A 121,896-nucleotide genomic window follows, 5' to 3' on the forward strand; every position below is an offset into this window, starting at 1 on the left:
AAAAGAACGATGAGACAAAGGTGCTAATGCAATAAAATTCATAGCTGGACACTGAACCTAAAACAACACACACTGGGCCAAACTCACTGCTGGCACAAGAACCTCTATTTCCCAATCAACTAAAACAACATGTACACCTGCCCTGTTTACCTCAGGTCCTAATATCCATCCTTGGGCTGCCCTACTCCCAGGACGCTAAAATGTGCCATTTTTCAGAAGTACTGTCAGCGAAAGACGAAAGGGTCCCAATCGTGGCTTCTGGCCTGAAAGCATAGGACTCTATAGGTTCAGCAATGCCCAACGGAATTAATATCCACATAGAGCATCATCTGTTAAAGGGCCCAAGCCCTTCACAAACTGATACGACATCCCATTGACGCAAGACACTTCAGTTCTCTCTTACTCTCATCTAGCGGCTGAGGCGATAAGACGAGCACACCTCACCGACGGCAGACGTGGGAACATAAATAACCGCTCCTCGTGCTGCCTCAACCGTGAGCGCTGACCTCTCATTGCATCTAGCAGCGTGTACACACCCAGATTCGCACCTTGGGAGATTTCAGACTGTTCTGGTGAACGCACTCTCTGCCACTTCCTTCGTTTACATTTTCAAATTCAATTGTCTCATAAGAATATATTTGCATTTGTAATAACAGCAAGTGTCTGGGTTCACACCATTAGTGAAACCACTGCAACATCGATGGGTGGACATGCCCTAAGAGTCTGCGTGGGAGTTTGTCTACAGAGTCATTTCTTTTGCAGAGCCTTTAACTTCATTTTCGTGAGTATTTCTACACTATTCCATCTTCCTTCTGACACTTTTATAAATCCTTTCAACTGTAATCTTGTCCGGCAGCACTCAGAGAGCCACGCTTCCACCGGCATCAGTGTGCAAGTTCCACCAAAGTCAACTGAGCTTCTTGTGCCGGCAGTGATTATAGCCCTGTGTCTCTCCCTGGGGAATCTATTAACTTAGGCTTGAATAAAGACTGGGAGTGGACGGGTCATTCCACAAAGCAAAACTATTTCCCCATGTTTATTCCCCTCCCTCTCCCATGACTGTTCCTCAGTCAGCTGCTGGAAATGGCCCACCTTGATTATCACTGCAATATGTTTCCCTCTCCGCACCGCAGCTCTCCTGCTGGTAATAGCTCACCTTACCTGATCACTCTCGTTACAGTGTGTATGGTAACACCCATTGTTTCATGTTCTCTATGTATATAGATCTCCCCACTCTATTTTCCACTGAATGCATCCGATGAAGTGAGCTGTAGCTCACAAAAGCTTATGCTCAAATAAATGTGTTAGTCTCTAAGGTGCCACAAGTCCTCCTGTTCTTTTTGCGGATACAGACTAACACAGCTGCTGCTCTGAAACCTATTCCCAGCTGTGAATTTTGTTGCATTAGATGGTGTGTCTGAACATTCTTTCTCTCACTATCCATCCTGCTGGGTTACTGACAAAAGGAAGAAGCCAACCGAAAATCCATTCACCTTCACATAGAGGAGAAGGGTGGCTCCAAGTTCCAGATGTGGTACAATAGATCGAAGCCTCTCCACGGAGGGCGTAGCCAGGTTCACAGCTGTAGTTCGCATATGTTCCACTGGGGAAAGCTGCCAAAGGCTTGGCATTGTGCTTCCCTTTGACGATGACCGGAGGTGGGGGACACAGCAACACTAAAGGGGGGAGAGGGGATGAAGAATATTTCAGGGAAAAAAATCTGAACCCTGTTCAAGAAGAGCATAAAATAGGCTGGTCTCCAGGAGGGGGAAAAGCCCAGGATGCCTGTGTTGTGTCAAACCCTGCATCGCACCGGTGATGCGACACATCCAAAAAAGATTAAATATCACCGACCTCGATTCCCCTTCACCCCGAACTCAGATTTTCCCAATCTGCTACTTTTCGGTCCCTAGAAATCGCCCTTCACTCCCTTAAGAATCCAAAATATAATTTGTGGAGAGTGGGACGAGTTCTGCTGATTTGTGTTTCCATTCACAGCTTTAGGATGCTCAGTGAGACAGACCATTGCCAGATCTCTGCCTGTCAGGAGGGCAGGGCAGGACGCAAGGGATCAGCTATCACAGGGACGAGCACACTCAAGAGATTAGGGGGTGGGCGGATATTTGTATGTTCCCCATTCACAGCTGAACAGTGACCCCAGGATTCAAAAGACGTTTATTTTTTTGCGTCCAGGCACATCCCGACCAGATGTTGATCATCTCAGTTACCCTGCAGTCAACCTTGATTCACACTCACCCTGTGTGCAGACTGGAACAGGAGGATCCCAGGTTCCTTCATCTCGGCACTGAATCTGACGGCTGCCGCTCAGGGTGTAGCCAGGATCACATTCAAACCTAACCGTGTCCCTGGGTCTGTAGACAGGTCCACGTCCAGCTACTTTTCTTCCATTCTGGATTTCTGGGGCGATGCAGAGAACCTCTGAAATTGAAAAGCCACAGAAGGCGTCAGCCTGCCCCGCAAGCAGTGCTGTTCAGTGGGCCCTTGGTGCCTGTACTCTGCACTGACTCCCTGCCAGTTTCTGGGAAGAGAGTTTATGGTGTTGCTTTTAACCTCTAAAATGCAAAAAGAGTATAGCGCAACCCTGTCTAAAACCACATCCCATGAGGAACCGTACTGCTCCTCTCATGGTGAATAGAGTCCCCAGAGTGATCCCTCTCAGTGACAGAGAGAGCAGGGCTGGTGGGAGAGCTCCCCGTGAGGGACCCTCATTTTGGCACCATGGTCTTTAACAATACTGGCCTGTTTGCCTTTGGGGGACACACTTTCCTCTTTACTCGCGTGTAACGAGGCAAGATGGGGATAGCGTGCCTGTGAGTGTGAGGGGAGTGTGGAAATTAGTTACTAGTGTTTCTAATTTATGTCAGGGGTGCCTCGGGTTTCACACAGCTGCAGCTTTTTAATGTTTCACTAATGTGGTGTGTATGTGTGCACAGGAGTGCAGAGTTTGCATTCAGCACATTTATTTTCAAAAGCATTTGTTTCACCCTGTGTCTAATTATACAGTTTTAATTCCTTGCTCTTAAATTTGTTGCACTTGTGACTTTGTCTTTTGAGTTAAATCCTGTGGTAGGAGCTTCTTCCTCTTAGTTCTAGGTAACAGAACATAAACGCACCTTCACACCGAGGAGGGGGAGAGCTCCAGGTTCCGGATGCCGTACAATAAATAGATGCCTGCCCAGTTACGGAGTAGCCGGGCTCACAGCTGTAATTTACAGACATTCCACTGGTGAACACTGCCAAGGCCTGGCCACTGGGCTTCCCGTTGGCGATGGCTGGAGGAGAGACACACTGCACCGCTACAGGGAGGGAAGAGAGCTTTAACTGAAGCAGAGCTCATGCAGGCTGATCTCCAGAAGGGAAAATATCTGCATACTTCTGTTGAGTCATGTCCAGCACAACAGCAGTGAGACAAATGCAGATCACATACCTCCATCCATTCACATCCCCCCAAATGCCTATAAAGAATGATGACTCCGTTATGCTTCTTGTAACCCCCAAACATTTTCCCAGATGCCTAAGTAAGGCTCCAAGCGCCATTTCCACTCTATATTTTGTGTTTATATGGGAAATGCTGCCACTTTGGGACTATTTATTCATTGGTAGGGGCCACCCACAAGTTCCCTTAACTTGGGAGGGAGGTTAAGTGGGCAAAACTGACCAGGACTCAGTTCTTCAGGGATCTTTTTGGAGAATGGAAGAGCCCAGATACGATGGAGAGGAACACAGGGAACACTGGGATAACTACACAGATATTTGCATTTCCCTTGTCAGGTCTCAAACTAATCCCACAGTCCTTTTGGCCTCCCGGCTCAGCCCTGCCAGGTCTGACTCATCACAACGGGATCAAAGCCTTAGTCATACTTACTTCTTTCACAGGTGGGGACACGAGGATCCCATCTACCATCATCTTGGCACTCCGTCTCAGCGCTGCCACTCAAGGTGTAACCAGCGTCGCATTCAAACACAACCATGTCTCTGGGTCTGTAGGCACGCTGTACCCCATTTGTTCTTCCATGCTCCACTTCTGGGCTTACGCATGTTGCTGAAAGGGAAAGCATAACACACCCTTTAGACTCTAACGCAGGCGTGGGATGGAATGGACTGAACCATTTTTTCCTCTGGCAAGTCTTTTACTGTAGTTCAATTTCATAACTATTTCTATACTATCACATCCTGTTGTCGCTTTTATCAATTCTTTCAGCATCAACATTACTGAGCTGCACTTGCAGAATCCATCAGCACCGTTCCAAGTGGATGCAATGCCACTGAACTTAAAGGAGCTCCTCTTGCCAGCAGTGACATTGGCCCGTGTATTTCACTGTGTTTAGCTGTGAAATTTGCTGCATTGGTGGCTTGTCTCCAAGTTCTCATGGTCTCAATTTAAACCCTCGTGTGTGTCTGACACACCGAGCGAGGCAAAGGGAAGCAGCTAACAAAACAGAAACGCGCCTTCACATTGAGGGAGGAGGCAGTTCCAAGCTGCAGACACTGTGCAATGAAGTTATGTCTCCCCAAAAAGGGAGGAGCCAGGATCACAATGGTAATTTACAGACACATCACACACACACAGAGACACACACAAAAATCAGGCTACTTTAAGCATCTTATTTTGGTCAACCAAAAATCACTGGACAATATAGGCTCACTATCCAGTGCGTTACATTGCAAGTACTTAATGCCTGTTGTTTTTTATGAATCTTTAACTCATTTGTAACAATCTTGTCCCCACCCCATTATAGAAAAGCGCTTGACTGAAATACCAGTGTGAGGGGGAAAAACAAAAAATGGTTCCATGATTATTCAGCGTACAGGAACTAGAGGGTCGTATTCCACCTTCATAAGAACATAAGAACGGCCATACTGGGTCAGACCAAAGGTCCATCCAGACCAGTATCCTGTCTACCGACAGTGGCCAATGCCAAGGTCACTCACTCCAGGGCACCTAACAGGTAATGATCAAGTGATCTCTCCCCTGCCATCCATCACCCGCCTCTGACAAACAGAGGCTAGGGACACCGTTCCTTACCAATCCTGGCTAATAGCCATTAATTGACTTTACCTCCATGAATTTATCCAGTTCTCTTTTAAACCCTGTTATAGTCCTAGCCTTCACAACCTCCTCAGGCAAGGAGTTCCACAGGTTGACTGTGCGCTGTGTGAAGAAGAACTTCCTTTTATTTGTTTTAAACCTGCTGTACATTAATTTCATTTGGTGGCCCCTACTTCTTGTGTTATGGGAACAAGTAAATAACTTTTCCTTATTCACTTTCTCCACACCACTCATAATTTTATAGACCTCTATCATATCCCCCCTTAGTCTCCTCTTTTCCAAGCTGAAAAGTCCTAGCCTCTTTAATCTCTCCTCATATGGGACCCATTCCAAACCCCTAATCATTTTAGTTGCCCTTCGCCATCTTATTCTGTCCCTTTTTTAATGATTCCTAACATCCCGTTTGCTTTTTTGACTGCCGCTGCACACTGCGTGGCTGTCTTCAGAGAACTATCCAGGATGACTCCAAGATCTTTTTCCTGATTAGTTGTAGCTAAATTAGCCCCCATCATATTGTATGTATACTTGGGGTTATTTTTTCCAGTGTGCATTACTTTACATTTATCCACATGAAATTTCATTTGCCATTTTGTTGCCCAATCACTTAGCTTTGTGAGATCTTTTTGAAGTTCTTCACAGTCTGCTTTGGTCTTAACTATCTTGAGCAGTTTTGTATCATCTGCAAACTTTGCCACCCCCCTGTTTACCCCTTCCTCCAGACCATTTATGAATAAGTTGAATAGGATTGGTCCTAGGACTGACCCTTGGGGAACACCACTAGTTACCCCTCTCCATTCTGAAAATTTACCATTTATTCCTACCCTTTGTTCCCTGTCTTTTAACCACTTCTCAATCCATGAAAGGATCTTCCGTCTTCTCCCATGGCAACTTAATTTACGTAAGAGCTTTTGGTGAGGGACCTTGTCAAAAGCTTTCTGGAAATCTAAGGACAATCTAAGTACATTCAAAGGAAGAGTATAAAGCATCTGTCGTTACTGGAAGGACCGCTCATAATTGATAAAAATAGTCAAATTCAGCAAAGGAAGCGGAAGTACCCGCAAAAGCTGCGGTGGACCAAGAAGTTATTGAGTATCATCTTCTAAATCACTTCCAGTTCCCATTTCAAGATGGGACAGACGTGAGGATCCTGAGCAGAGGAAGATAAAAATGCTCTGCTTTCAACTTTAAGTTACAGAAATTCCCCTCACCAGGTCCCCTCTTGCCAAACTTGGTCACTTTTCGCAGTTGCTGCAGTGTGAGGAATCCTGACCCCCAAATGCATTGTGGGAAAGCAAATCCAAATAGAATTTGTGGAGAGCGGGATGAGTTCTGCTGATTTGTGTTTCCATTCACAGCTTTAGGATGCTCAGTGAGACAGCCCATTGCCAGATCTCTCCCTGTCAGGAGGGCAGGGCAGGACGCAAGGGATCAGCTATCACAGGGACGAGCACACTCAAGAGATTAGGGGGTGGGCGGATATTTGTACGTTCCCCATTCACAGCTGAAAAGTGACCCCTGGATTCAAAGGACGTTGGTTTTTTTTTTTGCATCCAGGCACATCCCTACCAGATGTTGATCGTCTCAGTTACCCTGCAGTCAACCTTGATTCACACTCACTCTGTGTGCAGGCTGGAACAGGAGGATCCCAGATTCCTTCATCTCGGCACTGAATCTGACGGCTGCCGTTCAGGGTGTAGCCAGGATCACATTCAAACCTAACCGTGTCCTTGGGTCTGTAGACAGGTCCACGTCCAGCTACTTTTCTTCCATTCTGGATTGCTGGGGCGATGCAGAGAACCTCTGAAATTGAAAAGGTGCAGAAGGCGTCAGCCTGCCCCGCAAGCAGTGCTGTTCAGTGGGCCCTTGGTGCCTGTGCTCTGCACTGACTCCCTACCAGTTTCTGGGAAGAGTTTATGGTGTTGCTTTTAACCTCTCCACTGCAAACACTATCATGCAAGCCCGCCTAAAACCACATCCCACGGGGTTCCATACTGCTCCTCTTGTGGGGAGCAGAGGCCCCAGATGGCTCCCTCTCAGTGACAGAGAGAGCAGGGCTGGCAGGAGAGCTCCTGTGAGGGGCCCACAGTTTGGCATCTACTCCTTGCACAGGGTCTGAAACAGTTCACGCTTGTTGGCCTTTCCAGTACCCACTGCAAATCTTTTCTGTTGACTGAGTGTGTAGCAAGGGGTAGGGATTGGCGGCAGAGGTTTATGTGTTTCTCTCGGTGTGTGTGAGGGGAGCGTAGATACTAGTTTCCAGTTTTTGTGATTCATGTCAAGTGTGCCTCGGGATTCAGACAGATGCTTTTTCCCCTCCCGCCCCCTCAATATTTTCCTCGTGGGGGGTGTATCTGTGTGCACAAACGCAGAATGCGCATACAATGCCTTTATTTTCAAAAGCATTTATTTCACCATGTGTCTAATTAAATGGAGCTTTAATTCCCTGCTATTCATTCTGTTGCACTGGTGAGCTTGTCTTTCATCTTAAATCCTGTGATAGGAGCTTGTGCAAGGAGTAGACGCCAAACTGTGGGCCCCTCACAGGAGCTGGGTCTGTAGGCACGCTGTACCCCATTTGTTCTTCCATTCTCCACTTCTGGGCTTACGCATGTGGCTGAAAAGGAAAGCATAACAAACCCTTTAGACTCCAACGCACGTGTGGGATGAAATGGGCTGTTTACCCACTGAGCCATTGCCTTTGACAAGTCTTTTACTTCAGTTTCATAAGTATTTCTACATTCTCACGTCCTCTTGTCACCTGTAGCAATTCTTTCAGCATGAACATTACCCGGCTGCACTCATAGAATCATTCACCGCTGGTACAAGTGGATGCAATGCCGCTGAAGTTAAAAGGAGCTCCTCTTGCCAGCAGTGACTTTGGCCAGGTGAGTCTCACTGGAGGTTTGGTCCCCAACTGTGGAATTTGCTGAATTGGTGGCTTGTCTCAAAGTTCTTGGGGTATCTGTTTAAATCCTTTTACGTGTCTGACGCACCGAGCGAGATAAAGGGAAGCAGCAAGCAGAACAGAAACGCACCTTCCCATTGAGCGTGGGGGTTGCTCCAAGCTTCAGACGCCGTACAATGAAGTGATGCCTCCCCAAGAAGGGAGTAGTCAGGATCACAATGGTAATTTACGGACACTCATCACCCAGAATTAAAATCAAGCCCCTTTAAGCATCTTATTTTGGGCAACCAAAAATCATTGGACAATTTAGGCTCACTATTTAGTATGTTACATTGCAAGAGCTAACGGCCGATTGCTTTTCTGAATCTTTTACTCATTTGTAACACTCTCATCCCCACCCCATTACAGAAAAGAGCTTGACTGAAAGACCAGTGTGAGAGGGAAAATCAGAAGTGAGTTCATGATTATTCCACAGGCAGGAACTAGAGGGACATATTCCACCTCCAAAGGAAGAGTGAAAAGCGTGCGTAGTTACTGGAAGGACTGCTCATAATTGATAAAAATAGTGAAAGTCAGCAGAGGAAGCAGAAGTACCACCTGCAAAAGCTGCAGTAGACCAAGAAGTTATTGAATATCATCTTCTAAATCACTTCCAGTTCCCTTTTCAAGATGGGACAGACATGAGGATCCTGAGCAGAAGAAGATAAAAGTGCTCTGCTTTCACCTTTGTGGTACAGTAATTCCCCCTCAGCAGACCCATGGCTCTTGCCAACTTGGGTCACTTCTTGCAGCTGCTGCAGTTGGAGGGATCCTGACCCCCAAATGCATTGTGGGAAAGCACAAGCTTTGCAATAAAACAGAAGGGACAAATTTACTCATCTGTCATCCCCACTGCTCTCGGAGCCCTGCCAGCACTGCCCCCAACCTGGTTCATTTCTTATCCTCTACGTCTGTTCCTAACAACTGGGACCGTCCACCTCTCCCCTCAAACCAGTCTGTAAAGTCTCTGGATTTGAGGCGAGCAGCAGGCAGGACAGATCCAGACGGGGTTAGCGTTGGAGGTGCTCACGGATCAGACAGAAGGGAAACCTGTTTCTAGATGCATAATACAAACAAATCAGAGTTTTGACACTTGCCTGGCTCACAGACTGGCAGAGGTGGATCCCACGTGTCATCAGTTTGGCACCGACTCAGACTGTGACCCTTCATGGTGTAGCCGGGATCGCACTCAAAGGTAACACTGTCATTATATAAATAGACACGTCTATCACCAGATACTCTTCTTCCATTCTGGATTTGTGGGGCTGGGCATCTAACCTCTGAAAAAGAAACGCTTTAGCTGAAACACAGGGCCAGAGAGGAAGAAAAACATCTCCGCAGCCTTCGCAGCTCTCAAGCCTTTTTTACACTTTCAATATTTTCCATGTAACTTGTTTCACTAGCCCATGTGTTCTCAAGCTTCATTAAACCACGACCCCCTTCTGACAACAAAAATTAGTACACGACCCGGGACGGGGGAAGAAAGACTGAGCCAGCCTATGCCCCGCCGTCCCGGGCAGGGTGGCCAAAGCCAAAGCATGAGCCCCTGTGCCCCAGGCGGGGGAGCCATAGCCCAAGAGCTTCAGCCCCAGCTAGGGAACCTGTGACCTGAGTCCAGCCACCCAGGCCACCCTCGGGCTTAGGCCATGGGCGGTGGGACTCGGGCTTTGGCTTCGGCCCCAGGCAGCGGGCTAGGGCTTCGATCCCAGGCCCAAGCAAGTAAAGCCAGATCTAGTGACCCCATTAATATGGGGCCGCAACCCATTTTAGGGGTCCTGACTTACAGTTTGAGAACTGCTGCACTCCTCTATGTTATTCCTACTTGAAAATACAGATTGTTGTGGGAAATGTGGAGGGCCACCCTAAGAGGAGGAGATGGAGACACACTGGTAACAGCTTAGGTCCCTTCATAGCAACTTCGCAAGGGTAATCTTCTCAAGGAGTGTCCTGTGCACCAATCTCCAAGTCATGGGAGCACCCCCAGGGTAGAGCCAAGGAGCTCAGTCCTACAAGGAACCAACGGGCCTTCACAGCCATTGACCTCAGACATTGAGGGAGCTCAGCAATCTGCACAGTCAAGCCAGAGAGGTTTCAGGAAGCTGGTGGTCCCAGCAACGTACCCTCTCTTCATTACCGTTAGAAGTGCCAGGTCTTTCAGCTTGCCTACCATACTCCTCCAAATATAAAATTCCACAAGTCTGGCTTATATTTATCCCCAGGGCATTAGTAATAAGAGGTCAAGTGCTTGGGACTGACACAGCTTTACTCCACCCCATTATCCACTGCACCAGCAAGCCTGTGTCCTTCACTCATAGGGGGGTAGACTTTGCATCCACACTGAAGGAATTACTACTAAACGCTATGCATGTTCCGCATACAGAGATCTCGCAGGATTAATTCTTTTTCCTTTTAAGGAAGATTTTCCTGATGGGCATTCAGTTGTCCCTTCAAATGCCAAGAATAGACATCCCCATACTAATGGGAAATGGAGCGCTACCATAACATCCCCCACTTTCATTCCCTTGTGGCTGGGATCAAAGGTCTTTAACAACCTTAATAGAAGTTATGACCCTACATGGGCTGAACACAGAGCTCCTCTTTGGGTGCATCCGGTGGCACCAGTTTCTATCTCAGATCTTTAGCCCTGCTCCAGAGCTATTCAGTCTCCAACATGAATCCTGGAAAATCTTGTGGAGATGTTGCCACAGGCAGGCACACTAAGTGCAGGGATTTAACTGGAGTCTCACATTTGTGGGTTTGTCTAGACCTGAACTTTCTATACATGAAACAGCAGAGCTGGCAGGAGTTTTTCACCTCCACAAACCCTACCTCCACACCGAGGGGGACGTGCACTCCACACGCCGTTTAGCCCGTCCTTGGTTGTGCAGTGAATAGAGGCCTCTCCAGTGAGCAAGTAACCATTTTCACATTTGTAGGTTACAGCTGACCCAAAAGAGAAGTTTTTTGTGAACTCGCCACTGTGACTTCCATTGGGGATGTCTGGAGGCGGAAGACACGGAATACCTGGAGACACACAGGAGGAGTGTATTTTAGAATCATTGCTGGTAGAGAAGCAGCTCCAGTTATTTGATCTGCTAAAGAAATTTAGGAGCCCTAACTATGAAACCACTAGAACGAGCAAGGCCGACAGGTCATGCGCAATGGGTAATTATACCCAATTCTCTTTCGCACTGATGGTCTGTAAACTGTGAAAGAGACTTACTAGGATAGTGTCTTAATGGTCTACACCTTCCTTCATATGGACCGTTTTAAGATCAACCTGTTGAATCCTTACCAGGTGTTGAAAAACGCATGATTTTCCTGCTGCACCATAAGCTGGTGAGCACGCCAGGGCAGGCGAACGCCTTAAAGCACAGGTAATGAGCTTCGTGTCTGGTTTTGGATGAATATAAGTGGGTATCAGGTAAACCTGTTGTGCTCTTCAGAAATCCAGAAGGGCCAATAACCACCTTGGTGGGGCATTTTTGCCATACCAAGCTGAATGCCTTTTGCTATTACTCAGTTATCAAAGAAACACCAAATTCTGATTGCCAGGAACTTAACACAGACAGTTCTCTCTAAGGTGCAACCCCCCTTCAATATGGTCTGGTTCTTAAGATACCGGCATTGGACTCAGGAGACCTGGGTTCAATTTTTGACTTGGCTACTGACTGATTCCCTAAACGATATGTCACATAATCACTCTGTGCCTCAGGTGAGACTTTCTGGGGCGGGGATCAGAATTCTTCCATATCTGTTTATTCACATTTGGGGGGGGGGGGGGTACCTAAGCACTTTGACAGACAGTTGTGACCTACTTACGCTCACAAATGGGAACATCACCAGTCCATGCAACACGCATGCCAGAAATGTCACATCGTCTGTAAGGCCGTCCAATCAACCGGTGCCTGTTGTTAGGCAGAGGGGATTATCAGTTCTCATCTATTTCTTTGGTGTTTGAGCTTTCCTGAGAAGCTCAGTTCTTCTGGGAAGCTCTTCTCCCCAGCCACAGCAGGTGGGGACCAACACCACTGACTTCTGACTGACCACCACTGGAGAAATGCTCCTTGCCAGAGCCGAACTCCCCAGCCTCTTGTAGAATTAATTTCTAGTACAGAAGCCCATGTCGGACCAATGAGCTGCTATTTTGGATCCCCCGTCTCACAGATCTCCTTCTGGTTCCCTCAAGTCCTACTCACCACATCAGATGGATCATTCCCCACCACTGAACCACAAGCCAAAGGCAAACTAGGAACACCACTACAGCATTTCCCCCTGGCATTTTCAGGCAGGTTGCCAAGAGGGGTTTTGATTTTCTCATGATGGAGGAGATACATTTCCGTGGGTGCGGGCCAGGCAGACCCAGCTGGGGTCTGGCTAGCTTGAGATTCATAAACTAAGTCAATCAAGACTGTTGTAATGCATGCAGGAGTAACACCCCACCCCAGCAGAGAGGTCCAAAACACAGACGCTATACAGCAAACCTCAGCTGAGCTGACCTCTGGAGTTCAGCAGCCAGCTGTCATTACAGGCAGTGTCTGTGAAATGGGACTTCCTGTGGTCACAGGTTCTTCCCTTTCGCCCTCACATAGGACACGCTCTACAAGGTCACAAACCAGCACTACAGCTGCAGACCCCTGAAGCACAGTCCTCATCCTCAAATGGAGCGGGCATATGACGCCCTCTTCTGCCACCGTATCCCCAGCATTCTCACTCGGGCACCTTCCCCAGCAGGGTTTCCCTTTGGAGACACCTCATCAGTCTGGCAGGTGGGCAGTTAGTCAGTGAAAACCCTTCCACCCAACTCCGTACGGGAAAACAGCCATTTCCAATGATTCCGAAGAAGAACTATTCCCGTGTCCAAGCAGGGGTAAAATCCAAGAGATTCCAAGGTTTGCCCTGGTCACTTGGATCCTACTCTCCACAGGAGACATCTGTGCTCAGCCAGCACCTGCAGGCAGAGCATTCAGCTGGCCAAACTGCAACTAAAGTTTGTACAATCAATGGCAGAGCATGAGTGAAGAAAAGAGGGAGACTTATTCCAATCCGTCTTTCCTCGCATATAAAAATTATATTGATTGAGCCAAGAAGATGGAGGGCTGCTTTAGTATGGAAGAGTAAACTGCTTTCAGGAGTTGGGAGAATATGAGGATATCCATTTGTGTTCCACAGCTGTAAGCGAAGCACAAGTAGTCAGCTCAGGCAGTCTGAAACTTACCCTTCTTCACACGTGAAGTTGACAGTTGACCCAAAATGGATATCTGTTACAATAACTCTGCCGTTCTCCGGCTCTCCTGGATGACCACACGATTTCTCTGGTGGAGAACAAGGCTCGGATTAGGCTTCTCTCTTTCAATGCAACAATTATCCCCAGGAACTGTCCATATTTAACACTCCCCATAAAGATGGCATTTAAAAGGGCCCAGAATAGGCACAGCGAGTGAGCTTTACTAGTCACTATTAACTATTTAAAGATACGTAACACTTTGCAGCGTGGACACAACTTAGTGCCTCAAAGACCTTTATTGAACAATAGAAACAAAATTCATTATGATATTCACTTTTACAGAACTCGAATGCTTCTGACCACGTTCGATTTTCAAGGCATGTAATAGTGGATTGCATATGCGGGTGTCTACTGTATCCAGGCCGGCAAGTATAGTTTATAGTCTTCCCAACAGGAAAGGAAGACTGATTTTTATACTCCCTCTTCAGCTCAGCAAAGCTTAACCTCGTTGGGACTCCACAGCCCTCTAGGAAGAAAGGAAATACATATGAGAAAAAAAGAACCATATCTACTCTGCTGCCATGTACCATGTCAGGTGCAGGTAGATACAACAACAGTTACAAAGAAACAACTGCAGATCTGCTTTATAAATATTCTTCCAGGTATTACACTAGGACTAAAGCCGAGGGAAAAAGAACGATGAGACAAAGGTGCTAATGCAATAAAATTCATAGCTGGACACTGAACCTAAAACAACACACACTGGGCCAAACTCACTGCTGGCACAAGAACCTCTATTTCCCAATCAACTAAAACAACATGTACACCTGCCCTGTTTACCTCAGGTCCTAATATCCATCCTTGGGCTGCCCTACTCCCAGGACGCTAAAATGTGCCATTTTTCAGAAGTACTGTCAGCGAAAGACGAAAGGGTCCCAATCGTGGCTTCTGGCCTGAAAGCATAGGACTCTATAGGTTCAGCAATGCCCAACGGAATTAATATCCACATAGAGCATCATCTGTTAAAGGGCCCAAGCCCTTCACAAACTGATACGACATCCCATTGACGCAAGACACTTCAGTTCTCTCTTACTCTCATCTAGCGGCTGAGGCGATAAGACGAGCACACCTCACCGACGGCAGACGTGGGAACATAAATAACCGCTCCTCGTGCTGCCTCAACCGTGAGCGCTGACCTCTCATTGCATCTAGCAGCGTGTACACACCCAGATTCGCACCTTGGGAGATTTCAGACTGTTCTGGTGAACGCACTCTCTGCCACTTCCTTCGTTTACATTTTCAAATTCAATTGTCTCATAAGAATATATTTGCATTTGTAATAACAGCAAGTGTCTGGGTTCACACCATTAGTGAAACCACTGCAACATCGATGGGTGGACATGCCCTAAGAGTCTGCGTGGGAGTTTGTCTACAGAGTCATTTCTTTTGCAGAGCCTTTAACTTCATTTTCGTGAGTATTTCTACACTATTCCATCTTCCTTCTGACACTTTTATAAATCCTTTCAACTGTAATCTTGTCCGGCAGCACTCAGAGAGCCACGCTTCCACCGGCATCAGTGTGCAAGTTCCACCAAAGTCAACTGAGCTTCTTGTGCCGGCAGTGATTATAGCCCTGTGTCTCTCCCTGGGGAATCTATTAACTTAGGCTTGAATAAAGACTGGGAGTGGACGGGTCATTCCACAAAGCAAAACTATTTCCCCATGTTTATTCCCCTCCCTCTCCCATGACTGTTCCTCAGTCAGCTGCTGGAAATGGCCCACCTTGATTATCACTGCAATATGTTTCCCTCTCCGCACCGCAGCTCTCCTGCTGGTAATAGCTCACCTTACCTGATCACTCTCGTTACAGTGTGTATGGTAACACCCATTGTTTCATGTTCTCTATGTATATAGATCTCCCCACTCTATTTTCCACTGAATGCATCCGATGAAGTGAGCTGTAGCTCACAAAAGCTTATGCTCAAATAAATGTGTTAGTCTCTAAGGTGCCACAAGTCCTCCTGTTCTTTTTGCGGATACAGACTAACACAGCTGCTGCTCTGAAACCTATTCCCAGCTGTGAATTTTGTTGCATTAGATGGTGTGTCTGAACATTCTTTCTCTCACTATCCATCCTGCTGGGTTACTGACAAAAGGAAGAAGCCAACCGAAAATCCATTCACCTTCACATAGAGGAGAAGGGTGGCTCCAAGTTCCAGATGTGGTACAATAGATCGAAGCCTCTCCACGGAGGGCGTAGCCAGGTTCACAGCTGTAGTTCGCATATGTTCCACTGGGGAAAGCTGCCAAAGGCTTGGCATTGTGCTTCCCTTTGACGATGACCGGAGGTGGGGGACACAGCAACACTAAAGGGGGGAGAGGGGATGAAGAATATTTCAGGGAAAAAAATCTGAACCCTGTTCAAGAAGAGCATAAAATAGGCTGGTCTCCAGGAGGGGGAAAAGCCCAGGATGCCTGTGTTGTGTCAAACCCTGCATCGCACCGGTGATGCGACACATCCAAAAAAGATTAAATATCACCGACCTCGATTCCCCTTCACCCCGAACTCAGATTTTCCCAATCTGCTACTTTTCGGTCCCTAGAAATCGCCCTTCACTCCCTTAAGAATCCAAAATATAATTTGTGGAGAGTGGGACGAGTTCTGCTGATTTGTGTTTCCATTCACAGCTTTAGGATGCTCAGTGAGACAGACCATTGCCAGATCTCTGCCTGTCAGGAGGGCAGGGCAGGACGCAAGGGATCAGCTATCACAGGGACGAGCACACTCAAGAGATTAGGGGGTGGGCGGATATTTGTATGTTCCCCATTCACAGCTGAACAGTGACCCCAGGATTCAAAAGACGTTTATTTTTTTGCGTCCAGGCACATCCCGACCAGATGTTGATCATCTCAGTTACCCTGCAGTCAACCTTGATTCACACTCACCCTGTGTGCAGACTGGAACAGGAGGATCCCAGGTTCCTTCATCTCGGCACTGAATCTGACGGCTGCCGCTCAGGGTGTAGCCAGGATCACATTCAAACCTAACCGTGTCCCTGGGTCTGTAGACAGGTCCACGTCCAGCTACTTTTCTTCCATTCTGGATTTCTGGGGCGATGCAGAGAACCTCTGAAATTGAAAAGCCACAGAAGGCGTCAGCCTGCCCCGCAAGCAGTGCTGTTCAGTGGGCCCTTGGTGCCTGTACTCTGCACTGACTCCCTGCCAGTTTCTGGGAAGAGAGTTTATGGTGTTGCTTTTAACCTCTAAAATGCAAAAAGAGTATAGCGCAACCCTGTCTAAAACCACATCCCATGAGGAACCGTACTGCTCCTCTCATGGTGAATAGAGTCCCCAGAGTGATCCCTCTCAGTGACAGAGAGAGCAGGGCTGGTGGGAGAGCTCCCCGTGAGGGACCCTCATTTTGGCACCATGGTCTTTAACAATACTGGCCTGTTTGCCTTTGGGGGACACACTTTCCTCTTTACTCGCGTGTAACGAGGCAAGATGGGGATAGCGTGCCTGTGAGTGTGAGGGGAGTGTGGAAATTAGTTACTAGTGTTTCTAATTTATGTCAGGGGTGCCTCGGGTTTCACACAGCTGCAGCTTTTTAATGTTTCACTAATGTGGTGTGTATGTGTGCACAGGAGTGCAGAGTTTGCATTCAGCACATTTATTTTCAAAAGCATTTGTTTCACCCTGTGTCTAATTATACAGTTTTAATTCCTTGCTCTTAAATTTGTTGCACTTGTGACTTTGTCTTTTGAGTTAAATCCTGTGGTAGGAGCTTCTTCCTCTTAGTTCTAGGTAACAGAACATAAACGCACCTTCACACCGAGGAGGGGGAGAGCTCCAGGTTCCGGATGCCGTACAATAAATAGATGCCTGCCCAGTTACGGAGTAGCCGGGCTCACAGCTGTAATTTACAGACATTCCACTGGTGAACACTGCCAAGGCCTGGCCACTGGGCTTCCCGTTGGCGATGGCTGGAGGAGAGACACACTGCACCGCTACAGGGAGGGAAGAGAGCTTTAACTGAAGCAGAGCTCATGCAGGCTGATCTCCAGAAGGGAAAATATCTGCATACTTCTGTTGAGTCATGTCCAGCACAACAGCAGTGAGACAAATGCAGATCACATACCTCCATCCATTCACATCCCCCCAAATGCCTATAAAGAATGATGACTCCGTTATGCTTCTTGTAACCCCCAAACATTTTCCCAGATGCCTAAGTAAGGCTCCAAGCGCCATTTCCACTCTATATTTTGTGTTTATATGGGAAATGCTGCCACTTTGGGACTATTTATTCATTGGTAGGGGCCACCCACAAGTTCCCTTAACTTGGGAGGGAGGTTAAGTGGGCAAAACTGACCAGGACTCAGTTCTTCAGGGATCTTTTTGGAGAATGGAAGAGCCCAGATACGATGGAGAGGAACACAGGGAACACTGGGATAACTACACAGATATTTGCATTTCCCTTGTCAGGTCTCAAACTAATCCCACAGTCCTTTTGGCCTCCCGGCTCAGCCCTGCCAGGTCTGACTCATCACAACGGGATCAAAGCCTTAGTCATACTTACTTCTTTCACAGGTGGGGACACGAGGATCCCATCTACCATCATCTTGGCACTCCGTCTCAGCGCTGCCACTCAAGGTGTAACCAGCGTCGCATTCAAACACAACCATGTCTCTGGGTCTGTAGGCACGCTGTACCCCATTTGTTCTTCCATGCTCCACTTCTGGGCTTACGCATGTTGCTGAAAGGGAAAGCATAACACACCCTTTAGACTCTAACGCAGGCGTGGGATGGAATGGACTGAACCATTTTTTCCTCTGGCAAGTCTTTTACTGTAGTTCAATTTCATAACTATTTCTATACTATCACATCCTGTTGTCGCTTTTATCAATTCTTTCAGCATCAACATTACTGAGCTGCACTTGCAGAATCCATCAGCACCGTTCCAAGTGGATGCAATGCCACTGAACTTAAAGGAGCTCCTCTTGCCAGCAGTGACATTGGCCCGTGTATTTCACTGTGTTTAGCTGTGAAATTTGCTGCATTGGTGGCTTGTCTCCAAGTTCTCATGGTCTCAATTTAAACCCTCGTGTGTGTCTGACACACCGAGCGAGGCAAAGGGAAGCAGCTAACAAAACAGAAACGCGCCTTCACATTGAGGGAGGAGGCAGTTCCAAGCTGCAGACACTGTGCAATGAAGTTATGTCTCCCCAAAAAGGGAGGAGCCAGGATCACAATGGTAATTTACAGACACATCACACACACACAGAGACACACACAAAAATCAGGCTACTTTAAGCATCTTATTTTGGTCAACCAAAAATCACTGGACAATATAGGCTCACTATCCAGTGCGTTACATTGCAAGTACTTAATGCCTGTTGTTTTTTATGAATCTTTAACTCATTTGTAACAATCTTGTCCCCACCCCATTATAGAAAAGCGCTTGACTGAAATACCAGTGTGAGGGGGAAAAACAAAAAATGGTTCCATGATTATTCAGCGTACAGGAACTAGAGGGTCGTATTCCACCTTCATAAGAACATAAGAACGGCCATACTGGGTCAGACCAAAGGTCCATCCAGACCAGTATCCTGTCTACCGACAGTGGCCAATGCCAAGGTCACTCACTCCAGGGCACCTAACAGGTAATGATCAAGTGATCTCTCCCCTGCCATCCATCACCCGCCTCTGACAAACAGAGGCTAGGGACACCGTTCCTTACCAATCCTGGCTAATAGCCATTAATTGACTTTACCTCCATGAATTTATCCAGTTCTCTTTTAAACCCTGTTATAGTCCTAGCCTTCACAACCTCCTCAGGCAAGGAGTTCCACAGGTTGACTGTGCGCTGTGTGAAGAAGAACTTCCTTTTATTTGTTTTAAACCTGCTGTACATTAATTTCATTTGGTGGCCCCTACTTCTTGTGTTATGGGAACAAGTAAATAACTTTTCCTTATTCACTTTCTCCACACCACTCATAATTTTATAGACCTCTATCATATCCCCCCTTAGTCTCCTCTTTTCCAAGCTGAAAAGTCCTAGCCTCTTTAATCTCTCCTCATATGGGACCCATTCCAAACCCCTAATCATTTTAGTTGCCCTTCGCCATCTTATTCTGTCCCTTTTTTAATGATTCCTAACATCCCGTTTGCTTTTTTGACTGCCGCTGCACACTGCGTGGCTGTCTTCAGAGAACTATCCAGGATGACTCCAAGATCTTTTTCCTGATTAGTTGTAGCTAAATTAGCCCCCATCATATTGTATGTATACTTGGGGTTATTTTTTCCAGTGTGCATTACTTTACATTTATCCACATGAAATTTCATTTGCCATTTTGTTGCCCAATCACTTAGCTTTGTGAGATCTTTTTGAAGTTCTTCACAGTCTGCTTTGGTCTTAACTATCTTGAGCAGTTTTGTATCATCTGCAAACTTTGCCACCCCCCTGTTTACCCCTTCCTCCAGACCATTTATGAATAAGTTGAATAGGATTGGTCCTAGGACTGACCCTTGGGGAACACCACTAGTTACCCCTCTCCATTCTGAAAATTTACCATTTATTCCTACCCTTTGTTCCCTGTCTTTTAACCACTTCTCAATCCATGAAAGGATCTTCCGTCTTCTCCCATGGCAACTTAATTTACGTAAGAGCTTTTGGTGAGGGACCTTGTCAAAAGCTTTCTGGAAATCTAAGGACAATCTAAGTACATTCAAAGGAAGAGTATAAAGCATCTGTCGTTACTGGAAGGACCGCTCATAATTGATAAAAATAGTCAAATTCAGCAAAGGAAGCGGAAGTACCCGCAAAAGCTGCGGTGGACCAAGAAGTTATTGAGTATCATCTTCTAAATCACTTCCAGTTCCCATTTCAAGATGGGACAGACGTGAGGATCCTGAGCAGAGGAAGATAAAAATGCTCTGCTTTCAACTTTAAGTTACAGAAATTCCCCTCACCAGGTCCCCTCTTGCCAAACTTGGTCACTTTTCGCAGTTGCTGCAGTGTGAGGAATCCTGACCCCCAAATGCATTGTGGGAAAGCAAATCCAAATAGAATTTGTGGAGAGCGGGATGAGTTCTGCTGATTTGTGTTTCCATTCACAGCTTTAGGATGCTCAGTGAGACAGCCCATTGCCAGATCTCTCCCTGTCAGGAGGGCAGGGCAGGACGCAAGGGATCAGCTATCACAGGGACGAGCACACTCAAGAGATTAGGGGGTGGGCGGATATTTGTACGTTCCCCATTCACAGCTGAAAAGTGACCCCTGGATTCAAAGGACGTTGGTTTTTTTTTTTGCATCCAGGCACATCCCTACCAGATGTTGATCGTCTCAGTTACCCTGCAGTCAACCTTGATTCACACTCACTCTGTGTGCAGGCTGGAACAGGAGGATCCCAGATTCCTTCATCTCGGCACTGAATCTGACGGCTGCCGTTCAGGGTGTAGCCAGGATCACATTCAAACCTAACCGTGTCCTTGGGTCTGTAGACAGGTCCACGTCCAGCTACTTTTCTTCCATTCTGGATTGCTGGGGCGATGCAGAGAACCTCTGAAATTGAAAAGGTGCAGAAGGCGTCAGCCTGCCCCGCAAGCAGTGCTGTTCAGTGGGCCCTTGGTGCCTGTGCTCTGCACTGACTCCCTACCAGTTTCTGGGAAGAGTTTATGGTGTTGCTTTTAACCTCTCCACTGCAAACACTATCATGCAAGCCCGCCTAAAACCACATCCCACGGGGTTCCATACTGCTCCTCTTGTGGGGAGCAGAGGCCCCAGATGGCTCCCTCTCAGTGACAGAGAGAGCAGGGCTGGCAGGAGAGCTCCTGTGAGGGGCCCACAGTTTGGCATCTACTCCTTGCACAGGGTCTGAAACAGTTCACGCTTGTTGGCCTTTCCAGTACCCACTGCAAATCTTTTCTGTTGACTGAGTGTGTAGCAAGGGGTAGGGATTGGCGGCAGAGGTTTATGTGTTTCTCTCGGTGTGTGTGAGGGGAGCGTAGATACTAGTTTCCAGTTTTTGTGATTCATGTCAAGTGTGCCTCGGGATTCAGACAGATGCTTTTTCCCCTCCCGCCCCCTCAATATTTTCCTCGTGGGGGGTGTATCTGTGTGCACAAACGCAGAATGCGCATACAATGCCTTTATTTTCAAAAGCATTTATTTCACCATGTGTCTAATTAAATGGAGCTTTAATTCCCTGCTATTCATTCTGTTGCACTGGTGAGCTTGTCTTTCATCTTAAATCCTGTGATAGGAGCTTGTGCAAGGAGTAGACGCCAAACTGTGGGCCCCTCACAGGAGCTGGGTCTGTAGGCACGCTGTACCCCATTTGTTCTTCCATTCTCCACTTCTGGGCTTACGCATGTGGCTGAAAAGGAAAGCATAACAAACCCTTTAGACTCCAACGCACATGTGGGATGAAATGGGCTGTTTACCCACTGAGCCATTGCCTTTGACAAGTCTTTTACTTCAGTTTCATAAGTATTTCTACATTCTCACGTCCTCTTGTCACCTGTAGCAATTCTTTCAGCATGAACATTACCCGGCTGCACTCATAGAATCATTCACCGCTGGTACAAGTGGATGCAATGCCGCTGAAGTTAAAAGGAGCTCCTCTTGCCAGCAGTGACTTTGGCCAGGTGAGTCTCACTGGAGGTTTGGTCCCCAACTGTGGAATTTGCTGAATTGGTGGCTTGTCTCAAAGTTCTTGGGGTATCTGTTTAAATCCTTTTGCGTGTCTGACGCACCGAGCGAGATAAAGGGAAGCAGCAAGCAGAACAGAAACGCACCTTCCCATTGAGCGTGGGGGTTGCTCCAAGCTTCAGACGCCGTACAATGAAGTGATGCCTCCCCAAGAAGGGAGTAGTCAGGATCACAATGGTAATTTACGGACACTCATCACCCAGAATTAAAATCAAGCCCCTTTAAGCATCTTATTTTGGGCAACCAAAAATCATTGGACAATTTAGGCTCACTATTTAGTATGTTACATTGCAAGAGCTAACGGCCGATTGCTTTTCTGAATCTTTTACTCATTTGTAACACTCTCATCCCCACCCCATTACAGAAAAGAGCTTGACTGAAAGACCAGTGTGAGAGGGAAAATCAGAAGTGAGTTCATGATTATTCCACAGGCAGGAACTAGAGGGACATATTCCACCTCCAAAGGAAGAGTGAAAAGCGTGCGTAGTTACTGGAAGGACTGCTCATAATTGATAAAAATAGTGAAAGTCAGCAGAGGAAGCAGAAGTACCACCTGCAAAAGCTGCAGTAGACCAAGAAGTTATTGAATATCATCTTCTAAATCACTTCCAGTTCCCTTTTCAAGATGGGACAGACATGAGGATCCTGAGCAGAAGAAGATAAAAGTGCTCTGCTTTCACCTTTGTGGTACAGTAATTTCCCCTCAGCAGACCCATGGCTCTTGCCAACTTGGGTCACTTCTTGCAGCTGCTGCAGTTGGAGGGATCCTGACCCCCAAATGCATTGCGGGAAAGCACAAGCTTTGCAATAAAACAGAAGGGACAAATTTACTCATCTGTCATCCCCACTGCTCTCGGAGCCCTGCCAGCACTGCCCCCAACCTGGTTCATTTCTTATCCTCTACGTCTGTTCCTAACAACTGGGACCGTCCACCTCTCCCCTCAAACCAGTCTGTAAAGTCTCTGGATTTGAGGCGAGCAGCAGGCAGGACAGATCCAGACGGGGTTAGCGTTGGAGGTGCTCACGGATCAGACAGAAGGGAAACCTGTTTCTAGATGCATAATACAAACAAATCAGAGTTTTGACACTTGCCTGGCTCACAGACTGGCAGAGGTGGATCCCACGTGTCATCAGTTTGGCACCGACTCAGACTGTGACCCTTCATGGTGTAGCCGGGATCGCACTCAAAGGTAACACTGTCATTATATAAATAGACATGTCTATCACCAGATACTCTTCTTCCATTCTGGATTTGTGGGGCTGGGCATCTAACCTCTGAAAAAGAAACGCTTTAGCTGAAACACAGGGCCAGAGAGGAAGAAAAACATCTCCGCAGCCTACGCTGCTCTCCAGCCTTTTTTACACTTTTAACATTTTCCCTGTAACTTGTTGCACTAGCCTATATTATTCCTACTTGAAACTGCAGATTGTTGTGGGAAATGTGGAGGGCCACCCTGAGAGGGGGAGATGGAGATACACTGGTAACAGCTTAGGTCCCTTCATAGCTACTTCGCAAGGGTTCTCTCCTCATGGAGTGTCCTGTGCACCATCTCCAAGTCATGGGAGCTCCCCCAGGTAAAGCCAAGGAGCTCAGTCCTAAAAGGACCAAGGGGCCTTAACACCCATTGACATCAGACACCGAGGGAGCTCAGCATTCCGCACAGTCAGGCCCAAGATGCTTCAGGAGGCTGCTGGCCCCAGCAACGTACCCTCTCTTCGTTAGCATTAGAAGAGCCAGCGTCTTTCAACTTGCCTACCAAACTCCTTCAAACACAAAACTGCACAAGTCTGGCTTACAAATATCCCAAGATTATCTATCTACCTATAACAAAACAGTAAGCTACGTATCGAGCTACACCAACAGCACCAGACCATTGTGATATCAGAAATAAGTTAACCCTTGCTGTTGGAACAGATCATTGGTGTGAAGGAGATTGCACAGAAAGTAGATTCTTTGGCCCAACTGCCGCAGTTCTTCCAAACCACCCACACAACACCACAACCGCCACACACAATAACCCCTCATAAAACAGCCTCTCCCCGCAGCACACACCACTCCCTCGCCACCCACAGACACAAATCAGAACAACCACCCACACAACACAACCAGCACACACAGTCAGCCTAGACACCCACAGCCCCTCTATGCAGCATACGTCCCTCAGTTCTTGAAACCTGCACAAATTAACACAATTATCCCAGTGCCATACATGGTCGCCCACGTCACTGGATTAGGACTTCTTAGAGCCATCTGCTTGGGGTGCAGAGCAGCTAGGAGAGCTGCCTGGTCATGCAATCTAGAAACTTACACCCACCACCTCCCTAACATTCACCAGTGTCATCCCTTTGCCGCAAGGGTTAAAGACCTTTAACAGCATTCCTATACAGTTGTGACCCTAACTGCTCTGCTAACAGAGCTGCTCTATGGGTGCATCCAAATGCATCAGATTCCACCTCAAATCTTCAGCCCTGCTCCAGAGCTATTCACTCTCTGTCCAACATGAATCATGCAAATCTTGTGGAGATATTGTCACGGGCAGGCACACTAAGTGCAGGTTAGTGGAATCTCACCTTTGTGGGTTTGTCTGGACCTGGACTTTCTACACATGAAACAGCAGAGCTGGCAGGAGTTTTTCACCTACACAAACCCTACCTCCACACCGAGGGGGACGCGCACTCCACTCTCCGTTTAGCCCGTCCTTGGTTGTGCAGTGAATAGAGGCCTCTCCAGTGAGTGGGTAACCATTGTCACATTTGTAAGTTACAACTGAGCCATAAGAGAAGTCCTCCATTATCACCCCAGTGTGCCTTCCATTGGGGATGTCAGGAGGTGGAAGACACGGAATACCTGGAGAGACACAAGATATTTAGAATCAATACTGGTAAAGAAGCATCTCCAGTTACTGGATCTGCTAAAGAAAACTAGGTGCATGAGCTATGAAACCACTAGAATGTACTAGCCCAACAGGCAACGGCCCAGGGATGTCGGATTTGATTGGGCGCTGATGTTCTGTAAATCACCAAGCTGACTTACTAAGACAAGTGCTAACTGTAGTAGCTTACTGATGAGTAAGACTGGAAAAGGGCAAATACAGTGTCCATCTATAAAAAGGGAAATAAGGACAACCCAGGGAATTACAGACCAGTCAGCTTAACTTCTGTACCCGGAAGGATAATGGAGCAAATAATTAAGCAGTCAATTTGCAAACATCTAGAAAATAATAAGGTGATGAGTAACAGGCAGCATGGATTTGTCATGAACAAATCCTGTCAGACCAAGCTGATTGATAGCTTTCTTTGACAGGGTAACAAGCCTTGTGGATGGGGTGGAAGTGGTAGACGTGGGATATCTTGACTTTAGTAAAGCGTTTGACACTCTCTCGCATGACCGTCTCCTCAACAAACTAGGGAAATGCAACCTAGATGGAGCGACTATAAGGTGGGTGCAAAACTGGTTGGAAAACCATTCCCAGGGGAGTAGTTATCAGTGGTTCACAGTCATTCTGGAAGAGCATAATGAGTGGGGTCCTGCAGGGATCAGTTCTGGGTCCGGTTCTGTTCAATATCTTCATCAATGATTTAGATAATGGCATAGAGAGTACACTTATAAAGTTTGCGGACAGTACCATGCTGAGAGGGGTTGGAAGTGCTTTGGAGGATAGGATTAACATTCAAAATGATCTGGACAAACTGGAGAAATGGTCTGAAGTCAATAGGATGAAATTCAGTAAGGACAAATGCAAAGTACTCTACTTAGGAAGGAACAATCAGTTGCACACATATAAAATGGGCAATGACTGCCTAGGAAGGAGTACTGTGGAAAGGGATCTGGGGGTCATCATGTATCACAAACTAAATATGAGTCAACAGTGTAACGCTGTTGCAAAATAAAAATAAAAGTGAACATCATTCTGGGATGTATTAGCAGGAGTATTGTAAGCAAGACACGAGAAGTAATTCTTCCGCTCTACCCTGCGGTGATTAGGTATCAACTGGAGTACTGTGTTCAGTTCTGGGTGCCACATTTCAGGAAAGATGTGAACAAACTGGAGAGAGTCCAGAGAAGAGCAACAAAAATGACTAAACGTCTAAAAAACATAACCTATGCGGGAAGATTGAAAAAATTGGGCTTGTGTAATCTGGAAAGGAGAAGACTGAGAGGGGACGTGATAACAGTTTTCAAGTATGTAAAAGGTTGTTAGAAGCAGGATGGAGAAAAATTGTTCTCATTAACCTCTGAGCACAGGACAAGAAGCAATGGGCTTACACTGCAGCAAGGGAGGTTTAGGTTAGACATTAAGAAAAACTTCCTGTCAGGGTGGTTAAGCACTGGAATAAATTGCCTCGGGAGGTTGTGGAATCTCCATCATTGGAGACTTTTAAGAGCAGGTTAGGCAAACACCTGTCAGGAATGGTCTAGATCAGGGGTTCTCAAACTGGGGGTCAGGACCCCTCATGGGGTCGTGAGGTTATTACATGGGGGGTCACGAGCTGTCAGCCCCCACCCAGACCCCACTTTGCATCCACCATTTATAATGGTGTTAAATATATTTTCAAGTGTTTTTGACTTATAAGGTGGGGGTCGCACTCAGAGGCTTGTGATGTGAAAGGGGTTACCAGTACAAAAGTTTGAGAATAACTGGTCTAGATAATATTTAGTCCTCCCATGACTGTAGGGGACTGGACTAGATGACCTCTCAAGGTCCCTTCCAGTCCTACGATTCTATGATCAATCAACTCATCTAGATATTTGCCTAGTTTTACAACAGGTTACATAAAAAGCACTAGCAAAGTCAGTGCAAACTAAAATGTCATACAGTGACTTGTTTATACTACTCTATATACTATACACTGAAATGTCAGTACAATATTTATATTCCAATTGATTTATTTTATAATTATATGTGGTAAAAATTAGAAAGTAAGCAATTTTTCAGTAGCAGTGTGTTGTGTACTTTTATGGCTCATTTTGCAAGCAAGCGGATTTTAAATGAGGTGTAACTTGGGGATATGCAAGACAAATCAGACTGCTGAAAGGGGTACCGTAGTCTGAAAAGGTTGAGAGCTGCTGGCCGAGTATACAGGAAGCGTGGCATCTCCACGCTTTCTGGAGGAGTTTTATCTAACACTCCATTGAGGAAGGGACTTCAATATGTACTGTTTTAAGATCAAGGTGTTCCATCCCAATCAAGCATGGAAAAACGCATGATTTTCCTGCTGCACAATAAGCTGGTGGCCACACTACCAGGGCACAGGCATGCCTTGAAGTGCAGGTAATGAGCTTCTTGTCTAATCTGGGATTAATACAAATACCTATCAGGCACACCTCTTACTTTAAATAAACATGCAGAATGGCCAGTAACCATCCTGGTAGAACATTGTTGTCACACCAAGCTCAGTGCCTTTTTCATTTACTCAGTTGTCAAAGAAAAACTAAGTTCTTATGGTCAGGACCTTGAAACAAGAAACTTCTTCCTAGGATAAACCCCCTTCACACACACACCTATCAACCCAAGATGCTCTTGCGGTTAAGATACCTGGGACTTGGAGATTTGGATTAAAATGTTGGCTCTGTTATTGACCACCTCCCTGTATCACCCGGGGTACATCACTTAATCTCTCCATTTCTCAGTTCTCCCTCTCTAAAGTGGTGATCATAAAGCTTCCCTACCCGTTTTTTAACATTTAAGAGGCAAGCAGATAAGAGACAGAAGCGCCCACATAAGCACCTGGACGGACGTTTGTAATTTACTTACGCTCACAAATGGGAACATCACCGGTCCATGCAACTTGCCTGCCAGAAATCTCACATCGTCTGTAAGGCTGTCCAACCAACCGGTGCCTGGAGTTAGGCAGAGGGGGTTATCAGTTGTTACCTAGTCCTTTGGTGTAGGAGTTCTCTTGTGAAGCTCAGTTACTTGGCAAGCTCTTCTCCCCAGCCACAGCAGGTGGGGACCAACACCACTGACTACTGAGTGATGATCATAGGAGAAAAGGCTCCTTGCCAACTCAGAACTCCCCAGCCCCCTGAAGAACTAAACCATGGAACAGAATCCTATGTAGGCCCAATGAGGTGGCATTCTTTGAGCCAGGGGATCCAAATGTCCTTCCTGTGCTCTCAAGTCCTTCTCGCCACATCAGCAGGGTCATTCCCTGCCATGGAATCACAAGCCACAGGCAAACTAGTAACATCTGCACTTTTGGGCAGGCTGCTGGGGGGTTATTATTGTGCCTGCTCCATTTTGGTTTTATATTTTTCGCGGTGGAGTCAATAGGTTTTTGTGGGCCAGGCAGACCCACCTGGGGTCTGGCTAGCTTGAGATAATCAGTCATGCCAGTCGTAACCCATGCAGGTGATATAAGCCACCACATCACACAGGTCCATATGCACAGATATTGTTGAATAAACCAATGCAGAGCTCGGTGTAGAGTTCAACACCAGCAGCTGCTATGGCTGTTTTCCGTGACATGGGAATTTATGCAAGAAAAGATTGTTCCTTTTTCAATACAGACATGACACTCCCTACAAATGTTCCAGTCCATCCTGCAGCTGCAGACCTCTGCTTTTCAGGCCACTGAAGCACAGTCTTAATCTTTCAAAGGAGGGGGCAGGCAACAGCTCTTCTGCCACCATATCCCCAAAGCTCTAACTCAGACGGCTCTCCGAGCTGGGTTTGTCCTTGGAGATAGATGGGAAGTTAGCCAAGGAGCCCCTTCTCTGCATGGCCCTGAGGAAAGGCAGCCATTTGCAATTATTCAGAAGAAGAACTATTCCCGTGTCCAAGCAGAGGTAAAATCCAAGAGATTCCAAGGTTTGCCCTGGTCACTTGGATCCTACTCCCCACAGGAGACATCTGTGCTCAGCCAGCACCTGCAGGTAAAGCATTCAGCTAGCCAAATTATAACTAAAGTTTGTACAATCAATGGCAGAGCATGAATGAAGAAAAGAAGAAGACTTATGCCAATCCCTCTTCCCTCGCGTATAAAAATTAAATTGATTGAGCCAAGGAGATGGAGGGCTGCTTTAGTATGGAAGAGTAAACTGCTTTCAGGAGCTGGGAGAATATGAGGATATCCATTTGTGTTCCACAGCTGAAAGCTAAGCACGAGTAGTCAGCTCAGGCAGTCTGAAACTTACCCTTCTTCACACGTGAAGTTGACGGTTGACCCAAAATGGATATCTGTTACAATAACTCTGCCGTTCTCCGGCTCTCCTGGATGACCACACGATTTTTCTGGTGGAGAACAAGGCTCGGATTAGGCTTCTCTCTTTCAATTCAACAATTATCTCCAAGATCTGTCCTATTTAACACTCCCCAAAAAGATGGCCTTTAGAAGGGCCCAGAATAGGCACAGCTAGAGAGCTTTACTAGTCACAATTAACTATTTAAAGATACGTTACATTTTTGCAGCGTGGACACAACCTAGTGCCTTTAAGACCTTTTTCTAACAATGGAAACAAAATATTCACTTTTACAGAACTCGAGTGCTTTTGACCAGCTTCCATTTTCAAGGCATGTAATAGCGGGTTGTAGCTGCGGGTCTCTTCTATATCCAGGCCGACAAGTGTATTTTGCAGTCTCCTCAACAGAAAAGTTATTCTGATTTTTATACTCATTCCTCAGCTCAGCAAACCTTAACCTCGTTGGGACTCCACAGCCAACTAGCAAGAAAGGAAACACAGATGAGAAGAAAAGCCACATCTACCGTGATGGTACATAAAATGCAAACATGGCAGGTGCAGGCAGATAAAACAACAGTTTTACAAAGGCCATGTCTACGCTACCACGTATGCTGGCAAAACACCCCCTGAGCGACATACATTTCACTGGCATAAGTGGTAGGGTGCACAGGGCTATGTGCTTGTCCCGCCAACATACCTACCACCGCACTCTGGGATGGTTTTATTCTGTCAAAGGGAGCGCTGTCTCCCGTCGGCATAGAGAGACTACCTGAGCAATCTAACAGTGGTGCAGCTGCATCAGTACAGCTGTGCTGCTGTCAGCTCACTAGTGTAGACATGGCCAAAAAACGAACTGAGGATCTGTCTTATAACATTCTTCAAGATGTTACACGAGTGATTAACACACACACACACCCCATTTCCATCTGGTTATAAAGATTCATCACTGGATTTCCTTAGCCCAATGTCATAAATGATGCCCTTGTTCAGTGGTAGTATCAGCTGGAGACTAAATGATTTTAATTATCCCTTCTGGCCTTAAAATATATGAATTAATTCCCATTGTAACCAGATCCCTTGAGTCCCCGTCTAGTGCTTTCTCCACTAGTCCACACTGCCTCCTTCCTCTGAATCAGGCTGGTAAGCTAGAACAAAACATCTAATGTTTAATATGTATATGTTAGACCTCAATCCTACAACGGTCCCAAACAAGCAGACCCCTGAGCACCGTGACAGCTAATTGCAGGAGCAGGATGTAAGTGTTTATACTAGAGCATTCCTAAAAATAAATGAATATTCAGACTGAGCTCTTCAGTCTCTATTAGCGGGGTTGGTGACTATTCCCCACCGACAGTTTTGATTGTGTACATGGAGCACCTGTTATACTGATGTTCTGCAAATCTTTCCATTCCTTTCGATGGATGTTTGGATATATTCCCACAGAAATACCTCTTACCCTGCAAACTCAGAAAACAAGGGACTGATATTTCAGAGACATCACTTTCCAACTTTAAAAAAAACCCCAAGATTACATAAAAGTAACAAAAAAGTCTTTACTAAACAGGGGTTAAAATGCCCCAGTCTGTGCCTGTTCCTCTCTACATACAAACTTTGATACTTTTTATTAATTAATATCCGATTAAAAAACTCACACCAGTCCTATTACATTTTCTTTAATTCTGTCTTTTAGTCCACTAAAGTTTTAAATTAGATTCCCTTATCAGTTTTCTTTCTTTCTTTCTTCGGGCTTTATATTTGTGCCTGTAGCACCTGAGCACTTCCCATATTAGACAGATCAGCAGAGAAGAGGCAGCTAGAAGACATAATAGAACCTCCTGTGCTTCTCTTTTCCACAGTTATCGGAAACGCTGTTTAGAGTGGGCTTTTTTGGAGAGGTTCAGTTATAGGAAATGGCTTGCAGAGTGAGTTTTTCATTACTTCAGTAAATATTATTGTGACTATGAGGGATTTCTCCTTGTGTATTTTGTCTTCCTCCTTCTTTTGGGTTAGGAGGCCACACTACTGCCTTCTAAATGCTTTTCATGAACTCTTCTGCGTCAAGTTTTGCAACGTTCTGCTAAATGGTGCAAAGCTACATTACTTAGCCCAGGGAAAGCCGTTTAAATAGCGCTCAAGTGCTACTGCTTGCTTTGCTGTTCTTACACCAACCCTGAAGAAAAGGAGTACTTGTGGCACCTTAGAGACTAACCAATTTATTTGAGCATAAGCTTTCGTGAGCTACAGCTCACTTCGAAAGCTTATGCTCAAATAAATTGGTTGGTCTCTAAGGTGCCACAAGTACTCCTTTTCTTTTTGTGAATACAGACTAACACGGCTGTTACTCTCAACCCTGAAGGTTCTCCACTTCCCTAAAATTATTAACAGCTTACCTGCAGACTGCAAGAAAAAGGGGCCATTATTTAGAACCCAAGGTACAATTATTGGAAAGAAATGGAAGTCAAAATAAAAGGCTTGCAGCTACAAAAATGAAATTTCTGAGCTTTCTGAATTCAAGGCAGATATCAAACTCCTTTATCAGTCAGATTTTAACTGCCTGAAGGCCACTGAAATACCACAATGACCTCTGCAAAATTATAAATCAGTTGGTTTCAGAATTGGTGGGAAACCAACAAAATAAAAAGTTATGAAGACTCACAGTTTAACACTGACATAAAAGCCTTACCCTGAACCAAGAATCACCGCTACAGTCTCCTAGTCAAATTTAATAATACTAAGCACTTAAACAGCACTTTATGTCATCACAATCCTGTAGGATTATTAACTAGTTGCAGGATCAGGGTTGAAGTGATTACACTAAAGAGTTCCCATAAAAAAAGAAATATTACATCTGGCCTCCCATCTCTATTAAGAGTCTTAGAAGATAGACAGTCAAAACTCTCGGAGGAGACTATGTGAAGCAACCATTATCCTGATAAAACAAAGGGATTCTTCCCGAATCAAATTTCATTCAGTAGCTAAGAAACCCTATAGTTTAATGCAGTGAACAAAGGAAATGGGGTACAACTATGTAATATTTTAATTCTTCACGTATCTTTCACTTCTGCAAATGAACGGTAGTGGTTTGACAGTGCTCATCGACCTACTATATTTATCCATGTATAAAGTACCTCTTCTATTTCAAAAATACAGTGCATCAAAGCTTAACCTGAGGTCTCACTTCCCACATCCTCATGACAAATGCCATTGCAATGATGACTTTCTTTAGCTAGTTAAAAGAAAAGGAGTACTTGTGGCACCTTAGAGACTAACCAATTTATTTGAGCATAAGCTTTCACGAAAGCTTATGCTCAAATAAATTGGTTAGTCTCTAAGGTGCCACAAGTACTCCTTTTCTTTTTGCGAATACAGACCAACACGGCTGCTGCTCTGAAACCTGTCTTTAGCTAGTTAGCCAGTCACAACTGGGTGAAATTCCATAGTCCCGAGTTAAACAAGACCCCTGTGGTTGTGAGTGGGGAGTTACGCTTGAGTCAGGGAATTCAGAATTTGGTCTGCTGACCTAAAAGAACAAACCAGCATCTGAGCAGCACGTTTTACCTTAGAATCTGACAACACTTCATTGAGCCTATGGCAGAGTACTTACACCCATTTCCCGGAGGAGCAAAAGGAAAGCACAGAAGGATGAAGGGACTTGCCCACGTGACAATGACTGGCCAGCCTAGTCCCACTGTCCCAAGGGGAGCTAAGGGCCAAACGTCACCCAGCAGCACACAGGGGGAGAGAGAGACAGGAGATGGTTTTGTGACCACCCTTTCCACTTTAAGACCCCAGGAGGGTGTGGATAATGCAAGGGGAGAGCTGCTGTCAGTACATGGCCTTGAACCCCGGCGTGTCCTTCTAGACCCCGACACGGCCCCCTTAGAGTGGGCGCCGACCTTCAGAGGCACCAAATCCCCCTTTTTTCTGGTGTTGCGGGGGGGGGTCCCCGAACACCCCCCCCCCGAGTGATAACACACCCAGGGCTGGCTCCGCTCACCCGCAGGCACCTGCCCGGGGGCAGAGAGTGAAGGGGAGGGAGAGCAATGGGCCCGGGGGGGTTGAGGAACGGGCTGGAGAAGGGGGAGCGGGGACCAGAGGGACGCGCAGGGCTCCAGCATCGGCCCCTCACCTGCACCCCGGGCGGCGGCAGCCAGAAGCGCAGCGAGGCCGCCCAGAAGGCGGAGCAGGAGCGAAGCGCGGCGCATCCTCCCGCCCGGCGAGGCAGCAGCGAGTGCAGGGCCCCCCCCCCCGGGGCCGGCAGGAGATATCGCCCGGCAGCCGCCCCCGCCCCCGGGGAGGGACCAGGGCGAGGCGACGGGTCTTTCCGCGGGCGGCGTGAGAGGAACAAGCGCTGCCCCCCCCCCGCTTCCCTCCGGGGGAACCGGCAGCGGCGGGGGCGCCGCGAGCTCCAGCCACCGAGCCGCGCGGGGAGACTCGCCGGTCCCCTGAGCAGCCGCGTGCGCAGCGGGTTCCCGCCTCGCCGCGAGGCGTCCCCAGCCCGTCGCCGGGCGGGCGAGAGGGGCCCGGGGAGGGGGTCACGCCTCAGGGCGAGCTTCGCCCGGGCGCTGCAGTCCCCGCTCGCCCCAAGGGTTTGTGTTTTGCCCTGTGCCGATGGGGGCCTGGGCCATAAACCATGGGAGGAAGCCAAGGGGTCGCGGGGAGCTCTGCCATTTACTGCTGTGGGGCGCGGATTTCACCTTTTCCCTTTTGGACAAACCTAGCCCCGAAGTCCAAGCCTCCGTTCATGGGCCGCTGTATCCCCAGTCTCACACGAGGGGGTGTTTGTTCTCAAATCCATTCACCACCACCCCCCCCACCCCTGCAGACAAAGGACATTAAACATTTAAATACTGAAAGTTGCTCGAGGGACGCAAAGGCCAAAACCAAAAAACCCAGACCCCCAAAAAGCGTACTTTAAAAAGCATCATCTCCGGCTTTCTAACAGCAGAGTCTGTTTTTGGAGGCCTGAGTTGAGGTTTTCAAAGACTTGGGCTTGGCAATTCTACCACTGCTGGTGGCATTTACCTTTGCCAACTGACGTTTGAAAAAAGCTGGGAAACTTCGAGGGAACAGCCCTGTTAGCGGGGGGGAGGGTGTCACTAAACTACTGTATGGTGCTTTCTTGGATGGGGGCTATGTTTAAAGAAGGGAATTTTTGCAGAGTGAATTCTCTGTGATCTTGCAAAAAGAGAAGTTGCTCAGCTGTTGCAAGGACACAGGCGTTTACTGTGATTGCATTGTTCAAGAGAACAAAGAGGGTGGTTACCTGTGAATTTACCAAGAAGAAGGACTTGTTCCTCCTTCCCAGAGCACCCTTTTAGCATGGTCAAAAGTAACCCCAGCCTTAAACAGCCTTATTGGGATCCCCCCCTAGCCTAAGGAGGGGTGGTCCACAGGACCTGGAAAACCAAATAATTATGGGGGACAACTAATGAACAACAGGGACAGGAGTGTGGTCAAAGGGTCAGACGAAGGGAACCGGACGGGGACACTGAGCTGAGGACCCCGGACAGCACCCACTGCTCCTCAAAGGCGTCAAGGGAGTCAGTGGCACAGGGCAGGAAGCTGAGACAATGCAAAGGGCAGAAAAAAGGCACAAAAACAAAACTAAGGTAAAAGTATAGCTAGGAGGATTTTCCTCATCTATGAGCAAGTCAGTGAGAATTGTGCAGTTCATGAGCAACTGGAGGGATGCGGCTCTTGCAAGTGATGCTCATAAGTCCCGCACTAGTAATGGCGCTGTGGAACCAGCTCAAGAGGAGCATGCTGTCTATCTGCGGCTTCAGTTGCATTTCCTTTCATGCATCTCTTCTTCCTGAAGGTCAGCATAAGAGGCAGGTATCGAAAACCCATTCTGTTAATTATCAAGTTACATGCACAAGGTTGAAGTTTCTATCTCATATTTAAAACCGCATGCACTGGGTTAACTAGACCTTAACCTCCCACAGATTCATGTTAAAACTGGTCTCATCTCTCTCTCTCACACACACGCACCCCACCTACAGCGCAGGGTGACCAGCAAGATGAGAGATGGAGAGCCACATACAGCATCTACTGCCTGCAGAAACTTTAGTCTAAGCACACAACACTGCCAGGCTGAACGAGTACCACCACTCATTGATATATTTTGCTTTTCACAACTAAATCTCTGTACAACTTTTCATGAGTGATGTACCTGAGCATTTGGATTCCAATATCTAAACTATGTTGTTAAATCTATTCACCTAAATTTGGGTTATTGTTGATTGTGTACTCTAAGTATCATATGACTTTAAAAAACAAACTTTGTATTTGTGGATAATCTAAGCACTATACCCGGATGTATAGAAACTCTTCCCAATTATATAATTTTAACATTAGCTTTAATAAATTTAAATCTGTTTTACTTTACCATCCCAGCCCCTCACTAACCTTTACCAAATTTGGTGCATTTCTACACATTTTATGAAAAAAGCATTTACTATTTTCCTGCAGTTGAGAAGCCTCAACTTCACCTTAAAGTGTTTTTTCAACAATTTCCATTTCATAACCTCATTGTATGGAAAGTTATGAGCAGAATCACTATGCTACGGAACAGAGACAGGCAGCTAATGTGACTCACATCAACTCCCTTTCATCTCAAGTCAGCTCCCAAAATCTTTCAATCAGACTTTTCCTCCTTAACTCACTTAGGCTCTTTTGAAAATACCATTAATTGTGTTTAAAATGCCAGTAGCACCCACTGGCACATCTACCCTAAGCTTCCCAATGCTACCGCCATTGGTGGCCTTGTGTACACTGGGAGCTGGTCTACACTAACGCTGTAAGTCAAGCTGAGTTATGCAATTTACGTAACTGAAGTTGACATAACTTGGGTTGACTTACAGTGGTGTCTACACCAAGCTGTGCCAATGGAAACACTCTCCTGTCAACATAGCTTCTGCCTCTCAGGGAGATGGAGTACAGACATCAACAGGAGACCATTCTCCCATCGACTTAGCGTCTTCACCAGACCTGCTAAAATAGACACTGCTGCATCAATTGCAGCAGCACCCATCTAGCCAGTAGTGTAGACATGGCCTGAGCCTTTGTCTTGCTTTCAGCCACTAGTGGTCTGACACCAATATAGCTCCATCAGTGCTCAGCCATAGTGTAGACAGGAAAACTGCTATAAACTGCTTACATCTACCCAGGCTTGAAAACATAAACCGCACTCGTGCAAAACAAGGCTTGATAGGGCAAACCTGATGTTAAGCTAGGGATTTGAACTGCTAACTGAAAACCAGGACATATCCCCAGTGTAGCTATGACCTTAGCAACAGTGACAAATTACAACATCTAAATCCAGACACATCCTTCAGGTAATCTGAGCAAAGGCAAAGCTTCATTAGATTAAACATCTTTGCAGTTTCTAATGAGTATCAGAAATCTGTTTCTTTCACATGGCTCCTAATCCTATTGTAACACCGACAGACCCCAGTCGGGGACCTCTGGAGCTTAGTGCATGAGCCTCTACCGCATGAACTGAAAGCCAACTGGCTGTTAGCAAAGGCTGTAGAGCAGATTCATGTCTCTCTCTAAGTGGTCTTGGTGCCACTAAATGGGACAGAACACCACACCCAGGAGGTGTGGGGGTTACACTATCATGCTCTTATTCGGTTTGGATAGTATCTTACTGCACAAGTGATCCCACAGAAGGTATACACCCTGTAATTTCCTGGCAGTGCATTGTTACAAGGCTGAGAAAGTGCTACCCCTTGCGAGAAAGATCCATGCCATAGGAAATCATGGATTTTTGTATGTGTTGGGGGAGGCGGGGGGAGGAGGGAGCGTGCGTGCGTGCAAAAGGTAGTACTAGTTTCATCTGCTCTAGAAAGCAGCGACCAGATCACAGTAGAGGGGTACATTTCAAACACATTTTTACATCGCTATTGAGACAGTTCTATTTTAATGCACAAGGGAAAAAATAATCAGGATGCTGTCATCTTTGTACGGTATTCCTTTTATTCAGCGAAAAGACTTAAGCACAACATCGAAATTCCAGTTTTTTCATTTCATAAATACGCAGATTGCCAAGTAAAATTCTGTACAACTTATATAAATACAAATTTATGTTTTCAGGGATAGTGACAAAACAGCATTTGGTTATGAATACCTTCTCACAGCAGAGAAAGATTTCCTGAATGTAATAAGCTTGCTTTAAATGCTACCAAACTTATTTTCAGCTACTGAAATAGAAAAATAAAAGACATTTCCTTTAGGCACAGAACCACAAGTATAACCATTTTACTGCTTACTCATCAGAAAGTGCTCATAAGGAAACAGAGATAATTTATTTTGGCTCTAGGTACAAACTTAAAAAATTTGATTGTGTGGATTCTGAACACTTGAGTCTTACACACATCCGCGCACTTCAGCCTGGGATGCTACACAGAGGACACAATGAACACAAAACTTGGGGTAAGAATACTTTGGGGTTGTTTTTTGTTATTGTTGTTTTTGGAGTTTCCTGGACATGATAGCAAAGGAACACTGATTATTCTGGAGATGTGATTTAAAAACTGAAGATACATTTGAATTAATAAAAGCCTACAGCAGTTCAAGGAGTATATTTGGCATCATTAATCTGTATTTTAAAAGGGATAATAAGTACTTAAAGATAGAAACCTCCAAATACAAATCTCAACAGGCTCTTGCTCGCAATAGCAAAATCTACAACCCCGAATACAACTGTAGTGAGAGGACTCTGGGATCATGAGATAAGTTTAGTACAATCATAGGACGTTGCCCACAATTTTTCTATTTTCTTCCAATATCATGTTCACTGTCTGATGAACAAGTTAGGAATCAGCACTGCAAGAATGATAGGCATCTTTCCTGCAAAACCAAAATAAAGGAAGTGTTATAACCAAAGTAAAAATGTATATCTTGACTTCACTCCAGATGTTTAGGTTAATGAGTTTTTTCATTTTATGTTCTGTCTGAAAGATTTGTTTTGTTAATTTTAGAGTTACATTAACTAATTTCCAATTAAAGCACCGTTCATGCTGTTTCTTCTCAGAGGCCATGTCCAAAACAGAAAAGAGGCAGAAAAAAATTCATGAGGAGGATTAATCTGTAATCAGAGTTGGCAAACCGTGGTAAGTTAGCTATTACATATCCTAAATACAAGAGAACTGGACTATCTATGCTCCCTTCCCCTAACGCTCAACTGTTTAAAGCACTGGAAAGGCGAGGGGGGTCATCTATAACATAACACTGTTTTAGGACATATTAGTTTCTTTTACTGACTAATCACATTACAGAAGAATCTTATTCAACTGTACACCCCAAGAATACCACGTAGAGCACTACTGAAGAGTCAACAGTACTTTTGTACACTGTCAGGGCCCACTGTTTCACAGTGAACCCACTATGAAACACACCCACACCACCTGAGCTCTTCTTCAGCAGAGATCTGTTTAGCATCTCCTGCCTGCTGGAAAGCTCTGCATACAAAATTGTATCAGCTAAAATATAAAGTCTGTATGTTACTACTAGTCTACTGAATGAAGTCTTGGATTTAAGGATATAATTGCAACCTTACACCAGAAATGAAAGTCTAACATGGGCTTTATAGCATTAATATTCTTCTGGAGAAAATATCTGTTCTTATATTATCAAAATGGTAATATACTGAAGTAACGTTTTTATATGTTAAGACAGAGCTGTTAATGACAAGTTACATCACAAGGACATAAGGCACACAATGCATTCATAACTGCTGTAGTTGACAAAATAGTTACATAGAAATGAAGAATTTAGTGGATATTCACAAAACTGTCACATTCAACATATCTGTTCAGGACAAAGGTAACAAAGTAATTTATATTTAATTGATATGTTGCACAGTTGTATTATGTTCTTGCAGATAATGGTTCATCAGAACCACGCCATCTTTTCACATTGAAGTAAATATTTTCTATAAAAATACCTTTCAAGGCCCGAGTTAGTTTTTTTTCCACGTTCCTGTAGATCACTGAAGCGCTGATTTGCTTCATATGGGCTGAACAGCAAGAAAGGAGAGAAACTAATTCAATAAAATATGACTCCAGAATTCAAGAGTAAAAATCAAAGTTGCTTTTGCTTCTTTAAAGGAGGCTTTTTACATAATTAGAACTCCAAAGAAAACTGATGCTTAATACTAGAAATTTTTTTGATGGCAGTGGATTTTTTTGGGGGGTGGAGGGAGGGGAAGGGGAAGTAGTGGAAGCCCTATTACCTGGAACTTTTAAAACTAGCATGGACTAAAATGGTAGAAAAAAGTACTGTAGAGAACAATCCTGCCTTTGCAGGGACAGGATGATTCGACAGGTCCTCTCAGAGTTCTAGAATTCTACAGTCATGAGGTTAACTGGCTTAAAAAAATCCTTGTGTGTTATTCCCATATCATTTGATGATTTAAAAAAAGTGAAAGATTTTTCACTCATGCTATTTATTTATTTTTGCATTTCTTTCAATGCACATAGGGAAAATTTACTTTCCAAGCACTAGTACAATGAAGCATTGCAGTGTTGTAAACGCTAAGAGAATATTTAAATCCAAAAATGTTATAAAATTTTATGTACAATTTTCTATTAAAACTCAATTGTGAAAGAAATCCCATACAAGGTAAAATCTATACGCAATCTACCCAGCTATGCCCCTTTTAAAGGAAGCACAGTTTTAACTCAAGCTTCCTATCAATATTTATATTCATATTTCTGCCCATCAAACATTCCCAAGGGACTGCAGCAAACAGAGGTGTCAAGCTTCAGGTTCACATGATTGGGTATGTAGGACTAATTTATAATTAGCATATGTGCTAGTACCCCTTTACTGAGTGAAGTCTCGGATTTATTTAAGCATATTTCTCTTCTAGAAGACATTCAAAAGAACTATTAATAGTTTGACAAAAGATTGGTCAGTATGCAATTTAATTAAAGACAAGTATAAAGCTTTTAAAAGTGTTTCCTAAAAACTGAAGTTAAATCACTGGAAAAACCTATGGCTTAACATTTTCAGACAGCAAACTGTCTCTGGGATTAAGTTAACACAAAAACAATACACAACATTAAAACTTCTGAGTTTTAGATTTCAGTTGTGTGTTTGATCATTATTTCTCACAAAAAAAAAGGTGTATGTGTTTTGACAAAGGTTGAGTAAAACAAGCCACATTGTGCCATGTCCTGAATCAGAAACTGTTGGTCAGAATCCTGTTTCCTCACACAAAGTCATTGTTGTACGTGGGCTAGTCTGGGCATTGTAAAAATCACAGTGGAATGCAAGAAAGCAATGTACTGATTTTCTTCACTAATGTGCATGTCTTTTCCTATTTAATAGATAGCTCTGGTTAAAATGTCTTGGAGGACGAGTTACCTCATTTAGGATAGTTCTCTTTCAAAACTGTCCCCAGTTAAATCCTAGCAAGTCCGTATTTTTCATAGTCAGAGAAAGACTACATAGCAACATGCTACTTGCAAGTCATCTTAATGTTGGATTTGTTTTATTCTAGCAGTAAAAGCCCATTTTAAATGCAAGTATCTTTTTCTTGTGGACCTTCAACACTAAATATTATTCAAAAGATTTTACTAATTGGGCTTCCAAATACAATATTATCTTCAACAAGCACCAGGCTTGATGATGATGACAAAAATGCAACACATCACAACGAGCGTAAGTGTTGCTTCAGAGGGATAGTATCTAATAGCTCACAACTTGAATCATATTACGTTTGAGCACAACATCTGGTCAATGTACCTCCTGTAAAAAAGCATTAAAGGATATCGAAAATAAAAGGAAAGCTAAAAGCTAAAAAACAAAGCAGAAAGAATCTCTCAAGTCAGCTAGCTGTGTAGACAGTTCTAAATAACAGTTAACAAATAAATGTGTTAGACTCAAAAGGTGCCATAAGTGCTCCTTTTCTTTTTGCGGATACAGACTAACACGGCTGCTACTCTGAAAGTTGTAGGATGCTGCACATCTCATTAGCTTAGACACGACATGTTAAAGGCTTATGATCATTGGCCGTTGCTTACAGATGAGGGACAAAATAAGCCTCAGCACCAGAATTCTCATTTACCCTACAAAAGATATTAGGCAGGTGCTTGGTTGATATGTCCTGTAAGCTAAGAATGTTTATGCAAATGGGAAGATTTGAGTCTCTGCCTACACAGGTAAAAAGCAGTATTACCATTTCTAAGAATGGTTATACAGTAAAAAGCTTTACATCATCTCAGATGTCTATAACAAAGTCAGGGATAAACACAAAGAAATTTAGATTGAAACTAGATCTTGGGTGCAAATCATAGGCACTTCAGAATCAATGGAGCCCAAAGGAACTTTATTTAAATGGCAGTTTTTCAAATAGTAACATTTTAAAGCCATTTTAAAAAGTTTTTCCACAGCATTAATTACCAGCGAGACAAAATCTTCACTGTGAATGCTGTAGCGAGCAGAACTTGAACAGCAGATCAATAGGATTACGTTTTTAGTTTGCCATATTCACATTTTACAAGCCTGAAAGTGTTGCAGACATTTCTGAAGACATTCTGCGCTTGAATCTCTTGGGGTCCAAGGGAAAAAGCCTCTATGTATAGTTAGGAAGTGTCATTGCTTCAGAGCTGCACATGAGTGCAGTTTTGGAGAGCCATGCCTTTGCTTTCTCCTGACATCCAGGTATGTAAGAAAAGATGCAGGCTGATAGAATAAATAAAAATCAGGTAAAACCTCAGAATATATTAGCTCGTCCAGCAATTGAAGGACTACAGGAAAGAAATGGTGAACTACTCTGAAGAATTAGTGAGACATCAGGATCTTGTTTTGTTTGACTCACCCTTTTTTCCCAAAGCAAGCTTTGTATGTCACAATGGCAACAAATCCACCAGCCACAAATAAACCAATGACGACTCCTTGATGGAAAAAAGGAAAGCAATAACCAGGTGATAACATTAAACTATGACATTTATGGTGAAATGCAGCAAAAATTCACAATTCTGGAATCCACTTGCACCGAAGTCTTCAACAGCAAGATTATTCAAACGCGAGTTTCTCATTGGTGCTTTAATGATGGTTTCCCTACTGAAGATCTTATATAAAGATTTGAGCCAAAATGTTATTCTTCTGAGAGAAGACTGAACAGAGACATTAATAAAATATCCAACTAGGAAAAAAAAAAGTTACAGGACTAAAACCTCCCTTCAAAATGGAGAGAGAGATAGTTCCAGCTCTGGAACTAGAAAGTCAGAACAGTGAAACGCTATCCGACACTGTCAACTCCCAATGTAGAGTTTCTTCTCCATTGCCTTTTCCATTCCCATTTCTGGTGGACACCAGACATACACATGCAGTCTGCAGTAGTACCCTTCTCCAAAACAGACCTACAGAAGTGCAACTTCTAGGGGAAAGGTCCTTAATTCCCACTTCCATATTCTATAAACCTGAATATAACAGTTAAGATGGAATCACAGCTGGCGACTGTTTAGGTATATATTAATAAGTCACAAGTTTATACAGACAGTCTAAATAAAATAGATTTTTACCAGAAATTTACTCATGGTAGAGTGAATCTTGAGAAAACTGAGGGGGGAGCAGGTCAGAGTATAACAGCCATTAACATCTTTGAATAAAGAGGACAGTGATCAATTGTTCCCAATGTCCACTGAAAGGCAGGACAAGTAGTAGTGGGCTTAAACCGCAGGAGGGGTGATTTAGGTTAGATATTAGGAAAAACTTTGTAACCAGTGGCAGTTAAGCACTGAATAAGCTTCCAAAGGAGACTGTGGAATCCCTATCACAGGGGATTTTAAGAACAGATTGGACAAACCCCAGTCTGGGATGATCTAGGTTTACTTGGTCCTGCCTCAGCACAGGGGCTGGACTTGATGACCTCTCGAGGTCCCTTCCAGCCCTTTGATTCTTTCAGCATCTGCCTCATGAGCTTTTACATGGCACCACTCAACAGAACAAAATACAGTAACAGAAAAGCTAGCTGTCCGGAGTAGATTCCTCATGTAGTGAAGCGGCAGGGAAAAAAATTGTATGAGATGAAGAAAGTGGAACATTAAATACCTTACGCTATTACTGCATCTTACTATGTAAAGTCTGTGCATTGAATTATTTTTTAAAATTTTAAATTACTTACCAATAGCAATCACGGTACCAGTGTTCAGCCCTAGAAAGAAAAAAAGTGCAAGGTGAGCTGAAGTGACACATTACATGAATGCCAGATAACTATAGGAATCCATTGATTCCTATTGGTGCAACATTTAGTACCTTAAACCACACGCTAAATTAAACAAATAGACTCAAATTAATACCATCATGCAAATTACAGAATTTATAAGGCATACTGGAAACCAGGATCTGACCCCCAGATAATCCAATATTGAAAGAAGAAAGGATACCTGGAAAAGCTGCCTATTACTTGTACATTGTAATAGAGACATGACGACAGACCTGAGAATTGACAGGGCAAAACCTCTATAAAGATTTCCTCTATTATGAATGAATGCTCTCATTTGCAGAATTCTTATGCATCCCTCTGAGACCAGAGGGCCCTCCCCTCCAGACACTTTCAGGATCTCAGCTGCCAAATTCTGCACTGACCTGAAGAACAGCTCTGGGGAAGCTTGAAAGCTTGTCTCTCCTCACCAACAGAAGTTGGTCCAATGAAAGATATTACCTCACCCACCTTGTCTCTCTAATATCCTGGCACCAACATGGCTACAACAAAACACTGCACACAAATTCTGCACTGGTCAGCCAAATTTTTACCTATAGCAAAAGTCACTGGAGGTGTGGTGTTTGGATCAGCTACTACAAAACAGGCCTCTACACGTAACTACAGGATTAGTGACATCAGGTTCTCTGCCAACCTGTACTTATTTGGGAGCGGAGCAGAAACAGGAGAAGAGTGGTATTTTTCTTTTGATACTCCTGCTGTCATTACCAGAGGATCAGTCAACTCAAGCCTAACCGTTACTTACGGAACAAAAAGTGAACTGAATAGACATCTCATTGGAGTGCAGTTTGACACCTGACTACCGGTTAAGCCTGTAGTTGCTTGTGCCATTATTGTGCAGAATTCAGATTGACAGTTTCATACAGCTGGCATTTTATAGAGATATATTGAGTGAGTGGCCATCAGCAGGTGGGTATTATCATACTGACGAGTGGGGGAAAAAAAGGAATGAAGGAAGAGAGAGTTCTGGGTGGGAGACAAGACTACTACCTAGGTATAGGAATTTAATTCCAGCCTCAGTCTTATACTTCACACCTGGCATAAGGGGTATTCAGGTGAGCACAACTGTACTTGGTTACATATTATGAAGTGCAAATTGAAGTAAGTGTGCAGAATGCTCCAGTTCAATGTGTAAACCAAAGCCTCCACCATCCACCTTGAGGATTCTAGGTATCTGAGCACAGTGGTTTTTTAGCTCCCTTTATCATCATCAGGTTTACCTGGGCTTTCTTTAGGGCCATTTGGGGTTGTGTTCAGAGTAGGTTCTGCAAAAAAAAAAAAAGGAGATTTACAAGAGGATACAGGAGCAACCCACTTACCTGAATGTGCTGATCAAAACCACACCATGCATGGAAACACCTCAAAGACGACAAGACAACTAGAGTAATTTTACAATGTTAGTTTGGCAACAGAACATGCTAAAAAGACCCAGTTGCAAGACTGCTCCTTTTCTCTCTCCCCCATCGAAGGATCGAGCACTACCTGCTAGCACCTACTCAACTAGGAAACACAGACAAGCTATTTTACCCATTTCATTTTCCTTAGGATTTCTGTTGAGTTTGCACAGAGACAAGTGTCCACATGCATTAGGTATATTACTCATACAGCCACGCCAACAACTAATTCTTTGAACCAGAAGCCATCTACTCCTACACAAAATAATTAGTATTATAGTACGATTTTTGAGATGGATGATCTTCGGCCAAGTCAACATGCCTGGAGTGCCACATCCCCTAGGAGCCTGTAAGTGTCTATTCCCTCGCTTGGTACATGGTCTCCCCAATTCTCAAAAGCCATTGTCTCATCCCACCTATCCCTCCAAACTTTTCCCTTACCTCCCTTCGTTTGTAAGTTCTCCCAACACACCCTTGCCTCATGTTTCTTCACTCCAACACCATCCTTCACCCTCTCCAGCCTGGTTTGTCCTCTTCATTCCATCCTAACTTCTCTAACCAAGCTTTTTAACTGCTCCTTCCCAGACCAGTCTCAGGCCTGTACTCCGCTCCATCCCCCTCTTCCTGTTGAACCCAGTTGATCCTCTCAAGACTGTAGAGCCAGGGATGAGAGTCTTGTAGATGCCCAGGTTATTTTCCCCCTCTGGCTGCCTCGGCAGAGTCTCTTGCAGGTTCCTCTTCTTCCTCCCTCTTTGGGCGATTTCATCTGCTCACATGATTTCAACTACCATTTCTATGTCCATTTCTTGCAAATTTATCTGTCTACTCCTTACTCATCTCCACCCATCCAATCCCACTTCTCAACCTGAGATCTCCTGAGATATCTAAATTAGCCAAAATTAAAAATACACCAATAATGGTGACATATAAGGAACGCAAGCCTATCTTGAGACTTCTGTATTTATCATCATGAATGTTATTTGAAAGTTTCAGTCAGCCTTTGACAGCATGCAAACCATCAGAGACCATTATATTGAGATGGGCCAGATGATATGAGTCCACAGACTATTTATAACATTATGTATCAATACATGTGTGTGTGTTCCTGGCTCACTAGAAGGATTTCCTGTGGAAACTGGATTAACTAGGGGGCGATGTAATGTAAAATCCCAAATCTGGTTACATAGACAGCTCTGCCTTTGAAACCTTTCCTGGGGAGAAAGGGGAGGTAACTGGTTTTACCTGCTTTCAGGGAGGCCTGAAAAAAAAGAGGCAAGAACTTGGGTTGTCAGAGGCCATCTTGAACTGGTAGAGACCTTCATTTTGATTCAACAAATGGACATAACATTTGTCCACATGAGGACCCAACCCTGCTGAAGGGGTGGAAAGACTTAAGTCTGCCAACGTCCACAAAGGGCTGATAGGTGAATTCTGGTATGTTCAATATGCACATAGACCTCTTTCTTGGATACGTTTTCTCCATATGATTTTGTCCTTAAATAAATGTACTCTGCTTTGAAAGAGCTGATTGGATTTTGGTAAGCTACTATCATTATCTTTGTAGCACGGGGGCTAGAGCTCGGTGAACCCGGCATACTGTTGTTCGTTTAGGTAAAAGACTGCCATGCTGTTCTCCAATAGGACTAAGAGCCTTTGATATAGGGTAGGAACACTGACAAGTTCTGAAGATTGCCTCAAGTTCCAGTACATTTATAGGTAGGGAGAACTCTTGAATCCACCATATGTCCCAGCAATCATAGGCAACGTCTTAGAGCGGTGTAACGACGAGCCTGCATTGTGTGTGTGTGGATCTAAAATTTCTTGAAATCTGGCCTGTGGCAGATAGGCTGTTGCCAATTGAGAATCCCCCCCAAGAACACTATTCTTTGCACCGGACAAAGGATAGATTCACTCTTGGTCATCAAGAGGCCCAAGACATCAAATAGCAACTGGATTGGTCTTAGGTTGTCTGAAACAGCGTCAAATCAACCAGTTGTCCAAATACAGCAATAGCGGGACATTGATTCTTCTGAGGTAAGCCGAGGCTACTGCTATGCAATCTGTAAAGATCCTGCAGGCTGAAGACAGGCCAAAAGGGAGGACTGTGAAAAACTGGTAGTGTTTGCCTCCTACCATGAACATGAGGAATCTGCTGTGACCAGCATGGCTAGCCAAATGGAACAGACATCCTATAAGTTAAAAGCAAAATACTAGTCAGGATCTAGGGGAAGTATATTGGGAGCCAGAAAACAGTGTGAAGCTTCATTTTCTTTATAAAGTTGTTCAGCTTTCATAGATCTAAGACAGGCTCTCTTCACTTCCTTCTATAGCCATGCCTGTGAAAAGATCAAGAATACGTCCTTGAAGGAGTGGGAGAGACTCAAGGCCTCCTATATGTTGAAGGCAAGCCATGGAACAACCTATGATTCAGATGGTGAGAAGGAACAATCAGTTGGCCATGGTGGTGCAGTAACAGGAGCAGTCACTGGAGACAGAGCGAGACCAGTGCCCGTGCCCTAGTACCTACAGAGCAATTGGAAGCTAGCAAAGTAATGGTGGTCTCTTCATTGATCAGATGTAGGCAAATATTGCCAGGGCCAATTGTACCAGAGACTGTATCGAGGCCAGTGCCCATGCAAGCATTGTGGATGGGAACGGCGCAGCAACCTGCACAGCAGTCTACAAGACCAGAGAATCTGGCACCAACTAGCACAGGAGATCTTAAGCTGCAGCATATGCTTCTAATGTCTTCACTACCAACAATGCTGACTGAACCTCTGTGAGCAGCCGTGCCAAAGTGGAGGCGATTCCCAGCCCAAAATAGTAGATGTATTTGTCTCAACAGTACAGTGGTTGGTATTGGAGTCACCAACTCTCTGGGCTGCAGATTGCGTAACAGTACTAGGGAACTTTGAGCCAGAGCAGATCTCAAAGGACTCATCATAACGAAGCCCAGCAACCTCACCTCTGCATTTTTGGGTCCTCTTTTTGAAGGCCCTACATATCCGGCACTTTTCTCTGATATGACCCCCTCCGAGACACTTCAAGTACTGGGAAGATGGATAACTAATGGTATTCCAACCCTGCCAATGCAACAGTGCTTAAAACTGGGCGACTTCTGCATGCTAACACCCCAGTTCTGAGCAACTGCCCGGATGAGAAACCAAGAAAATATTTAAGAAAATAATCCTAACAGGTCAACGAGTGATACAAATTCATTAGAGGAAAAATCCTGTGTGCAGAGCTCACTGGAGACCAACTACTCACAAGAGGCAGAGACAAATAGCCGACAGAAGGTAGGACAGCTTGAAAGAGAATGAAACAGCTCAGAGCACATGCACTGCTCCAACGGGTTTTATTTCCTTGTTATTCAAAGGAATCACTAACTACAGGTGGCAGCTGCTAAACCTCTCCTGAATGCTTCGCCCTATGGGCCCTCATGAGGAAACTTAGACATGCTTACAGCTCAGTACAGCTAGTAAGCTGTTTCAAGTGCTTTTGAGAAGAGGATGCAAGGAAGGGTAGATGAAGAAACATGTGCTCTAAAACCTGAGGGAGAATACTGCTTATCGTATCAACTGTGAATGACAAAATTCCAGAACTTCGTGAATTTCACACTTCCATTTTCAGTCTTGTGGAAACTACATGCTAAACAACTGGAAGCTTTAAATAGCCAAAAGTTCTTCCAACTCACCAGAAGTATCTTTTGTTCCTCCTGGAGGGGAAGTTGTAGGTGTAGTATGTGTTATGCCGATGACAAAAAGGGGACACAGACACTCAAACTTTACATCATTTTAACGTTGCTAAACATCTTATACTTACCTAGACAAGTTGGCAAAGATGGAATCCAAGAATTGTTAGCTTCACATCTAACTGAACTGCTACCATGCAGAGTGTAGCCAGAATCACATGCAAATATTACGGCGTTTCCATATGAATAGTCAGGTCCAAACCCAGATTGCTTTCTTCCATTTTTAACTTCTGGCTCAGGACACTTGACCACTGAAAATTAAAAGTACCAGCATAAGAACGTTTGGCCCAGGAAGCATTTAGTGTGTATGGGGATATGGGGGCGTGTGGGAGAATTAGAGGAAAGACGAAAACGCCCTGATACTTGACTACAGTAGGTACCAAAATGTATTTCAAAATAAAGTTATACAACTCTGGATATTTTCCTTTAAAAAGATGTTAGTCTACATACACCACAGCACCCAACTGTATGGCTATCAGGGCCCGCCCCCCACAGTAAACTGCACAAGTTAATCATCATTTTACGAAGCCATCAGGAATTTGGGTCAAGTTACAAGAGATGTACATACAATGACATTCTGGAACTGAACTTCCCCACTTTTGGGGGAGTTATTATTAAGTAGCGAGGTGACCAACCTGCCTAATGCCTTCGAAAAAGCCTCAATCCCAGCTGTTAGGCTGGGAAACTCAGAAAGAATAAAACCAAATTGTTGCAACTGCTTAAATACCAAGTACATAAATGCATTGTGACCTAAATATAACAGTGTGCAGGAGCACTGAAGTCACTAAAATGAGGACTGTACAATGACCTTTATTTCCCCCTCCGAAGAACTTTATGGCTGTGATATGAACTCACAGAAGCCTGAGCCTTCACTGCCAAGGAGCCCTCCCGGAGAGTTCTGAAAAAGAGGCTTGCCAAACAATCCTGCTTGTAAGCCCCTATCTCTCTCCGCCCACTCCCCATTAGCACTTGAGTTGAAGGGTACTGGCATAAAAGCAAAACCTTAGTTTAAGAGTTTATCTCCACCTAAAAATCAACTGTTTGTGACCTGAGAATTAACTTCAATCTTGGAACACTCAGGGGAGACAAAAAACACAGGATGTATTAGAGGCAAAAATTGTTTCCAGGAATGATTCATGAAGTTTCAGTCATTCTTTAGTTTTTCAACAGTAACTAGTTTTCATGATACGTATTTACGGGGACAAAGCACTAACTGAATTTCCTCAGGTTTATGGGTTTACTTAGCAATCAAAATAGAGTTTTTCTTGGAAGGTGATCGTAGAATAAGAAGGGGATAAAAAACAGACGCTACTAACCTTTGCATTCAGGGGCAGGCCCACTCCACTCTCCATTGAAATGATCTTTCGTTGTACAATGAATGGAGGCCTCTCCAATAAGAGACAAGCCCGGGTCACATTTGTAAGTTACTGCTGAGCCAAAGGAAAACTCTTCTCCACTCTGACCATTATGGGATCCCTGGGTGATATCAGGAGGTGGACGACAAGGTATTGCTGAAGCAAAGAATGTCAACATGAAAATTAAAGTTTCCACTGAAGGTGAACCAAAGAGAGTTTTCACTAAGAAAGTTGTCTCAGATCCCCCCAAAAAGCTATTTAGCCATTTGGAAGCGTACTTAACATTCCATTTTAATATTTGAAGCAATACCTCTTTCAGATTCTGAAGGTTTGTCTGCTTTTAGGCTTGACCCAACCCAGTACGTCCATTGCTCAAGGAGGATGCTCCATAAAACACCAGCTCTGGAAGATGACCTTAGCAGAGCGCGCTCCTTCCCAACATTAGCCTCAAGGAGCCAGAACCTCTCGCCCGGCATCTCGAGATGTAGTATTGTTCCACCAGAAGAAAACTAAGCTAGAACAGTTCTTTTAGCAGCAGCTGATTCTAGACTGGACATCAGCAGCATCATTGATAGACCAAGCCCAGAAAGCATTCAAGAGATCAAATTAAGGTAGAGGCAAATTAATTGTGATTCACTCCAAAAGAGCCTCAGATTTTAAGTGGATAGTCACATTTGGGAAGCGTCAAAACTTCTTGAAGTCATTATCATGCCTTTTACATAGTGAACAGGAGGATTACACAGATACAATAGTGAAGAGGAGCCATGAGGCCTGCTGGATTGTGCACATTAAACAGTGCCAGGTGAATAATCTAAAAGGTACCAAAAAAAAAAAAAAAAAAAAAGATTCTGTAGGAGTCATCTAAACACCATGGTGAAGCACAATACGATTTCATTCCTCCCCACAACAAAACTGTCATTTGGATTAAATGCCAAAGGAAGAACAGAGACTCCTCTGAAGCGCCAGCTATGCTGCATCATCTCCAGACGTGAACTATTCTTAAAACCATTAAATTGCTTTACCTTGGCAAAGTGGAACCTCCGTATCCCAATCAACTCCATTTCCCACAATCACACACTGGGCAGAAGTCTGTCCAATTAATCTGTACCTAAAGAAGAAAGGTTCAAGTTTGTGACTCATGGAAGCAAAGAACTAGTTCCCCGTCCAGAAAGATGGAACATGGTTTCTTTCTGCCAGTAGGTGGAGACAAACCATTGAAAAAGGGATACATCTAACACCACAGGACCAAGGAACACGAAGGCCTGGTCTACAGTACACATCTATGTCGGTACAGCTACAGTAACGCCTCACTTAACATCGTCCCAGTTAACATTGATCAGCAAAGAAACAATTAGGGAACATGCTTGTTTAAAGTTGCACAATGCTCCCTTAGAAGGTTGTTTGCCAGCCGCCTGCTTTGTCCACTGCTTGCAGAAAGAGCAGCCCGTTGGAGCTAGCTGGTGGGCGCTTAGAACCAGGGTAGACCGGCAGCCGCCCCGCCCCATCAGCTTCCCTAAGTTCCCTGTGTGGCAGCCGCCCAGCAGGCTATCAATTGTCGGGCAGTTCAGCCATCCCGCCCCCCACTGCCCTGTGCTGCTCCTGTCCTCTGCCTTGGAGTTACTCCCGGGAGCCTCCTGCTTGCTGTGCGGAGGTGGAGGGGGAAAAAGGGTGCTAATGTCAGGGTGTCCTCCTCCCGCTGTACCCCTTCTCCTCAGAGAGGTGCGGGAGAACACGACAGGGCTCAGGACAGAGGGAGCTTGCTGCCAGCAACTGCTGTCAACTTGCTGATCTACTTAAAAAGGCAATTTTCAGAGTAACAGCCGTGTTAGTCTGTATTCGCAAAAAGAAAAGGAGGACTTGTGGCACCTTAGAGACTAACCAATTTATTAGAGCATAAGCTTTCGTGAGCTACAGCTCACTTCCTCAGATGCATATCGTGGAAACTGCAGCAGGCTTTATATATACACAGAGAATATGAAACAATACCTATTGCCACCCCACTGTCCTGCTGGTAATAGCTTATCTAAAGTGATTTCCAGCACAAATCCAGGTTTTCTCACCCTCCACCCCCCCACACAAATTCACTCTCCTGCTGGTGATAGCCCATCCAAAGTGACAACTCTTTACACAATGTGCATGACAATCAAGCTGGGCTATTTCCTGCACAAATCCAGATTCTCACATGTATGTATGGGGGTGTATGGGGTGGGGGGGATGTGAAAACCTGGATTTGTGCAGGAAATAGCCCAGCTTGATTGTCATGCACATTGTGTAAAGAGTTGTCACTTTGGATGGGCTATCACCAGCAGGAGAGTGAATTTGTGTGGGGGGGTGGAGGGTGAGAAAACCTGGATTTGTGCTGGAAATGGCCCACCTGATAATCACTTTAGATAAGCTATTACCAGCAGGACAGTGGGGTGGGAGGAGGTATTGTTTCATATTCTCTGTGTATATATAAAGTCTGCTGCAGTTTCCACGATATGCATCTGATGAAGTGAGCTGTAGCTCACGAAAGCTTATGCTCTAATAAATTGGTTAGTCTCTAAGGTGCCACAAGTCCTCCTTTTCTTTTTAAAAAGGCAATGTACTTAAACTGGGGGTCAGCACACTTAAAGGGGCAATGCACACGTGTGTCTCTCTCTCACAAGCATGCGTGTGCGTGAGACTGTCTCTCTCTGCCATGCTGTGTCTCCTCCCTCCATTTGTGCTGCTTTGTAGAGTGTGAGGCTACATTAACAACAATGTGTTAACCCTTGAGGGCTTAGCCAAAAGCACTGCATTTCCAAGTCCATTGAGCTGAAGGTCCAGCTAAACCCAGCACACAAAGTTGCAACATACTGACAAAGCTTACACTTGGTCTTCACTACAGAATACACTTAGCATTCGATTAAATTGAAGTGAAAGATCTTGAAGAAATCAATCTCCTGTGACGGCAGGGAACAGTGAGAGAGCACGCGCGTGCACAGATGGGCCCAAGCAGCTGCTAGTTTGTAAAATAGAATTACACCCAAAGACAACTCTCCTCTGCTTCCCCCCAAACTGCTCTCTGCTCCAACATCCATCCACTCTGCTTCAACTCCTTTCCTTGTCTGATTGAAGCTGGGGGGGTGGTTTATCAGGTGACTGGCTTCAGGCATTCTAATTAATCTACAGCGAACTTTCTTCCTTCTACAGGGAATAAGGCTCCCTTCTAACACTCTCCTACTACCCTCTGGCCATGCTGTATCACAAGCTATTTAAATTAAGAACAATGGGTAAAAACTGCCCACGAACAACTTCAGGCTGGAAATTAGAGGGTTTCTAACCATAGGAAAGGTAAGGTTCAGGAACAGTCATCCAATGGTAGTTGTGGGGTAACTTAGCTTGAGAGAGAGCCAGACAAGTTTATGCGTGCAATTATATGATGAGGTTGCTTGTGATGGCAGGGCTCAGCAACCCTGGGGTTTGTTTCCAGTGTGTGTGTTACATTCCTAAGGCTCACGCGTCACGATTTCAGCCAGGCACCTGCAGCAGTCAGGAAGGGATTCCACACCAAACGTATTCTGAGTTGGTTTCTTTTATCTCCTTCCTTTGAACCATCAGGGATAGCCATGGCTGAAAATGGGACACTCGATGGGGAAGGCCAGGACTCTGAGGTGGCATCAACCACTCTCACCTCAGTGCTTGACTTACATGCTCAGGCTCTAGTATGTGGGGTTGTTAAGAAATTTCCCCCCCGGTCACATTGGCAGTGACATTGGGGGTTTTCTTGCCTTCCTCTGGAGTATGTGAGTGCAAGTCAATTGCCAGGATTATCTCAATATATATCTCACTTCCACATTTCCCTGCCATGACAGGGACCCGAGGAATTTGTGCACCTCAGGCCCTCCTGTTCTCTGACCATGGCACATAATGGTCTAAGCTCCTGTGGGCTGTAGTATTTTAGACTACATTTTGGTTGACTTTAGTATGTGGGTCTCTGGGAAGTGTTAGTGGCCTGTGATATACAGAAGGTCAGACTAGAGGATCGGGTGGTCCCTTCTGGCCTTCAACTCTGAGGCCTCAAAAATCCAAAACACACCTGCTCAGTCCAAGGAAGTCACAAGCTATTTTTGATTCCCCAAGGCCTGGCAACATAACCCATATGGACAAAAGCAACAACTGCACTTGATGCTATCCTGGGGAATACCGACATCTCTAAGGGAGGGATAGACAAATATTCGCTATTGTAGAGCAGGAAGAGGTCTGCCTCTACCTGGTGCTGCATTTTATGGGCAATATTCTGCCACTAGCTCCCAGCACCCTCACAGAAACCCCTGTAACAAGGGAGAGATGGCACGGGTCAGTAAGTGCCACATGACCCCTGAGGTGGGACTCTCAATATCATAACCCAACCCCTGCTGGAGGATCTCCTGAGGGCTCTAGGCTGCCATCTTCAAAAGCACCTGAGCGAGTTAGATGCCCATCTCCCACTGAATGACAACCATAGCTGGGTGGCTATCTTCCTTCAACTCCTTTGAAAATCGCAGGTGTAAAACTTAACAAGGGCCCCAGCCCATGGATACAGATTTATAGCACACCACTCACTTATGTTCTTGAAGTTAAGCAGGCTTTCTTGCCCCATTTTGCCAGACTTCAACAGCAGTTTTACACCAGTCTAGGTTCTATTAATTAGTCCAAAGAAGCAATTTGCCACTCACCCTTCATCACAGGAGAAGTTTGCTCTTGCACCAAACCGGAGATCCGTTATATCAGCCCTGCCATTTTCGAGTTCAAGTGGTTTACATCGTCTTCCTAGAAGAGAACAAGACGAATATTTGTGTTACCTCAGATTACCTTAATAGGAAAAAGGGGATATCCTAACTTGCACCCTCTAACACAGCAAATACCATGGCAGATCAAAGCCAATCGACTTGGAGTCCAGTATCTGTCCTCTACGACAGCAGTCAGCACCAAAGGCTAAGGAGGAAAGCTTAAAACCCACATTATGGATAATTTTGTTACATGCCCATGGGAAGTGAGGAGAAGTGGAAGTGGGATGATGCTTCCTAATCCCACACAGACAGTGGTTGCCTTATATCCTGAAACAAGAGATTTCAGATCCCCTTGCAGATTTAGTATAAGCGCAAATATTCATACTGTAAACGTTAATGCCCAGATCCCGAAAACTCATATGCAGAACCATATTCATGTGGGTAGACCCACTGACCTCAACTGGCAGCAATTACAAATAAAAAGCAACATAAGACACAGAAAAAAAAAAAAAAAAGGATAGACGGCATAAGTTGCAAAATGTAAAAATTTATATGGGGCACTAAAGACATCAGTGAGAGTCTCACAAGTGGCATGGTTACAGACAATAAGGAGAAGATTTTGAAGTTCGTTAGGGACAAAAGAAATCCTTCTGTAAGAGAATGTACCCGTGTCCACACCCTAAAGACTGCTGTAATAATCTTTGTACCGAGCATGCCTTGTGAGGCATCATCTGAAAATGTATAAAAAGAAAAGGAATACTTGAGGCACCTTAGAGACTAACAAATTTGAGCATAATGAGATGAGATGATGGGGCGCCCAGGATTTCCAGGTTTATGGATCTTGGGTAGTAGATAGAATATCCCAGGTCGGGGTTCCAGCTCTGCGATACAACCGCATTTGCTCCAACCCCTCAGACAGAGACAAACACCTACAACATCTCTGTCAAGCTTTGTTACAACTACAATACCCACCTGCAGAAGTAAAGAAACAGATTGATAGAGCCAGAAGAGTTCCCAGAAGTTACCTACTACAGGACAGGCCTAACAAAGAAAATAACAGAACGCCACTAGCCGTCACCTTCAGCCCCCAACTAAAACCCCTCCAACGCATTATTAAGGATCTACAACCTATCCTAAAGGATGACCCAACACTCTCACAAATCTTGGGAGACAGGCCAGTCCTTGCCTACAGACAGCCCCGCAACCTGAAGCAAATACTCACCAACAACCACATACCACACAACAGAACCACTAACCCAGGAACTTATCCTTGCAACAAAGCCCATTGCCAATTGTGCCCACATATCTATTCAGGGGACACCATCACAGGGCCGAATAACATCAGCCACACTATCAGAGGCTCGTTCACCTGCACATCCACCAATGTGATATATGCCATCATGTGCCAGCAATGCCCCTCTGCCATGTACATTGGTCAAACTGGACAGTCTCTACGTAAAAGAATAAATGGACACAAATCAGATGTCAAGAATTATAACATTCATAAACCAGTCGGAGAACACTTCAATCTCTCTGGTCACGCAATCACAGACATGAAGGTCGCTATCTTAAAACAAAAAAACTTCAAATCCAGACTCCAGCGAGAAACTGCTGAATTGGAATTCATTTGCAAATTGGATACTATTAATTCAGGCTTAAATAGAGACTTGGAGTGGCTAAGTCATTATGCAAGGTAGCCTGTTTCCTCTTGTTTTTTCCTACCCCCACCCCCCCCAGATGTTCTGGTTTAACTTGGATTTAAACTTGAAGAGTGGTCAGTTTGGATGAGCTATTACCAGCAGGAGAGTGAGTTTGTGTGTGTATGGGGGTGGGGGGATGTGAGAAAACCTGGATTTGTGCAGGAAATAGCCCAACTTGATTGTCATGCACATTGTGTAAAGAGTTGTCACTTTGGATGGGCTATCACCAGCAGGAGAGTGAATTTGTGTGTGGGGGGGTGGAGGGTGAGAAAACCTGGATTTGTGCTGGAAATGGCCCACCTGATGATCACTTTAGATAAGCTATTACCAGCAGGACAGTGGGGTGGGAGGAGGTATTGGTTCATATTCTCTGGGTATATATAAAGTCTGCTGCAGTTTCCACGATATGCATCTGATGAAGTGAGCTGTAGCTCACGAAAGCTTATGCTCTAATAAATTGGTTAGTCTCTAAGGTGCCACAAGTACTCCTACTCTGAAATCTGAAAACAGAGTTTACTGGTCAATACTGCCCTGATAAAATGCATGGTAACATTGTCTTTGAAGTTAGAAGATTTCCCTGTATAATGTTAACTCATATTGCAAACCTACAGCACAAGTTGGCAAACAGGACTGTCTCAAAGGAATGTGTGCTCTGCTTAATTTGCATTTAAGCAACAAGCAGGAAGAAAAAAAACCTCCAAAAAAGAGAGGAAAAGCAGCAGCAGGGAAGATCTTTTCCCGATAGACTTTTTGTCAGCTGGAAATGTTTTCCCAGGGGCGGGACTGACACTATAAAAAAGGCGCAACAAAAACTCCCAGGCACCCCCTCCTCCCTCTCACTCCATCCATCCACTCACTGCACTAGAAGAGACAAAGAAAGCACCAACTAAGCTGAAGAAGGGGTCCTCACTTAAGAAGTTTGGTCAGCAAGACTGCTGAGAGCATATGGTAAGAAAAACTTCATTTTGAATTTAACAGCGTTTTTTAACTTGAGCACCACTTGTGCTTTATCTTGACCTCTCTTGTCACCTTTTGGACTCATGCCTCATGACCTGCCTTTCCTTAAAATCTTTGTAGTTAATAAACTTGTTTGATCTAATCCAGTGTGTTTAAATTGAAGTGTCTGTGAAACTCTATTTGGGTAACAAGAAAGAAAGAGAGACTCGAAATGAATTTGTATTGTCCAGGAGAGGGCTGGGCAATACAAGACTTACATTTCGGTGGGGGGGGGGGAATACTAAGAATTGGTTGGGGTCACCTTGCAGTATAAGCAAAGCTGGTGAGAACAAAGGTGTGGCTGGCCGAGACCTAGCTGGGAGTGACTTGCACACTGGAGGCTGTTTGTGAGCAGTCCAGACTGGAGGCTACAGCACCAAAGCTTTGTAAAGGGCACCCCCAGGTTAGAGGACAGCGGTGACAGATTCTCATTAGTCTGGATGATACATTGAGTATACCACGCGTAGTAAAGGTACAAACCTGTTACTAAATGGAGATGGGTAAAACAATTATGATACAAGAAAGGCAGGAGTGTTCAGGAAATATTTCCCTTTTGTATTTGGAAAGAAGCATGACAACGTAGTCTCATCACAAGAGTCTGATGAAGTACTTCCATGTCTATTAGTAATTAAGGAGGAAGTTAAACTACATCTGCTAGGGATAAACATTGTTAAACCAATATCTTGGGATAACTTGCACCCAAGTGTCCTGAAAAGTTGGCCACGGAGATCTCTAACCCACTGATTAAGATTTATAAGAAGTTAGAGTAACTGGAAATTCAAGAAGAATAGAAGAGCGCTGATCTTGTGCCAGTATTCAAAAAGGGCAACCAGAATGACCTCAGTAACTGTAGACTAGTTAACATGATCTCACTCACAGGCATAATAATTTAAAGGTATTGTGGGATTCATCAATTCCAAGGGCAAATCTGTTCTGACCACTTGTGCAGTGGAGGGAAAATTTTCCCAATTCATAAGGAATTAAGAACAGGAATATAATTAATACCAACCAATATGGTTTTATGGAAAATCAGGTTTCTCTGATAAACCTCTGTCGTTCTTTGAAGTTACAAAGATGTTTGATAAACGTAACTGATGTAATATGCCTAGGCTTTTGTAAGCTGTTTGACTTAGTACCACACAACTTTCTAAATAAAAAATTAACACTTCTGTATCAATAGAGCACAACTTAAATGGACTAAGAATTGGCTAAGAAGGTGAGGCAATATCTTTTATTGAACCAACTTCTGTGGGTGCGAAACTTTCGACCCTACACAGAGCTAGTCTTCAGGTTTGGAATACATTTCTGAGACCAAGAAGAATGGTGTGTAAGCTCGAAAGCTCGTCTCTCTCACCAACAGAAGTTGGTCCAATAAATGATATTATCTCACCCACTTTGTCTCGCTAATATCCTGGGATTGACACGGCTGCAACACCACTGCAGACAAGAACTGGCTAACTGACATCTCCAGGAGCAGTCACATCAGTGGGAATCATTATCAAACAAACCTGTTTCTAGTAGAATTCTGCAGGGATTGGTCCTAGACCTGCTGCTATTCAACATTTTAATCAGTTGACTGGAAGTAAACAAAAATCACTCCTGACAAAATTTGCAGGTGACACAGACTGGGGGAGTCCTACAAAGCAATCTGGACTCCTTATGTCCAGTCAAACAACATTCATTTTAGTACCGTATAACGCAAAATTATACATCCAGGCACAAGAAATGCAGGCTGTTCCTAGAGAACGGGGAAACTATATTCTGGGAAGGAGCAAGTCTGAAAAGGATTGAGATCACAGCAGACAATCAACTGAAGCTCCCACTGCAATCCTATGGAAAAAAGGGCTAATACGATCCTTGATGTATTCACAGATGTGATTGCAGAGCCACTGGCCATTATCTTTGAAAACTCATGGCAATCAGGGGAGGTCCCGGACAACTGGAAAAAGGCTAATGTAGCGGCCATCTTTAAAAATGGGAAGGAGGAGGATCCTTGGAACTATAGGCCAGTCAGCCTCACCTCAGTCCCTGGAAAAATTTTGGAGCAGGTCCTCAAGGAATCAATTCTGAAGCACTTAGAGGAGAGGAAAGTGATCAGGAACAGTCAGCATGGATTCACCAAGGGCAAGTCATGCCTGAATAATCTAATTGCCTTCTATGACGAGAAAACTGGCTCCGTGGATGAGGGGAAAGCAGTAGACGTGTTGTTCCTGGACTTTGGCAAAGCTTTTGACACAGTCTCCCACAGTATTCTTGCCAGGAAGTTAAAGAAGTATGGGCTGAATGAATGGACTATAAGGTGGATAGAAAGCTGGCTAGATTGTCGGGCTCAACGGGTAGCGATCAATGGCTCCATGTCTAGTTGGCATCCGGTATCAAGTGGAGTGCCCCAAGGGTCGGTCCTGGGGCCGGTTTTGTTCAATATCTTCATAAATGATCTGGAGGATGGGGTGGATTGCACCCTCAGCAAGTTTGCAGATGACACTAAACTGGGAGGAGAGGTAGATACGCTGGAGGGTAGGGATAGGATACAGAGGGCCCTAGACAAATTAGAGGATTGGGCCAAAAGAAATCTGATGAGGTTCAACAAGGACAAGGGCAAAGTCCTGCACTTAGGGCTGAAGAATCCCTTGCACCGCTACAGACTAGGGACCGAATGGCTCGGCAGCAGTTCTGCAGAAAAGGACCTAGGGGTTACAGTGGACGAGAAGCTGGATATGAGTCAACAGTGTGCCCTTGTTGCCAAGAAGGCCAATGGCATTTTGGGATGTATAAGTAGGGGCATTGCCAGCATATCGAGGGACGTGATCGTTCCCATCTATTCGGCATTAGTGGGGCCTCATCTGGAGTACTGTGTCCAGTTTTGGGCCCCACGCTACAAGAAGGATGTGGAAAAATTGGAAAACGTCCAGCGGAGGGCAACAAAAATTATTAGGGGACTGGAACACATGACTTAGGAAGAGAGGCTGGGGGAACTGGGATTGTTTAGTCTACAGAAGAGAAGAATGAGGGGGGATTTGATAGCTGCTTTCAACTACCTGAAAGGGGGTTCCAAAGAGGATGGATCTAGACTGTTTTCAGTGGTAGCAGATGACAGAACGAGGAGCAATGGTCTCAAGTTGCAGTGGGGGAGGTTTAGGTTGGATATTAGGAAAAACTTTTTCACTAGGAGGGTGGTGACACACTGGAATGCGTTACCTAGGGAGGTGGTGGAACCTCCTTCCTTTGACGTTTTTAAGGTCAGGCTTGACAAAGCCCTGGCTGGGATGATTTAGTTGGGGACTGGTCCTGCTTTGAGCAGAGGGTTGGACTAGATGACCTCCTGAGGTCCCTTCCAACCCTGATATTCTAGGATTCTATGAACAGGGAAGAAGAAGTAGGGAGATGATAGCAATGCTGTATACAGCATTGCCGAGACCCGTATGGGAATACTGTACCCAGGTGTGGTGTCCCCTTTTTTAAAATGGTGTTGAAAAATTGCAGATGGTGCAGGGAAGAGCCACAAAAAGGTATTCATTGGCCTGAGAAAATGCCTTATAGTGAGAGACTTAAAGAGCTCAGTCTGTTTAGCTTGTCGAGAGACTGTGAGCCTACCTGATTACAGCATCTGAGGACCTTCACAAGGAGAAGGTACCAGCTACTAAAGGGCTCCTTAATCTAGCAGAGAAAAGCGGAACAAGAACCAAGAGCTGGAAAGTCAAGCCAGACAAATTCAAAATGGAAATAAGGCGGAAGTGTTTAATATGAGGGTGACTAACCATTGGAACAAATTACCAGAGGCAATGGCAGATTCTCAGTCTCTGCAAGTCTATAAATCAAGACTGGATGTCCTTCTCGAAGATATGCTTTCGTCAAATACAAGTTTTTGGCCTCAGAAAAGGGATAACTTGGTGAAATGTAAGTCGCCTGTGATGTAACACTCCCTTCTAGCATTAAACTCTACGAAGCAGCGGACTATTCACACGAGCAATATTGAGCACAGTTGTGTTTGCCGGACCAGGTTCTAAGTGTCTCATCTTTTTTTGAATCCTGCCACGTTCTTCGCCTCCATTTTGTAGCAGAACGTTCCACAGGCTTGTTTTGCGTTTGGTAAATATTTGTTAGTCGTTTTCTTGCTATGTGAATCCTGATTTTAGACAGCTAAAAACTGCATGTTCCTCAGTCAAGCTCAGTGGAAGAGCTTTTCTCTACCCCTACAAGAGTTATTTGTGATGCTTTCTCCCGCAGTAGACTTATTCCCACGAAAAATGAACGGTTTCAAAAATTCACCATATCTATATGGAGTTTGATACAGATATCCTGAATCCATGCAAAGATAATGTTGGCACTTTTTATGACTCCACTGGGAAAAATCTCTCAATGCAGACAAGGCATGTAAAAATTGTGACCTATTTACTAAGGCCTGATCGATTCAGTAAAACAAGGCCCGCTGAAGTCAGTGGGACTTAAGAATGCACTAAGTGTTTTGCTGAATCAGGGCCTATATTTAAAGTATTTTCTCAAGCCAGCAGGCCAGAGTAGGTGAGTCTGAGGCTAATCAAGGAAGTCTCATCAGTATTCAATACAACAAATTCAGTCATAATTTAAAACATATGCACAAGAAGGCAGAGTTAAGTTTCATTAGCATCCAACTATAGATATCCTTACTAGTTACATGGAATATAGCATCTATAGTCTTGAGATGAGAAAACTTGCAAAAATCTTATCGTACTCTTAGCAATGAAGCCAAGAGGAGTATTCTCTAAGTTTTGTTATGAGTTACTATTTTGACCAAGTTTGTAACACAGGTCCCTTCCAACTCCGATATTCTATGAGACATTATTCAATACTGGGTTTACTTTTAGTACAGTGAATTCAGGATATTTCGTTATCAGGGATACAGCAACTACAATATTTAAAAAAAGACAGACACTTAGCACACCAAAGCGTTTTACTTAATTGTAATAGGTTTCAGAGCAGTAGCTGTGTCAATCTGTATCAGCAAAAACAACTCGAAGTCCTTGTGGCACCTTAGAGACCAACAAATTAACTTGGGCATAAACCTTCGTGGGCTAAAACTGACTATATCAGATGCATGGAGTGGAATATTCAGTAGAGAGGTATAAATACACAGCACAGGAAAAGATGGGAGTTGCCTTCTTTTCGTATGCCAATAGAAGAGAGAGATACCCAACAGAAGAGAGATTCCTAACTGTGTCAAGATGGCTTGCACATCAATTGAAATGGAAAAGCAACAAAGATACTCACCTTCACAAAACTCAGCTTCTACTGACCATTTTGAATTTTCAAGACATGTAACAAAAGGAGACTTTCCAGAGCTCAAAATGTATCCTGGGCGACAGGAGTATTTCAGTTTGGTCCCAACAGGATAGGAATTGTTCACGACCCCAGGCAGCTCAGCAAAATGCAACCTTGGAGGAGAATCACAAGTGCCTAGCAAGAGAGACAGACAAGGAAGGGAAAAAGTTAACTACGAAAGATATTCAGTAGTCTGTTTTAACAGAATACTAGTTATTGAGAAGCCACATATGATTTTATTGGGGACAATTTGGAGGTACGTGTTTTCATTAGAGCCTTGAAGCTAGTTTACTGAATGGGCTTGATACAAAACTGCAGTACATTAAAGTTTACCATGTATATATCACCATTACTGCACCCAGTAACGTAGGGTAAGTATATTGTGCAAAACAAGACACTGCTCCATCCACAGGTTTTAGAGAGAGGGTTGCAACCATACAGAGTGACATGAAAGAAGGTTTCAGAGTAACAGCCGGGTTAGTCTGTATTCGCATAAAGAAAAGGAGGACTTGTAGCACCTTAGAGACTAACCAATTTATTTGAGCATAAGCTTTCATGAGCTACAGCTCATTTCGTCGGATGCATACCGTGGAAAATACAGAAGATGTTCTTATACATACAAACCATGAAAAAATGGGTGTTTACCACTACAAAAGGTTTTCTCTCCCCCCACCCCACTCTCCTGCTGGTAATAGCTTATCTAAAGTGATCACTCTCCTTACAATGTGTATGATAATCAAGGCGGGCCATCTCCAGCACAAATTCAGGGTTTAACAAGAACGTGGGGGGTGGGGGGGGACAAGTTACCTTGCATAATGACTTATCCACTCCCAGTCTCTGTTCAAGCCTAAGTTAATTGTATCCAATTTGCAAATGAATTCCAATTCAGCAGTCTCTCGCTGGAGTCTGGTTTTGAAGTTTTTCTGTTGTAATATCGCAACTTTCATGTCTGTAATCATGTGACCAGAGAGATTGAAGTGTTCTCCGACTAGTTTATGAATGTTATAATTCTTGACATCTGATTTGTGTCCATTTATTCTTTTACGTAGAGACTGTCCAGTTTGACCAATGTACATGGCAGAGGGGCATTGCTGGCACATGATGGCACATATCACATTGGTGGATGTGCAGGTGAACGAGCCTGTGATAGTGTGGCTGATGTGATTAGGCCCTGCGATGGTGTCCCCTGAATAGATATGTGGGCACAGTGGGCAACGGGCTTTGTTGCAAGGATGGGCTCCTGGGTTAGTGGTTCTGTTGTGTAGTATGTGGTTGCTGGTGAGTATTCGCTTCAGGTTGGGGGGCTGTCTGTAGGCAAGGACTGGCCTGTCTCCCAAGATTTGTGAGTGTGTTGGGTCATCCTTCAGGATAGATTGTAGATCCTTTATAAGGAGGCAAAGGAGACTAAGATAGCAATCTACAGAAGAATACACGAAACATGTCTGGCATTAGAACAAGTGAGAATAGCTGGTGGAAAGCCATCTCTGAGACAGGTAACTTTCATATTTCTCATGTGATGCATGGACAGGTGCTAATGAGAAGCAAAGTGGGGAAAGTAACTGAAAAACTTCCTGATGTACTGTATTGTATTTTCTAAGTGGCAACTGACCCTAAATTCTCAATGACTGAGGGACAATCTTCACTCATTACTATATTTGCTTTCCACAAGCTCCTCTTCCTATAACCTTTTAGGAGTGATGTACCCAAATAACTGGATGTGAATACCTGAACCTTAATTTGGGATACTGCAGATTATCTACTATATGTACCTTATGACTTTCAAACCAAATTTTGTACTTTTGGATAATTTAAGCATTATACCCAGATATACAGACACACTTGTCTTACCCTGTGTATTACATCATTTTAACATTAGCTTTAACAAAGTTTCTGTATCTCTGTCTGTACAGTCACAAAGCTAAGGCTATAACAGGGGAACTTGCTCATTTGACAGTCTTTAGGAGTCTTATGCCCACACTTCGTTTTACTGAAGCTGGCCAGCTACAGCACCTTTACCCGCTCTTCGAAGGGGCTTTTTCTCCCCCCACCCGCCTCCAACCACCGACAGGAGACACCCCCAGCCGCCGCCCCCGGGCCTTAACACTCCCACCAGCGGGACAGAGTTTAGCCCCCAGGCAGAAGCGCTCGCGGGGGCTCGAGGCTCGCAGAGGTGCGGGGCTCGCCCCAGGGGCCGGGCTGGGGTCGCTGCCGCGCGGCTCGGGCCCCCTCGCCCCCTCCTCCCCCCGCGGGCCGAGCTCGACGCAGCCCGGGCTGAGGGGCCGGACGGGGAGGCCCGGGGGCGCCGTGCACCGATGGAGGGGGGGAGAGACCGGGAGGACTCTGTGCCCGGGCAGGGGCCGCCGGGGCCCCCCCGCCCACACTCACCGCGAGCCCCGGGCAGCGGCAGCAGCAGCGCCAGGAGCCCCCAGAGGCCCGGCGGGCAGCGCGGGCCCGAGACCATGGCGGCGGCGGCGGCGGGAAGAGTCGCGGGGCGAAGGCGGCGGCGGAGCGGACTCACGACGATGCTGCCTCAGCGCCGCAACCGCAGGCTCTGACACAGCCGCCGGCGCCGGCCGCCAGGCGACCCACCGGGGGGCGGGGCCGGGCGGGGCGCGCGGGCGCCGCCGCCCCCGCCGCTCACGGGCACGCGGGGCCCGGCCGGGGCCCTTGGCGGGCAGGCCCCGCTTCCAGCTCGCTCCGGGTCCCTGGCGGGGGCGGCGGCGGCGCGGCCGCGCTCCTGTGGGTTTCCCTGCAGCGATGAGCGGGCGGGCGGGGCGCGGCCTGGCTCATCCCGCGCGGTCGCCGGTGCCTCACCTTGTAGGGGAAGGGGGTTTTGTACCATCTGATCCTGCAAGGGGCGAAGTAGTGTGAAGTTGGTAGGAGACCATTTAAACCAAATCCAGCTGTAAAATGTGTGTGAAGAGCACTGGAGCTAGCCTACACCCCATACCTTAGCGTTAACAGAAAGTGCTGCCCTACAATGACCCAAAAGTTAGATTTTCACTGGACAGGGGGTACTGCTGTCGCTATTACAGACTTACTGCGAAGATTAAATAATTGCAATGTATAAGCCAGAAAATAGTAACTGGTTCAAAGGTAACTGAGCCCTTTACCAACGCACTGATAAATCATGTGTTTTTCAGGTAAGAGGAAAATTAGTTGCAGTGAGGACTTTGCTTGCAGGCTGTAAATGTCCTTCTCGATGCAGGAAGAAAACCAAACAGGTGACTTCAGTGGAATGCAGATTAATGTGCTGAGGTATGCTCTCTTTCTAATCTGCAGTGGGTTGGGCCTGTTGAAGTCCTTGATATTCCCTCTACTACACACCTGTTCCTTTCATATTTCCTATTAACAGGGCTGGCTGTATATAGCACTAGTGGCCAAGTCACAGAGGAAACAGAAGAAATACATTATTTCCCCCGTGAAAGCCTATTTTTAACTAAGTGACCAGAGACACTTTTGGAAACAGACACATTTACATTTAAAGAAATTCACATTCATCCATCAGTTCACCTATTCTCTGAAGGGATTCCACTTTTGCTGTGAACAATTTGAGATAATGAAATACAGTATATTCACTAACATTTGCATAATTATCAGTTTCCCTTTGTGTCTGCATGTATGTCAGAAAGGAGGTATTCTACATATCTACAGGGCTGACCCTGTAGCTATTCCCTCACTTACAGAATCGATACAGGCAACAGTATAATGCGTACTCCACCTGCAGAAATGGATTTATCCTCACAGGCTCCGGAGAAAGAGACAAAGGTTTTATCCCTATTTGAGAGATGAGGAACTGGAGACCCAGAAAGGGTATGATCTTGCTGCACAAAAGGAGTTAGGCATTGTGATGCTGAGCACCTGGAAACTTTCGGGCCCCTTGAAAATCGCTGTGATTCACAAAGCCCGAGTTAGGCACCTGAGGATCTATCAAAGGAATAGAGGGAGATAGGCGCCTTAGATTGTGATCCACCAAAGCCAGTGCGAGAAGCAGGGAGCCACCTACGCTGGCCAATGGGAGATGCTGAGGAGAAATGGCCCTTCAGCCCCCACCAGAGATAGGCAGCTAGCTTTGGGAACTGCTCCTCTGGAGTCAGGCAACTTATGTTTCTTACCAGAATGAGTTAGGTGCCTGCCGCACTCTGTATAAAACGGCTGGAGGTGGCATTAGCTGTACCCACCTGGTAACATTTAGCCCCATAGTGAGCACACTCTCCTGGGATGTGGGGAGACCCAGGTTCAATTCCCACATCAGGCACAGGGGGAGGAAGGATTTGAACATAGGTCTCCTACGTCTCTCAGCAGAGTGCTGTAACCACTGAATATGAGATAGTCTGATGGGGGCTCCCTCGGTCTATCCAAGTGAAGCTGCTGCACTGTGGGGAAAAAAGAAGGAAAGTGATTGGAGCCAGGGTCTCCCAGCACCCAGCTGACTGCTCCACCCAACTGCAGCGTGTCTCTGGCTCTGTGACTGTTTGAGTACATACCAGAGTGGACCACGGAACTGAAAGTTAGAAGGGGGGCACTGGCACCGCCAGCTTCTCCTTCCGAGGGTTAGGTGGAACATTTTGGGCGTCACAGAGATGCTGAAACCAGGACTTAGGCAGGTACAATGGGGCCTTGGGCACCTAACTCCTTTTGTGCATTCTGGCCTATGTGACTTACCCGAGGCAGAACAGAGAATCTGTGGGAGAGACAAAAACAGAGCTGAAAACAGAACCCACATAGCTGCTGACTCTTAGTCCTGTGCTTGAAGCACACGACCTTTCTTCATCCCCTTCCTTTTGCCAGCTTTGACTGCGGAACCTGCACGTGAAGGTTTCATCTGTGACAGAAAGTGGGGGTATTTTGTAACTATTGTAACTTCTCACTTGACGTTACAGTTATGTTCCTGAAAAATGCTACTTTCAGCGAAATGATGCTAAGTGAATTCAATTTCCCCCTAAGAATGAATGTAAATGGAGGGTTAGGTTCCAGGGAATTTTTTTTCACTAGATAAAGGAGATTATATAAATATACACTAAGTTTTAAATAATTTTAAACAATTTACTACTGTACTCACCAATGATATTGTGAAGCTTGGTTGAGGCAGGGGTGTAGCGGGGTCGGGGCACAGGGGGCTTGTCCCGCTCCGCCTGCCTGGCCCTCCTGCAGGGAAGCGGGGTTGGGGCGCAGAGGCTGAAGGAATGGGGCAAGTCCCCGCACCCTGACCCAGCTTCCCAGCAGGAACACTGGGCAGGCAGAGTGGGGCGAGCCAAACAACTTTATAACGGAACATTGCATGACTTAAAACAAGTATGCTCTCTAATAGATCAGCAACCTTCCGTGAGATTCCGTGAGAGAGCCAGGCAGCAAAATTCATAACCTTACATATCATGCCACACACATTTTACTGTGATATTGACCAGTGAATTATTATTGAGAATTAGTTCTCAAATGATACCTTACAAGGCATCTGTTGTGCAGATTATTACAATAGCATGTGGGGTGTGAATACAGGGTGCATTCAGTCACCATGTGCATTCACCTCTATGCATTAACAAGTGCCTGGCCCCCAGTGCCCAGCTATGCCTCCTTCATGCTCTTTGACTCCATGTGAAGACTCACCAAACAGCTGAATGATGGGATGTGAGCAGAGGAATTATAGGACTTTGCCGCTGTTATCTCAAGACCCAGAATGCCAGCGGTTTCTGGACGGTGTCCCACAACATGCCATGAGAAGAATCCCAAAATGCATAGAGCCTAGCAGTGGACCAAAGCACCACAGGATGCCTTCCCAGAACGCAGAGCACTTATTTCTACAAGTCAGTGGGAGGCGAATGCACGAATTCAGAGGAAAGTAGCTAAAAAAAATCCACATCATCTGTGAGGACGCACTTATTTCAAAATAGTTATTCCACAACAGCATGCCCAATTTAATCCACAAAATGCCCACTATGTGGGCAAGCCCTACAACCCCCTTCCTCTAATCTGTTCTATGCCAGCAGAGTCTTGAGTCTTTGCAGACCAGCAGCAGATTTCAATGGGGCTTCACACTGGTGCTGGGCTCTACTGACACGCAGAAGTGGGGCCTAAGTTTTTAGTTAAAATATAAAACAAATTAAGCTAATACTCTAGAAACCATGCCACTTGTGAGACTCTCACGTCTTCAATTCCACAGGTCTTTTGTGCACACCCAGCAGTGCGCAGCCACGAGAGCTCTGAACAGATCTAAAACCAACCTCATTTTCTAATGACGTGTATTCCTCTCCACCTTCTCATCCTGCGGGATCCCAAAACACCAAGGTGCCCTAAAGCTCCTGCAGGCTACTGGGTCAAGCTCATCAGCCCTACTATAGAATATAAGAAGGCGGCCAGATACTCAACACCATTGGGAAGTGTGGGGTATTTCCCTCATAGTGGGAAGGATTATAGCATTTGATTCCACTTGGCTCTGTTCCCTTAGGAGACAACCACCTCCCCTTTGCATCTCTGTGGTCTAAAACAGCCTTCCTATGTTCCTCTTTACCTCCTCCCTTTTCCATTTCCTTTCAAATGGCGAAGCGAACACACAGATCTACTGAGCTCCACCAAGACAAATACGTAACTGGCAGCTGTACCTTTGGATAGCAGCACTGGGTCTGTTCCGATGAAAGAGTCTATGACAACAAGTTTTATCCTGCTTGGAAACTCCTTTATGCAGCACAAATGCTCCCCCAGAGATAAGCTGAGTAAAACAGATCAGGCCAGGTAGATGTTAAGGGGAAAAAATGAAAGCAAGTGCAACACAAACAGAACCCCTCTCTGAACTACATGCCTGATCTCCATTCTACCATGCCTAGGAGCACGATCAGATGCCAACTAGCAGAATGATCTGATGAACAAAAGCTTTGGAGACACTGAATTCTGCTATTAATTATAGAGCTCACCCTCCTTGCTTAGGGTCAGATGGTGATCTCCTCTTCAGGAGTCTAACAACGGGGTTATTCCATAGATTTCACTGGAGTTATCACTGGCTTTACACCAGCATAAACATAATCAGAATCTGTCTCTTGGCAGAAAATGGGTAAGGCTGGACATATTAGGCCAGATTCCAGGCTGCTTTGTACCACTCGATTCATGGCTCTCAACCTTTCCAGACTACTGTACCCCTTTCAGGAGTCTGATTTGGTCTTACATACACCCAAGTTTCACCTCACTTAACTGCTGGCTTACAAAATCAGACCTAAAAATACAAGAGTGTCACAGCACACTATGACTGAAAAATTGCTGACTTCCTCATTTTTACCTTAATTGTAAAATAAATCTGTTAGAATAAGTGTTCTATTGACATTAAACAAGTCATTGTCTGTACAAAATTGTAGTTTGTACCGACTTTGCCAGTGCTTTTTATCTAGCCTGTTGTAAAATTAGGCAAATCTCTAGATGAGTTGATGTACCCCCTGGAAGACCTCTGCGTACTCCCAAGGGTATGCATACCCCTGGTTGAGAACCACTGTTCTACATCATGCAAGAGAAAATGTACATTGAGGTGCCAAAGTGGCTTTCAGCTTTCCACAAGGGTATGTACGCAGTCCGCTCCCTCCCCTCGCACACATTCCTGTCTGGGCCTTAAAATAACACAGCCAAGTTCATGAAAGAGAATTTCAGGTTGAAAACGTTCACCGATCAGTCATTTTGAGCACCGGGTAGTTGATACTTTTTCTTCACATTTATAGTTCGTGTTATTAGGGAAGCTGGAATTCCATAGGCATTGAGGGTGTTCAGGATCAGACTCTAAGGGATTGTCTATATTAGAAAGTTGTGCCACTTTAACTATATCGGCCTAGATTGAGTCCCATAGTGCAAACTCAGTTATATCAGTTCAAAGGTGCTTATAGCAGCATAGCAAATTTCGTATGGGCAAGGGAATAAGTTATGCCACTGTGTCTGCATCCCTATTAGCGCTTTTACCAGTGTAACTATTCTGCTAAAACATCACACATCTAATGGAAATAGATATACCAGTCAAACTTTGGACCAAGCTGTAGTGCAATGTACACCGAGGGATGGGTGAGGAGGCCAGTTGCCCTGGGTGCCAATTTCCAGCACATGCAAATCAACATCTGGGTTGTGTGCATGCACCAAATACAGGCTTTAATTTTGCTCTTTGCTTGGACTTTTTTTTTGCTCATCCATTTGCAGGGGACCAGAAAACGAAACACCGAGGGCCAGCCAGAGGAATGAACCACTATTTAAACACTTCTTTCTTGGTTGTGGTGTCACTAGCTGGACATCTCAACTAAATCTAGTTGTAAAATTTGATGTGAGGTGCTCTAACTAGCACACACATTAGTAAACGCAGCAATACCTGTAGGTCAGATTTTCACCAGACACAGAGTGCAGCATAGCAACTACAGACTGTTACCACTATTACTAACTATATTGCAAAACGTAAGCCAAAACAAATCAGTTGAGACGGCAAAATACTTGTTGAAAGAAAAACCCTGTGATCAAGCACTGGCCAATTATTTGACCTATTAAGCATGGGAGAATTAGCTGCCATGAGCATTACAAATTATATGATAGAGGGAAACAAAATTGCAGCACCGTAAGATATTCAAAAAATAATTGTTGGGTAAGCTACAGAGAAACCTGTAAAACCTCCATTATAGATAATTATGCCCACAGGAGGCCAGCTGGACAGGGAAAGATTCCTCCTAACCCCACAGTTAATGGCTCCCCTCATGTCCCAAAGAGGAGTAAGCCAACTAAATTATCCAAAGTGCATATATTTATATTGCCAAATTAAGGCCCAGACCCTGAAACACTCACATGCATAACTATATTTACCTGGGTAGACCCATTGATTTGTAAGGGATAGTTCACGAGTGATGTTAAAAACCGTTTTAAGTGTTTGCAGGACAAGAGTTTGAGGGTCTCATCCTTCTTTGAATTCTACCAAACTCTTTACTTCAAAGTCTCATGGCACCGAGTTCCATGGATTAATTATGCATTTTGTCAAGCAATTTCCTGTTATCTGTCCCACGGGAATCCTGATTTTAGGCAAATAAAAATTCTTTTCCTCATTTAAACTCAATGAGGGAGATTCTCCTCGCCCCCCAGGACCAGAATATCCAGAAAATTATTTATGATGCTTTATCCACTAATGGAAGCTTATTTCTACAAAAGGATGAACAGTATCAGAAATTCAACATTGCTTCATGGAGTTCAAAACAGAACAACCGTATCCATGCGAAGTTAGAACTTGTTATCATGACTAACTGAAAGAACTTCTCTCTTGATTCAGGGAAGGCACAAAAATTGCCTTCTGTTTATGAAGCAGCTGACTCTGCAGAACACTACTGCACATGCTAATGGCCCAACGACTTCTTGCAATTAGTCACATGCTTATGTCCCATGAAGGCCAGAATATGAGTGTCAAAGACTATGCAAGGAAGTCCCATCGGTGTTCTATAACCCTGCCTTTCATCCTGAAATTGAACTGAAGAAACAGGAAGACTTTATGGAGTCACGGCCAGTTGTAAAAGACAAAAAAGATCGCGTGCGAAAAAATGTGTTGCTGGCTTTGGAGGAAGCAGACTCGATGGTGGAGGTAAGGCCATTTTGATAACTGATTGATGAAAAATTACAACATGTTTTATAACTATTTATGGTTAAATATTTTTGTTTTTTATTGGTAGGAATGGAAGAAGAGTGAATACGAGGACATGGCAACCGAGGGACTGCTGGAGGATAGCCATGTCGAGAACCAACCGATACACCCAGAGTCATGGAAAGATGGCGACATTGTTATGCTAAAAAGCAAGTGAAAGCTTTACCAGTTCTGAAAACACTACTACATTTATGTGTTTAAAAATGATCTCACACACGCACACACAGCTGCAGCACAGGGTGACCAGCAAGGTAAGAGAGAATGAGCCCCACACAGTACCTACTGCCTGCAGAAATTTTAGTCTAAGCACACCTCACTGCCAGACTGAACTAGTAGTATTTCACTTCACCATCCCAGTCCCTCACTAACCTTTACCAAATTTGGTGCATTTCTACATTTTATGAAAAAAAACAAAACAAAAACAAAAAACAAAATGTTTACTATTTTCCTGCAGTTGAGAGACCTCGACTCCACCTTAAAGTGGTTTTTCAACAATTTCCATTTCATAACCTCAGTGTATGGAAAGTTATGAGCAAAATCACTATGCTACGGAACAGAGACAGACAGCTAATGTGACTCACATCAACTCCCCCCTTCATCTTAAGTCAGCTCACAACAACTTTCAATTGGACTTTTCCTCCTTAACTCACTTGGGCTCTTTTGAAAACACCATTAATTGGGTTTAAAATGCCAAAAGCACCCACTGGCCCATCTACACTAAGCTTCCCAATGCTACCGCCATTGGTGGCCTTGTGTACACTGGGAGCTGGTCTACACTAACGCTGTAAGTCAAGCTGAGTTACGCCAAGTTAGGCAACTGAAGTCGACACAACTTGGGTTGACTTACAGCGGTGTCTACACCGCGCTGTGTCGATGCGAAACTCTCCTGTTGACACAGCTTCCGCCTCTCAAGGAGGTGGAGTACAGACAGACATCAACAGGAGACCACTCTCCCATAGACTTAGCATCTTCACCAGACCTGGTAAAATTGACAACGCTGCATCCATTGCAGCAGTGCCGATTTAGCCGGTAGCATAGACATGGCCTGAGCCTTTGTCCTGCCTTCAGCCACTAGTGGTCTGACACCAATATAGTTCCATCAGTGCTTAGCTGTGGTGTCTCCCACAGTATTCTTGTCAGCAAGTTAAGGAAGTATGGGCTGGATGAACGCACAATAAGGTGGGTAGAAAGCCGGCTAGATTGTCGGGCTCAACGGGTAGTGATCAATGGCTCCATGTCTAGTTGGCAGCCGGTATCAAGTGGAGCGCCCCAAGGGTCGGTCCTGGGGCCGGTTTTGTTCAATATCTTCATAAATGATCTGGAGGATGGGGTGGATTGCACGCTCAGCAAATTTGCGGATGATACTAAACTGGGAGGAGTGGTAGATTCGCTGGAGGGGAGGGATAGGATACAGAAGGACCTAGACAAATTGGAGGATTGGGCCAAAAGAAATCTGATGAGGTTCAATAAGGATAAGTGCACGGTCCTGCACTTAGGACGGAAGAACCCAATGCACAGCTACAGACTAGGGACCGAAAGGCTAGGCAGCAGTTCTGCGGAAAAGGACCTAGGGGTGACAGTGGACGAGAAGCTGGATATGAGTCAGCAGTGTGCCCTTGTTGCCAAGAAGGCCAATGGCATTTTGGGATGTATAAGTAGGGGCATTGCAAGCAGATCGAGGGACGTGATCGTTCCCCTCTATTCGACATTGGTGAGGCCTCATCTGGAGTACTGTGTCCAGTTTTGGGCCCCACACTACAAGAAGGATGTGGATAAATTGGAGAGAGTCCAGCGAAGGGCAACAAAAATGATTAGGGGACTGGAACACGAGTTATGAGCAGAGGCTGAGGGAGCTGGGATTGTTTAGCCTGCAGAAGAGAAGAATGAGGGGGGATTTGATAGCTGCTTTCAACTACCTGAAAGGGGGTTCCAAAGAGGATGGCTCTAGACTGTTCTCAATGGTAGCAGATGACAGAACGAGGAGTAATGGTCTCAAGTTGCAGTGGGGGAGGTTTAGATTGGATATTAGGAAAAACTTTTTCACTATAGTGAAAAATGCTATAGTCTTTGTACAGACTTTTATTCAGAGAAAAAAAAAAAGACTTAAGTACAACACAGAAATTCCAGTTTTTTCATTTAATAAATATTCAGATTGCCAAGTAAAATTCTGTACAACTTGCATAACTACAAATAATTTATGTTTTCAGTGACAGTGACAAACAGCATTTGGCTATGAACACCTTCTCACAGCAGAGAATTATTTCCTGAACGTAACAAGCTTGCTTTAAATGCTACCAAAAACTTATTTTCAACTACTGAAATAGAAAAATAAAGACATTTCCTTTAGGCACGGAATCAGAAGAATCTGATCACAAGTATAACCATTTTACTGCTTACTTATCAGAAAGCGTTCATAAGGAAACAGAGGTAATTTATTTTGCCTCTCAATACGGGTTTAAAAAATTTGATAGGTGTTCAGAATCCACACTGAGTCTTGCACACGTCCATGCACTTCACCCTGGGATGCTACACTGAGGACACACTAAATACAAGCCTTGGGGTAAGAGTAGTTTGGGGCTGTCTGTTATTGTTGTTTTTGGAGTTTCCTGGACATGAGAGCAAAAGGAACACTGATTATTCTGGAGATTTGGTTTTGAAACTGAGGATAAATTTGAATTAAACAAAAGCCGACAGCAGTTCAAGGAGTATCTTTGGCATCATGAAATCTGTACTTTAAAAGGGATAATACATACTTCAAAATAGAAACCTCCAAATAGAAATCTCAACAGGCTCTCGCTCGCAACAGCAAAATCCACAACCCTGAACACAACTGTAATGAGAGGAATCTGGGATCACGAGAAAAGTTTAGTACAAGCATATGACGATTGCTTCAATTTTTCCATTTTCTTCCAATATCACATTCACTGTCTGATGAACAAGTTAGTAATCAGCACGGCAAGAATGACACGCATCTTTCCTGAAAAACCAAAAGAAAGAAAGTTATAACCAAAGTAAAAATGCATACTATCTTGAATTCACTCCCCATGTTTAGGATAATGAGAGTTTTCATTTTATATTCTGTCTGAAAGATTTGTTTAGTTAATTTTAGAGTTACATTAACACAATTATAAATTCATTTCCAATTAAAGCACAGTTCATGCTGTTTCTTCTCAGAGGCCATGTCCAAAACAGAAGAGAGGTAGAAAAAAATTCATGAGGAGGATTAATCTGTAATCAAAGTTGGCAAACAGTGGTAAGCTAGTTATTACATATCCTAAATACAGGAGAACTGGACTATCTATGCTCCCTCCCCGTAACGCTCAGCTGTTTAGAGCACTGGAAAGGCAAGGGGGTCATCTATAACATAACACTCTTTTAGGACATATTTGTTTCTTCCACTGACCACTCACATTGTACAAGAATCTCATTCAACTGTACACCCCAAGAATACCACGTAGAGTACTACTGAAGAGTCAACAGTACTTTTGTACACTGTCAGGGCCCACGGTTTCACAGTGAACCCACTATGAAACACACCCACACCACCTGAGCTCTTCTTCAGCAGAGATCTGTTTAACATCTCCTGCCTGCTGGCGAGCTCCGCACACAAAATTGTATCAGCTAAAAGTTGAAATGTAAAGTCTGTATGCTGCTACTCCTCTACTGAATGAAGTCTCGGATTTAAGGATAGAATTGCAACCTTACACCAGAAATGAAAGTCCAACATGGGCTTTGTAGCATTAATATTCTTCTGGAGAAAATATTTGTTCTTATATCATCAAAATGGTAATATACTGAAGTAACGTTTATATGTGTTAAGACAGAGCTGTTAATGACAAGTTACATCACAAGGACATAAGGTACACAATGCATTCATAACTGCTGTGGTTGACAGAATGGTTCCATAGAAATGGAGAATTTAGCCGATATTCACATAAGTGTCACATTCAACATATCTGTTCAGGCCACAGAACAAAGGTAACCTAAGAAAGTAATTTATAGTCTCAATTTGATATGTTGCATAGTTATATTATGTTCTTGCAGATAACGGTTCATCAGAACCGCACCATCTTTTCACACTGAAGTAAATATTTTCTATTAAAACACCTTTCTGGACCCAAGCAAGGTTTTTTTCCACATTCCTGTAGATCACTGAAGCGCTGTTTTGCATCATATGGGCTCAACAGCAGGAAAGGAGAGAAACTAATTCCATAAAATATGACTCCAGAATTCAAGAGTAAAAATCAAAGTTGCTTTCGCTTCCTTAAAAGGAGGCTTTTTGTATCATTAGAACTCCGAAGAAAACTGATGCTGAATATGAGGAAAATTTTTGACGGCAATGGATTTTTTTGGGAGGGTGGGGGGGAAGGGCAGGGGGAAGTAGTGAAAGCCCTATTACCTGGAACTTTTAAAACTAGCATGGACTAAAATGGTAGAGAAAAGTACTGTAGAGAACAATCCTGCCTTTGCAGGGACAGGATGATTCGACAGACTCCCCCCAGCCACACACCCCCTTCTATAATTCTATATTCGTGAGGTTAAGCGGTTTAAAAAATCCTTACACGTTATTTCCATATCATTAAAAAAAGAAAGATTTTTTTTAAAAAAACTAGTTAATGCTATTTACTTTTGCATTTCTTTCAATGCACATAGGGATTTTTTTTCTTTTTACCTTCTAAGCACTAGCACAATGAAGCATTGCAGTGTGTTGCAAACTCTAAGAGAATGTTCAAATCCAAAACTCTTTTCTAAAATTTTATGTACAATTTTCTATTAAAACTCAATTGTGAAAGAAATCCCACACAAGGTAAAAACCTATATGCAAGATACCCAGCTGTGCCCCTTGGAAAGGAGGCACAGTTTTAACTCATGTCTCTTATCAATATTAATATTCATATTTCTGCCAATCAAACATCCCCAGGGGATTGCAGCAAACAGGTCTGTCAAGCCTCAGGTTCACATGATTGGGTATATAGGGTTCATTTATAATTAGTGTACGTGCTAGAACCCCGTTACGGAATGAAGTCTCAGATTTATTTAAGCATATTGCTCTCCTAGAAAACATTGAAAAGAGTTATTAATAGTTTTGGCAAATGATTGGTCAATATGCAATTTAATTAAAGACAGGTATAAAGCGCTTAAAATTGTTTCCTAAAAACTGAAGTTAAACCACTGGAAAAACCTATGGCTTTACATTTTCAGACAGCAAACGGTCTCTGGGATTAAGTTAACACAAAAACAATAGACAATTTTCTTCTCTAATATGTGTGTCTTTTCCTATTTAATAGACAACTCTGGTTAAAATTTATAGGACAACGAGTTACCTCATTTAGGATAGTTCTCTTTCAAAACTGTTCCCAGTTAAATCCTAGCAAGACCTTATTTTTCATAGTCAGAGAGACTACATAGCAACATGTTACTTGCAAGTCTTCTTGATACTGGATTTTTTTTACTCTGGCAGTAATAGCCCATTTTAAATGCGAGTATCTTTTCCTCCAACAGTGATAAAAGTGATAGCAAGCAGAAAGGATCTCTCAAGTCAGTTACCTGTGTAGCTGGAGACAGTTCTAAGTTAACAGTTGTAGGATGCTGCACATCTCATTAGCTTAGACACGACATGGGACACCATGTGTTGTTAAAGGCTTATGATCATTGGCCTTTGCTTACAGATTAAGGACAAAATAAGCCTCAGCATCAGAATTCTCATTTACCCTACAAAAGATATTAGGCAGGTGCTTTGTTGAAATATCCTGTAAGCTAAGAATGTGTATGATGTGGATGGGTAGAGTTGAGTCTCTGCCTACACAGGTAACAAGCAATACTTCCATTTCTAAAAATTGTAAAACAGTAAAAAGCAGGCTTCACAGCATCTAAGATGTCTCTTGCAAAGTCAGGGCTAAACACAAAGAAATTTAGACTGAAACTAGATCTTGCTGCAAATCAAAAGGCACTTCAGAAACCATGGCGCCCAAGGGAACTTGATTTTAAATGGTAGTTTTTCATTTTAAAGCCATTTTTAAAAGCTTTTACACAGTATTAATTAGCAGCAAGACAAAATCTTCACTGTGAACGCTGTAGCGAGCAGAACTTGAACAGCAGATCAATAGGATTACGTTTTTAGTTTGCCACATTCACATTTTACAAGCCTGAAAGTCTTGCAGGCATTTCTGAAGACATTCTGGGCTTGAATCTCTTGGGGTCCAAGGGAAAAGGCTCTGGGTCGCACACCTAGTTTGAGGGTAACTCAAGTATTCCTATTTTGTTAATGGGAGAAGAAAATCAAAAGAGAGAAGACACTTTGGGTTGGGGGATTGGGACAGAAACACTAAGGCCGTGTCCATGCTGGAGCTGGAGATGTAGTCTCCAACTCGGGCAGACATAGCTCCGTGCTAGCATGCTGAAAACAGAAGCATAGCTGTGGCGGCACGAGGGGCAAGACAGCCATCCAAGTACAGTGCCACTGCAGCCACGCTTGTGTTTTCAGCACTCCAGCTCAATCAGCGCTAACGCAGATATGTCTACACCCGAGCTCAAAGTTACAGCTCCAGCGTAGACACACACACTACGTTTCAAACCACCATTCATCCCCACCCCCTTCCCTCCCACTAGCCAAGCTGAACGCGCCCCGATTTTTCCTTTTTACATGCATCTACAGTTTAAAAATGGAGCTTTCATTGTCCTTGGTTGTGTAAAGGGAGTGATTTGTAGAAGCTGAGAAACCTATTTTAAAGTAATGTACTGAAAATTTAATCTAACGGCTGAACTTACTAAGTTGTGCAAAAGTGACTACATGCAGTGAGCCTCTGCCGTGTTCCCCTGCCCACACCCTCAGGCTGCCGAGGAGATGGGCTGAGGGTAAGATGGATATTTAAGGGCAACTCTTTCTAGTATTACACACAAAAGTCCTACATTAAACATCCTATGTTAAAAGAACATTAATAAGTCAAGCATCTGCCTCATGAGCTTTTACATGGCACCACTCGACAGAACATAATACAGTAACAGAAAAACTCTCTCACCCGGAGTAGATGCCTCACGTAGTGAAGCAGCGGGGAAAAAATTGCTTGAAATGAAGTGGAACATAAATACTTTATGCTATTACCGTATCTTACCATGTAAAGTCTATGCATTGAATTATTTTTTAAAATTTTAAATTACTTACCAATAGCAATCACGGTACCAGTGTTCAGCCCTAGAAAGAAAAAAAGTGCAAGGTGAGCTGAAGTGACACATTACATGAATGCCAGCTAACTATAGGAATCCATTGATTCCTATTGGTGCAACATTTAGTACCTTAAACCACACGCTAAATTAAACAAATAGACTCAAATTAATACCATCATGCAAATTACAGAATTTATAAGGCATACTGGAAACCAGGATCTGACCCCTAGATAATCCAATATTGAAAGAAGAAAGGATACCTGGAAAAGCTGCCTATTACTTGTACATTGTAATAGAGACATGACGACAGACCTGAGAATTGACAGGGCAAAACCTCTATAAAGATTTCCTCTATTATGAATGAACGCTCTCATTTGCGGAATTCTTATGCATCCTTCTGAGACCAGAGGGCCCTCCCCTCCAGACACTTTCAGGATCTCAGCTGCCAAATTCTGCACTGACCTGAAGAACAGCTCTGAGGAAGCTTGAAAGCTTGACTCTCCTCACCAACAGAAGTTGGTCCAATGAAAGATATTACCTCACCCACCTTGTCTCTCTAATATCCTGGCACCGACATGGCTACAACAAAACACCGCACACAAATTCTGCACTGGTCAGCCAAATTTTTACCTATAGCAAAAGTCACTAGAGGTGTGGTGTTTGGATCAGCTACCACAAAACAGGCCTCTACACGTAACCACAGGATTAGTGACATCAGGTTCTTTGCCAACCTGTACTTATTTGGGAGCAGAGCAGAAACAGGAGAAGAGTGGTATTTTTCATTTTGATACTCCTGCTGTCATTACCAGAGGATCAGTCAACTCAAGCCTAACCGTTACTTACAGAAAAAAAAGTGAACTGAGTAGACATCTCATCGGATCTGTATTCATCACTGAGAATTTCTGAATTCTCATCATTGACACTTGACTACCAGTTAAGCCTGTAGCTGCCTGTGCCATTATTGTGCAGAATTCAGACTGACAGTTTCATACAGCTGGCATTTTAGAGAGATATATTGAGTGAGTGGCCATCAGCAGGTGGGTATTATCATACAGACGAGTGGGGGAAAAGGGAATGAAGGAAGAGGTAGTTCTGGGTGGGAGACAAGACTACTACCTAGGTATAGGAATTTAATTCCAGCCTCAGTCTTATAATTCACACCTGGGCATAAGGGGCATTCAGGTGAGCACAACTGTACTTTGTTATATATTATGAAGCGCAAATTGAAGTAAGTGTGCAGAATGCTCCAGTTCAATGTGTAAACCAACGCCTCCACCATCCACCTTGAGGATTCTAGGTATCTGAGCACAGTGGTTTTTTCGCTCCTTTATCGTCATCAGGTTGACCTGGGCTTTCTTTAGGGCCATTTGGGGTTATGTTCAGAGTAGGTTCCGCAAAAAAAAAAAAAAAAGAGGAGATTTACAAGACGATACAGAAGCAACCCACTTATCTGAATATGCTGAACAAAGCCACGCCATGCAGGGAAAGACCTCAAAGGCGACAAGACAACTAGAGAGCGATTTTACAAAGTTAGTTTGCAACAAAACATGCTAAAACTGAGTCCCAAGACTGCTCCTTTTCTCTCTCCCTGGTCGAAGGATCAAGCACTACCTGCTAGCACACTATTCAACTAGGCAACACAGACAAGCTATTTTACCCATTTCATTTTCCTTAGGATTTCTGTTGAGTTTGCACAGTGACAAGTGTCCACATGCATGTGGACACATTACTCGTACAGCCATGCCAAGAACTAATTCTTTGAACCAGAAGCCATCTACTCCTACACAAAATAATTAGTATTACAGTACAGTTTTCAAGATGATCCATCTTCGGCCAAGTCAACATGCCTGGAGTGCCACACCCCCTAGGAGCTTGTAAGCGTCTATTCCCTCGCTTAGTACATGGTCTCCCCAATTCTCAAAAGCTATCGTCTCATCCCACCTATGCCTCCAAACTGTTCCCTTACCTCCCTTCGTTTGTAAGTTCTCCCAACACACCCCTGCCTCATGTTTCTTCTCTCCAACACCATCCTTCACCCCCTCCAGCCTGGTTTGTCCTCTTCATTCCGCCCTAACTTCTCTAACCAAGCTTTTTAACTGCTCCTTCCCAGACCAGTCTCAGGCCTGTACTCCACTCCATCCCCCTCTTCCTGTTGGACCCAGTTGATCCTCTCAAGACTGTTGAGCCAGGGATGAGAGTCTTGTAGATGCCCAGGTTACTTTCCCCCTCTGGCTCCTCGGCAGAGTTTCTTGCAGGTTCCTCCTCTAGGATACTGTGGGATCTGAGTTACTACAGAGAAGTCTTTCCTGGGTGTCTGGCTGGTGAGTCTTGCCCACATGCTCAGGGTTTAGCTGATCGCCATATCTGGGGTCAGGAAGGAATTTTCCTCCAGGGCAGATTGGCAGAGGCTTTGGGGGTTTTTTCACCTTTTCCTGCCGTGTGGGGCATGGGTCACTTGCTGGAGGATTCTCTGCACCTTGAAGTCTTGAAACCATGAGTTGAGGACTTCAATAGCTCAGACATAGGTTAGGGGTTTGTTACAGCAATGGGTAGATAAGAGTCTGTGGCCTGCTTTGTGCAGGAGGTCAGACTAGACGATCATAATGGTCCCTTCTGACCTTAAAGTCTATGAGTCTTCCTCTTGACTTCGGCTTTACTCTGGACTCATGCCCGCAACGCTACGCGACGACTGGAGAAACATATCGGCTGCCACTGGATGTGATGCGAGGAATGCCAGGAGCTGGGAGGCCTGGTGCCACAGCTGAAGAATACAGATCACACTATCATCACTCCGAGAGCTAGAACCATGCTGGAGAGGACCCTGAAGGATGCCACCTGCGCCACTACGTGGAAAACCTGAAACGGAAGCCGGACCAGGGCAAGGCATTTGAGGTGACGTGCAAGTGGGACCCAGCAACCACTTCCTCCCTGGGAGCAGCTTCACCCAATTTGCCAACTGGAAGTGCAGCCACAGGGCCCAGCTCAACTGCGTCCCACTGAACGGAGCTGTCCACACCATGGGATTAGGGACAAGCGATGCGGGAAGTGCGGCTACGCCAATGAGACGCTACCCCACGTCCTGTGTAGCTGCAAGCCCCATTCAAGAGCTTGGCAGCTGCAACACAATGCCATCCAAGGTCGCCTGGCCAGAGCCATCCCGCCACCAGTGGGGAAGGTTGCCGTAAACTCCGCCATCCCCGGAACCAACAGCCAACTGCAACCAGACATTGTCATCACCAGCAAGGACCGGAAGAAGATCATGGTGGACATCACAATGGCTTTCAAGAACAGGATCCTGGCCTTCTACAATGCCAGAGCTTGAAAGGTAGAGAAATATGCCCCTCTGGCCGAAACCTTGAGAACAAAGGGTTACCAGGTCCAGACAAACGCACTGATCGTCAGAGTCCTTGGCGCATGGGACCCCAGTAAGGAGCGAGTGCGGAGATCATATGGATTCGGTTAACGCTACACTCGGCTGATGTGGCAACTCATGGTGTCCGACGCCATCAGGTGGTCGAGGAACATCTACATAGAACACATCACTGGACATCGGCAATACCAGGAGGGATGAGCTGGAGTGCCGCTGAGAAGCGCAGTCAGGAAAGTAACAAATACTTTCCTCATGGATCGTATTTTCTAAATGGACAACCGACCTAATTCTCAATTACTGAGGGACAATCTCCACTCATTGATAGATTTTGTTTTCCACGACCAAATCTCTGTACAACTTTTCAAGAGTGATGTACCTGAGTATTCGGATATCTAAACTGTATTGTTAAATTGATTCACCTAAATTGGGGTTATTGCTGATTATGTGCTCTATGTATCATATGACTTTTAAAAACTAAACTTTATATTTGTAAACAAGCTAAGCACTATACCCAGATGATCACAAGCTAAATATGAGTCAACAGCGTAACACTGTTGCAAAACAAGCAAACATCATTCTTGGATGTATTAGTAGGAGTGTTGTAAGCAAGACACGAGAAGCAATTCTTCCGCTCTACTCCGCACTGATTAGGCCTCAACTGGAATAGCGTGTCCAGTTCTGGGCGCCACATTTCAGGAAAGATGTGGACAAACTGGAGAGAGCAAACAAAATTATTAAAGGTCTAGAAAACATGACCTAAGGGGGAAGATTGAAAAAATGGGGTTTGTTTAGTCTGGAGAAGAGAAGACTGACAGGAGACATAACAGTTTTCAAGCTCATAAAAGGTTGTTACAAGGTGGAGGGAGAAATCTTCTTCTTCTTCTTCACCTCTGATGATAGGACAGGAAGCAACGGGCCTAAATTGCAGCAAAGGTGGTTTAGGTTGGATATTAGGAAAAACTTCCTGTCACGGTGATTAAGCACTGGAATACATTGCCTAGGAGGTTGTGAAATCTCCTTCATTGGGGATTTTTAAGAGCAGGTTGGACAAACATCTGTCTGGGATGGTCTAGATAATCCTTAGTCCTACCTTAAGTACAGGTGACTGGACTAGATGACCTCTCGAGGTCCCTTCCAGTTCCATGATTCTATGTACAGACACTCTTTTACCAACTGTCAAGGTTCCTCCCCAACTCTGAACTCTAGGGTACAGATGTGGGGACCTGCATGAAAAACCTCCTGAGCTTATCTTTACCAGTTTAGGTCAAAACTTCCCCAAGGTACAAAATATTCCACCCTTTGTCCTTGGATAGGCCGCTACCACCACCAAACTAATACTGGTTACTGGGGAAGAGCTGTTTAGAGGAGTCTTTCCCCCCAAAATACTTCCCAAAGCCTTACACCCCACTTCCTGGACAAGGTTTGGTAAAAAGCCTCACCAATTTGCCTAGGTGACTACAGACCCAGACCCTTGGATCTTAAGAACAATGAACTATCCTCCCAACACTTGCACCCCCCTTTTTCTGGGAAATGTTGGATAAAAAGCCTCACCAATTTGCATAGGTGACCACAGACCCAAACCCTTGGATCTGAGAACAATGAAAAAGCATTCAGCTTTCTTACAAGAAGACTTTTAATAAAAATAGTAGTAAATAGAAATAAAGAAATCCCCCCTCTAAAATCAGGATGGTAGATACCTACAGGGTAATTAGATTCAAAAACATAGAGAACCCCTCTAGGCAAAACCTTAAGTTACAAAAAAAAAAAAAAAAGAAAGATACACAGACAGAAATAGTTATTCTATTCAGCACAGTTCTTTTCTCAGCCATTTAAAGAAATCATAATCTAACACGTACCTAGCTAGATTACTTACTAAAAGTTCTAAGACTCCATTCCTGGTCTATCCCCGGCAGAAACCAGCATATAGACAGACACACAGACCCTTTGTTTCTCTCCCTCCTCCCTCTTGTCTCCTCATTGGTCATTTTGGTCAGGTGCCAGCGAGCTTACCTTTAGCTTCTTAACCCTTTACAGGTGAGAGGAGCTTTCCCCTGGCCAGGAGGGATTTCAAAGGGGTTTACCCTTCCCTTTATATTTATGACACCAACCTATATATATTTCATTTTATTTTAACATTAGCTTTGATAAAATTTGTGTGTGTGTTATGCCTATGACATAAATGGGACACAGATACTCAAACTTTACATCATTCTAACATGGCTACTCAAAAGCAATAAGCTCCCTAAACAGCAGCAGGTACCAAAATGTATTTCAAAATAAAGTTAGACAACTCTGGATCTTTTCCTTTAAAAAGATGTTAGTCTACAAACACGACAGCACCCAACTGTATGGCTATCCCGCCCCTTCCCCCACCCTCCACTAAACTGCATGAGTTAAACATCATTGTTGTACGACGCCATCCGGAATTTGGGTCACACTAGGAGATGTACATACAATGACATTCTGGAACTGAACTTCCCTGCTTTTGGGGGAGTTAATATTAAGTAGCAAGATGACCAACCTGCCCTAATGCCTCTGAAAAAGCCTCAATCCCAGCTGTTAGGCTGGGTAACTCAGAAAGAATAAAACCAAGTTGTTGCACTTGCTTGAATACCAAGTACATAAATGCATTGTTAGCTAAATGCAACAGTGTGCAGGAGCACTGCCGTCACTAAAATGAGGATTGTACAATGACCTTTATTTCTCCCTCCGAAGAACTTTATGGCTGTGATATGAACTCACAGAAGCCTGAGCCTTCACTGCCAAGGAGCCCTCCCGGAGAGTTCTGAAAAAGAGGCTTGCCAAACAATCCTGCTTGTAAGCCCCTATCTCTCTCCGCCCACTCCCCATTAGCACTTGAGTTGAAGGGTACTGGCATAAAAGCAAAACCTTAGTTTAAGAGTTTCTCTCCACCTAAAAATCAACTGTTTGTGACCTGAGAATTAACTTCAATCTTGGAACACTGAGGGGAGACAAAAAACACAGGATGTATTAGAGGCAAAAATTGTTTCCAGGAATGATTCATGAAGTTTCAGTCATTCTTTAGTTTTTCAACAGTAACTAGTTTTCATGATACGTATTTAGGGGGACAAAGCACTAACTGAATTTCCTCAGGTTTATGGGTTTACTTAGCAATCAAAATAGAGTTTTTCTTGGAAGGTGATCGTAGAATAAGAAGGGGATAAAAAACAGACGCTACTAACCTTTGCATTCAGGGGCAGGCCCACTCCACTCTCCATTGAAATGATCTTTCGTTGTACAATGAATGGAGGCCTCTCCAATAAGAGACAAGCCCGGGTCACATTTGTAAGTTACTGCTGAGCCAAAGGAAAACTCTTCTCCACTCTGACCATTATGGGATCCCTGGGTGATATCAGGAGGTGGACGACAAGGTATTGCTGAAGCAAAGAATGTCAACATGAAAATTAAAGTTTCCACTGAAGGTGAACCAAAGAGAGTTTTCACTAAGAAAGTTGTCTCAGATCCCCCCAAAAAGCTATTTAGCCATTTGGAAGCGTACTTAACATTCCATTTTAATATTTGAAGCAATATCTCTTTCAGATTCTGAAGGTTTGTCTGCTTTTAGGCTTGACGCAACCCAGTACGTCCATTGCTCAAGGAGGATGCTCCATAAAACACCAGCTCTGGAAGATGACCTTAGCAGAGCGCGCTCCTTCCCAACATTAGCCTCAAGGAGCCAGAACCTCTCGCCCGGCATCTCGAGATGTAGTATTGTTCCACCAGAAGAAAACTAAGCTAGAACAGTTCTTTTAGCAGCAGCTGATTCTAGACTGGACATCAGCAGCATCATTGATAGACCAAGCCCAGAAAGCATTCAAGAGATCAAATTAAGGTAGAGGCAAATTAATTGTGATTCACTCCAAAAGAGCCTCAGATTTTAAGTGGATAGTCACATTTGGGAAGCATCAAAACTTCTTGAAGTCATTATCATGCCTTTTACTTAGTGACCAGGAGGATTACACAGATACAATAGTGAAGAGGAGCCATGAGGCCTGTTGGATTGTGCATATTAAAACAGTGCCAGGTGAATAATCTAAAAGGTACCAAAAAAAAAAAAAAAAATTCTGTAGGAGTCATCTAAACACCATGGCGAAGCACAGTACGATTTCATTCCTCCCCAAAACAAAACTGTCATTTGGATTAAATGCCAAAGGAAGAACAGAGACTCCTCTGAAGCGCCAGCTATGCTGCATCATCTCCAGACGTGAATTGTTCTTAAAACCATTAAATTGCTTTACCTTGGCAAAGTGGAACCTCCGTATCCCAATCAACTCCATTTCCCACAATCACACACTGGGCAAAAGTCGGTCCAATTAATCTGTACCTAAAGAAAAAAGGTTCGAGTTTGTGACTCATGGAAGCAAAGAACTAGTTCCCCATCCAGAAAGATGGAACATGGTTTCTTTCTGCCAGTAGGTGGAGACAAACCATTGAAAAAGGGATACATCTAACACCACAGGGCCAAGGAACACGAAGGCCAGGTCTACAGTACACATCTACATCGGTACAGCTACAGTAACGCCTCACTTAACATCGTCCCAGTTAACATTGTTTCGTTGCTGATCAATTAGGGAACATGCTTGTTTAAAGTTGCTCAACGCTCCCTTAGAAGGTTGTTTGCCAGCCGCCTGCTTTGTCCACTGCTTGCAGAAAGAGCAGCCCGTTGGAGCTAGCTGGTGGGCGCTTAGAACCAGGGTAGACCGGCAGCCGCCCCGCCCCATCAGCTTCCGTAAGTTCCCTGTGTGGCAGCCGCCCAGCAGGCTATCAATTGTCAGGCAGTTCAGCCATCCCTCCCCCCACTGCCCTGTGCTGCTCCTGTCCTCTGCCTTGGAGTTACTCCCGGGAGCCTCCTGCTTGCTGTGCGAGGGGGAAAAAGGGTGCTAATGTCAGGGTGTCCTCCTCCCGCTGTACCCCTTCTCCTCAGAGAGGTGCGGGAGAACACGACAGGGCTCAGGACAGAGGGAGCTTGCTGCCAGCAACTGCTGTCAACTTGCTGATCTACTTAAAAAGGTAATGTACTTAAACTGGGGGTCAGCACACTTAAAGGGGCAATGCGCACGTGTGTCTCTCTCTCACGCGCGTGCGTGTGTGTTTGAGAGACTGTCTCTCTCTGCCATGCTGTGTCTCCTCCCTCCATTTGTGCTGCCTTGTAGAGTGTGAGGCTACATTAATAACAATGTGTTAACCCTTGAGGGCTTAGCCAAAAGCACTGCATTTCCAAGTCCATTGAGCTGAAGGTCCAGCTAAACCCAGCACACAAAGTTGCAACATACTGACAAAGCTTACACTTGGTCTTCACTACAGAATACACTTAGCATTCGATTAAACTGAAGTGAAAGATCTTGAAGAAATCAATCTCCTGTGACGGCAGGGAACAGTGAGAGAGCACGCGTGTGCACAGATGGGCCCAAACAGCTGCTAGTTTGTAAAATAGAATTACACCCAAAGACAACCTGCCGACAGCAGTAATGGGAGACAAGACAGCTGCCCTGAGCGGTCACCCACTTGCCATCTCCCTGTTCCATATTCAAAATTCAAGCATCGTAACTGTCCAAGATCTAACCAGTGGTCTTTAAACCCACAGACCTCATAGGCCTGCATAATTCCAAAGCATGAGGCCCCTATAGGCTACTGTACAGAAAGTCACCAAGTCCTGCAACAAGAGCTTGGAAATTTCTGTGGATCAAACCTATTTCATCCAGAAGGCAGGATATGGACCAATCTACAGGATAAACCAAGGGATTTAACTCCCACCTCTGTGCAGCAGGAGAGCCTGCCTTGCCCCAGGGAGTTACCTGCCCATGCTCAGATACATCTAATTCAGACTGGGCCTGGACATCTCCCACCACCCCAAATATCCCTTGGGAGTCCAATCTCTGCTGCTTGGACAAGCCACCTAAAGTTGTGATACAGAAAAACAAAACTCGACACAACACCTGCATTCCTGTCATTTGTGTGCCCCCGCAACGCAATCCATTCAACTAGCAGGGAGGGCGAAGAGCTTGTGGCAAATTGCCGGCACTACTTTGATGGGTCTCGCGCTCTCTCTTCTTCGGGAGGGTTCAGGGCACCCTTTCTCGCCCCTGAACTGGGGTATTAACTGCCCCACGAGTGTCCTAGAGGAGGAGTGGAGTGGAGAGGGAGGGACCTGGACCCGCCCTCTACTCCAGGTCCCAGCCCAGGGGCCCTACGGAAAGCAGTAAACCACTAAAACTAGTGGTTTCTTCTTCTGAGCTACTTCCCTCTCCTGCCCTTCAGCTTGTGGGGCTTCCTGCCCTCCCTCTGCACAAACCAGGTGTCCCTTTACCTAGGGTCTTGGTCTTCTTAGCCCACCACAGCACTTCACCAAACTCTCCTCTGCTTCCCTCCAAACTGCTCTCTGCTCCAACATCCATCCACTCTGCTTCAACTCCTTTCCTTGTCTGATTGAAGCTGGGCGGGGGGGGGGGGGGGGGCTGGTTTATCAGGTGACTGGCTTCAGGCATTCTAATTAATCTATAGCGAACTTTCTTCCTTCTACAGGGAATAAGGCTCCCTTCTAACACTCTCCTACTACCCTCTGGCCATGCTGTATCACAAGCTATTTCAATTAAGTACAATGCTACCACAAGAACAATGGGTAAAAACTGCCCATGAACAACTTCAGGCTGGAAATTAGAGGGTTTCTAACCATAGGAAAGGTAAGGTACAGGAACAGTCATCCAATAGTAGTTGTGGGGGCAACTAACTTAGTTTGAGAGAGAGCCAGACAGGTTTATGCGTGCAATTATATGATGGGGTTGCTTGTGATGGCAGGGCTCAGCAACCCTAGGGTTTTTTTCCAGTGTGTGTGTTACATTCCTAAGGCTCACGCGTCACGATTTCAGCCAGGCACCTGCAGCAGTCAGGAAGGGATTCCACACCAAACGTATTCTGAGTTGGTTCCTTTTATCTCCTTCCTTTGAACCATCAGGGATAGCCATGGCTGAAAATGGGACACTGGATGGGGAAGGCCAGGACTCTGAGGTGGCATCAACCACTCTCACCTCAGTGCTTGACTTATATGCTCAAGCTCTAGTATGTGGGGTTGTTAAGAAATTTCCCCCCCGGTCACATTGGCAGTGACATTGGGGGTTTTCTTGCCTTCCTCTGGAGTATGTGAGTGCAAGTCAATTGCCAGGATTATCTCAATATATATCTCACTTCCACATTTCCCTGCCATGACAGGGACCCGAGGAATTTGTGCACCTCAGGCCCTCCTGTTCTCTGACCATGGCACATAATGGTCTAAGCTCCTGTGGGCTGTAGTATTTTAGACTACATTTTGGTTGAGTTTAGTATGTGGGTCTCTGGGAAGTGTTAGTGGACTGTGATATACAGGAGGTCAGACTGGAGAATCGGGAGGTCCCTTCTGGCCTTCAACTCTGAGACCTCAAAAATCCAAAACACACCTGCTCAGCACAAGGAAGTCACAAGCTATTTTTGATTCCCCAAGGCCTGGCAACATAACCCATATGGACAAAAGCAACAACTGCACTTGATGCTATCCTGGGGAATACCGACATCTCTAAGGGAGAGACAGACAAATATTTGCTATTGTAGAGCAGGAAGAGGTCTGCCTCTATCTGGTGCTGCATTTTATGGGCAATATTCTGCCACTAGCTCCCGCACCCTCACAGAAACCCCTGTAACAAGGGAGAGATGGCACGGGTCAGTAAGTGCCACATGACCCCTGAGGTGGGACTCTCAATATCATAACCCAACCCCTGCTGGAGGATCTCCTGAGGGCTCTAGGCTGCCATCTTCAAAAGCACCTGAGCGAGTTAGATGCCCATCTCCCACTGAATGACAACCATAGCTGGGTGGCTATCTTCCTTCAACTCCTTTGAAAATCGCAGGTGTAATTCTTAACAAGGGCCCCAGCCCATGGATACAGATTTATAGCACACCACTCACTTATGTTCTTGAAGTTAAGCAGGCTTGCTTGTCTCATTTTGCCAGACTTCAACAGCAGTTTTACACCAGTCTAGCTTCTATTAATTAGTCCAAAGAAGCAATTTGCCACTCACCCTTCATCACAGGAGAAGTCTGCTCTTGCACCAAACCGGAGATCCGTTACATCACCCCTGCCATTTTCGAGTTCGAGTGGTTTACATCGTCTTCCTAGAAGAGAACAAGACGAATAATAGTGTTACCTCAGATTACCTTAATAGGAAAAAGGGGATATCCTAACTTGCACCCTCTAACACAGCAAATACCATGGCAGATCAAAGCCAATGGTCTTGGAGTCCAGTATCTGTCCTCTACGACAGCAGGCAGCACCAAAGGCTAAGGAGGAAAGCTTAAAACCCACATTATGGATAATTTTGTTACATGCCCATGGGAAGTGAGGAGAAGTGGAAGCGGGATGATGCTTCCTAATCCCACACAGATAGTGGTTGCCTTATATCCTGAAACAAGAGATTTCAGATCCCCTTGCAGGTTTAGTATAAGCGCAAATATTCATACTGTCAACGTGAACGCCCAGATCCCGAAAACTCATATGCAGAACCATATTCATGTGGGTAGACCCACTCACCTCAACTGGCAGCAATTACAAATAAAAAGCAACATAAGACACAGAAGAAAAAAAAAAAAAAAGGATAGAAGGCGTAAGTTACGAAATGTAAAAATTTATATGGGGCACTAAAGACATCAGTGAGAGTCTCACAAGTGGCATGGTTACAGACAATAAGGAGAAGATTGTGAAGATCGTTAGGGACAAAAGAAATCCTTCTGTAAGAGAATGTACCCATGTCCACACCCTAGAGACTGCTGTAATAATCTATGTACCGAGCATGCCTTGTGAGGCATCATCTGAAAATGTATAAAAAGAAAAGGAGTACTTGTGGCACCTTAGAGACTAACCAATTTATGCTCAAATTTGTTCGTCTCTAAGGTGCCTCAAGTATTCCTTTTCTTTTTGTGAATATAGACTAATACGGCTGCTACTCTGAAACCTGAAAACATAGAGTTTACTGGTCAATACTGCCCTGATAAAGTGCATGGTAACATTGTCTCTGAAGTTAGAAGATTTCCCTGTATAATGTTAACTCATATTAAAAAACCTACAGCACAAGCTGGCAAACAGGACTGTCTCAAAGGAATGTGTGCTCTGCTTAATTTGCATTTAAGCAACAAGCAGTCATCAAGCAGGAAGAAAAAAACCTCCAAAAAGAGAGGAAAAGCAGCAGGGAAAATCTTTTCCCGATAGACTTTTTGTCAGCTGGGAATGTTTTCCCAGGGGTGGGACTGACACTATAAAAAAGGAGCAACAAAAACTCCCAGGCTCCCCCTCCTCCCTCTCACTCCAGCCATCCACTCACTGCACTAGAAGAGACAAAGGAAGCACCAACTGAGCTGAAGAAGGGGTCCTCACTTAAGAAGTTTGGTCAGCAAGACTGCTGAGAGCATATGGTAAGAAAAACTTCATTTCGAATTTAACAGCATTTTTTAACTTGAGCACCACTTGTGCTTTATCTTGACCTCTCTTGTCACCTTTCCGACTCATGCCTCATGACCTGCAGTCCCTTAAAATCTTTGTAGTTAATAAACTTGTTTGATCTAATCCAGTGTGTTTAAATTGAAGTGTTTATGAAACTCTATTTGGGTAACAAGAAAGAAGGAGAGACTCGAGATGAATTTGTATTGTCCGGGAGAGGGCTGGGCAATACAAGACATACATTTCTGGAAAGGGGGGGCAGGGCGGGGAAATACTAGGAATTTGTTGGGGTCACCTCACCAGCTTTGCTTATACTGCAAGAACAAAGGTGTGGCTGGCCGAGACCTAGCTGGGAGTGACTTGCACACCGGAGGCTGTTTGTGAGCAGTCCAGACTGGAGGCTACAGCACCAAAGCTTTGTAAAGGGCACCCCCAGGTTAGGGGACAGCGGTGACAGATTCTCATTAGTCTGGATGATACACCGAGTATACCACGCGTAGTAAAGGTACAAACCTGTTACTAAATGGAGATGGGTAAAACAATTATGATACAAGAAAGGCAGGAGTGTTCAGGAAATATTTCCCTTTTGTATTTGGAAAGAAGCACGACAACGTAGTCTCATCACAAGAGTTTGATGAAGTACTTCCATGTCTATTCGTAATTAAGGAGGAAGTTAAACTACATCTGCTAGGGATAAACATTGTTAAATCAATATCTTGGGATAACTTGCACCCAAGTGTCCTGAAAAGTTGGCCACGGAGATCTCTAACCCACTGATTAAGATTTATAAGAAGTTAGAGTAACTGGAAATTCAGGAAGAATGGAAGAGCGCTGATCTTGTGCCAGTATTCAAAAAGGGCAACCAGCATGACCTCAGTAACTGTAGACTAGTTAACATGATCTCACTCACAGGCATAATAATTTAAAGGTATTGTGGGATTCATCGATTCCAAGGGCAAATCTGTTCTGACCACTTGTGCAGTGGAGGGAAAATTTTCCCAATTCATAAGGAATTAAGAACAGGAATATAATTAATACCAACCAATATGGTTTTATGGAAAATCAGGTTTCTCTGATAAACCTCTGTCGTTCTTTGAAGTTACAAAGATGTTTGATAAACGTAACTGATGTAATATGCCTAGACTTTTGTAAGCTGTTTGACTTAGTACCACACAACATTCTAAATAAAAAATTAACACTTCTGTATCAATAGAGCACAACTTAAATGGACTAAGAATTGGCTAAGAGGGTGAGGCAATATCTTTTATTGAACCAACTTCTCTGGGTGAGAAGCTTTCGACCCTACACAGAGCTAGTCTTCAGGTTTGGAATACATTTCTGACACCAAGAAGAATGGTGTGTAAGCTCGAAAGCTCTCTCACCAACAGAAGTTGGTCCAATAAATGATATTATCTCACCCACTTTGTCTCGCTAATATCTTGGGATTGACACCGCTGCAACACCACTGCAGACAAGAACTGACTAACTGACATCTCCAGGAGCAGTCACATCAGTGGGAATCATTATCAAACAAACCTGTTTCTAGTAGAATTCTGCAGGGATCGGTCCTAGACCTGCTGCTATTCAACGTTTTAATCAGTTGACTGGAAGTAAACAAAAATCACTCCTGACAAAATTTGCAGCTGACAGAAAGTTTGGGGGAGTGATAAAGCAGGACAGAGCAGTCCTGCAAAGCAATCTGGATCCCCTGGGTCCGTTCAAACAAAATTCATTCTAGTACCGTATAGTGCAAAATTATACATCTAGGCACAATTACTTCTAGCATTAAACTCTATGAAGCAGCAGACTATTCACATGTGCAACATTAAGCAACATGTTTGCCAGACCCGGTTCTAAGTGTCTCATCCCTTTTTGAACCCTACCCTGTTCTTTGCCTCCATTTTGTGGCAGAATGTTCACAGGCTTGTTTTGCGTTTTGTAAATATTTGTTTTTAATTTTCTTGATACGTGAATCCTGATTTTAGACAGCTAAAAACTGCACGTTCCTCAGTCAAGCTCAGTGGAAGAGCTTTTCTTTGTCCCTACAAGAGTTACTTGTGATGCTTTCTCCCGGAGTAGACTTATTCCCACGAAGAATAAACTGTATCAAAAAGTCACCATATCTATAGGGAATTCAATGTAGATATACTGTATCCAAACAAAGATAAAGTCAGCACTTTTTATTATTGTACTGGGGGAAAAAAAAATCTCTGAATTCAGACAAGGCATGTAAAAATTGTGACCTATTTACTAAGGTCTGATCGATTCAGCAAAACAAGTTCCGCTGACATCACTGAGACTTAAGAACGCACTAAGTGCTTTGCGGAATCAGGGCCTATATATAAAGTATTTTCTCAACCCAGAGAGGGTAAGTCTAAGGCTAGTCAAGAAATCCCCATCAGTATTTGACAAATTACGACAAATTAAATCATAATTTAAAATATATGCACAAGACGACAGAGTTAAGGTTCATCAGCATCCAACTGTATATATCCTTACTAGTTACTGTAGTACTGCATTTACTAGGGACTTCTGCATGGAATATAGCATCTATAGTCTTGAGAGGAGAAAACTTGCAAAAATCTTATTGTACTCTTAGCAATGAAACCAAGAGAAGTATTCTCTAAGCTTTGTTATGAATTAGTATTTTGACCAAGTTTGTAACACACGTTATTCAATACTGGGTTTACTTTTAGTACAGTGAATTCCGTAGGGCTGAACTCTATCATTTGTTATCAGGGATAGAGCAACTACAATTTTTCCGAAAAGACAGACACTTATCACACCGAAGTGTTTCACTTTATTGCAGTATTTGTGATGTTCCCTATACTATCAACAGGAAATACTATGAACACGATGAATTTAACCGCACCAAGTTGTAGCTGTCCAGTGTTCTGTGGCACTCACTTGAACAAAGTTAAAAGAGGTGACATGGTAAGAACCAAGATCATTAGGGAAACTAAATAGATGAAAGCTTAGACGTCCTTTATTTTATACCTCCATTTAAAGCTGACCCGCATAGGTAGAGTATCAAATTCCAATAACTTCACTGGTGTGCACTGAATGTCTCCCAGTCAGTCACACGCAAATTATGCGGACAGTGGGGTTTCTGGGAGAGAAGAACTGCACTATTCTTAAGTTTATATCTACTACTACACAAGATGTTGATGTTCTAGAAAGGCAGATATTCAGCACAAGGCCTAAAAACCAAGAAGAAAGTGGTAAACCTATTCCTCCTCTGAAACCTATTTGAGAGTATTCAGCACAGAAGGCTAAAGTTACTGGAATTTTGCATTTTAGCTGCTCTTAAAGAAGCCTACAAAGATATGGAAGCATTCTGATTTTTTTTTTTAAGTCAACCACTAATATAACAAAGAACTGTCCAAAATGTATTGAGAAAGTGTTTATGGATACCAGTGTTGAACTGTGAACCACTTACCCAATAAAAGATGGCTTGCACATCAATTGAAATGGAAAAGCAACAAAGGTACTCACCTTCACAAAACTCAGGGTCTACTGACCATTTTGAATTTTCAAGACATGTAACAAAAGGAGACTTTCCAGAGCTCAAAATGTATCCTGGGCGACAGGAGTATTGCAGTTTGGTCCCAACAGGATAGGAATTGTTCACGACCCCAGGCAGCTCAGCAAAATGCAACCGTGGAGGAGAATCACAAGTGCCTAGCAAGAGAGACAGGCAAGGAAGGGAAAAAGTTAACTATGAAAGATATTCAGTAGTCTGTTGTAACAGAATACTAGTTTTTGAGAAGCCACAAATGATTTTATTGGGGACAATTTGGAGGTACTTGTTTTCATTAGAGCCTTGAAGCTAGTTTATTGAATGGGCTTGATACAAAACTATAGTACATTAAAATTTTACATCATTTACCATGTATACATCACCCTGAGCGTGTATGGTAACGTAAGGTAAGTACATTGTGCAAAACAAGACATTGCTCCACCTCACAGGTTTTATGATCTAACGCAGCACAGGCTCAGAGAGAGGGTTGCTACCACACAGACTGACGTGAAAGAAGGTGACATACAGGCAAAGACCACCAAGGGAGCAATCTATAGAAGAGTACACGAAACATGTCTGGCATTATCTCTGAGACAGGTAACTTTCATATTTCTCATGTGATGCATGGAAACTGCATGACAGGCATGAGGACAAGTGCTAATGAGAAGCAAAGTGGGGAAAGTAACTGAAATACTTCCCGACATACTGTATTGTATTTTCTAACAGCCAACCGATCCTAAATTCTCAATTACCAAGGGACAATATTAACTCGTTGCTATATTTGCTTTCCATAGGATACTCTTAGTATAACTTTTTATGAGTTATGTACCTGCATAATTGGATGCTAATACCTTAACCGTATCACTGAATTTAACAACCGTAATCTCGGATACTGTCGATTATGTACTATATGGTTTCAAAGTCCTAAGGTACAAATTTTGTACTTTTGGATAATTTAAGCATTATACCCAGATGTACAGACACTCTTCTTAACGTGTGCATTAGATCTTTGTAACGTTAGCTTTAATAAAAAAAATTTAATCTATTTCTGTACAGTCACAAACCTAAGGCTGTAACAGGGGATCTGGCTCATTTTATAATCTTTAGGAGTCTTATACCCCAAACTTTGTTTTACAGAAACTGGTAAAGCAAAGAAGCTGCACCTTTACCTCCTGTTCAAAGTGGCTTTTTCTTTTCCCTAGCCTACCTCCAACTACGACAGGAGACATTCCTCATCCTACAGCAGCAGGCACTGGGTATTAACGCTATCTCACGATACGGGACAGAGTTTAGCCTCCAAGGCAGAAGCCATTCCAATGAGCCTTCTCCCGGGCAAAAGCACTCCCAGGGGCTGAAGGCTAGCAGAAGTGTGGTTCCACATCAGCCACCCAGCCACATGCCAACACGCAGGCTGCTCCAGAACTTAGAGATGAAATGTACTTCGTGAATTTCACACTGCCATTTTCAGTCTTGTAGAAACTACATGCTAAAAAACTGGAAGCTTTAAATAGCCAAAAGTTCTTCCAACTCACCAGAAGTATCTTTTGTTCCTCCTGGAGGGGAGCTGTAGGTGTAGTATGTGTTATGCCGATGACAAAAAGGGGACACAGACACTCAAACTTTACATCATTTTAACGTTGCTAAACATCAGCATATAAAAGGTTCAACACAACTGCTTATACTTACGTAGACAAGTTGGCAAAGATGGAACCCAAGAATTGTTAGCTTCACATCTAACTGAACTGCTACCATGCAGAGTGTAGCCAGAATCACATGCAAATATTACGGCGTTTCCATATGAATAGTCAGGTCCAAACCCAGATTGCTTTCTTCCATTTTTAACTTCTGGCTCAGGACACTTGACCACTGAAAATTAAAAGTACCAGCATAAGAACGTTTGGCACAGGAAGCATTTAGTGTGTGTGGGGAGATGGGGGCGTGTGGGAGAATTAGAGGAAAGACGAAAACGCCCTGATACTTGACCACAGCAGGTACCAAAATGTATTTCAAAATAAAGTTAGACAACTCTGGATCTTTTCCTTTAAAAAGATGTTAGTCTACAAACACGACAGCACCCAACTGTATGGCTATCCCGCCCCTTCCCCCACCCTCCACTAAACTGCATGAGTTAAACATCATCGCTGTACGACGCCATCCGGAATTTGGGTCACACTAGAAGAGATGTACATACAATGACATTCTGGAACTGAACTTCCCTGCTTTTGGAGGAGTTATTATTAAGTAGCAAGATGACCAACCTACCCTAATGCCTCTGAAAAAGCCTCAATCCCAGCTGTTAGGCTGGGTAACTCAGAAAGAATAAAACCAAGTTGTTGCACTTGCTTGAATACCAAGTACATAAATGCATTGTTAGCTAAATGCAACAGTGTGCAGGAGCACTGCCGTCACTAAAATGAGGATTGTACAATGACCTTTATTTCTCCCTCCGAAGAACTTTATGGCTGTGATATGAACTCACAGAAGCCTGAGCCTTCACTGCCAAGGAGCCCTCCCGGAGAGTTCTGAAAAAGAGGCTTGCCAAACAATCCTGCTTGTAAGCCTCTCTCTTTCCGTCCACTTCCCTTTAGCACTTGAGTTGAAGGATACTGGCATAAAAGCAAAACCTTAGTTTAAGAGTTTATCAACTGTTTGTGACCTGAGAATTAACTTCAAGCTTGGAACACTGAGGGGAGACAAAAAACCACAGGATGTATTAGAGGCAAAAATTCTTTCCAGGAATGATTCATGAAGTGTCAGTCATTCTTTAGTTTTCCAACAGTAACTAGTTTTCATGATACGTATTTAGGGGGACAAAGCACTAACTGAATTTCCTCAGCAATCAAAATAGAGTTTTTCTTGGAAGGTGATCGTAGAATAAGAAGGGGATAAAAAACAGACGCTACTAACCTTTGCATTCAGGGGCAGGCCCACTCCACTCTCCATTGAAATGATCTTTCGTTGTACAATGAATGGAGGCCTCTCCAATAAGAGACAAGCCCGGGTCACATTTGTAAGTTACTGCTGAGCCAAAGGAAAACTCTTCTCCACTCTGACCATTATGGGATCCCTGGGTGATACCAGGAGGTGGAGGACAAGGTATTGCTGAAGCAAAGAATGTCAACATGAAAATTAAAGTTTCCACTGAAGGTGAACCAAAGAGAGTTTTCACTAAGAAAGTTGTCTCAGATCCCCCCAAAAAGCTATTTAGCCATTTGGAAGCGTACTTAACATTCCGTTTTAACATTTGAAGCAATACCCCTTTCAGATTCTGAAGGTTTGTCTGCTTTTAGGCTTGACCCAACCCAGTACGTCCATTGCTCAAGGAGGATGCTCCATAAAACACCAACTCTGGAAGATGACCTTAGCAGAGCGCGCTCCTTCCCAACATTAGCCTCAAGGAGCCAGAACCTCTTGCCCGGCATCTCGAGATGTAGTATTGTTCCACCAGAAGAAAACTAAGCTAGAACAGTTCTTTTAGCAGCAGCTGATTCTAGACTGGACATCAGCAGCATCATTGATAGACCAAGCCCAGAAAGCATTCAAGAGATCAAATTAAGGTAGAGGCAAATTAATTGTGATTCACTCCAAAAGAGCCTCAGATTTTAAGTGGATAGTCACATTTGGGAAGCATCAAAACTTCTTGAAGTCATTATCATGCCTTTTACTTAGTGACCAGGAGGATTACACAGATACAATAGTGAAGAGGAGACATGAGGCCTGTTGGATTGTGCATATTAAACAGAGCCAGGTGAATAATCTAAAAGGTACCAAAAAAAAAAAAAAAGTTTCTGTAGGAGTCATCTAAACACCATGGCGAAGCACAGTACGATTTCATTCCTCCCCACAACAAAACTGTCATTTGGATTAAATGCCAAAGGAAGAACAGAGACTCCTCTGAAGCGCCAGCTATGCTGCATCATCTCCAGACGTGAACTGTTCTTAAAACCATTAAATTGCTTTACCTTGGCAAAGTGGAACCTCCGTATTCCAATCAACTCCATTTCCCACAATCACACACTGGGCAAAAGTCTGTCCAATTAATCTGTACCTAAAGAAAAAAGGTTCAAGTTTGTGACTCATGGAAGCAAAGAACTCGTGCCCCGTCCAGAAAGATGGAGCAGGGTTTCTTTCTGCCAGTAGGTGGAGACAAACCATTGAAAAAGGGATACATCTAACACCACAGGACCAAGGAACACGAAGGCCAGGTCTACAGTACACATCTACGTCGGTACAGCTACAGTAACGCCTCACTTAACATCGTCCCAGTTAACATTGTTTCGTTGCTGATCAATTAGGGAACATGCTTGTTTAAAGTTGCTCAACGCTCCCTTAGAAGGTTGTTTGCCAGCCGCCTGCTTTGTCCACTGCTTGCAGAAAGAGCAGCCCGTTGGAGCTAGCTGGTGGGCGCTTAGAACCAGGGTAGACCGGCAGCCGCCCCGCCCCATCAGCTTCCCTAAGTTCCCTGTGTGGCAGCCGCCCAGCAGGCTATCAATTGTCAGGCAGTTCAGCCATCCCTCCCCCCACTGCCCTGTGCTGCTCCTGTCCTCTGCCTTGAAGTTGCTCCCGGGAGCCTCCTGCTTGCTGTGTGGGGGTGGAGGGGGAAGAAGGGTGCTAATGTCAGGGTGTCCTCCTCCCGCTGTACCCCTTCTCCTCAGAGAGGTGGGGGAGAACACGACAGGGCTCAGGACAGAGGGAGCTTGCTGCCATCAAATGCTGTCAACTTGCTGATCTACTTAAAAAGGCAATGTACTTAAACTGGGGTCAGCGAACTTAAAGGGGCAATTCACACATGTGTCTCTCTCTCACGTGCGTGCGTGCGAGAGAGATGGTCTCTCTCTGCCATGCTGTGTCTCCTCCCTCCGTTTGTGCTGCCTTGTAGAGTGTGAGGCTACATTAATAACTATGTGTTAACCCTTGAGGGCTTAGCCAAAAGCACTGCATTTCCAAGTCCATTGAGCTGAAAGTCCAGCTAAACCCAGCACACAAAGTTGCAACATACTGACAAAGCTTACACTTGGTCGTCACTACAGAACACACTTAGCATTCGATTAAATTGAAGTGAAAGAACTTGAAGAAATCAATCTCCTGTGAAGGGAGGGAACAGTGAGAGAGCACGCGCGCGCACAGATGGGCCCAAGCAGCTGCTAGTTTGTAAAATAGAATTACACCCAAAGACAACCTGAGCTCCTGTGGGCTGTAGTATTTTAGACTACATTTTGGTTGAGTTTAGTATGTGGGTCTCTGGGAAGTGTTAGTGGCCTGTGATATACAGGAGGTCAGACTGGAGGATCAGGTGGTCCCTTCTGGCCTTCAACTCTGAGACCTCAAAAATCCAAAGCACACCTGCTCAGCGCAAGGAAGTCACAAGCTATTTTTGATTCCCCAAGGCCTGGCAACATAACCCATATGGACAAAAGCAACAACTGCACTTGATGCTATCCTGGGGAATACCGACATCTCTAAGGGAGAGACAGACAAATATTCGCTATTGTAGAGCAGGAAGAGGTCTGCCTCTACCTGGTGCAGCATTTTATGGGCAATATTCTCCCACTAGCTCCCAGCACCCTCACAGAAACCCCTGTAACAAGGGAGAGATGGCACGGGTCAGTAAGTGCCACATGACCCCTGAGGTGGGACTCTCAATATCATAACCCAACCCCTGCTGGAGGATCTCCTGAGGGCTCTAGGCTGCCATCTTCAAAAGCACCTGAGCGAGTTAGATGCCCATCTCCCACTGAATGACAACCATAGCTGGGTGGCTATCTTCCTTCAACTCCTTTGAAAATCGCAGGTGTAATTCTTAACAAGGGCCCCAGCCCATGGATACAGATTTATAGCACACCACTCACTTATGTTCTTGAAGTTACGCAGGCTTGCTTGTCTCATTTTGCCAGACTTCAACAGCAGTTTTACACCAGTCTAGCTTCTATTAATTAGTCCAAAGAAGCAATTTGCCACTCACCCTTCATCACAGGAGAAGTCTGCTCTTGCACCAAACCGGAGATCCGTTACATCAGCCCTGCCATTTTCGAGTTCGAGTGGTTTACATCGTCTTCCTAGAAGAGAACAAGATGAATATTAGTGTTACCTCAGATTACCTTAATAGGAAAAAGGGGATATCCTAACTTGCACCCTCTAACACAGCAAATACCACGGCAGATCAAAGCCAATGGTCTTGGAGTCCAGTATCTGTCCTCTACGACAGCAGGCAGCACCAAAGGCTAAGGAGGAAAGCTTAAAACCCACATTATGGATAATTTTGTTACATGCCCATGGGAAGTGAGGAGAAGTGGAAGCGGGATGATGCTTCCTAATCCCACACAGATAGTGGTTGCCTTATATCCTGAAACAAGAGATTTCAGATCCCCTTGCAGATTTAGTATAAGCGCAAATATTCATACTGTCAACGTGAACGCCCAGATCCCGAAAACTCATATGCAGAACCATATTCATGTGGGTAGACCCACTGACCTCAACTGGCAGCAATTACAAATAAAAAGCAACATAAGACACAGAAGAACAAAAAAAAAAAAAGGATAGAAGGCGTAAGTTACGAAATGTAAAAATTTATATGGGGCACTAAAGACATCAGTGAGAGTCTCACAAGTGGCATGGTTACAGACAATAAGGAGAAGATTGTGAAGATCGTTAGGGACAAAAGAAATCCTTCTGTAAGAGAATGTACCCATGTCCACACCCTAGAGACTGCTGTAATAATCTATGTACCGAGCATGCCTTGTGAGGCATCATCTGAAAATGTATAAAAAGAAAAGGAGTACTTGTGGCACCTTAGAGACTAACAAATTTATGCTCAAGTATTCCTTTTCTTTTTGTGAATATAGACTAATACGGCTGCTACTCTGAAACCTGAAAACATAGAGTTTACTGGTCAATACTGCCCTGATAAAATGCATGGTAACATTGTCTCTGAAGTTAGAAGATTTCCCTGTATAATGTTAATTCATATTGCAAACCTACAGCACAAGCTGGCAAACAGGACTGTCTTAAAGGAATGTGTGCTCTGCTTAATTTGCATTTAAGCAACAAGCAGTCATCAAGCAGGAAGAAAAAAACCTCCAAAAAAGAGAGGAAAAGCAGCAGGGAAAATCTTTTCCCGATAGACTTTTTGTCAGCTGGGAATGTTTTCCCAGGGGTGGGACTGACACTATAAAAAAGGAGCAACAAAAACTCCCAGGCACCCCCTCCTCCCTCTCACTCCATCCATCCACTCACTGCACTAGAAGAGACAAAGGAAGCACCAACTAAGCTGAAGAAGGGGTCCTCACTTAAGAAGTTTGGTCAGCAAGACTGCTGAGAGCATATGGTAAGAAAAACTTCATTTCGAATTTAACAGCGTTTTTTAACTTGAGCAACACTTGTGCTTTATCTTGACCTCTCTTGTCACCTTTCCGACTCATGCCTCATGACCTGCAGTCCCTTAAAATCTTTGTAGTTAATAAACTTGTTTGATCTAATCCAGTGTGTTTAAATTGAAGTGTCTGCGAAACTCTATTTGGGTAACAAGAAAGAAGGAGAGACTCGAGATGAATTTGTATTGTCAGGGAGAGGGCTGGGCAATACAAGACATACATTTCTGGAAAGGGGGGGCAGGGCGGGGAAATACTAGGAATTTGTTGGGGTCACCTCACCAGCTTTGCTTATACTGCAAGAACAAAGGTGTGGCTGGCCGAGACCTAGCTGGGAGTGACTTGCACACCGGAGGCTGTTTGTGAGCAGTCCAGACTGGAGGCTACAGCACCAAAGCTTTGTAAAGGGCACCCCCAGGTTAGAGGACAGCGGTGACAGATTCTCATTAGTCTGGATGATACACTGAGTATGCCACGCGTAGTAAAGGTACAAACCTGTTACTAAATGGAGATGGGTAAAACAATTATGATACAAGAAAGGCAGGAGTGTTCAGGAAATATTTCCCTTTTGTATTTGGAAAGAAGCACGACAACGTAGTCTCATCACAAGAGTTTGATGAAGTACTTCCATGTCTATTCGTAATTAAGGAGGAAGTTAAACTACATCTGCTAGGGATAAACATTGTTAAATCAAAATCTTGGGATAACTTGCACCCAAGTGTCCTGAAAAGTTGGCCACGGAGATCTCTAACCCACTGATTAAGATTTATAAGAAGTTAGAGTAACTGGAAATTCAAGAAGAATGGAAGAGTGCTGATCTTGTGCCAGTATTCAAAAAGGGCAACCAGAATGACCTCAGTAACTGTAGACTAGTTAACATGATCTCACTCACAGGCATAATAATTTAAAGGTATTGTGGGATTCATCGATTCCAAGGGCAAATCTGTTCTGACCACTTGTGCAGTGGAGGGAAAATTTTCCCAATTCATAAGGAATTAAGAACAGGAATATAATTAATACCAACCAATATGGTTTTATGGAAAATCAGGTTTCTCTGATAAACCTCTGTCGTTCTTTGAAGTTACAAAGATGTTTGATAAACGTAACTGATGTAATATGCCTAGACTTTTGTAAGCTGTTTGACTTAGTACCACACAACATTCTAAATAAAAAATTAACACTTCTGTATCAATAGAGCACAACTTAAATGGACTAAGAATTGGCTAAGAGGGTGAGGCAATATCTTTTATTGAACCAACTTCTGTGGGTGAGAAGCTTTCGACCCTACACAGAGCTAGTCTTCAGGTTTGGAATACATTTCTGACACCAAGAAGAATGGTGTGTAAGCTCGAAAGCTCGTCTCTCTCACCAACAGAAGTTGGTCCAATAAATGATATTATCTCACCCACTCTGTCTCGCTAATATCTTGGGATTGACATGGCTGCAACACCACTGCAGACAAGAACTGACTAACTGACATCTCCAGGAGCAGTCACATCAGTGGGAATCATTATCAAACAAACCTGTTTCTAGTAGAATTCTGCAGGGATCGGTCCTAGACCTGCTGCTATTCAACATTTTAATCAGTTGACTGGAAGTAAACAAAAATCACTCCTGACAAAATTTGCAGCTGACAGAAAGTTTGGGGGAGTGATAAAGCAGGACAGGTCAGTCCTGCAAAGCAATCTGGATCCCCTGGGTCCGATCAAACAAAATTCATTCTAGTACCGTATAGTGCAAAATTATACATCTAGGCACAATTACTTCTAGCATTAAACTCTATGAAGCAGCAGACTATTCACATGTGCAACATTAAGCAACATGTTTGCCAGACCCGGTTCTAAGTGTCTCATCCCTTTTTGAACCCTACCCTGTTCTTTGCCTCCATTTTGTGGCAGAATGTTCACAGGCTTGTTTTGCGTTTTGTAAATATTTGTTATTAATTTTCTTGATATGTGAATCCTGATTTTAGACAGCTAAAAACTGCACGTTCCTCAGTCAAGCTCAGTGGAAGAGCTTTTCTTTGCCCCTACAAGAGTTATTTGTGATGCTTTCTCCCGGAGTAGACTTATTCCCACGAAGAATAAACTGTATCAAAAAGTCACCATATCTATAGGGAATTCAATGTAGATATACTGTATCCAAACAAAGATAAAGTCAGCACTTTTTATTATTGTACTGGGGGAAAAAAAAAATCTCTGAATTCAAACAAGGCATGTAAAAATTGTGACCTATTTACTAAGGTCTGATCGATTCAGCAAAACAAGTTCCGCTGACATCACTGAGACTTAACGCACTAAGTGCTTTGCGGAATCAGGGCCTATATATAAAGTATTTTCTCAACCCAGAGAAGGTAAGTCTAAGGCTAGTCAAGAAATCCCCATCAGTATTTGACAAATTACGACAAATTAAATCATAATTTAAAATATATGCACAAGACGACAGAGTTAAGGTTCATCAGCATCCAACTGTATATATCCTTACTAGTTACTGTAGTACTGCATTTACTAGGGACTTCTGCATGGAATATAGCATCTACAGTCTTGAGAGGAGGAAACTTGCAAAAATCTTATTGTACTCTTAGCAATGAAACCAAGAGAAGTATTCTCTAAGCTTTGTTATGAATTAGTATTTTGACCAAGTTTGTAACACACGTTATTCAATACTGGGTTTACTTTTAGTACAGTGAATTCCGTAGGGCTGAACTCTATCATTTGTTATCAGGGATAGAGCAACTACAATTTTTCTGAAAAGACAGACACTTATCACACCGAAGTGTTTCACTTTATTGCAGTATTTGTGATGTTCCCTATACTATCAACAGGAAATACTATGAACACGATGAATTTAACCGCACCAAGTTGTAGCTGTCCAGTGTTCTGTGGCACTCACTTGAACAAAGTTAAAAGAGGTGACATGGTAAGAACCAAGATCATTAGGGAAACTAAAAAGATGAAAGCTTAGACGTCCTTTATTTTATACCTCCATTTAAAGCTGACCCGCATAGGTAGAGTATCAAATTCCAATAACTTCACTGGTGTGCACTGAATGTCTCCCAGTCAGTCAGTCACACGCAAATTATGTGGACAGTGGGGTTTCTGGGAGAGAAGAACTGCACTATTCTTAAGTTTATATCTACTACTACACAAGATGTTGATGTTCTAGAAAGGCAGATATTCAGCACAAGGCCTAAAAACCAGGAAGAAAGTGGTAAACCTATTCCTCCTCTGAAACCTATTTGAGAGTATTCAGCACAGAAGGCTAAAGTTACTGGAATTTTGCATTTTAGCTGCTCTTAAAGAAGCCTACAAAGATATGGAAGCATTCTGATTTTTTTTTTTTAAGTCAACCACTAATATAACAAAGAACTGTCCAAAATGTATTGAGAAAGTGTTTATGGATACCAGTGTTGAACTGTGAACCACTTACCCAATAAAAGATGGCTTGCACATCAATTGAAATGGAAAAGCAACAAAGGTACTCACCTTCACAAAACTCAGGGTCTACTGACCATTTTGAATTTTCAAGACATGTAACAAAAGGAGACTTTCCAGAGCTCAAAATGTATCCTGGGCGACAGGAGTATTGCAGTTTGGTCCCAACAGGATAGGAATTGTTCACTCCCCCAGGCAGCTCAGCAAAATGCAACCGTGGAGGAGAATCACAAGTGCCTAGCAAGAGAGACAGGCAAGGAAGGGACAAAGTTAACTATGAAAAATATTCAGTAGTCTGTTGTAACAGAATATTAGTTTTAGAGAAGCCACAAATGATTTTATTGGGGACAATTTGGAGGTACTTGTTTTCATTAGAGCCTTGAAGCTAGTTTACTGAATGGGCTTCATACAGAACTGCAGTACATTAAAATTTACCATGTATACATCACCCTGAGCGTGTATGGTAACGTAGGGTAAGTACATTGTGCAAAACAAGACATTGCTCCACCTCACAGGTTTTATGATCTAACGCAGCACAGGCTCAGAGAGAGGGTTGCTACCACACAGACTGACATGAAAGAAGGTGACATACAGGCAAAGACCACCAAGGGAGCAATCTATAGAAGAGTACACGAAACATGTCTGGCATTATTTCTGAGACAGGTAACTTTCATATTTCTCATGTGATGCATGGAAACTGCATGACAGGCATGAGGACAAGTGCTAATGAGAAGCAAAGTGGGGAAAGTAACTGAAATACTTCCCGACATACTGTATTGTATTTTCTAACAGCCAACCGATCCTAAATTCTCAATTACCAAGGGACAATATTAACTCATTGCTATATTTGCTTTCCATAAGATACTCTTAGTGTAACTTTTTATGAGTTATGTACCTGCATAATTGGATGCTAATACCTTAACTGTATCACTGAATTTAACAACCGTAATCTCGGATACTGTCGATTATGTACTATATGGTTTCAAAGTCCTAAGGTACAAATTTTGTACTTTTGGCTAATTTAAGCATTATACCCAGATGTACAGACACTCTTAACGTTAGCTTTAATAAAAAAAATTTAATCTATTTCTGTACAGTCACAAACCTAAGGCTGTAACAGGGGATCTGGCTCATTTTATAATCTTTAGGAGTCTTATACCCCAAACTTTGTTTTACAGAAACTGGTAAAGCAAAGAAGCTGCACCTTTACCTCCTGTTCAAAGTGGCTTTTTCTTTTCCCTAGCCTACCTCCAACTACGACAGGAGACATTCCTCATCCTACAGCAGCAGGCACTGGGTATTAACGCTATCTCACGATACGGGACAGAGTTTAGCCTCCAAGGCAGAAGCCATTCCAATGAGCCTTCTCCCGGGCAAAAGCACTCCCAGGGGCTGAAGGCTAGCAGAAGTGTGGTTCCACATCAGCCACCCAGCCACATGCCAACACGCAGGCTGCTCCAGAACTTAGAGATGAAATGTACTTCGTGAATTTCACACTGCCATTTTCAGTCTTGTAGAAACTACATGCTAAAAAACTGGAAGCTTTAAATAGCCAAAAGTTCTTCCAACTCACCAGAAGTATCTTTTGTTCCTCCTGGAGGGGAGCTGTAGGTGTAGTATGTGTTATGCCGATGACAAAAAGGGGACACAGACACTCAAACTTTACATCATTTTAACGTTGCTAAACATCAGCATATAAAAGGTTCAACACAACTGCTTATACTTACGTAGACAAGTTGGCAAAGATGGAACCCAAGAATTGTTAGCTTCACATCTAACTGAACTGCTACCATGCAGAGTGTAGCCAGAATCACATGCAAATATTACGGCGTTTCCATATGAATAGTCAGGTCCAAACCCAGATTGCTTTCTTCCATTTTTAACTTCTGGCTCAGGACACTTGACCACTGAAAATTAAAAGTACCAGCATAAGAACGTTTGGCACAGGAAGCATTTAGTGTGTGTGGGGAGATGGGGGCGTGTGGGAGAATTAGAGGAAAGACGAAAACGCCCTGATACTTGACCACAGCAGGTACCAAAATGTATTTCAAAATAAAGTTAGACAACTCTGGATCTTTTCCTTTAAAAAGATGTTAGTCTACAAACACGACAGCACCCAACTGTATGGCTATCCCGCCCCTTCCCCCACCCTCCACTAAACTGCATGAGTTAAACATCATCGCTGTACGACGCCATCCGGAATTTGGGTCACACTAGAAGAGATGTACATACAATGACATTCTGGAACTGAACTTCCCTGCTTTTGGAGGAGTTATTATTAAGTAGCAAGATGACCAACCTACCCTAATGCCTCTGAAAAAGCCTCAATCCCAGCTGTTAGGCTGGGTAACTCAGAAAGAATAAAACCAAGTTGTTGCACTTGCTTGAATACCAAGTACATAAATGCATTGTTAGCTAAATGCAACAGTGTGCAGGAGCACTGCCGTCACTAAAATGAGGATTGTACAATGACCTTTATTTCTCCCTCCGAAGAACTTTATGGCTGTGATATGAACTCACAGAAGCCTGAGCCTTCACTGCCAAGGAGCCCTCCCGGAGAGTTCTGAAAAAGAGGCTTGCCAAGCAATCCTGCTTGTAAGCCTCTCTCTTTCCGTCCACTTCCCTTTAGCACTTGAGTTGAAGGATACTGGCATAAAAGCAAAACCTTAGTTTAAGAGTTTATCAACTGTTTGTGACCTGAGAATTAACTTCAAGCTTGGAACACTGAGGGGAGACAAAAAACCACAGGATGTATTAGAGGCAAAAATTCTTTCCAGGAATGATTCATGAAGTGTCAGTCATTCTTTAGTTTTCCAACAGTAACTAGTTTTCATGATACGTATTTAGGGGGACAAAGCACTAACTGAATTTCCTCAGCAATCAAAATAGAGTTTTTCTTGGAAGGTGATCGTAGAATAAGAAGGGGATAAAAAACAGATGCTACTAACCTTTGCATTCAGGGGCAGGCCCACTCCACTCTCCATTGAAATGATCTTTCGTTGTACAATGAATGGAGGCCTCTCCAATAAGAGACAAGCCCGGGTCACATTTGTAAGTTACTGCTGAGCCAAAGGAAAACTCTTCTCCACTCTGACCATTATGGGATCCCTGGGTGATACCAGGAGGTGGAGGACAAGGTATTGCTGAAGCAAAGAATGTCAACATGAAAATTAAAGTTTCCACTGAAGGTGAACCAAAGAGAGTTTTCACTAAGAAAGTTGTCTCAGATCCCCCCAAAAAGCTATTTAGCCATTTGGAAGCGTACTTAACATTCCGTTTTAACATTTGAAGCAATACCCCTTTCAGATTCTGAAGGTTTGTCTGCTTTTAGGCTTGACCCAACCCAGTACGTCCATTGCTCAAGGAGGATGCTCCATAAAACACCAACTCTGGAAGATGACCTTAGCAGAGCGCGCTCCTTCCCAACATTAGCCTCAAGGAGCCAGAACCTCTTGCCCGGCATCTCGAGATGTAGTATTGTTCCACCAGAAGAAAACTAAGCTAGAACAGTTCTTTTAGCAGCAGCTGATTCTAGACTGGACATCAGCAGCATCATTGATAGACCAAGCCCAGAAAGCATTCAAGAGATCAAATTAAGGTAGAGGCAAATTAATTGTGATTCACTCCAAAAGAGCCTCAGATTTTAAGTGGATAGTCACATTTGGGAAGCATCAAAACTTCTTGAAGTCATTATCATGCCTTTTACTTAGTGACCAGGAGGATTACACAGATACAATAGTGAAGAGGAGACATGAGGCCTGTTGGATTGTGCATATTAAACAGAGCCAGGTGAATAATCTAAAAGGTACCAAAAAAAAAAAAAAAGTTTCTGTAGGAGTCATCTAAACACCATGGCGAAGCACAGTACGATTTCATTCCTCCCCACAACAAAACTGTCATTTGGATTAAATGCCAAAGGAAGAACAGAGACTCCTCTGAAGCGCCAGCTATGCTGCATCATCTCCAGACGTGAACTGTTCTTAAAACCATTAAATTGCTTTACCTTGGCAAAGTGGAACCTCCGTATTCCAATCAACTCCATTTCCCACAATCACGCACTGGGCAAAAGTCGGTCCAATTAATCTGTACCTAAAGAAAAAAGGTTCAAGTTTGTGACTCATAGAAGCAAAGAACTCGTGCCCCGTCCAGAAAGATGGAGCAGGGTTTCTTTCTGCCAGTAGGTGGAGACAAACCATTGAAAAAGGGATACATCTAACACCACAGGGCCAAGGAACACGAAGGCCAGGTCTACAGTACACATCTACATCGGTACAGCTACAGTAACGCCTCACTTAACATCGTCCCAGTTAACATTGTTTCGTTGCTGATCAATTAGGGAACATGCTTGTTTAAAGTTGCGCAACGCTCCCTTAGAAGGTTGTTTGCCAGCCGCCTGCTTTGTCCACTGCTTGCAGAAAGAGCAGCCCGTTGGAGCTAGCTGGTGGGGGCTTCGAACCAGGGTGGACCGGCACCCGCCTCGCCCCATCAGCTCCCCTAAGTTCCCTGTGTGGCAGCCGCCCAGCACGCTATCAATTGTTGGGCAGTTCAGCTGTCCCTCCCCCCACTGCCCTGTGCTGCTCCTGTCCTCTGCCTTGAAGTTGCTCCCGGGAGCCTCCTGCTTGCTGTGCGGGGGTGGAGGGGGAAGAAGGGTGCTAATGTCAGGGTGTCCTCCTCCCGCTGTACCCCTTCTCCTCAGAGAGGTGGGGGAGAACATGACAGGGCTCAGGACAGGGGGAGCTTGCTGCCATCAAATGCTGTCAACTTGCTGATCTACTTAAAAAGGCAATGTACTTAAACTGGGGTCAGCGAACTTAAAGGGGCAATTCACATGTGTCTCTCTCTCACGTGCGTGCGTGAAAGAGAGATTGTCTCTCTCTGCCATGCTGTGTCTCGTCCCTCCATTTGTACTGCCTTGTAGAGTGTGAGGCTACATTAATAACAATGTGTTAACCCTTGAGGGCTTAGCCAAAAGCACTGCATTTCCAAGTCCATTGAGCTGAAAGTCCAGCTAAACCCAGCACACAAAGTTGCAACATACTGACAAAGCTTACACTTGGTCGTCACTACAGAACACACTTAGCATTCGATTAAATTGAAGTGAAAGAACTTGAAGAAATCAATCTCCTGTGAAGGGAGGGAACAGTGAGAGAGCACGCGCGCGCACAGATGGGCCCAAGCAGCTGCTAGTTTGTAAAATAGAATTACACCCAAAGACAACCTGAGCTCCTGTGGGCTGTAGTATTTTAGACTACATTTTGGTTGAGTTTAGTATGTGGGTCTCTGGGAAGTGTTAGTGGCTTGTGATATACAGGAGGTCAGACTGGAGGATCAGGTGGTCCCTTCTGGCCTTCAACTCTGAGACCTCAAAAATCCAAAGCACACCTGCTCAGCGCAAGGAAGTCACAAGCTATTTTTGATTCCCCAAGGCCTGGCAACATAACCCATATGGACAAAAGCAACAACTGCACTTGATGCTATCCTGGGGAATACGGACATCTCTAAGGGAGAGACAGACAAATATTTGCTATTGTAGAGCAGGAAGAGGTCTGCCTCTACCTGGTGCAGCATTTTATGGGCAATATTCTCCCACTAGCTCCCAGCACCCTCACAGAAACCCCTGTAACAAGGGAGAGATGGCACGGGTCAGTAAGTGCCACATGACCCCTGAGGTGGGACTCTCAATATCATAACCCAACCCCTGCTGGAGGATCTCCTGAGGGCTCTAGGCTGCCATCTTCAAAAGCACCTGAGCGAGTTAGATGCCCATCTCCCACTGAATGACAACCATAGCTGGGTGGCTATCTTCCTTCAACTCCTTTGAAAATCGCAGGTGTAATTCTTAACAAGGGCCCCAGCCCATGGATACAGATTTATAGCACACCACTCACTTATGTTCTTGAAGTTACGCAGGCTTGCTTGTCTCATTTTGCCAGACTTCAACAGCAGTTGTACACCAGTCTAGGTTCTATTAATTAGTCCAAAGAAGCAATTTGCCACTCACCCTTCATCACAGGAGAAGTTTGCTCTTGCACCAAACCGGAGATCCGTTATATCAGCCCTGCCATTTTCGAGTTCGAGTGGTTTACATCGTCTTCCTAGAAGAGAACAAGACGAATATTAGTGTTACCTCAGATTACCTTAATAGGAAAAAGGGGATATCTTAACTTGCACCCTCTAACACAGCAAATACCATGGCAGATCAAAGCCAATCGTCTTGGAGTCCAGTATCTGTCCTCTACGACAGCAGGCAGCACCAAAGGCTAAGGAGGAAAGCTTAAAACCCACATTATGGATAATTTTGTTACATGCCCATGGGAAGTGAGGAGAAGTGGAAGCGGGATGATGCTTCCTAATCCCACACAGATAGTGGTTGCCTTATATCCTGAAACAAGAGATTTAAGATCCCCTTGCAGGTTTAGTATAAGCGCAAATATTCATACTGTCAACGTGAACGCCCAGATCCCGAAAACTCATATGCAGAACCATATTCATGTGGGTAGACCCACTGACCTCAACTGGCAGCAATTACAAATAAAAAGCAACATAAGACACAGAAGAACAAAAAAAAAAAAAAGGATAGAAGGCGTAAGTTACGAAATGTAAAAATTTATATGGGGCACTAAAGACATCAGTGAGAGTCTCACAAGTGGCATGGTTACAGACAATAAGGAGAAGATTATGAAGATCGTTAGGGACAAAAGAAATCCTTCTGTAAGAGAATGTACCCATGTCCACACCCTAGAGACTGCTGTAATAATCTATGTACCGAGCATGCCTTGTGAGGCATCATCTGAAAATGTATAAAAAGAAAAGGAGTACTTGTGGCACCTTAGAGACTAACCAATTTATGCTCAAGTATTCCTTTTCTTTTTGTGAATATAGACTAATACGGCTGCTACTCTGAAACCTGAAAACATAGAGTTTACTGGTCAATACTGCCCTGATAAAATGCATGGTAACATTGTCTCTGAAGTTAGAAGATTTCCCTGTATAATGTTAATTCATATTGCAAACCTACAGCACAAGCTGGCAAACAGGACTGTCTCAAAGGAATGTGTGCTCTGCTTAATTTGCATTTAAGCAACAAGCAGTCATCAAGCAGGAAGAAAAAAACCTCCAAAAAAGAGAGGAAAAGCAGCAGGGAAAATCTTTTCCCGATTGACTTTTTGTCAGCTGGGAATGTTTTCCCAGGGGTGGGACTGACACTATAAAAAAGGAGCAACAAAAACTCCCAGGCTCCCCCTCCTCCATCCATCCACTCACTGCACTAGAAGAGACAAAGGAAGCACCAACTGAGCTGAAGAAGGGGTCCTCACTTAAGAAGTGTGGTCAGCAAGACTGCTGAGAGCATATGGTAAGAAAAACTTCATTTCGAATTTAACAGCATTTTTTAACTTGAGCACCACTTGTGCTTTATCTTGACCTCTCTTGTCACCTTTCCGACTCATGCCTCATGACCTGCAGTCCCTTAAAATCTTTGTAGTTAATAAACTTGTTTGATCTAATCCAGTGTGTTTAAATTGAAGTGTTTGTGAAACTATTTGGGTAACAAGAAAGAAGGAGAGACTCGAGATGAATTTGTATTGTCCGGGAGAGGGCTGGGCAATACAAGACATACATTTCTGGAAAGGGGGGGCAGGGCGGGGAAATACTAGGAATTTGTTGGGGTCACCTCACCAGCTTTGCTTATACTGCAAGAACAAAGGTGTGGCTGGCCGAGACCTAGCTGGGAGTGACTTGCACACCGGAGGCTGTTTGTGAGCAGTCCAGACTGGAGGCTACAGCACCAAAGCTTTGTAAAGGGCACCCCCAGGTTAAAGGACAGCGGTGACAGATTCTCATTAGTCTGGATGATACACCGAGTATACCACGCGTAGTAAAGGTAAAAACTTGTTACTAAATGGAGATGGGTAAAACAATTAGGATACAAGAAAGGCAGGAGTGTTCAGGAAATATTTCCCTTTTGTATTTGGAAAGAAGCACGACAACATAGTCTCATCACAAGAGTTTGATGAAGTACTTCCATGTCTATTCGTAATTAAGGAGGAAGTTAAACTACATCTGCTAGGGATAAACATTGTTAAATCAAAATCTTGGGATAACTTGCACCCAAGTGTCCTGAAAAGTTGGCCAAGGAGATCTCTAACCCACTGATTAAGATTTATAAGAAGTTAGAGTAACTGGAAATTCAGGAAGAATGGAAGAGTGCTGATCTTGTGCCAGTATTCAAAAAGGGCAACCAGCATGACCTCAGTAACTGTAGACTAGTTAACATGATCTCACTCACAGGCATAGTAATTTAAAGGTATTGTGGGATTCATCAATTCCAAGGGCAAATCTGTTCTGACCACTTGTGCAGTGGAGGGAAAATTTTCCCAATTCATAAGGAATTAAGAACAGGAATATAATTCATACCAACCAATATGGTTTTATGGAAAATCAGGTTTCTCTGATAAACCTCTGTCGTTCTTTGAAGTTACAAAGATGTTTGATAAACGTAACTGATGTAATATGCCTAGACTTTTGTAAGCTGTTTGACTTAGTACCACACAACATTCTAAATAGAAAATTAACACTTCTGTATCAATAGAGCACAACTTAAATGGACTAAGAATTGGCTAAGTGGGTGAGGCAATATCTTTTATTGAACCAACTTCTGTGGGTGAGAAGCTTTCGACCCTACACAGAGCTAGTCTTCAGGTTTGGAATACATTTCTGACACCAAGAAGAATGGTATGTAAGCTCGAAAGCTCGTCTCTCTCACCAACAGAAGTTGGTCCAATAAATGATATTATCTCACCCACTTTGTCTCGCTAATATCCTGGGATTGACACCGCTGCAACACCACTGCAGACAAGAACTGACTAACTGACATCTCCAGGAGCAGTCACATCAGTGGGAATCATTATCAAACAAACCTATTTCTAGTAGGATTCTGCAGGGATCGGTCCTAGACCTGATGCTATTCAACATTTTAAATCATTTGTCTGGAAGGTAACAAAAATCACTCCTGATACAATCTGCAGGTGACACAGACTGGGGGAGTCCTACAAAGCAATCTGGACTCCCTATGTCCGGTCAAACAAAATTCATTCTAGTACCGTATAACGCAAAATTATACATCCAGGCACAAGAAATGCAAGCTGTTCCGAGAGAACGGGTAAACTATATTCTGGGAAGGAGCAAGTCTGAAAAGGATTGAGATCACAGCAGACAATCAACTGAACATACGCTCCCACTGCAATCCTATGGAAAAAAGGGCTAATACAATCCTTGATGTATTAATAGATGTGATTGCAGAGCCACTGGCCATTATCTTTGAAAACTCATGGCAATCAGGGGAGGTCCCGGATGACTGGAAAAAGGCGAGCCAGACAAATTCAAAATGGAAATAAGGTGGAAGTGTTTAATATGAGGGTGACTAACCATCAGAACAAATTACCAGAGGCAGCACGTTCCACAGGTTTGTTTTGCGTTTTGTAAATATTTGTTAGTCGTTTTCTTGATATGTGAATCTTGATTTTAGACAGCTAAAAATTGCATGTTCCTCAGTCAAGCTCAGTGGAAGAGCTTTTCTTTGCCCCTACAAGAGATATTTGTGATGCTTTCTCCTGCAGTAGACTTATTCCCACGAAGAATGAACTGTATCAAAAAGTCACCATATCTATAGGGAGTTCAATGTAGATATACTGTATCCATGCAAAGATAACGTTGGCACTTTTTATGACTGCACTGGGAAAGATCTCTCAATGCAGACAAGGTATGTAAAAATTGTGACCTCTTTACTAAGGCCTGATCGATTCAGTAAAACAAGGCCCGCTGAAGTCAGTGGGACTTAAGAATGCACTAAGTGTTTTGCTGAATCAGGGCCTATATTTAAAGTATTTTCTCAAGCCAGCAGGCCAGAGTAGGTGAGTCTGAGGCTAATCAAGGAAGTCTCATCAGTATTCAATACAACAAATACAGTCATAATTTAAAACATATGCACAAGAAGGCAGAGTTAAGTTTCATTAGCATCCAACTGTAGATATCCTTACTAGTTACATGGAATATAGCATCTATAGTCTTGAGATGAGAAAACTTGCAAAAATCTTATCGTACTCTTAGCAATGAAGCCAAGAGGAGTATTCTCTAAGTTTTGTTATGAATTACTATTTTGACCAAGTTTGTAACACAGGTCCCTTCCAACTCTGATATTCTATGAGACATTATTCAATACTGGGTTTACTTTTAGTACAGTGAATTCAGGATATTTCGTTATCAGGGATACCGCAACTACAATGTTTCAAAAAGGACAGACACTTAGCACACCAAAAAGTGTTTTACTTATTTGTAGCAGGTTTCAGAGCAGTAGCTGTGTTAATCTGTATCAGCAAAAACAACTCGAAGTCCTTGTGGCACCTTAGAGACCAACAAATTAACTTGGGCATAAACCTTCGTGGGCTAAAACTGACTGTATCAGCTGCATGGAGTGGAAAATACAGTAGAGAGGTATAAATACACAGCACAGGAAAAGATGGCAGTTGCCTTCTTTTCATATGCCAATAGAAGAGAGATATCCAACAGAAGAGAGATTCCTAACTGTGTCTAGATGGCTTGCACATCAATTGAAATGGAAAAGCAACAAAGATACTCACCTTCACAAAACTCAGCTTCTACTGACCATTTTGAATTTTCAAGACATGTAACAAAAGGAGACTTTCCAGAGCTCAAAATGTATCCTGGGCGACAGGAGTATTTCAGTTTGGTCCCAACAGGATAGGAATTCTTCACGACCCCAGGCAGCTCAGCAAAATGCAACCGTGGAGGAGAATCACAAGTGCCTAGCAAGGGAGACAGGCAAGGAAGGGAAAAAGTTAACTATGAAAAATATTCAGTAGTCTGTTGTAACAGATTATTAGTTTTAGAGAAGCCACAAATGATTTTATTGGGGACAATTTGGAGGTACTTGTTTTCATTAGAGCCTTGAAGCTAGTTTACTGAATGGGCTTCATACAGAACTGCAGTACATTAAAATTTACCATGTATACATCACCCTGAATATGTGCAGTAACGTAGGGTAAGTATATTGTGCAAAACAAGACATTGCTCCACCCACAGGTTTTAGAGAAAGGGTTGCAACCGTACAGAGTGACATGAAAGAAGGTGACGTAGAAGGCAAAGGAGAAGGCAAAGGATAGCAATCTACAGAAGAATACACGAAACATGTCTGGCATTAGAACAAGTGAGAACAGCTGGTGGAAAGCCATCTCTGAGACAGGTAACTTTCATATTTCTCATGTGATGCATGGAAACTGTATGATAATCATGAGGACAAGTGCTAATGAGAAGCAAAGTGGGGAAAGTAACTGAAAAACTTCCTGATGTACTGTATTGTATTTTCTAAGTGGCAACTGACCCTAAATTCTCAATGACTGAGGGACAATCTTCACTCATTACTATATTTGCTTTCCACAAGCTCCTCTTCCTATAACCTTTTAGGAGTGATGTACCCAAATAACTGGATGTGAATACCTGAACCTTAATTTGGGATACTGCAGATTATCTACTATATGTACCTTATGACTTTCAAACCAAATTTTGTACTTTTGGATAATTTAAGCATTATACCCAGATATACAGACACACTTGTCTTACCCTGTGTATTACATCATTTTAACATTAGCTTTAACAAAGTTTCTATATCTCTGTCTGTACAGTCACAAAGCTAAGGCTATAACAGGGGAACTTGCTCATTTGACAGTCTTTAGGAGTCTTATGCCCACACTTCGTTTTACTGAAGCTGGCCAGCTACAGCACCTTTACCCGCTCTTCGAAGGGGCTTTTTCTCCCCCCACCCGCCTCCAACCACCGACAGGAGACACCCCCAGCCGCCGCCCCCGGGCCTTAACACTCCCACCAGCGGGACAGAGTTTAGCCCCCAGGCAGAAGCGCTCGCGGGGGCTCGAGGCTCGCAGAGGTGCGGGGCTCGCCCCAGGGGCCGGGCTGGGGTCGCTGCCGCGCGGCTCGGGCCCCCTCGCCCCCTCCTCCCCCCGCGGGCCGAGCTCGACGCAGCCCGGGCTGAGGGGCCGGACGGGGAGGCCCGGGGGCGCCGTGCACCGATGGAGGGGGGGAGAGACCGGGAGGACTCTGTGCCCGGGCAGGGGCCGCCGGGGCCCCCCCGCCCACACTCACCGCGAGCCCCGGGCAGCGGCAGCAGCAGCGCCAGGAGCCCCCAGAGGCCCGGCGGGCAGCGCGGGCCCGAGACCATGGCGGCGGCGGCGGCGGCGGGAAGAGTCGCGGGGCGAAGGCGGCGGCGGAGCGGACTCACGACGATGCTGCCTCAGCGCCGCAACCGCAGGCTCTGACACAGCCGCCGGCGCCGGCCGCCAGGCGACCCACCGGGGGGCGGGGCCGGGCGGGGCGCGCGGGCGCCGCCGCCCCCGCCGCTCACGGGCACGCGGGGCCCGGCCGGGGCCCTTGGCGGGCAGGCCCCGCTTCCAGCTCGCTCCGGGTCCCTGGCGGGGGCGGCGGCGGCGCGGCCGCGCTCCTGTGGGTTTCCCTGCAGCGATGAGCGGGCGGGCGGGTGAGGCGCGGCCTGGCTCGTCCCGCGCGGACGCCGGTGCCTCACCTTGTAGGGAAAGGGGGTTTTGTACCATCTGATCCTGCAAGGGGCGAAGTAGTGTGAAGTTGGTAGGAGACCATTTAAACCAAATCCAGCTGTAAAATGTGTGTGAAGAGCACTGGAGCTAGCCTACACCCCATACCTTAGCGTTAACAGAAAGTGCTGCCCTACAATGACCCAAAAGTTAGATTTTCACTGGACAGGGGGTACTGCTGTCGCTATTACAGACTTACTGCGAAGATTAAATAATTGCAATGTATAAGCCAGAAAATAGTAACTGGTTCAAAGGTAACTGAGCCCTTTACCAACGCACTGATAAATCATGTGTTTTTCAGGTAAGAGGAAAATTAGTTGCAGTGAGGACTTTGCTTGCAGGCTGTAAATGTCCTTCTCGATGCAGGAAGAAAACCAAACAGGTGACTTCAGTGGAATGCAGATTAATGTGCTGAGGTATGCTCTCTTTCTAATCTGCAGTGGGTTGGGCATGTTGAAGTCCTTCATATTCCCTCTACTACACACCTGTTCCTTTCATATTTCCTATTAACAGGGCTGGCTGTATATAGCACCAGTGGCCAAGTCACAGAGGAGACAGAAGAAATACATTATTTCCCCTGTGAAAGCCTGTTTTTAACTAAGTGACCAGAGACACTTTTGGAAACAGACACATTTACATTTAAAGAAATTCACATTCATCCATCAGTTCACCTATTCTCTGAAGGGATTCCACTTTTGCTGTGAACAATTTGAGATAATGAAATACAGTATATTCACTAACATTTGCATAATTATCAGTTTCCCTTTGTGTCTGCATGTATGTCAGAAAGGAGGTATTCTACATATCTACAGGGCTGACCCTGTAGCTATTCCCTCACTTACAGAATCGATACAGGCAACAGTATAATGCGTACTCCACCTGCAGAAATGGATTTATCCTCACAGGCTCCGGAGAAAGAGACAAAGGTTTTATCCCTATTTGAGAGATGAGGAACTGGAGACCCAGAAAGGGTATGATCTGGCTGCACAAAAGGAGTTAGGCATTGTGATGCTGAGCACCTGGAAACTTTCGGGCCCCTTGAAAATCGCTGTGATTCACAAAGCCCGAGTTAGGCACCTGAGGATCTATCAAAGGAATAGAGGGAGATAGGCGCCTTAGATTGTGATCCACCAAAGCCAGTGCGAGAAGCAGGGAGCCACCTACGCTGGCCAATGGGAGATGCTGAGGAGAAATGGCCCTTCAGCCCCCACCAGAGATAGGCAGCTAGCTTTGGGAACTGCTCCTCTGGAGTCAGGCAACTTATGTTTCTTACCAGAATGAGTTAGGTGCCTGCCGCACTCTGTATAAAACGGCTGGAGGTGGCATTAGCTGTACCCACCTGGTAACATTTAGCCCCATAGTGAGCACACTCTCCTGGGATGTGGGGAGACCCAGGTTCAATTCCCACATCAGGCACAGGGGGAGGAAGGATTTGAACATAGGTCTCCTACGTCTCTCAGCAGAGTGCTGTAACCACTGAATATGAGATAGTCTGATGGGGGCTCCCTCGGTCTATCCAAGTGAAGCTGCTGCACTGTGGGGGAAAAAGAAGGAAAGTGATTGGAGCCAAGGTCTCCCAGCACCCAGCTGACTGCTCCACCCAACTGCAGCGTCTCTCTAGCTCTGTGACTGTTTGAGTACGTACCAGAGTGGACCACGGAGCTGAAAGTTAGAAGGGGGGCACTGGCACCGCCAGCTTCTCCTTCCGAGGGTTAGGCGGAACGTTTTGGGCGTCACAGAGATGCTGAAACCAGGACTTAGGCAGGTACAATGGGGCCTTGGGCACCTAACTCCTTTTGTGCATTCTGGCCTATGTCACTTACCCGAGGCAGAACAGAGAATCTGTGGGAGAGACAAAAACAGAGCTGAAAACAGAACCCACATAGCTGCTGACTCTTAGTCCTGTGCTTTAAGCACACGACCTTTCTTCATCCCCTTCCTTTTGCCAGCTTTGACTGTGGAACCTGCACGTGAAGGTTTCATCTGTGACAGAAAGTGGGGGTATTTTGTAACTACTGTAACTTCTCACTTAACGTTACAGTTATGTTCCTGAAAAATGCTACTTTCAGCGAAATGATGCTAAGCGAATTCAATTTCCCCCTAAGAATGAATGAAAATGGAGGGTTAGGTTCCAGGGAATTTTTTTTCACTAGATAAAGGAGATTATATAAATATACACTAAGTTTTAAATAATTTTAAACAATTTACTACTGTACTCACCAATGATATTGTGAAGCTTGGTTGAGGCAGGGGTGTAGCGGGGTCGGGGCACAGGGGGCTTGTCCCGCTCCGCCTGCCTGGCCCTCCTGCAGGGAAGCGGGGTTGGGGCGCAGAGGCTGAAGGAATGGGGCAAGTCCCCGCACCCTGACCCAGCTTCCCAGCAGGAACACTGGGCAGGCAGAGTGGGGCGAGCCAAACAACTTTATAACAGAACATTGCATGACTTAAAACAAGTATGCTCTCTAATAGATCAGCAACCTTCCGTGAGATTCCGTGAGAGAGCCAGGCAGCAAAATTCATAACCTTACATATCATGCCACACACATTTTACTGTGATATTGACCAGTGAATTATTATTGAGAATTAGTTCTCAAATGATACCTTACAAGGCATCTGTTGTGCAGATTATTACAATAGCATGTGGGGTGTGAATACAGGGTGCATTCAGTCACCATGTGCATTCACCT

General features: G+C 44.4%; 4 protein-coding genes across 9 annotated transcripts in view; all 4 read right to left on the reverse strand.

The window, feature by feature from the left end:
* The window catches only part of LOC140901479 (complement receptor type 1-like), a 7,495-nt gene extending 703 nt beyond the window's left edge, over window positions 1-6,792 (reverse strand). The window contains exons 1-5 of the mRNA XM_073320404.1: window positions 6,689-6,792; window positions 3,887-4,063; window positions 3,135-3,317; window positions 2,257-2,439; window positions 1,494-1,676 (exon numbers count right to left, since the gene is read on the reverse strand). Of these exons, the coding sequence (XP_073176505.1) occupies window positions 1,494-1,676; window positions 2,257-2,439; window positions 3,135-3,317; window positions 3,887-3,992 (655 nt within the window). The 5' untranslated portion in view covers window positions 3,993-4,063; window positions 6,689-6,792. The remainder of the gene's footprint in view (window positions 1-1,493; window positions 1,677-2,256; window positions 2,440-3,134; window positions 3,318-3,886; window positions 4,064-6,688) is intronic.
* A 4,197-nt stretch (window positions 6,793-10,989) lies between these two features.
* Window positions 10,990-29,153, reverse strand: LOC140901480 (complement receptor type 2-like; the record flags this gene model as incomplete). Its single annotated transcript, XM_073320405.1, has 13 exons — window positions 29,091-29,153; window positions 27,709-27,794; window positions 24,606-24,800; window positions 23,045-23,227; window positions 20,621-20,803; window positions 17,819-17,995; window positions 17,067-17,249; window positions 16,189-16,371; window positions 15,426-15,608; window positions 13,577-13,768; window positions 13,234-13,330; window positions 11,838-11,923; window positions 10,990-11,039 (listed from the first exon to the last, which is right to left on the reverse strand). Coding segments are annotated over exons 3-13 (1,656 nt in total), but the record flags the coding sequence as incomplete, so codon positions are not given.
* Window positions 29,154-37,098: 7,945 nt separating this feature from the next.
* On the reverse strand, window positions 37,099-65,186 carry LOC140901507 (C4b-binding protein alpha chain-like). Of its 5 annotated transcripts, none has more exons than XM_073320459.1 (11): window positions 64,987-65,184; window positions 62,551-62,736; window positions 54,554-54,647; window positions 50,897-50,982; window positions 49,836-50,030; window positions 48,591-48,770; window positions 44,595-44,639; window positions 43,276-43,305; window positions 41,968-42,043; window positions 39,088-39,159; window positions 37,099-37,991 (listed from the first exon to the last, which is right to left on the reverse strand). In XM_073320459.1, the coding sequence occupies exons 1-11, from the start codon at window positions 65,060-65,062 to the stop codon at window positions 37,955-37,957; spliced, it is 1,077 nt and encodes a 358-aa protein (XP_073176560.1). In that variant the 5' UTR covers window positions 65,063-65,184; the 3' UTR covers window positions 37,099-37,954. The 5 variants fall into 5 exon arrangements, 4 of the variants coding, with proteins under 4 accessions (XP_073176560.1, XP_073176562.1, XP_073176561.1 ...); XM_073320461.1 differs by lacking the exon at window positions 64,987-65,184 and adding an exon at window positions 63,409-63,449; XM_073320460.1 differs by lacking the exon at window positions 41,968-42,043.
* A 9,170-nt stretch (window positions 65,187-74,356) lies between these two features.
* Window positions 74,357-118,937, reverse strand: LOC140901502 (complement receptor type 2-like). Of its 2 annotated transcripts, XM_073320435.1 has the most exons (17): window positions 118,746-118,934; window positions 117,209-117,394; window positions 112,573-112,666; window positions 110,575-110,660; window positions 109,520-109,714; window positions 108,299-108,478; window positions 106,623-106,808; window positions 101,733-101,826; window positions 99,733-99,818; window positions 98,678-98,872; window positions 97,457-97,636; window positions 95,746-95,931; window positions 90,839-90,932; window positions 87,029-87,114; window positions 85,973-86,167; window positions 79,398-79,427; window positions 74,357-75,212 (listed from the first exon to the last, which is right to left on the reverse strand). In XM_073320435.1, the coding sequence occupies exons 1-17, from the start codon at window positions 118,819-118,821 to the stop codon at window positions 75,157-75,159; spliced, it is 2,205 nt and encodes a 734-aa protein (XP_073176536.1). In that variant the 5' UTR covers window positions 118,822-118,934; the 3' UTR covers window positions 74,357-75,156. The 2 variants fall into 2 exon arrangements, with proteins under 2 accessions (XP_073176536.1, XP_073176537.1); XM_073320436.1 differs by lacking the exons at window positions 74,357-75,212; window positions 79,398-79,427; window positions 87,029-87,114 and having other exon boundaries at window positions 86,053-86,167; window positions 118,746-118,937.
* Window positions 118,938-121,896: the final 2,959 nt, after the last annotated feature.

Source organism: Lepidochelys kempii, chromosome 21, assembly GCF_965140265.1.
Source record: "Lepidochelys kempii isolate rLepKem1 chromosome 21, rLepKem1.hap2, whole genome shotgun sequence".
Taxonomy (NCBI): Eukaryota; Metazoa; Chordata; order Testudines; family Cheloniidae; genus Lepidochelys; species Lepidochelys kempii.

What these genes read in the sequence shown, in the direction of transcription:
- LOC140901507 (XM_073320459.1), bottom strand. Translation starts at nt 65,062, where the DNA reads ATGGTCTCGGGCCCGCGCTGCCCGCCGGGCCTCTGGGGGCTCCTGGCG. An exon ending in ATCTTTGCCAACTTGTCTAG is followed by an intron (nt 44,640 to 48,590) that starts GTAAGTATAAGA and finishes TTTTTTTTGCAG; the next exon opens with AACCTACTCTGAACACAACC. An exon ending in TGGTACCGTGATTGCTATTG is followed by an intron (nt 42,044 to 43,275) that starts GTAAGTAATTTA and finishes TTTTCCATCAAG; the next exon opens with GAGTCGTCATTGGTTTATTT.
- LOC140901502 (XM_073320435.1), bottom strand. Translation starts at nt 118,821, where the DNA reads ATGGTCTCGGGCCCGCGCTGCCCGCCGGGCCTCTGGGGGCTCCTGGCG. An exon ending in GCCTGCCCCTGAATGCAAAG is followed by an intron (nt 108,479 to 109,519) that starts GTTAGTAGCATC and finishes TTTAATTTTCAG; the next exon opens with TGGTCAAGTGTCCTGAGCCA. An exon ending in TGGTACCGTGATTGCTATTG is followed by an intron (nt 75,213 to 79,397) that starts GTAAGTAATTTA and finishes TTGGTTTTTCAG; the next exon opens with GAAAGATGCGTGTCATTCTT.